General features: G+C 35.3%; 4 protein-coding genes across 9 annotated transcripts in view; 2 read left to right on the forward strand and 2 right to left on the reverse strand.

Annotated features, from left to right (window-relative positions):
• Positions 1-1034, forward strand: part of LOC121406418 (neuronal acetylcholine receptor subunit alpha-10-like) — a 3659-nt gene extending 2625 nt beyond the window's left edge. The window contains exon 5 of the mRNA XM_041597445.1: positions 1-1034. This exon is cut by the window's left edge and continues 267 nt beyond it. Coding sequence (XP_041453379.1) covers positions 1-206 — 206 coding nt within the window. The 3' untranslated portion in view covers positions 207-1034.
• A 3429-nt stretch (positions 1035-4463) lies between these two features.
• LOC121411952 (nicotinamidase-like) lies at positions 4464-26223 on the reverse strand. The gene is made up of 8 exons (XM_041604865.1): positions 26025-26223; positions 17659-17785; positions 16954-17010; positions 14197-14303; positions 13137-13254; positions 10585-10713; positions 9302-9613; positions 4464-7966 (listed from the first exon to the last, which is right to left on the reverse strand). The coding sequence occupies exons 1-8, from the start codon at positions 26123-26125 to the stop codon at positions 7787-7789; spliced, it is 1131 nt and encodes a 376-aa protein (XP_041460799.1). The 5' UTR covers positions 26126-26223; the 3' UTR covers positions 4464-7786.
• Positions 26224-32143: 5920 nt separating this feature from the next.
• On the reverse strand, positions 32144-77762 carry LOC121411960 (FTS and Hook-interacting protein-like). 3 transcript variants are annotated; one of them, XM_041604873.1, is made up of 12 exons: positions 77575-77762; positions 73141-74125; positions 62739-62897; positions 60774-60860; positions 57474-57518; positions 46875-46913; positions 42737-42904; positions 41751-41830; positions 39477-41077; positions 38487-38665; positions 36730-36940; positions 32144-36045 (listed from the first exon to the last, which is right to left on the reverse strand). In XM_041604873.1, the coding sequence occupies exons 2-12, from the start codon at positions 73918-73920 to the stop codon at positions 35780-35782; spliced, it is 3615 nt and encodes a 1204-aa protein (XP_041460807.1). In that variant the 5' UTR covers positions 73921-74125; positions 77575-77762; the 3' UTR covers positions 32144-35779. The 3 variants fall into 3 exon arrangements, with proteins under 3 accessions (XP_041460807.1, XP_041460814.1, XP_041460821.1); XM_041604880.1 differs by lacking the exon at positions 57474-57518; XM_041604887.1 differs by lacking the exons at positions 46875-46913; positions 57474-57518.
• Positions 77763-85647: 7885 nt separating this feature from the next.
• The window catches only part of LOC121411980 (stromal interaction molecule 1-like), a 63965-nt gene continuing 5433 nt past the window's right edge, over positions 85648-144179 (forward strand). The window contains exons 1-14 of one of the 4 annotated variants that reach the window (XM_041604894.1): positions 85648-86308; positions 89366-89502; positions 95292-95406; positions 104201-104312; positions 107034-107149; positions 126115-126289; positions 129017-129209; positions 132587-132855; positions 133684-133838; positions 135453-135497; positions 137087-137227; positions 137637-137910; positions 139380-139948; positions 143827-144179. The exon at positions 143827-144179 is cut by the window's right edge and continues 5433 nt beyond it. In XM_041604894.1, coding sequence (XP_041460828.1) covers positions 86083-86308; positions 89366-89502; positions 95292-95406; positions 104201-104312; positions 107034-107149; positions 126115-126289; positions 129017-129209; positions 132587-132855; positions 133684-133838; positions 135453-135497; positions 137087-137227; positions 137637-137910; positions 139380-139948; positions 143827-143975 — 2676 coding nt within the window. In that variant the 5' untranslated portion in view covers positions 85648-86082 and the 3' untranslated portion in view covers positions 143976-144179. Of the gene's footprint in view, positions 86309-89365; positions 89503-95291; positions 95407-104200; positions 104313-107033; positions 107150-107828; positions 107945-126114; positions 126290-129016; positions 129210-132586; positions 132856-133683; positions 133839-135452; positions 135498-137086; positions 137228-137636; positions 137911-139379; positions 139949-143826 lie in introns of all 4 variants that reach the window. The other 3 variants (XM_041604914.1, XM_041604901.1, XM_041604908.1) reach the window with 3 other exon arrangements.

Genomic DNA, 144179 nt, shown 5'->3' on the forward strand with positions numbered 1-144179 from the left:
GCCAGAAGCCGCTGAAAAATGAGAATACCGACAACAAAAGTTCTCGCCAACTGGAAACGAAGGATGAGACCCAGTGGAAAAAGGTGGCCCTGGAAGTGAACCGGGCAATAGCATTTCTCTTGACCATATTAGTCGCGTTATCAGCACTGGTGATAATATTCAAGTACATCGTTCAAGAGGAAGAAGACTTCTTAGACAGAATCTAGATGAAGTATGGAGCCCTCAGCTCCAGATTCATGCCGGAATCGTGAAATTGCCCTTTGATCAAACAAGATACTCAATATCAATAATATACTATGCAGTGTTGCATTCTCATCACAAATGTTTGTTAAACCGATCCACTGATTTTTAAAGAAATCAATTTTCCTTATAACAAAGTAAATACTCTGAGCAGATAAGTAGACTATCGATATTTGGTCAACTCTAAAAGGGGTTGCCTTTTAAAGAATTCATCAGACAGTGAATTCTCGTGACATAGGCCTGTGTGCTTAATAGTAGCAGTGTAATATTCTTTTCTTGCAAAAATATTATAGCATAAATGTTACAAAGGGTAGCAGAACTGTATTCCTTATACTATGAGATGTTTGAAATGTTGCATCCTGAGACCCTGTATAGATTAGGTCTTGAGATGATGCCATTCAGTGGTCATTAATGTTTTGAACTAATTTTTGCCTTATTTTCATCTAAGCAGATTTTAAAATGTCAGAAAATAATATCATAGGTGAAACATTGAAAATTGAGATTTATCCCTGATGTGATTCAATCTTCTGTCAAGGAACAAATAAGGCGAAAAATAATTTCAGCCCTCATTTTGAATTGACAGAGCAGTGTATTAATCACATGACTTCTGATGATCTTCTAGGGTCACATATGCGATTTCACTCTTAATTCATGTGCAGAAAAAAGGAAGTGCCCCACCACTTGAGTGACTTACATTTACAAAATGGAGAATGGATGTCAGACTTATTAAAATGTTGAATATTTTTTATCTACATGTCTCATTTTGGTCGTATTTAGTTGTTATGTAGGGGAAGGCGGGGTAAGTTGAGCATAGGGGCAAGTTGAGCCACCAGCCCCAGGCCAATAATTAATGAGTCAGACATTGTGGTGGTGTCGTGTATTGATGACCCATAGCATAACCCCTTACCCCACCACATTGTTTTCAACTTTGAAACAAAAAGTAGTTTTTTAGAGGGAAAAATATGAATTTCAGCCAAAAAAGTAAAAAAGAGTGCGAAATAGATAAGTGTTTTATAAACACACACGTCTTTAAATATAATAAAGACATGATAACAACATTATTAGTCCAGGTATGGATCTTCATTCTTGTCAGTCTTTTATATGATGGATGCATAATAAATGGATGGATACAAAATTATCGCACTAAGTTCGGAATGGGGTAAGTTGAGCCAAACAGCATGGGGCAAGTTGGGCCATGGTAATTCCTATGGTAATGTATCTTAAAAAAAAACATAAAAAATGATTGGAATGCTGGCTGAAAGGAGCAAAATTACATGACTGCTCTTTTCCTTTTAAAGGATGTTAGTATTTATAGAGAATTAGCAAGTGAAAAGACTAAACAAAAAAATTGACATGCTGGTTCTCCCCTCATACATTTTGTACATAGTTTTTGTGGCTCAACTTACCCCAGAAGGTGACTCAAACTTACCCCGTATATGGGGCAAGTTGAGCCATTTGACATCGTTTTTTTCAAAGGTCACGATGGCTTTCAGTGTGGGGATAGAAAGTTATATATAGGTGGAAAATATTTCTGAAGAATTAAATTTCAAGGCAAGGCACTTATTTCGACAAGATTATTAATCATATCAATTCTAACATGCAAAAAGCAAAAAATGTCACAACTTACCCCGCCTTCCCCTATATATCTTGATTTCTCATGTTTCTGTTTTTCTTCAATTTTAATTTTGCAGTTTGCCAGGACATTAGTTTTGATTAAGCACACTTCATGTATCAAGATTAATGATGTGGAACTGTTGCTTTTTTATTGTATGGTACAAGAATACTATGAGCTGTAAACTGACACATTAATTTGCATTCATTCCTTTAAAGAAGTTGTTTGCTTTATAGTTTCTTTTGCTATTCTATTGCTGTTTGCGCAATCAAACCCTAGTTGTTATACATAAAAAAATTATACATGTATATACAGTAAACAGTGCACACCATGAAATAGTTTAGTAATAAAGACAAGTAGTACAAATATAATTTGTTTCCACAGAGTGTTTTTTAATGTCAGGTTTAAGATGGATGAATGTTATCATATCAAACTACAATTCATTGGTTATTCATGACCACTTAGATATGTTCTGTATTATCAAGAATGTTCTATTCATTGGTCTATGTTACAATTATCGATAAAATAGAGAAATATACCATCTTACATATTTTTCTCAACATCAGTAATGGGTACCCTTTATTTCTTGTGAAAAATGGTATTGTGTAAGTCTACAACTTACATTAGTGCAAAATAAAGCCACTGATTATACAGTATACAAGTCCAGCTTCATGCAAAGAAAAAGAGTAAGACACACTATTGGCATTTTACCCTTCGTAGTGCTTTCCACATGATTATCAAGCAAATATATTTAATTAAAATTTTGCAAAATATGAAAGATGAAATTTTAAACCTATCCCCCAAAAATTATATTCACGATGCAAAAAATATTCTATACTCAAACTGAATATTTTACACCACAGATATCAAAGATGTACATGCATTAGAAGTTTCAAAATTTTAAGCACTCTAAATGTATAAGGCACTTTCATTTTCCAACCAACATCTAAAATGTTTTTTCACCAAAATAATACAGTGAAGGTAAAGCATTGTTTCTAGAAAAAGAAAAATGCAAACTTAACAAGGAATTTACAAATTTTATGTTTAGAAGTGTTACATGTACATTTCCCTGACTAGGTGACTTGACATCATACCAGTAAATGATATATCAAATTACACCAAACATACTGGATTATATTGATGTTAGCCTTAAGTTCTGCTTATACTATTAACAAGATGTAGATCAAGGGCAAAGAAATGGGAAAGTGAGAGGAGATAGGGAGGATGGGAAAAGATAAAGAACAAGAATGAATGGTGGCAAAATGGGATGTGGAGAAAGAAAATTCAAAGCAATATGTGCACACATTTAGATATCATTCAGAAAATCTGCAATCATAATGATCAAGCCCTTGCAGTAAGCCCTAGAATGGCAGGGCTCATCTTAAAATAGCCTAATAACCCTATATAGCAGTGGGGATTTTGTGTGCGACAAGGCAGTTGAGGTGGGCACCCTTGGGTTGACACAATAATCATTTTGTTGTCATATCTACCTCATAAAATATGATTTTTTTTCTATATACATGTAGATCAAATAAATAACTTTTATATACATTTAAATGCATTTCAAGAACAAAGTTCAAAGGGATGAATAAAGAAATTACCACTGTTGATTAGTTTAGTCATAAGCCATGTTGTCAATATGATTGTCAATGTGATCACCTGGAGTTACCAATCTCAATTTTATAGACAGGTTTTGAAAACATTTAAATGTATCAATAGGGCACAAGGAAATTTATAATCATACTTCATTTCTTTTATGAAAGCAAGTAAGGCATATTTTTTACTCTACATCATGCTATGAATATCAATACTTTGGTAAAAGTGAAAAGAACATAGATTATACAGGTAAATCAGCCTTAGTACACCCCTCCCCCAGGCCAGATACCGTTTAATATAAGTAAAAATGCAACTTTGAATAAAAAACAAGGCATGATTTCCATGTGGTCTAAAAATGCTTCCACATTAGCTGATTATTTGCCTTAAGAAGGTCAACTTTGGCAGATTGGACTAAAACAAAAATTTAATGATCTAATGATTATTCATGCTCTAAACTAAGTTTGATTGGGAGGAAGAATAAAAATTGATGCCAAGTTTTAAATCACCTTTACAATAGACATTGATTGTAAAATGGAATGGTATGAATGATAATGAAGATTGAATGTACTATGGAAAGATTATACAAGAAATATGAACAACTTCATAAAGGACAAATCACAGGATAAAAAACAACAACATATATCATAACTGAATCAGAGTGAGACAAGTAAGACTCAAATCAAGAAAAAAAAAGAAGACATGAATAGCTAGCTGTATTGACAAGAATTGAATTAAATCCTCTAATAAATAAATGAATGTTAAACAAGTTAAATGGCAATAAAAAGATGGCAATAAAAAAGGAAATTCAATCGAATCAATATTGATAGATTTCAAAGAAACAATCCACTTTAAACCAAATCTAATGACAGACGCTCTCAGAAATAAATGATTCAGTCTGAACCAAGCCTATCAGAGAATCAATCAGATTGTCGAAAAATTGTCGTTTTGCAATGACTCATTTCAGAAGAGCATAAAAGGGTTCAGTTATATTTCTGATTTTTTTTTTTACAAAGGCTAGGGAATGTACACAAGTCTTTTGCAGCACTATGTCATTTAACTTACCAGTAACCAAAACCATGGTAGTTGGTTTACAATCTGCAAAATGATTTAATTATAATCTGAATTATAATTTCTGTTTGAGTATTGCACACAGAAAAATATATAACATTTTCATTATTCTTTTTAATTATGTTTGATTCTTGAAAGTTGGAACAGCTCTGTACGTCACACCAAACGAGTCTAATTCACTGTTACTAGTAATATAAATGATTGAAGGCAGCAGAAAAATAATTGGAATATATACAACAATAACAATAATGCTAGAATAACAATAATGAAATACTGCACTATACACACTATGAATGAAACAACAAACCAATGTGGAGGGAATATGTTGATAATTCATTATCAGTAATTGAAAGCTATCAGCGAATGAAAGATAATCAAAGGCATTTACATTTACATGCAGATGGACATGTACGTTCTTTACACATATCAAACACATTTAATAATGAAGAACATATAACATCTAATAATAAGATGATAATTACATAGTACAAGAAGTTATTAATGAGATGCTATCAGATAGAAAGGAAATGTAAAAAAAAAATATTTGACTTTTATATAGTGCTAAATACACTGCATCAACCTTTTTAAGTAACAATTCTTCTGACAACAAGATGGCAATGTTTTGAGATGGCAATAACATAAATATGCACTTACTATGTGAAGCATTCAGAAAATAGCAATATGGAATACAGTGGTTGAGGGAAGTTAAAATAATAAATAAAACCCTTTATCATTTAAAAATTCAAATGATTTTTTGGAGGCACATTCTTCATAGTCTACAATATAAAATATCAATATGAAACATAAAATTTGTTATAAGGCTTTGAACATTCACCTTCAATGGAAAAAAATAATGTGTTTGATAATAAAAGTTTGATTGAGATTTCATCTTTCATTATTGGAAATGCATGTACTAATTTCCTCTAAGAAATTAATCATATGCACTGCTTAAACCTTCAAGTATTATAAAAACCAATAAGTGAAAGCTATGAACCATTGATTTAACAGATAAAATGAAGTGGAAATCTGGAATCTATATACCGGTAAACATTTCCAAAAATTTCTGAAATTAGACTTACTTTTCTAAGCCTTCATGTACTTTAAATGTATTATACAGTATATATCGTTCTAGTATAAGTCAAATATCGATACAAAATAAGTTAATATGTCAAATTTTTAATAGTAATGTCGTTTCATCTCAAATACTCTCACATAATAAAACTTTAAAACTGATTATAATTATTATCATACACAGCAATATTCAAAACAAGATCCCATGCCAATTGTTCTCATTATGTCCAAATTAAAATTTTAAAAAGGAATGCTTATGATAATTGCGGAGTAAATACCACATTTGTAATACTATGAATGATAAGATACATAAATGCCTCTTCTCTTTGGTATAAAAATACATAAAATTCCACACGCAATTTCCTGTGTTACACTTTTTGCAGTTGCACACTCACAAAAGGTCTATTGCTATTAATCAAATTCATCAAAACTAACAATTTTCATTTCATAACATTAACCCGTAATTTTCTCCATACATAATTTCATGAAATAATGCATGTATTTGTTAGTTGTATGATTTCTTCTCTTCTGATTTCTCTTGATAAACAATTGTGATATTATTCAATTTTTTATTTTTCTATAAAACTGTTGTTGAGGTTTTTCCGTATTATAGATTCAAATATCCCCACTATGCAATTCCAATTTTTTGCTCCCTTGAACATGATATACATGTAAAATACATGTAGATTGTTTTTTTCTTATTTGAATTAGTACACCTTGTTTTTCTTTATTCAAAATTTAAGAAATTCATTACATGGTCTATGGTAATTTTGAGATTCTTATCAATAGCCGCATCTGACAATCATTGCGTCACACGACAAGCATGGAAATAAAGAAAGAAGTACAGACAGATGAATTGAAAGCAATGAGAATGTATCTATGCAATGCATAATAAATTGGCTATAAGATTGGGGCCATGTTCAAAAATATCCCCTCCCACTCACCCCCCCCCCCCAAAAAAAAAAATAGGCCTTAGCCGCATATATTGCAAAAAGTACCAATACCAACGACTCTAAGATTGTCCATGTTATTACAATGCATAAAAATCCTTTAATAAAATTGAATATGTGTTTTTGAGAGCCTTAAAACTTCAGCATGTTGCATAATTTTCTACTACATTGTGAAAGATAAAATTACATGACACTAACAGCCTGTTTCCATCAAGTGTCAAGCCCCCTACAAGACTTTGAAGCAGACATTTTACACTCTCCATCAGTAAAATCTTATGTACATACATGTTAAAGTAGTTTAGTACTGTCAAGTGAGGTGAAATTCGAAGCCTAAGTTTTTATTTATGTCTCTTCTAAAGACTGAAAGCATTTTGGATGATGAAGTCAGACGAGATTTGCATGAATATTCAATTTTGCAAAAGTTTGTACTGGTATCTAAACACTATGAAAAATAATTGATTTCACATTATGCTGTAAGTAACACATGCATGTACAGAATATGAAGATACATGTAGTCATTGTAGTATACAACTATGTAAGAACATGGAAGCATATACATGTTTTTCTTATAAATGTACCGGTATATAATTATGACCACCTGTATATTAACCCAGAAGCGGATCCAGCAGGCTTTAGATACAGATAACACCATTTCATGTGCCATATTCTTTATGCAAAATGATGGGCCTGTCCCAAATATTGTGCATTATCCAACAAGGTCTGTCCCTGCACAAACCTTTAAAAAAAATAATTCTATCAGTCTGTTTCATTATCTACCAACTGTTGATATCTCATGAATATGCCAATTAAATTCTCAAAGTGAAAAATACAATCTGCTCTTTCAAAATAGGCAGAAATATCTGATTTTGAAAAGCTTTTATCTCTGCTCACTTGGTAGTTATAACTAATTAAACATAATGCGACTGTTTTTTTGTAGTGCTTATTCTCATTTTAGGGAGGCATCATACGTTAATATCAGCTTTAAAATCCCAAGGGTCCCCATACAATGGCGAAAGACGGCTAAAATCTCTCCTGCCTTGGTAGATAACACTTCCATTTTATTATCTATATCCCAGTGATATGGCTGACAGTCTGCAGGTGGTCTGAAGAATCAGTGATCACGCAGTAGTAAATTGGCAACAGTTCTACATGCAATGCCTTCCTTTTGTCGTTCTTGACCTACTCCGATCATGCTACCCTGATGAGTTAGTGAAGATGCAAATTCTCCAGCCATTCACGAAATCTCATTTCACATATCAAGTGAGCTGGAATTCTCTACAACAAAGCCGTTGGTTAGTGGTTTATCTCCATGGTCACTGTTCATGCTTGCAAGCTTGACTTTGGCTTTCCGTCTAGCGAGGGCGACATTCTCAGCCGCCTGCAGAGCCATCTTGGGAACCCTTGTGTTGGCTTCAGCCATTGACTTGACCTGTTACAAGGAATACATACAAAAAAAAATTGTATTGAAAATCAATTTGATATTGTCGTAATAGCTTCTGTCAAACATATGCACTGAGACACAGGTGAACAATATAGGATAAGGAAGAATTGAAGGATGTTTAGGAACCAGTTCGGTGTCTTTAAGAACTGTACCCATACTTCTTCAATACAAATGTATGAAAATTAACATGCATCTTTGTCAAATCACATCAAAGAGAACAAGCTAACAAGCTGGCCATGTTTGTACTAGGCCGGAGTAGTGGATTCTGAACCCATTGATACAATCAACTGAAGGTAACGTTTTTCACGTGTTCCAACAAAGCAAGTGACAGAGGCAAAATTCATTAGATCCATCCTCAAAAAACCCTGTATCAATTAAATTTCAAATTATGGTATAAAGCTATTTCACTGATATTTCTTGGTAACAACAAACAGGATGTAAAGCATACTGTAAGGATGATTGGCAAACTCCTATAAACATTTTTTTAGGTTCAAACCTTCGTTTTATCGTTTCTTGAAAATAACAGGATAATTGACAGTGCTTTGAATAACTTCAATCCAGCAATAATCAATAGTATGTATGCAGTGGTAGTTGACATAAAGAGAGAAGAAAAAGCTAAGAATCCCTCCTCTTTTTTTGTTAGAATAAATCTCCAAACTTAACAACTGTTCACAAATGTACTGGCACAATCGGTCAAATCTATAACCTTCTTTTTACTCTTAAAGGTGAAAATATTCATATCAATAAATATTCATATCTCAATAAATGAGTAAGATTCACAGAACAAAATTCTGAAAATTTGATCAAAATCAGATAACAAATAACAAAGTTATTGAATTTTAAAGATTTGCATTTTTCTGGTGAAACAGTTCTAGGCATGTCTTTATGAATATTCATTAGGTGGGCTGATGATGTCGTATCCCCAGTTGTTCTTTCATTTTATTATATGAGATTAGGTTTATTCAAAATTTTCTACCAATAACAATTGGATTGATAACTGATTTGTTATTTATTGCCGCAACTTATCTCATCACGATTAAGACACATAATTTACACATGTATGAAAAAAAAGAAACATTTATGATTTCATGAAATTATATAAGAAAAAGGAAAGTGGGGATGTGACATCAGCCCACCTAATGAATATTCATGATGATATGCTTATATAATGTTTTCACGAAATATTGATAAATTTTAAAATGTCATTATTTGTTATCCGATTTTGATGAAATTTTCAGCATTTTGCTGTGAATTTTACTCTATTTATTTAGATATGAATATTTTCGGCCCTGACCATCACTTTAATGACACTATATTATTCACCTGCGTAGAAGACACCATAATACAACCTGCTTCCTCCATCTCTCTTCTTGCCTTATCACAACTCTCCGTTGTCAGCCCTCGGCAGGCGTCTTCAATGACGAATGGCCTGAACCCAAGGCTTGCTGCATCGATAGCTGTGTGTCGGACACACACATCATACGCCAAACCACAGACGTAGACATCAGTGATACGCCTATCGCACAGTGCCACTGCTAGTTCTGTTTGAGAGAGCCGTTGATTGTCAAAGAAGGCTGAGTAGCTATCGACATGGTCACACACGCCCTTATAGATGTCCACATGGTCCTTTGTGATCTATACAGGAATAAAATATTACATTCATCAAAATTCAACTTTTTTTTATATTTCAATAGTATTTTACTGATACATTCCAATAAAACATATGATACAGATCAATAAGGATTCATACTTTTTGTGTTTACACATAGTAATGCATATAACAAAGTAAGTACAAGTTCGTTACATACAATTATTGCTTATGTAATGTAAAAGGTTAGTATAGAAAAAAGAAGTATAGACCCCCCCAAAAAAAAATCAAAATTCAACTTACATTTCTGGGTGACTTAAAAAAGTTCACACTTAAAAAATTGCTGGTGTAATCTACTTCCAAGAAAAAAAAAGGCAGACTGGCTTTCAAACAATCTCCTGTTCATCCAAGCATAAAAATAACTGCCTCATTTAAACAATCTTTCATATAATAGAATAATTAACTATTCAAAATAGCAATATATTTTTTTTCCACTCACATGGTAGTGTGTTTTTTACTAAAATATTGAAATTTAAAAACATGATTTTATCAAAGTTAGTCAAAGTAAAAAAAAATGGACATATACTCTGCAAAGGCCTGTAAAATTATTATCAAAATAATTTCCCCAGCAATTGAAACCACCAATGGGATACAATAAAAAATATTCTTTGAAATTATATTAAGGAAGCTCGGACTTCAGAGGAATTATTTTACAGTTTTAATCACAAACAATTGTTTATAAAATGGCATTTGTATAAAAATGCATTATCATACATCTTGCGGTGACCATGTCAGTTTTCTCTATAAAACAATTTCTGAAAATTTGTTAAGCACTATCGTGAGCTTGAGTATGTCATATGTTATCAATCTACACTTGATTGATCACAATTTCAAATATTCAGAATTTCCTAATTCTAAATCACAATATTCTCAAAATCTCACTAGCCCCTTCCCATTCTTTGCATTGAGTATATTTTATCTCGGTATTTAGCTGATGAACCCTTTGATGTACACAAACCTTAAGATCTGCATGAAGCTTAGCCCCGTGTGAGTGTTGTACACAGTGAGCGGGCCATAACGTCTGCTCCATGGGGACGTGCCCATCAAACACTACAGTATCAAAGACGCAAGCATCCTTCTGCTGGACCTACATATTGAAAAAAAACAAACATGCAATCATTTCTAGCAAAGAATTCAATTTGAATATTTTTGATAATCTTTCCAACCCCTCCCCTCTTGCCAACTTCCTCCCCCCCTCCTCGTTCATACCAATACATCATCTACATGATGTCCATCATGCCTACCTCTGCTGGACCTACAGATTCAAGTACATGTACATGTATAGACCAAGAAACATGGCAAAATGTAGAGATGAATAGCAAATTTTGATGAGGTATTAAATTTCAAAATTTAAGGGAATATTTAGTAACATCTCCCCCCCCCCCTCTTCATCACCACCCTTCTTCATATCAATATCTAATGTGCATAAAAATAATGCAATACTGGAACATTAAATTGAAGGACATTATAACCTCAGTATTAAGGCCACTTGCTATTAATATTAATGACCACATAAAAATAAGTGCATGACATGACTTTGAACAGTTTGGTAAAAAATTAGGATAGATATAATATATATATAAAATCAAGAATCATAATGTTAATAGACTCATGAAAGCCATTTTCTCCTCATATTTTTACCACACAAACAGTGTGTGTCCATTTTATAGCCCCGCAAATATAAAATGCATGTGAGAAATTGTATGTATGTTAATAAATATTGTAATTGATTACCAATTATGTCAACACATTTAAAAAATGAACTTTCATTATTGGATATGTTCTTCTTTCCATGAACCAATACCCCTCAAGAACAGCTGAAGTTGTTATAATAAAAATAACTTATTTTATCCACACTGTTTACCTATATTGTCTGGTACATATCACCCAATAAACATTAACCCTGACAGGAAACTGATCTCAATTTATTGATATTACATAAGATGATGTAACAATTGTAATCCTGTATTGCATGGATAAACAAAGACTATAAATACAATGACCTATTCATTTGACTGCACTATTGATTTGCCCACCACATAATTAATATCCTAAACATATAAGATATGCTATTTTGGCAATATGAAGAATTACTGGAACCCCCACCCAAAAGAAAAACAAACAAACAAAAAACCAAAAACGAGACTAGGCAAAAAAATAGGGAAAATTTCAATGTATTTTTTGCATTGAATGACTTTGTTATATGTTTTATGTAGATGTGTGGTGGACAAGTCTTTATACCTTGAACCTAAGGTCTATAATTTAAACCCCACTGCAGCATATGGCAGTCATTTATCTACATTTGCCACTCTCCACCCAGGTAAACTACCTGTAAATGGGAAACTAGGAAGAATTCCTTGAAGGATCGAGCACCCGATCAAGGTAGCCATGCTAAAGCTTATGTGATAGCAAGTACCGCTTGGGGAAGTTTGCATTAAAAAGCATATTTATTTTAGTATCATTACTTTATGAATGTTATAGCCATAATCTATGTTTACTCTGTCCGGTTCATGCTAATGTCAATGAAGTCTTTGAAACTACTGTAACATTAATTCTTAAAGTTTAATACTTCAAGTATCTCCTACCCACTCCCTACCCCCAGAAAAAAACTATTATACTGTTGTTCTTTTGTTGTTGTTTATCACTAATTGTTTGGCATCACCTGTGCCTAGGAGGCAAAAAGTGAACTGAATTACTATGACTCGCAGGTCTCTCTTGCCAATGTAACTGATTGAAAAAAAAATCATGAATATATAAACAATTAGGAAAATAAATGAATCAATTAATTAAAAAATAAAACAATTTCTTTTCATCACAATTCGCTGCCAAAACCAAATCAAATATTTTTATTTACATTGAAGTACCATATTTATTCAAAATATGAACCATGGTGTCCATAAACAACATGTCATGAATCTTGAGCACTTTCAGGGGTTAAAATTCTATCAAATGCAAAATGGCCACTTATCCAAAAATATATTTGTGTCTGAGTCAGAGTACAGTTTCTTTTAACTATTATTGGAAAAAAAATCTTAAAGGCAGACAATGTTTGCCTTACAATAATGAGTGTGGACTTGTTGGAATGTAACATATTTGCATAAGACACCCTACAAGATATGATTGTTTTACAAGCAAAGGTTTGGAAGATACATGTGTACATGATATGTCAAAGTGGGGGTTCTAAGTGTCCTATACAAGAGTCTAACAGACTTACAAGAATATGAACAGTAATTATTTCCCTTCAAATTTTCTTGAAGAAGGCCAGACATTTATTTCTCTCGTTGATGATTTTAGAGATTCAAATAAAGTGTAGCTAAAAAGTCCCTTCATTTATTCATTTACGCATTTATTTTTCCTTATACGGGATTATAATGTTCCTGCACAAACACACACAAGTTAGTCATTCATTTATTCATTTTAAATTAATGATCTGTTTACTACCCCCTCCCCCTCTCCCCTGCCTGACACACATAGATATTGAATGTGGATCTACCATAAAGCTGAACTCACTTTTGATGTATGGTGAATATTTCGCAAGCAGACATTGTTGTGGAAAGAAACATGGTTCTCAGGATGCCAATCATACGTGTAGATGACTTGTTCAAACATACCCTCATCATCAAGAATTCTAAAAATGAAAATGGACGAAAAAAAAATTATTTGAGTAAAATGGGTTTGAATGCATTAACTGTATCATTAACATCTATTTGCATTAAATGTACAGTATAGCAAAATCATTAATTATTGCATTCATTCTAATAATGCAACAGACCCACTCTGATCATGTAGTAGAACTGGCATAGCCTAGGTATTAACCTTTTCCCCTGTCAATAGTCACTATGAGAAACATTGCTCATCATTATACTAGGAAAGCGGACTTTTAAGCAAAAAACATACAATCAGCCTTGTATGGTGATCGACCCCATTTATACGGCCAAGCAATTATGACATTAATGGTGTTAAAGCGGAACTAGTCATTTGCCTTCCCATTTTAATGTTAAATGAATTCGTGGAAGACCTTTGCTACATATGTAGGTTCACAGATTTTCCACAAATAAAGGAGTGTACATGGAAAGAAAATTTACTCTTTTTTATCCAACAGAGTTCATGTTTTTATTGGATAGACTAGCGTGATATAACATTTGACCATATACATGTAAGAAGACAACAGCCGAGTATGGAGTTGGTATCATAATAATAATAATAATAATATGATAATAATAATAATAATAATAATAGTAATAATGATATATGCAACATAACACTTCATATGAGGTATATCTTGATTTTGTGGGTCCTTCAAGCTATGATTTTTTTCCCTGTTGTATAATCAAAGATTCAGTAACAAAACAGGGGAAAAACAAAAAAATTAATATTAATATACTATTAAAAGAAAGCAAGTTCCATTTCCCTAATCACACATAATACATATGTATTTTTTTTTTCATTGAGAAGCCCAATTGTCAAGGTTTGTCAGTACAGTGGGGATAATCATCTCCTAAAGCTGTCAATCTACCCAGCTGCCAGTAAATGTTGATGTCTCAGTAATTAATATGTGTGACGACTCTACCTGTTAATGACAGGCACAATTTCTTCTGCCTGAGCCACTGCCAAGGATCCATCAATAAAATCATTCTGTACATCAACTGCTATCAGAGCTGCTTTGGGTTGAAGAATCTAAAATGAAAAGAATGACAAACATTGGCAGTTATTTACTTAGTAGTAATAAGATAATGGTTTCCTCTTTTCCTGCAAATGAATAGCATATACATATACTTCCAAGTGATTTATTTTGATTCATGAAGTACCAGTATAAAGTGTAGGAAAATGTACTCCAACTGCCCCAATTATTAGGTGTTACATGTACATGTAAATGGTAAGCATTAAATGGCTTGCAATAACTTTTTAAAACTTATCTTGAAGTATTCAATAGTCAGTTCAGTATACATGTATCTGACAACATAACATTTTTGGCTTCCCAAGACTTTTTAAACTTAGAATTAGATTTAGATTTATTCATTCCCGTTCAATTTTTTTTAAGATATAATCAAAGTAACAATATATATTCAATATAATACAGACAGTACAGTGGTATTTCATAACAAATATTGAAGATAAATTAAATGAAGTTAATGAGTTGCAATATTTTTGAAAATTAATATTTCTCTTGAAGTACTCAATAGTCAGTTCAGTATACACGTATGTATCTGTACTATCTGACAACACTGATGGAAGTTTTGACATTTTTGGATTCCCATAACTTTTTACACATTAGACTTAGGTTTATATCTATTCATTTCCATTCAACAAATATTTCAAAATATAATGAAAGTAACAGTATATATTCAATATAATACAGACAGTTCAATGTCATTTCAAAACAAATATTGAAGATAAATCAAACAAAGTTAAAGTGAGTTGCAATTATTTCTAAAAATGAATACCTTTCTTGAAGTACTCAATAGTCAGTTCAGTAGTGACAACACTGATGGAAGTTTTGACATTTTTGGCTTCCCATAATATTAGCACAGAGTTTGACCATGGTCTCAGTAAAACCCGACTTCAGAATGCAGGCCACTATTGTAACTTTTTTTTAAGTATTCAACAGAAAGCTCAGTCTACATGCACATGTATCTGCATAAGCTAGAAGTGTTGGTCAAGAAGTTGGACTGTTTCATTGTTCTCTGTAAAGATAATTTTACCCTGGCCCATATTTCATGTGTCTATCCATGTTTTCTCATCTAGAGCACTGAGCAAAATACTGAGGAAGTAGTTAAGTCTGCAAGATTTTCAATGGACCAACCACCTGACTGCACGCTCATTCCAACATGTACAGTATCCCTTCAAACGTTGTTTAGCAGGGGTATTTACTTAAAAATGTAGGCATAAACAAAGTACCAATACATGTGCATGAAGAACTCATTGACTTTTAATAGAAAATGCACGTATTGCAGATATAAACTAAAAGGGAAAAACCAGGGGAGCTTTGACCTTGCACTTGATGCTCCACATGTTGATTAAACTTTCCTAATGGAGGAAATACTTCCTTCACATTTTAAAATGTTGACAGTGTGTTACCATGGTAACTAACAGCTAAAAACACTACCCTGGGAAGCTCTCTAATGGGAAATGCAAACATGTTGTTTTAAGCTACTCTTAATTGCTTAGTTTTGGTCTGTTGAACTCTATTGCTTTGGACAGGGGGTCCAATTATGAGTAAACAGGGGGGGGGGGTATTCAAGAAATATCAGGAACAGAGGAAAATTTGTGCAACCTCCATACCCATGTACATGCAGGTATATTAATCAGAGAGAGCATAAAGCTGTCATAAAAACACTACAAACAAGTAAAATAAAAAAAATTGTACGCACAATATATACACAAAACTGTGCAACTAAAATTTGAGATATGATAGAGAATCTATCTTGTTAGAAAATTACTCCATCACTGGCATGTAACTAAAGGGAGTACTCCGGGTTTAAAATGATAATATCTACATAAGAGTAAAATTCACTGAGCAAAGTGTCGAAAATTTCATCTAAATCTGATTTCAAATAATGAAGTTATTGAATATTAAAATATTTGTGAAAACAATTTTATGCACATTGCCATGAATAATCATTAGTTGGGCTGATGATGCCATGTCCTCACTTTCATCCTCTTCCTAATGTTATTCCACGAAATTATAAATATTAAATATTTTATATTCTTAGATACATGTGGATGTGGTTTGTCTCCCTTAAAGTTGAAGAAATAAACATATCTACATGTAATGCATTAAACTCAGTTGTCAATCCAATTTTTTTTTTTTTTGAGGATCATATTTTTAGCCTGAAGTTCATAGCTGAAGAATGTTGATGGAACAAATTATGAAGAGTAAAAACTGTAGTTGGAGTTTATGGTGTCATTTTTACTCAATTAGATAAATGGATTGTGACTGTGCTGCTGTTTAATCATCACTTAATGTATCATACAGCCTTTCAATAGTCTATCACATTGTAAACATGATCGTATGAGAATGTACATGTAAAATGTAACAAACTAGACTATAGTATTTCATAACAACATCAGGCATAAAATACCCCCTCCCTTTCTTTCTCACTCTTTTCTTCTTCCCATTCTTTAATGTTATTCAAACATTTATATTATTTTTCATGACAAAAGTTCTTTACCGACATCAAGGCAAAAATGTACAGAAAAATGCCCCCCCCCCCTCTGGGAAATGTGATATTCCTGTACACATGCCAATCTTAATTTTGTTAGAAGTTATATGAAGAGGACATTAACAATCAACAAATGAAGATTGTACATGTAGTTCAATACTTGCCATAGGTAACCAGTATCTCCATAGGATATGAAATTCATCCCTGTCAATGTAGTTATCCTGTGAAAAACAAAGATTATTAAATCTACTACATGTAAATAGATGCGATTCATGTAGAAAAAAATACAACTTCAAAATTGAGCATTTTTATCCAGCAGGAGTTCAGTGATGCCTAGATACATGATACAGCAAAATATTTCAAAGCAATTCATTTATAACTATCCGAGATAGAAACAATGCAAGATTTTTTTTTAATAAAAAATTAAAGAGGCTTAAAATTACCATACTCCGTAAGAACATTTTTATCAAAAAATCAAATGATTCCATGCAGGACAATACAAAAATGACTGTATATTCCTTCACCAAGATATTTATCTATCTACATGTACATGTAAATCGTACTGCTTTCAACTCAAATGAAGTACCTGGCAAGATTAATTCATTTCAATGCACCAAACGCTGGAAACAGCAGCTAGAGTTACAACCAAGGTATAGGACACTGCTGCTGAAAAAAACAACTAAATATTGTGCTATACCACTGAACATATATCAATTGCTATAATGCCTCACTTATCCTACTTTAATGTACATGCACCTACCACCCCTCCCCCTCCCCCTCCCATCTACCCATTCCATGCCTCGAAATATCCCCCACCCTCCACCATCCCCTTGTCACTATATCATCATCATTTCTCTTGCTTTGAATACCTGATTATCATCTAGCTGTTCAAATATCCGTCTTGATTCTGTTTCTGTGAGAGGAAAACTCTTGCCATCGTCTACAAACAGATCAAGACACATCTCATGAAATTCATCTTGGTCTAACCTGCCATCCCTGAAATAGAAAAGGTTAAGGAATAAAAAAAAGAAAGGTATGTAGGACTTTAATGAAATGCATAATCATAGCTCTCAACTACATGTATATTGAATATCTGCAAAATTTTGCAATACTTCTACATGTATTTATCAAAGGGATACCATTTAAACATGCAATACATATATTTTTTCCCATTTTTGTAAAAGTTACACATTTTCATATCACTTAGCTTCATAATCAGGATATGGCATAAATTGTTTATTCAAAGTGTTTCATACATTTTCTTTCCTTTTTTTCTTGTTCTTCGTCTCTCCCTTGTTCTCGTTGTCACTCTCTTTGCCTCATTCATTTTGATATACTGTTCATAGTCCTCAAATCTATATTTCTAATTTTTCATGTTTCAATTTTCATCTTAAAATTATTTTATATTTTTCTCACTTTCATTTTTATTACTTTCACAAACATGTAGCTAGTTTTTTTTAGACTACTATTTATTTTTTTTTTGGGGGGGAGGTTCAATTTCCCCTGGTCATCATGTACTGTACATGTAGGGGGTGTGACTTGTACTTCATGCTCATGATCGCATCATAACCTGGACTCAAGACTATCCTTAATTAACAGACTAATTGCTGAGCTATTGATGGATAGCAGGCTGCCTACCAACTTGCATATAATGCACTGATCTGGTTAATACACAGAGATGCATTAATGGATTAGAAAACCAACAGGCAATCCAGTGGGCACTCACCCCTATCCATTTGAAACAACAAAAAACAAGAAACCATACAAACTCAAAGTACATGTACACATCATTAGGTGGTTTCAAACCGCCTCGATCACAAGAATCCCCGTTAAATTACGAGAACTTTTTAAGGCTACAAAATACCCGTTAATTATTCCTGCATTCACACCGCCCCGAAACACATCCTTCGGGATAAGTTCCCGAAGTTACGAGCATGCGCAGTATGGTCTGATAAGCAGGCAAGGCGCGAGATTCAAAATCACTAGCCCAGCAGCCACCCACGCCGCCGCGCCCAACGACACGCTGGGCTAAAAGTTCCCGTAATTTGCTTTCACATCGCCAAAAGTTCTCGTAATTTCGCCAAGTACCTACTATTTAGCGGGTATTTTCTTTCGGGGAAATTACGCGTAGTTTGCTTTCACATTACCAAAATACCTGGTATTTTCTGATCGGGGTAAATTTCCCGATCAGAGAATACCTGGAACTGGCAAACTTCGAGGCGGTCTGAAACCACCTAATGGATGATTAAATGGGAGAATTACCAGGTCTATAGTTGGTATGGATGATGTAATGTGACGAGATGACAGTATTACTGACTGAGAGACTCTAGACTATACATTTCAAAAGATGATGTTAATTGAATGATTTATTATAAGGAGGATTTCAATTGATATTTCAAATCATGTCGCAATCTTGGAGTTATTTTTGATGCTCACATGTCCATGTCCAACCAAATTACAAACATTCGCAGATCAGTTCGTTATGAATTGCGCAATATTGGCTTCATAAGAAAATATCTCAGCAACAGAGAAACTGGTACATTCACTCATAGAAGCTCCTTGCTTATATCTTCACGATTCAGTTTTGGTAATAGCCTCCTTTACAATTACTTACCAGATTCTCAACTTGGAAAATTGCACAGGTTGCAAAATGCAGCTGCGCGTATTGTAACTCTATCTAGCAAGCGCAGCCACATCACCCTATATTGAAAACTCTCCACTGGTTGCCCCTGAAGGAATGCAGTCTTTAAAATCCTTCTTTTGATTTTTCATACAGTCAATGGAACTTCCCCCAGTTACAATAGGTCTTTGATGCATCATTACCAAACCTCAAGAAATTAACGATCCTCATCATCTAATTTCTTACAAAATTTCAGTTGCTAAGAAATCATGCGGGAAGCATGCCTTTGCTCATGTAGGACCTACATGTAGCCTGTGGAATTCTCTCCTACACAGTTTGAAAACCCGGACTTCAGTGACCACCTTCAAGGGCAACCTGAAAACATACCTGTATAAGTGTTTTTTTGATAGACATTGACTTATTGTTCAGACATGTACATGTATTACATGTAAATAGCTTTTGTTGTTCTGCTCTGAAGTGCCTTGAGCATCTAATCAAGATGCAAAAAGTGCGCTATATAAATCTTATCTATTCAACAAAAAGTGGGGCCTGTGGGGGGGCATCGTGGTCTGGAAGTCTGACTCTCGATTGTCTAGAGCTTGGTTTGAATCCCATCCATGTTTTCCTTGAGCAATAAATTTATCAACATTGTGCTGCACTCAACCCAGTTGAGATGAATTGGTACCTGGCAGAACTATTTCCTATAAATGCAACAAGGTAAAGTGGGTGTATATTGACCGTTTGAAAAGGCAATAAGATAAAAGTCATTTGAAGTACATGTATTATAGTTAACTCCGAATTTTTCAATAAACATTATGAAATGAAAATGGCAGGATTTTTACCATTAATCTACTGAAGAGCCTTGATATATATGTAATCATTTTGAAAACCGTTTTAAAATGTTTTTAGTAGTTATCATGGCACTGCTACATCTACATGTACATGTACCTTAGGGATATGAAACATTAAACATCTACATTATGAAAAATTTGAGACCTGCAAAAGGTAAGGCAAAGGGCATCAAATTTAGCAATTGATTTAAAATATCTATACACACAAGGAATATTAATACATTCCATATTCCTTTGTCAATATAAGCTTCTCATTTCTTGCATCGGGGGATTTTGGGAATTCAATTCCTTCTCTAAATCAGGCAATGATAAATATAGCTGAAAAATGGACATTGTACTGAATCAAGGAAATGAGGTGCATTCTGATGTATTGTAGAAGCTCCTTGATTTCAACAAAGGAAGTTTGTCTACAATTCAATCTTGACATGATTTGCATACAATGAAGACCGGTCAGATGATAGGTACCGTACATGTAGTACCAACATGTTTGCAGTTTTTTATCATGAGTATGGAATAGGCTGTGCTGTGACAAAATATTTTGTAAAAAATAATAATACTGGTATATTTTAAAGTCCTTGTCATTTAATAATAATTTAAAAATAACAAAGATCTGCATAAAAGTACATGTAATCACAAGAGGTGTATTCAATCACATTTATTTTGAACAGATTATACTGTACTTTCTTTACCTTGGAAAATATATTTCTTCAACCACAATGTATATTTTGGTGGGAGCACATCTAGCTTAGCATGCATGATGTACAGGTGTATCATTATTTTATAAATCAATTTATACTGCCCAAGACCACAGTTATGCAAGTAGAAGTCTAGAACAGCTCATTGTTGTACCAAACATCACCATTCTAAGTTACCAGCATTAGACATTGCACTTTTTATAGACTTCAAGTCCACTATCAGCACAAAATATAAAAAGCTACAATACTAGGCTGGTAGCCTAATCAAATTGAATTATAAAGCCAGAATTTAAGTATTTTAATCAGAAGTTTTATTCAAAAAACATCTCGGGTATTCTCAATCTTGTCTTTTGGCTTAGAAGTATTTTGCTTACATCCCGGGGGGGGGGGATACACGACCAAAAAAGTGGTAGAGGTGTGCCGCGGGCGAGACAAAAAACAGGGGCCTTGGAGGGGGCTTATTGTAAAAAGAAGGGTCCTCGGAACGGACTTTGGAACTACAATTTTGTGGAAACGGGGGTCCTTGGAACGGATCGCCAGCGTGTGAGTACGTGCGTATGCACCCCTATGGAACGGGTATGCGTGCATGATGCAGCTAGCGCGGCCTCCGCCGGATGCGCTCGCCCAGAGACGATGGTCGGACAGCGCTCGGCGGCCGCTTTTCACCAAAATTGCAGCAGATCAATGCGACCGGAACGGCGTAACGAAAAATATGCAAAGCTTTGGAGCGGATTTCTTTCTTCTTTTTTCTCGATAAGAACAAAATTCTAGGCCTTGGAGTGGCTTTCTTTGGTTTTTTTTCTCAATAAGACAAAAATGATATGCCCTGGAACGGAAATTTGGGTGTAAAAATGGGGGTCCCCTCCGCGGCACATACCCACTATGCATTATATACTGAGTGCCCCCCCCCCCCCCCCGGGCTTACATGTAAATTATAATTCTAAGTCAGCAGCCTGCATGTACACTAAAAAAACCTTTACTAGAGTATTCCCCAGACTGGAGTGAAGTACATTTATAGTAGGGGAGACCGGGATTAGTTGGAACATGGGGTAAGTTGAAACATTGTAATACTGCCCTCAATTTATTGTAATAATAATTCAACACTGTTGTATTATTGATAACAATAAATTGAGGGCAGTATTGCATCAATTTATTTTACAGGCTTTAAAGAAAATTACAATGTTTCAACTTACCCCATGTTCCAACTAACCCCGGTCTTCCCTACCTTGTAAAGGGCATGTATCTACATACAGTACATAGTAGGTATGGGTAGGCCTATACATTGTAAAAAGGGGGAAGTTCACCAAAACAAAAAGATTGTTACATAATGTAAAATTGAGAAATTTCAATTTTTTAATTGTTCATGATAACTACATGTACATACACCTTGTATATTCTTTAAGGAGAGGGTGTGAAAGAATTTTTGTTGAAATTCTGAAGGTACAATTGAATCAATTTTCTTTTTTTTTCTAGAAAATGACATTTTACTGATTTTTCATTTTTACATATTTTCACAATACATAGGAAGCTGCTCGCACACGACGTCACAAATGAAAAAAACTATAAATTATTTCATTAAACTTTTAAGTTTTTTCAAATGATGGAAAACAATCTTCACTAACATATTTTATTATTTTTTCTGTTATTTTTTACACTAAAATGTTTGTAAGGATGAACTTTCCCTTTAAATCCTACAGCCTCCAGACTACAGGCAGTATCACAACAAATCATACAGTGTATCTTTGTTTTTTAAAATGTATGACAGTGAGTCCAAACTTTGTGTGTCCAAACATGTACTTCGCAGACGGCCATTATCTTAAAAGCTATCAAACAGAATTTTTAAACTCTGACATCATTAAAGTAAAAAGCAACCTAAAATTACCCTGTAGCGTTTATAAGTTTCTTTAATGATGAGTTCATTATTGATAAAAAATATTGACAAAATATTGACAAAAGATCAGCAAATTTGTCAACGTTAGAGCCTGTTCCGAAGAAATCTTACTTTCTCAACAAGACTCACGATATCATCGTTTTTCAAACAAATATCATTAAAAAATGTGAGTTAAATGTGGTACTGACCGATTCTATATTTTGCTGTCAATCTTTTATCTCTTCTCACCTTTAAGAGCTTGAGTTATTCTTTAAATCTCCACAAAACTTAGTCCGCAAAGTAACTTAGGACACACTTTTTCAGAATGGATTTCCATCACAGCGCAAAATCGTCGATCAGAATAGAATTTTGAGATCGCGATACCGGCGAAAACCCTTGACCTACTTCACATTTTGGTCAATAATTTCATACTTTACGACCTTGCCGTCAATTTGATAGCTATTAAGTATTATTTGAAGTGGTTTTTGAGTAAAATTTGAACATTTGGACACCCAAACATACGTGACTTGCAAAATGATTTTTTTTCAATGCAGAGAGCTGTATGTCATACAAATTATAAATACAAGATCATTATTATGCTGCATGTACACTATACCGGTATGTCCAAAATTGTAGTCCTGGTATTTTAATTGTATTAAAAATCAGTCTCCACAAAAAACAATATATATTCTTAATCTTACATGCCACATGTACATATAGTCGATCAAAATACTTACCAAACACTTTTTGTAGATTCATCATTCAACCATACAAGCACATTATTTTCTTAAACTTCATCTCACTAACACCATAAATATACATGTATATGTACTATGTACACATACAATTACCTACAAAAAATAAAGATGTACAATTTTTTGCCGAGATCACTATTCCTTTTTATAGTTCCTATATTGCACCCATCTATCTCTGCATGTAAAATGTTTAGGCCATTTGAAAATAGTATTAGACATGTAAATAATGAACGTGTGCTTTCTGCGGGAGAAAATAGAAAATTAACAAAATCATTGAGCTATTTTTACCATCTTTTGCTATTTTGAAAAATACTTGGCCCTTTTCCAATCATTCCTTTATTATAGTTTCATTCATTCAAAGAAAAAAGGTATTGCATTCGAGCCTACTTGTATCAAATTATTTTCTGACATGCCGGCAATTTGGTAATAATGTTTTTAGTTGATTTTTTGTGAACTATGCTGTGCCTGTACACATAGTACATGTAAGTAATCTTTGAATGAAATTAAATTTGAATATTATTAAATTATTGATCACCTTCTTCTTCAAGTTCATCAATAGCTTATTAGTTGTGCACAGATGGCACAATCATCATCATCATCAACAAGACTCTCTATGCTCTTACAGGCGTGGGAGCATTCCGTATGGGACTCTCCCCCGCAGTCATGGCATCACTCTGGGAGAGATATTGCATACCTAGGATGCTGTATGGTTCAGAGGTCATCCACCTGACAAAGGCAGCCCTAGATCGCCTAGATAGGGCCCAAATAACCCTATTTAAAACCCTACTAGGTCTTCCTCGTTCTACTGCCAACGAATCAGTTCACATCCTCACTGGCCTCCCTGCTGTATCTGATATCGTAGCCATCCAACGCCTCAGACTTCTGGGGAAGCTGGTGAACCTCGACCCTTGCAGGCGCAGGCTAGAGTATCGTCTTCTTCTGCACGTTATGTGCCAGCACCCCAGCTCCAAGACTATCCAAATGTTCCAGTCCCTCCTCAACAAGTACGACCTACCTTCTTTCAATGAACTTCTCAACTCCCCTATACAGTACAAACAATGGAAGAGACTCGTCTATACAGCCGTTCTTGACTACAGGGAGGAAGAAACCCAAGCCGCTCTAGCAGCCAAATCCTCACTTCAGCTGCTTAGTCACCTAGACCGCACCCAGAGGACAACTCTACTCCCATCAAGACTAAACTCTCATAGTCATCGCCAAGCCTTATCCCTGAAGAGTCAACTTCTTTGTGGTGTTTATGCTACCAACTCACGTCTCACCAAAATTGGAAGGCGTCACGATAGCACCTGCTACTGCAATGTCAAGGATGAGACTGTAATCCACCTTATAGGAGAATGTACCCTCTACGCGGATGAAAGGAAAAGGTTCCTTGCCAACCTTCCTCCGTATCTCCAACATGATCTTGCCATGACCCCTGCATCACAAGTTGCAGCTGATATTACTAATGTTGTACTTCTTGGATTGGACACTAAAGCAACTAGTATACCTGCTGCTTCAGTTCCCCAACTTCATTACTACTCCCTTCATTTCTTGCATGAGCTTCATGTCAAGCGTTCTCTGTTACTAGTGAACAACAACTAGACAGCCTTGTGATACACTTTACTCCAACTTCGTTCTGAGCCAGTCTCTTTTGTCTCTAAACATATTTATCAAACCACTTTTTTTCTGCGTATCCACTGGATCTCGCAGTTCTCCAGGACTGGAGGAAATCAACAGAAGAAGAAAAGAAGATATTAAAGGCCTCTTTCAGGTGAATAAGGTGCACAGGCATACATAGTCGCACACTACATTAGACTTTACTGCGGCAGCCCGAACACGTACTGAAGACGTGTTGGGGTCTCTGGGGCAACATTAGACTTAGACCAAAAGCTTCGGTCTCTGTTTTGTTGGTTGTTCAGCTGAACTCCGTTGGCTTCAGTCACCAAATACAGAGACCGAAGTTCTAGCGCGATCTGTACTGGAGACTCAATGGCCATATGTTTATGTACTTAAGATCGAATAGAACGGTGAAGTGAATTTGCGCAACAGCCGAGGTAAGTCACTGTTTTTGTTCCTTTTAACTTCATTTTTCTCCGTTTTTTTGCAATTAATGCCAAAAGGGAATATAAATTTGCATTTTGGTCGTGTTAATTTTCAAAATTTTTATTCATTAAAGACAAAAATTGAAGAGCCCCGACGGGGGGATTTTGCATTGCAAGTCCCCTAATGGTGGCTGCACGATAGCGAGCCGTCTGTGTACGAGGAGAAAGTAAAAAAAAAATGTTAAAAAACTCCTCGAAACAGACGGCTGCCAGCTGTCTACATTAGACTCAGAGTCACTGCACCCATCAGAGTTGGAGGTCCATGATCAGACTAAGTTAGGCCTAAAATTAAAATACTTAAAGTTAACTATAGGCCTAAATTAAATATAAAAAGATTTTTCTCACCCTCTTTTGTTGTAGCGTTTCAAACACGTTGCCTCTTTCTCACGATTTCCAGAGAAAGACAGATCATTCTTGAGATTATCGAAGAAGTTTTCTGCAGACATTTTGATTATCTAGTAGACGACAGAAGAGTGAAACTGAAAAATGAGGTTTGGTTCTCCTGGACCTGGTAGGCTCGTGCTTGTGGCACTGAATTTCTAGCTACCGGCTACCGAAAGGCCTCAACTGTCGTTGTTCAACGGGGCAGCGCAGGGTGAAGTTTATGCCTGCATCCGCTGCTGCAGCTTCACGTAACATACAAAGCACAGTTTGTTTACATTCGCGACTACATCACGATTGAGTAGTCAGCTGATTTATGGCGGCGCGCGAAGTGACTCATCCAAAGTACCGTACTCGCATCGTACGTTGACTCGACGCGCGCAGTGCAGTATACCGGAGGGGGGTGTTGGAATTTCGAGGAAAGGACGAAGTGCAATGAAAAAAAGGAAAAGGAGGGAAAAAGAGAAAAGAGGGAGAGGGAGAAATGAATGTGCCAAAAGAGAGAAAAAAGGAATAATGCGGTACTTTTTGAAACAGAAAAGTGATAGAGCAAAGTGAGGGAAGCAAATACTTGTATACAAACAATTAGGCCCCATACGTAGAATGATGCAAAGACAAATTTAGGCAAAAATCTTCTTTTTACAAATTTACATCTGCCAGAGCGCCTACATTGTATAAGCCCTTTCTAAAAATTAATGATAATAGCTCCTACAAAAAGGGTAAATTGAATTAAGCTGGCCCCGAGCTGGCCATAGGCTTTCTTCAGACATCGTTTCATGGAGAAATCTTTTTCAACCTTGAGAAGATATATATATATATATATATATACAGGGGCCGCGGAACCGGGGGGGGGGGGGGCTGGGGGGGGCTTCAGCCCCCCCCCACTTTTTTCCAAAATCGTGTACAAAAACGTAAAATTGACCATATGATTGTGATTTTTAGCATGGTCAGCCCCCCCCCCCCACTTTGAAAACCGTTCCGCGGCCCCTGATATATATATATATATATATATATATACGGTTGAAATTGTGAACAATAAAAGCATGAAAAATAACAGATAGTCATGCTTGAGGACACAAAGTGACCCTTAGTTTAAATAAATATCAAGTCCAACTCCAACCCAGCAAAAAGGATGATTTGATTTGAATAGAGAAATACAATAAAAAAATACAAATGCCGGTTGTACTTGTTAAAAACAAAATAGTATGCACATCATGAGTGATGTGACACAATAGTTTTATGCATTCATTAATGATGCATTCCATTGTCAAATATTTCAATTTTTGTAGACTGAATCCTAAAAGGTCTTCATTGAAAGATGATAAATACGTTGAACAATCTAACATGTTCAGAGGAATAAAATCTGGCTTGTTTCATGTTACATGAGTAAGAATTGTTTAGGAATAATGTTCAATCATTTAGTAGTACCTCCAGAGATTATTTTGCATATGAGAAATTGCCAGTTTTATGTAGGCAACGGCAAGTAAAGAATTGTTATGGTAATCAAGTAGAAGAGAATATACAATCCATTCAATGATAGTTGCATATTCTGAGAGGCACTAAAGTTTTCACCATTCTGAAATGTATAATAATGACATACATCAGTAGACAATAATGATCACTGGCAAGGAAAAGGGCAATACATTCAAGATTTTTCTAGTGTAGAAGTGAACTTATATAGCAGCCAATATGGATATATAAGAAATTCCAAAACTGTCTCTTCAAGATATACCAGCTGATTCATATAAGATATAATTTATTTTATTTTATTGTTAAAAGCTCATACATGTCAGATGATTTATTTTGGTATTATTGGTAAGAGATTCATAAGATAGTTTGTTTTGGTACTGTTAATCAATTATCACATCATTTAAAAAAAAATAATCTCAGTTATTTCTTATGGTGCTTCTGTATTGTAACAGATAATTTTGGGAAACAAAACCAATTTTTTCAGGAAATAATCAAAAGCCATTTTAGGGAAATGAAAGCCATTTCTAGGAAACCAAAGCCAATTTTAGGAAATGAAAGCCATTTTAAAAGGTAAAAAAAAAAACATTTTTGAAAAGTTCTAGATTATATTATTTCTTTTCAGAAGAAAGATCCAATGACTAATGACTTTTGAAAATTCCCCTCTTGTATAACCCCTCTTACAAATGTCATATTCTTTGCATTGATTTTAAGGCTAGAAGCAGGCACAAACAGACAGAAATTAATAATTGGAGACAGATATTTGAATTAGATGTACTTTAATTTGGTTACAACCATAATCTAGATAAAAAAAATGCTTACATTTTCAATTAAAAAAATACACAACACAAGTCCTGATCCTCCAAATGCATAATCTGATCCACGTACATCATACAAGTTCAAATTGTATTTTAAAGTCTAAAATAATGTGAGAATGAAATACTATGTACTAAAACTACATTTGACTACTAAAATCATTAAAAGGTAAAACCCACAGAAAAAATAGGTCCATACAAATTCTCATATCAGAGGGTTGTGAATGTGTATTGGCATTAAGTATGGGGAACTATTTCAGAGTAGCCACGGGAAAAATGGGAGGGAATGAGAGGACAAAGTAGAATGAAATGAATAAACATGTTATGAATAACTGCTTAAGTATTGTGTGGTCTAGTGGTTAGAGCATTGGACTCATGACAGAAGGGTTGTGGGTTCAAATCCCATCCCTACCATTATCTCCAATTTAACAAAAAATTGACCCGATAGTAATTTCTGTTGTGTATAATGGCCAGCTACTATGACTGATTGATTAACCTAGACCAGGGACGTCCCTGCCTTGTCGTAAAATATTTCATATGTAATTGATTATATACCCTGACAGAAACAGAAACTCCATCTTTCATCATTTGTTTTAATAAATTGCTGAAGTTGCTCGTATCGAGTATTGTATAGACAATGGTCCAACATTACATCACACTTAACAATTTTAACCTACATAGTATTTAACTAATTTGAAATACCCATAGGAAGATGTATTGCCAACATGAAACAATTTCTCCCTTACTACTAGATGAATTCATCACAACTTTCACGAGTCAATATATCCAAGCACTTTGTTGCAAGACCTGCCTCAAATCAGGATACATCAGATTAAAGTGTAATTAAAATACAGACTAAAATGGCTAATATGGTAATATAACTACAATACAAAATGAAAATGTAAATCTGTGAAAATAATTCTGAAGAGAAAAGAAAATATGTCATATTAAACTAAGTGATTTAAATGCAGCAGAATAGATAAATAACATAAATCAGGGGAAAGGGCAATTAAAATTAGATAGATATTAGAATTAAAGTGGGATATCAGAATTAAAACAGGATACAATTTTAATATGATTGTACAATTAAAATAGGATAGTTACAAGAATTATGAAAAAATACTATATTGTGACTATATATAAGCAATAATTTGAATACAATTGAGCAACAAAATAAACAGGGATGTAGTCAAGGCTGGTACTTCCGAGTCATAAGGCAGGCAAAATGCAGCCTGGTGGTCGGCCTTGACTACACCCCTGAAAATAAATTTCAAAACATTCCTTTAACGTCCAATTCAAAATTCATAATCACACATAAGTCATCCTTTACATTTTTTTAAAATTAAGTATTCAGAAATCATAAGAAATTAGCCTAAGCATAACTTAGCATTTTCACAAGTATTAAGGTCAATACCACCCCAACAATAAGTTGATTTAAATAAATGGAATGAAGTTCAAATAAGCATGATGAAAATTTCATTGAAATCAAAACAAGAATCTATAAACTTAAAAAAAAGAAATACCGGTATATGCACAGCATAATCTAACACTCAGCCAACATGATATATTTCAATGTTCCTCCAAAATAAACATGTCTTGACCTCGCCTTGAATATGTGGAATCATCATAATTATAGCTTATTTTGTAGATTTAATCATTGAAACTGCAAACATCACGATATTCCATAGGATTAAGTACAAAAGTAAGTATTGTTGTGTCACATCTTCATAGGTCCCATTTGCATAATCATTTTGAGAATTTAAAGAGAATTTCTTAAATGTCATAACATTCTTATTTCAAATCTGATTTGAAATGACTTTACAGTGTTACACATGTTTCTCATGAATTCATATCAACTTGTTGTGGGGTGGAATTGCCTCTATCAATTTTTAATGTACTCTGTCTGCATTATGAGGGCGCTATAAAAATTCCCCCCTGCTGACACAATTCATCACAACATTAGCTTATCCATACAACATGAAAAAGCTATGTATCTCTTTCAAATATGAAGCACATACCTGGCACAGTTATTCAGATAAATGCAGACTAATAGAAATTGTTTTAAACAGGGAAGAGGGAACACTTATAAGTATAATCATAAATTATATGGGAAATGAGAGTTTAATGAATCGAGTATGACTTTAAGGCTGGTCACAAAATTTCCAAGCAAAATACGTCACAAGCCATTTGTCACAAAAACAAACTTGTGTGTGTCTGGAATAATTAAACTTGTGACTTTATACTTCTATCTTCACAATGTAAGTAATGCCAGTTTGAAAAGTCCTTCTGTCTCCTCTTCACCTCTATTACTATCCATGGTAATACTATATCAAGTTTCATCTAGATATGACATGTAAGGCAACTGATTTGGAAGGAGTATGGCATACTCTAATGGCTTTATGGATGTACCTTTAATAAGAGTGTGTCAAAGTTTCAACATCCCATGAGGGGCGAGTGTTTGGCAAATGGTCTCAAAGAAAGAGAACATTCATGAGTTTTACTATAATTACAACCTGTATATTATGTTGATGAAAATGTCAAAATCCTGTGTTACACAAATAATCAGTTACAAGTGAATGTAACTTACAAATGATTTCTTATTCTTCATTGTTATATTTCTCAGTCTGACCATGTCCATGGTCTGACTGAAATTTATGAGATTTGCTTCACAGATATAAATGTAGATGTACTAGTATTATGTATCCTTACAATATTTGAAAGAAAAATAAACATAGTTTAACATATCATATGTTAGAAGACCAGTTCATATGTAAGAAAAACGAAAAAGATGAGTTCATAGCTCACCAGATATCATTTATGTTGACATGGGTATAAAAAGTTTTCAATATGTCAGTGAAAAATATTTGATTTAATGAATAAGAGTCATACCAATATTTCACAAAAGAACAGGTAATCCTTTTGAGTATTATGGTATTTACTCCTAATGAAAATAATAAATGTGCAAATTACTTCATACTGAATATTGACTGAAAAAAAAAATTAAATACCTTTTCTTCTTCCAAACTTTTGAGTTCAAATCCACACAATATACTACCTCCTAGACTTCTCCAACTGTTAATAGACATATAACTCGGCTGTCCATTAAGTCTATTCCTGATAAATATCTACCTATATAAAATTCCAGCACATTGAAAATAGAACTGTACAGTATTTATTGCAAAAATATTTACAGACCCGACATGATAGCTTCAAAAAATTATCCAAAAACATTAACTCCTCCATGAATATCAGCATAAGTGAAAAGTACAATGACTCTTAAAAGTGCAACTCTAATATTTAAAATATCTTACATATTAAGTGATTACTTGGCTTTATATCATATAAAATGAAAAAAAAAAAACAGTGACAATATTATGTCCTCATTCTATCAAAAATTAATTAAATATTAACAAGCAAACAAATGAATTTTACATACTGCGCCAAGAACAGTTGACTGCAAACTATCACTTCAGATCATAGAAATAAATTTAGTGTCATATTATAAACCTTAAAAAGCGAACTTATACTCATTCACAAAGCACTTGTAATTTGGCAAGTATTAGGGTAGGGATTTCTGTTTTAGATAAGAATATCTAACCTTTCCCTCTGAAACTTGAAAAACTAAGAATTTCTGTCACAACAGTAAATAAAGATTACCAAATTTGCAAGCATTCATAGTTTTAGCTGCCACATGCATCTAAATATCTAAATATTGATTTCGAATTAAAATTGTTGAACAAATGTGTTTTTTTCGTCTTTTTTTCCCCCTAAAATGCCCTAAATATATTTCTTGGGGTTTTTAAATAAAAATCTTTAATTCTCATCCAATTATGGCAAGATTTTTTTTCTAAATATAAGCTGCAATGAATACTCCTCTCTCTATCTTTCATCCTTCTAATACAAAAAGATAAAGGAGGTTTCAAAAATTAATTAGATTGATTAAAAAGCCACTATATGAATTCATGTATTTTTGTTTTTGAGTTCTTTCTTACAAATACTGCTGAAACATTTGATCTTTAGGAAACTGTTTAAATCCAAAAAGTGAACAAGATTAGCCTATATTTTCCAATCACTGTGACCCCCCCCCCCCCTCCCCATTCATCCCTTATATGGACCACAGCTACGAAGCAAAATGACTCAATTCTGTGATGAAGAACACACTCTCTAGAAAGCCAAGGGTATGTACATTTGTAGTGCAAAGAAACATGTACTGCCAAATGTGAATCTAATAGTTATATCACACTCTTCATTTAACCTGAGACTTTGAAGGGGTTTTTGGCGACTGAAGCTTGTAGAAAAGATTAGAACAAGATGGAAGGAGAAGACACTTCTATGATCAAATTTTCAATTTTGATTTAAGGCACTTATTGCTATAAACAACAGAAAAGGGGTACATCTATGCTGACTTTTTTTATAAGACATTGTATTTACACACTTTACATAATTAATGAGGAACTTTATATTTGGGATGCTGCTTATGTGATGTGAAGAGACTGTCTAGCATTCACCTCGTAGCTCATTTTAAAGTCATTTCAATAGTTTGAGTGATGAAGCAATTTGTGCATTTCATCATGAGAGGCTTGTGGACTAACAACTTTCCCCTAAAACAATAGCATGGACCTCTATATAGAATTGAAAAATTAAAGAAATATTTTACTAAACAATAAATCACAAGTGCAAGGAAGAATTAGGATTAATCAGTAGACCTACAAGCGAGACCAGGGGAAACCTTTTATTCTTTAAATAAGGTTTGTTTAATCCCTTTGAAAGGGAACACTGTGATGAATGCACTGTATTGAGTATACCATGGTCTACCATGGAATACATAACACATTTTCCTCTGTACTAAATATTTCAAAAGAGGTTTTCAAAAGGCAAACCATACTTTGTCCCTCGATTTTATCACAAATTAGAAAATCATTTCTGGCACTTCTCTTTACCCTGTTATATCTTCATTTGATTTTTTGAATTCATCAATAAAATATATATTTAAAGTCAAGTAATGGTTCAACAAAATCAAACATTACAAATAGGAGTGCAAGATAAATATTTTAAACCTTCATAAAGGACACTGAATTTTGTAATAAAAGCTTACACACTTAAATATCATCAAAAGGCTAATTTACTTTGGGATGAAATTAGATGTTTGCACATCGTTAGTGCATTATGCATACTAATTGGTGTTGGAAAAGATCCATAATTTTGTTTACCGCCTGGTTTACTATTGACTGTATATCTGATGTGTAATTAAATCATCATTCTTTTAAAATATGAACTGCTTAAAAAATCAGCATAATAAGCCATCTATAAGTGCAAATCAACCACAGTGCTGTCTTTTTTTACATTGCTCAATATTCAATGATAAATAACACATAAGTCTATTTCTCATAAAAAAGCTTCAACAAAATTATGTATTTCAGTACGGTTCATAAAATCATAAAAATCCATTCTTGGTCATAAAACCTATTTATCAATGTTTATCTCAAAATGTAAATGCTCTATTTAATCTCATTTATATGGTTTGTTTCCCCTTACATCTATCAATGTGACACTAAAGTGTGTAAGTCATCGATAAGTTCAATATCACATTGATTGATATCAGCAAATTATTCGATTTAAATGTACAATATTCCCACATCCCTTTTATCAATGAAGTAGTCTAAAACTATTGAATTCTGGTCTTCCATAAGAACATTATTAAAGGGGAAGTTCACTTTGAAGAAAAGTTTGTTACAGAATAGCAGAAAAAAAATGATAAAAAAATATTGGTAAAGGTTTGAGAAAAATCCATCAAAGTTTAAGATTATTAGAATTTTAAATATTGGATTTGTGACATTATAAACTAACAGCTGTCTTATATATAATTATTTTTTCTACTATTTTTACAATGCACCTTTTTTCAGGGTGAACTTCCCCTTTGATAGTTGTATAATAAGCTATCACTGTTCAAAATAAGTGTAATTTTCAAAAGTCAAAAGTGCATGATAAATTCTTTAAGGGTATATTGTTTAACATTGTTCACGGAGGTTCTCATTACAAATTTTGTATTTCAGTAATATCAGTAAATATCCATAAAATTCATTGATTAATTACATGATGAAACCCATTAAATGGTGTGCTCAAGAGTGTTCATAGCATAACGTTTATATTTTACAAAACACAGTTTTTTGCAGCATCAGTTTAAGTCAAATTATCAGGCATGTTTGAAGGGTATGGATTACATATCATACAAAGAAAAATTACATTACATTCAATCTATGATTAACATCAGAAAGGGCACATGCGGTTGTTAAGTACAAGAGCAATATATTAAAAAATTGTGACCAAGGATATTATTAACATTTATTAGTAATGATATTGAGTGCATTGTGAATTTTCCCCATTTAGACCCAATCTAATAAAAATATACCTAACTCCAACTAATTAAAAACCTCAGAACTATTTACTTCCCCTAACAACTTGATGTCTTCACTAGCTGCACACAGTTGGACAGATCTATAATCCTAATCTTTGTTCAATGGTTTTGATGTGAAAAATGCAAACTTGTTAAATGTAATTCTGCTAAGATAATGACTACAAGGAATAGCATGGTTTTGATGGCCCAGCACAGATCAAGCCTTACACATAACCACTAAAATCGATAAAATTCATGCAATGTGTCCATTGAAACAGAAAGATAGATCTCTTCATACTCATGTTTATTTTCTACCATAATTTATAATTTTTTCCGTCTTCGTACAAATATACATCTTCCCATTATCACTATTCCTGAGAATTGAACATTTTATCAACACTAACTGTTTCTAGCAGAAAAAAAAGAAATCCTTTTCTTTGTTTAAAATGTAAAAGGTCTATATCAAATCCCTTTATATTTTACATTTTATATGAAAGCCAAGAGCAATAAGCATACACTGTACAACTACAAATGCTATACATGTAGGTATGCAACGAGACGGAGACAGCATAGGAAGGAAGGGGAATGGAATTGGGGAAGGGTAGCACATCAAAAGACCAAGGGTCAGGTGATACATGCACAGCAGAAGAAATGATAGAGGGGAAAAGGTGAAGGGGTAGAAAAATAAGGAAAGAAACCATGAACATAATGGGAGGTGATGCATAATAAAATAACAATTTGGCAAATCAATATGCGTCATCTATAAATGGAGGACAATGTTTTTTTTATTTATAAATAAGCATTATAAAAAGCACCTATTAAGTAAAAGATTCTACGCCAGTGCACAGCTTATGTCAATTATCGCAAACATTTATGAAACAGCATGCCAAGGAAAAAGTGCAGGCATGCATGTCTGGCATAGGGATTTTGAATTTGTTAAAAATATACTTGTAATCTCTAAAATCTAACTGGCCACAAAATAAGAAATGAAACTGACAAGGCTGATTCACAGCCCCGCCCCCCCCCCCCACCCCTGAATATCTTTACAGTTCTTCAACAGATAACACAGCATGTTCCTGAGCTAATGCGGCAAGTTCCTTCACAAACTCATCTAACACCACAGCACTATAGACAGCATTGCGTGACTTCAACGACTCATACTGGGCTGCTGTTTCCGGCGACATTGCTCCACTCTCCCCACTCAAAATCCCTGATTCACGAATGGCAGAGAGTTTCTGTTTTTCTGAGCTCTTGATGGAGCGGTTGCGGCGCTTCAGGAACATGTCAGAAAGAGATCCTCGACGAGTAACTGAAAGAAGTCAAAAATAAAAAGATTTTGCACAATAAATTCCAAGGAATTGAAATGCTTTGTTCTAGAAAAGAAATATGAAACTGTATAAAGATGGGCAAGAAATCACTGCTTCGGGAGTGTTTCAATTCAAATTTGTAATCTGAAAAAACCCAGTCAGTTCTGACAACTTTCCAAGGCTCTGATTGTCCAAGTAATGCAGTTTTCTGATGGTACATACAACTGTCAGATAAAATATACTTTGTCAGATAAAACATCTGATAAGTCATTTCATGAAAGATCCCCAGATTTATAATTTTGAATGAGAGCATGGACCTATTACGTAATAGGTCCATGATGAGAGACATCAGATTAACGGGGGCACATAAAAATATACAACTGAGATCCTTTAGACGACGAGACGAATAAGTTCCCAATTATCTGTAAAGTATACAAATAATTTAGTATGGCCCTTCCCCTCTCTTCTACCACAGGCCAGGGGAGCATTTTATCAACATTTTTGTATGACATCTTTCCCTGATTTTGATTGGTTGGGAAGCACCGCTATAACTGTCAGATAAAACGTTTGACAAGTCATTTCATGTAACACTCCCCAGAACTGTCTTTGCTTAGACCTTCTAAATCAGGGGAATACCTTTTCATCAGGTATTGCTTAGCTTCGTGTAGGTTTGTATCCCCCTTTACCTTGTTTGATAGTGGTGAGAGTACCACTCCTTGGTTTAAGGGTGACCCTATCCCTCTCCTCAACCATAGACCAGGACCTATCTTTGTTTAGTCCCTCTTCTTCAGGGGATTCCCTCGTCATCAGGTACTGCTTGGCTTTATGTAGGTTGGTGTCCCACTTATCCACCTTTGCAGCGTAGGCATCTAGTCTGCTCCTCACTGATGTCAGGACCTGAGGAAATGAAAGAACAGAACATGCAAGGAGGAACAGAATAAGTATAAATAGTATCAACTGGCTGTAATGACTTAAAGCACCACCCTGAATCTACCCTTCTAAACCTCAGCAGTTCAGGTAATATAATTATTCTGGACTGAGTTTACATACAGAATTAAAGATGGTATCAAATGCTGTAGCAATTTTTCTTCATTCAAAGAACACATTTTCATGAAACAGATGGTATTGTCTTAGGTACATTTTAGTGTACACATCAACTTTCATGGATGTAACTGGGTAACAATGGTTAACAATGGACAAAATATGCTCTTTTTTTAAGACAGCCATGACCGGACCACAAATCATTTGCTAAAAAAATCTTTTCAATCTTAATGTTGTTATTCTGAGAGTTATATCATTGATAACACATCAAACATATTCAACCTTTGGGTGCAACTGTTAAGCCATGGTGATTTATATTATATCTGACTAGAAGATGGCAAGGAATTTCAATACTTTGAATCTTTTAGTACTAGCGTTTGATAAAAATGTTTTGATTCAGCAGATTTCAAGAGCTTAGATCGAAAGGTACAACAACCTGTAAGCTATAAAACATTACTAGGGTGAACCACAAGTAGGTGCATAATACTAAATACATGTCAATAAAACCCAAAGGAACAAGGCCATACATGCAAAGATAAATACAAACTACTTTATTGCGTAGTATATTTAAAAATGGACCAAAACTTCCATTCACTGTCTTAACATTCAGGAGACGGAAGTCATGAACTACTGCTTTATAAGTAATGGTGCATATTGCTGTTGAACAATAGCTCTGTTAAACAAGGTATGCAACAAGGAAGTTGTATTGTGGGAAAGTTGATATTAAGCCGAAGTATTGATAATATCTTGATTCCTCCTATCCAGGCACTTGTCTAGTTTTGATTGTGAAATATTTTCAATCAGAATGATTGAAAATGAAAATGTCACTACAACTTAGACACTTCAACTTAGACCATGGCACAGCATCACTGATTCTCCTGATTAAATCATATTTCTTATGATATGGATTCCACTGATGACATAATTTCTTCTTTCAATTTCAATAAGTATTATAACTTAGAAGCAACAGGGTCTTCCTGATGCAAAAAAACAAACAAGAGTTGCTCTTTGATAATAAAACCAAATTAATTCCATCAATCATTTTCTAGTCCAAGCAGTGATTTGCTTTTATTTGCAAGGCTTTTTGTTGCAGACCTTAGTCATCTATACTACTATGCTGACTAAATAATAGCAGTGGTTTTACTTTAGAAATTGGCAAATAATAGCATTTCCATTGCATCATAAGGTGTAGCAAACCACAGAAAAATGTGTAAATTGTTTTTTTTTTAACTCAGAATTTGTCAAAATTCAAGCTATTTCCTCCCAAGTCAGAATGGTTAGGTCTGATATCAATGATATCATTGATGCTGTGTTATTTTTGAGTTTCAATACAAGGCACATAATCAGGTATGGATATCTGTGCCTTTGGAAGCCCTTCTAGTCTCCTCAATTCCAGACTTACCTGAGTAAGAGAACGCACACTAGGCTGAAACACCATGTTGGTATTAAGTAGGAAGGAGCGAAGGAGTGGCTGGGGGTAACAGGCTAACCGGGATATAATACCAGTTAGGAGCAGATTGACATACAGTGAGTTCTCCATCATAGAATCCAACTTGGCAAAGATGGTAACCATGAAAGGACCTGAGGAATTAAGATTAAAAATGTGTGGAGGAACAAGGATATTTTTATTTGGAATGCTATAAAAAGGAATTTCTAGAATTTTATTGCAAAATATTGTGGAATATTCCATATGGGCATGAAAGTAGTCAAAATCAGGATTTTTTTATATTCAATCAGTACTGTTCAAACTGTACATGTACTTCCATTGACAAAAAAAACTGTACTCTACAGTAACAGTACATGGAATTGATTTATAGCTATGATATCAATATGACCACAAAACAAATATCATTTCTACGGTCAGAAGGTTAGATTGGTAAAATCAGGGGGTTGGGAACTCCCTGGTAAAATGTGATAAAGTAACACTTGAACATCAAAAGTTGCCCCCGCATCAAGGTCCTATACTATAAAAGACCCAGAGTCTCCTCATAAAAAACTCATCACAAATAGACTTTACTCAATCTACAAAACGGGGACGATGGGGGAAGTATGTATGGGCTTGAAGAATTGGAACTCTATTATTTTTTGCATACTGTTACAAAAGGAGGATTAGGGCTTTGTAAAAAAAAATAGTTGAACAGGATCATCTGACACCTTATTGCTTCATTAGCCAATTAAGCACATCCTGTTCTTTGTTTTGTAGAATTATCAAGACAACAATACCCTAACAGATTATACCTAATACCAACTATTGTTAAGAAATATACAATTATTCAAACAAACTATACAGGATACAGTTAAAAATGGCAAGAAGAGATCCCTTTTGTCTTGGAAGTTTTACATACTACTAACAAGTAGTTAGGAAAAAAACCGAAGTAATTACAGTTCTAACCTATAGTGGGTGCTCCAGTGATTTTACCAACTGGTAATGCTCCTGGATTACCAACTGAAGCTAACTGAAGTCCAGCAGGACGGGGTAGGTTGTAGTTAGTCTTAGGTCCCGCCCTCCTAGGGGATTCCCCATCATGGAGGGGACTTGATTTCCCTGATGAAGCCCCACTCTGAGGTGTGTCAGGATCAGATAACGTGAAGTGGTTTTCATCAATATCTTCATCAAAGGAAAGTGGAGATGCTAAACTAGATGTTCCGTTGGTGTGGAAAGATGTTGGGAACTCCCCGCTGTCCAGAAATCCATTATGATTATGGAGTACAGCACCGTTCAAATCACCGTTGTCATGCCCTGAATGATGGTGCTCAAACGGATCATCAAAAAAGTATCCGCCTCCACCCGTACTAGACATCCTCCTGTTTGGTGTTGCTTCAAGATCAGAGTCAAACTGCCAGAAGATACCTGGCTCTTCAAACTCAAACAAGGAGTCCTGTCGGCTATGAGACGTCGAGGAGAGTCTGCTTTCTTCGGACATCACATCACTACGGTCCAAAGCCAGTTTCCGAAACAAGAAATGTTTTGCATTACCACCACTACTTCTATCATCACTATCTCCCTGGCTTGATTCCTCCTGACTCTCATTTGATTCATCTGCATCTCTGGCTTTCAATTTATCCATGCTATCCACCAGCTCAACTATACTCAGATTCTCACCTTGGAAAATATCCGCAAGTGACACATCATTATCAACCTCTTCCTTTTTTGCACTTTCATCTCCTATAGACATCTGCAGCACTTCTTGAATGGTGGAAGACAGCGTGCCTTCCAGGGCATTGTATTTATCGCTATCATGTGACCGGCTTAGAGGTTGTTCATTGGATGAGTCAAGCGTTCTCTTATTCTGATTCACATCAGAGGTTAATTCATGGATGGGTGTAGATTCGTGACGGGGTGTGGTTTGCTGTGATCTGTTACCTATACTTGGTACGCTATTAAACCTAAATCGTTCACCTGGTCCTGGCGTCTCCACATCAGGGCTCAGGATCGTTGGTGCAGGGTTCAGGCCGTCATAAGACGCTGACCATTGTTTGCAGGACTTACTGCATGCTATAATCGCGTGCCTTGCATCGAGTAAATATTCTATATGGCTAGATTCAATATCACACACAGATTCCTCGGACGAAAGTCTGCTTGCTTGTGATAGCGTGTCGCTGTCACTTGTCCTGCTTATATTGCTTGCTGCTGAGAGTTCTGGAGTCTGTCTACCATGTCCGTTCTGTTGCATGGTATTGCTATCTATGCTGGTTGCATTGTTAAGGCTCTGATTTGAACCAGTGATCATGACATGTTCCTTTGATGTCATCCTAACAGCATCCAGTGTTCCATTACTCTGAGTGTCCGCTATATCAGACATGTTACGGGTTTGAGATAACAGGTCAGTCTTGCTGTCTCGGTGACCGTCCTTGTCTTTGCTTGTGTCCTTCAGTGGTTTGCAGCATACAGGACTAAGAGAGATGAACTTTTCAGCCCACTTGCCATAGAAATCAAGATCCTTGATGGCCCTTCGCTGGCTGGCCATGACATGGGTGCATGGCACCAGGTACCTGAACATAAGATGATAGGAGAGACAGAAAAAATTTATTACCTCCTGATAAAACAACCTGCGATCATAAAAATAAAATGCTAAAATACATAAAGTGGCTAAGCTATAAATATAAACACCTGACATATGGATAAGACCAACACTAAATTGAAAAAAAAAATCATGATCCATCCAAATGCATGAAACCGAATCTAGATCTTACAGAGCATTATAACCTCTCTTGAACAAGAAGACCTATGGACGATTACATGAAAGGGTCTTGGACTGTCGTGTCGCTGATTTACTATGATGTGCTGTATAAAATACCTTTTTAATAAATTGTCTGCAAATATATTCTATTCATTTGTTGAAGTTTACAAAAACCCATTGCTTATAAATGTAATATTTCATTCACTTATATTCAAACAATTACTTAAATGCGATTAAGTTTGATACTTTATGATGCATTTTTTAAAATGCCCATCATACAGTGTATCATAATAAATGGGCAACACAAAAGACGGTCCTTGCAAAGACCCTTTCCTGTGATCAACCTAGGTCTCTCAACTTGTGGGGAAAATAATTTTCTTGTATTAATGATAAGAAAAATTATCAAGTGATGTCCTTTCCTAGTCCATGGTCCAGAACTAGAAACATCCGAGGATTTTGTAATCCAGCAGCAATAACCGACTTACTTTAGAATCAGTTCCACCATGACATCCTCACAGTTGACATCTAGTAGAGTGTTGAATAGAGACAATGTCACCACACAAAGCTGAAACAATTATTAAGAAATAATAAATAAAACAAGTTATTAGTACTTGCAATGGAATGTAAGTTAAGAAGTTTCTTTACACCAAATTACACCTTTGCCAAAATAAAAATAAAAACATGTCTTATCAATATATTTGTCATATAATCTGGTATCAAACAAAATAACTTGATCAAAATATAGTGGCCTGATTCTGAAGTCAGGTTTAACTTTGACCATGGTCTAACTCTGTGCTAATATTATGGGAAGCCAAAAGTGTCACAATTTTTATTAAGTTGTATGTTTCCTATGTTTACTGTGCTCTTTCCTGATTCATCGATAGTGAAGACAATCATCTATTTATACTTCCCAGACAATTATGAATGATTTGAGAGCCAAATGAGCTGAAATATGATGTCTCTACTGTTGGTGATTTATAAACAAGTGGCTATTCATACTTGAACCACAACTTTAAACCTGAGTTTACATTAAACCTGACTTCAGAATACAGGTCAGTGTGTATAAAATTATGATTAGAGAACATCAATACTTGTTTCATGAAATGTTCCCTTTATCAAGAGTGTGAGAACCGTAAAGGGGGGCTAGAAACAGTCATTGGTCCTCTCTTGATACAGACATGATCAATCGAACTACAGTATATTTGCCACGCTCACATACTCGGACATTGAATACCCCCTTGCCTCACATCCCATTCCCCTGCAACCCATCCCTGTTGCCACTCTGGTGCAGTGGCGGGCCGTGACCCGAAGGAGACAAATGATTGGAAGGGCACTGTATTCTTTGTGAACAATGCTGTGCCCCTCCAATGCTTTGTCTCCTCCACAACTGCTCTGGTGAATGTTAAATTTTTTTGTTGTAAGAATCAATGACTAGTATGTAGTTATAATTTGTTGAGAAATTAAATATCACCTTGGAGTTCGTTCCTATCCTGCGGATTAGGGACTCCATGATGGTTGTATTGTCATACCAGCCAAGGCACAGATACCTGAGAAAAGCCCTCATGAGGCGAGGATCGGATATGGACCGTAGGAAGATCTCAACGTAAGCTGTAGCAGACACAATCTCCTCATTCAGATTCTGTTTATTGTTCAAGGAAATTTGGAAAAGAGAAGGTGAGTTAAAATGTACTTTTAGAAATAAACAAATACCTCGATGTTCAACACTGGAAGTTATCTACCTTCCTACAAAAAAAAGAAATGTTGTCCATATTTTGGTCTAATAAAAAAAAATGCATTGACTAATTGACTTTGATACATGATTTTGCAACTTTGTAAAAGGTTTACTTACATGTACATACATGTACATGTACATGTATACACACTTTACTTTATGTTTATACATACATTCGGTCTAAAAACTAAAAAATATGTTTACATATACATGTACTTGAAGACACAATTTAAATCAAAATCTATTTTCAATAATGAAAAAGAAAGAAAAAATACGAAATTGCTTTGATATTTAAAGCAAATGTACAGTAGTATGAATAAATTCAAACTCCACATATATGAAGTCTAATATTCTATGAGAAAAGTTGAAATAACTGTCAAAGATGAAAAAGAAAAAAAAAGAAAAACTATATGGATAAATTGTCTATATGTTTTTCATGCATGCACAGTCAATACAAACAAAATTCTATATAATTATAAAAGAATAAAAAAATATTTGCAAGAATGGAAGAAAGATGCATGCTAAAAACTACTGTAGAACTGCCATACTTCTGAAACTTATAGAAATCTGTTACAAAGTTCTAATCAGTACAAGTCTTTAATTCAAATGTCTTCTTTTATAGAACAGGATAAATATGGAATTACATCAAATTGCATTTCTAATGTTCTGTATATACCTTCATCACTCTTTCTCTTTTTTGATAATGCATTCTGCTTTTGAAACCATTTGGTATGTGTTTTCTTTCATATTTCTTCCTTGTTTTGAATTGGTATACATGTAGTAACAATGTATGAGGCAATTAGGGTAATTCAGATCAATCAAAACCAGTTGGTATGTTTTCTCCCAATCCTTTCTTCCTTGTTTTGATTCAGTAGTTTATGAACAAATTAGCAATTCAGACCATTAATATCATGTTTACTTTTACGTTTCCTTCATTCCTTTTGAATAGTCAAAATTGCATAGTATACATATGCTATTATTAATTCAGAATGAAAAAACTGGGAAAACCCAAGCACTTTCATCAATGAAAATAGAATTGATTTCATTGAAAAAATGAAATTTTTGAAGTCAGTGCCCCTGCATTCATCAAAGTGAAGAATGATGCTCCGCCATTGAAGATAGTACCATGAATTCATGCAGTATCTCATAAATGTCACGATGTGGTCAATTACCAGGGAAACAAATAAATTGGAGGTAATTTTGTTCCAGGATGTCAAAGTCTCATGGCTGCATTTGATAGTACGATAACATGTGAGGAATTGAACACGGTGTGAAATGGTTATGATGCAACATGCAAAAAGTGACATGCATTTATGCAGGAAAAAGGATATGAAACAATGCAACATGCTTCATGCGAGTAAATTAATTCAATTTGTTGATAATCCGACTATTTCATATTTTATTTTAATAGTTTGATTCAATTTCAAGATAACCTGTAACTGTACTTTTATATCTCTGAAAAAATAATGATGATACACATCAATCTATTAAAATCTCATTACTGACAAATATGTATATTTCACGCATACACTGCAGTCAGAAAGGGAGGGAAAAAGAATATTTTGCTCATTGATAAATTATGTCAATTCAAAGAAGTCTCAATCCATGCAATAACTAAAAATTGCAGATTAAATGAGAAAATGGCACAAACCAAATTAAATTGCAAGTTGGAAATTCATAATAGTATCACTGGATACCCCATAGGCGGATCCAGGGGGGGGCCCGAGGGGCCCGGGCCCCCCTATTGGCGGAGCAAAAAAAAAGAAAAAAAGGGGAAAAGGAAGGAAAAAAAGGGAAAAGAGAGGAGAAAAGAAGGAAGGCAAGCATAAGAGGAGGAAGATGAGTGAATAAAATAAGATAATGAGAAAGACTTGGAAATTATTTTCTTTTTAATCTTTCATGTCGGGATATAAAATTTTCGCTCGCGCTTTGCGCTCGCATTGCCTTTTAGGTGATATCTTGCCAATATGGACCTTAAAATATCAAATTCTGAAGTCAATATACAAAACATATTTCAGCTGGGAAATTGAACTTTCATTATTTTGTTTTATTTACAAATTGATTTTTTAAAAGTGTAAAAATTTCTGTTTTATGGTCTGAATATTAACAATTTCTGCTTGCGCTGCGCGCTCGCAAAATTTGATTTGTCAGGTACCTATTATTTTCCAGTATTCCATGAAGTTCTCAAAATATCCCTATTTAGGTCAGATTGTCAAAACGTATCAGCTAGCGCTGCACGCTTGCATTTTGATTAGTGAGTTATGTATATCTCAATATTAATTCTAAAACAAACTACTTAAAATCACCATTTGATGACAATAATTCATAAATTTCTGCTCGCGATTTGCGCTCGCATTGATAGATTTTAAACTCATGCATCTTATGCATAATTACAAAAGTGCTTTAAATGTCCAATTTTCAGGCCATAATATTAATAGATTTTGCGCTCTCATGCTTAGGAAGAGAAATAGGAAGATAGTCATCATTTTCTTATGATGACATAATGTCCTTATAGAATATCCCGGTCCTATGTCAAAACTCAAAGTAACAATAATTGAAAATATCAGCTCTGTTTTAACTGTGATCCTTCTTCACCTCACAATTTTTCCACAAAGTGCTTGTAATACAGAGCTTAAAGTGACCCCTTTTCAGATCTGAATATCATATATTTTTAGCTCGCGCTTTGCGCTCGCTTTATTGATTTTCATGGTAAAAAAAGGTATTTAGAATACCCAAATTCTAGGTCGATATCTCACGTTTATTCAGATACGCAGCTTGTTCTAGATTTAAATAATTATCCAGTTTCAGATAACAATATAAAAAAATTGTCTGCTCGCGCTTTGTGCTCGCATTATTAATGTATGAAAATTTCCAATAGCTTAACCTTTTCATGATTTACAAAACATGAATAGAGTGTCCAGAATTTTTCCGCTCGCGCTTCGCGCTCGCATCAATAATGTTCAGTTTTTGTCTTATCCTTTCCACGATTACAAAAAGTGCTTAAAATTTCCATTATTCAGGTAGAAATGTCAAAAATTTTCAGCTCGCGCTCGCAATATTTGAATGTTGAAATATGTAACGTCTTCATGGCTAAGTTCAAGCAGTCCATAACAAATACGTTTTCGATCAGCTCAAAACGTATATGAAAAGTTTCCGCTGGCGCTCTGCGCTCGCATTATTAATGTAAGGAAGATCCCCACTTCCTCATCCTTTTCATGATTTACAAAACTTGAATAGAGTGTCTCGTTCAGTAGGTCTAAATCACGAAATTTTTTGCTCACGCTTCGCGCTCGCACCAATCGTTTAGTTATATACCTATTCTGTTAAGTTACAAAAAGTGCTTAGAATTTCCATTCCTTAGGTAAAAATGTCAAAAAAATTCAGCTCGCGCTTCGCGCTCGCATTTTTTTGATTTTTAAAATATGTAACGTCTTCATGGCTAACTGCAAGCAAGTCCTTAACAGTACCTTTTCCATCAGTTCATTTCTGCTCGCGCTTCACGTTCGTAATAATTATTCACTTGCATACACATCTTTTTTCAGGATTGCCCAGAATGTTCAAAACTTTTAGAAAAAAGTACATAAGATTTAAAAAAAAAAATAGCTCGCGCTTCGCGCTCGCATTATATAAATAATGATTATGGTATCATATATTTATGTTTATTTATGAGAATAAAAATACGAAGTGACTAATAGGACTACCCCTTTAAAGAAACCAAAAATCCCGGCAAATATCATATTCGAGTGGCCGATCGGGGAAAATATGGCTGAAAAAAAATTCCGGGCCCCCCCTATTGGCGAAGGCTGGATCCGCCCCTGATACCCAATGAACTAATGACTGGAAGTATGGCTATTAATATCACTACATCAACACCTACCAAATCTGAAGTATTCCGCAAGATGTCAGCATGTGAAAACTGTTTGGAGAGAAAATGTGTGATGGAATGAATGGCAAAGAATGACATATAAAACAAGGTGACACTGAATTGGAGAGGAAGAACAAAGGTTGGAAAGAACATTTTGACAGACAAACATTTATTGAATAGGAAATGTAAAAAATTAGATGAAAATGATGTGACCTTTGAACATCCGATTGCGGTTTTGAAAATGACAGAGTGTATTGTTTATTAAAAAAAAGAGAATTTAACTTCTAGAGATCCATTAATTCAGCAAGCTTTTGTAAAGCGACATTAGACTGAAAGCAAATTGGCATTTAAAACTCAATGCATGAAAAAATAGAAATCCCACTAGTGAAACAACCTCATACTGATTAATGTATTAAACTTGGTAAAATCCCAAAATACATTTAATTCAATCAACATGTGCCTTTTCACAAAGAGAAGTCTTCATAAATGGAAAATTGCTTCAAAAGTGCATTCTGGAGGGTTGGGAAAATCATGGTTAAAAGGTGAGTCTGCTTTATATGGTAAATGGGCAGCATTTCTCTATTAGATAACTTGATGAAATGTATATCGAAAATGGGATTGAACAGTTTTAATACAAAGGGACTTTTAAAATAGACAATGTATATTCTCATGAAAAGTTATTTCAAATTTAAAATGGAAATAAACTTTAAGAAAAATTATTTTCATACTTTATAAATGACAAAATGGAAATAAAGACCTTTTATAGGGGAATTGTGGCTGATTCATGTAGACAAGCAATAAACTGATTTCTGAAACTACTCCATCCTCCCATTGTACTGTGAACCTCAAAATTCGTGAATAATAATGAGTTAACTAAACTTCAAATGGTTATAAAGTAATAACCACTTTCTTGAATTAATCTCATTTCAGGAATTCTTCATGATCAAGTGAGAGATCAATTAGTTGCCAGACAGAACTAAGCTGCCTCTTTATTCTGTTTTATTTAATCTCAAGAGATAATCATGGAATGTGACATATATCATGATTCATGAAAAAATGGATTCCAAAAGAAATTGAACAAACTTTACACCGGCACTGCATGAATTCCACTCAGTCAAAATGAACAATATTTTTAGTTTTTTTTAAACACAGGCTAGCTTCAATAATCTTTACTACGCATGTCACTATAAATTAAGAGATTGGTTCAATTGCAGAGAGGTTATAGCCCCTTACATCAATTGGTTTCAGAATCCAAAGTCACAAAACGGCAAAAGAAAGACGAATTAAAATGAGACAGGACTAAAGAAAAAAAAATATATTACATGTCCTTCATGGGCATGTTTAATAAGTGGCTCAATCAAAAAGAAGCTACAGGAAATTAACTTCAAAATTGTAATGACTGGACCAATCACACAGCCAAACACAACCCTCTCACCCCCCCCACCCTGGGATCTCCCGGTAAACGAGGGATAATCTAACCACGGTGTGTAGATGCACACACATAACACCATGTTCAAATTATCCCCACTTACCAGGATATCACCCGGGGATCGGTGTTTGGTTGGGTGATTGCTTCTGTCTTTAAAACTTTGATTTCTTTGCAATCAAGCCAATCACTATGAAGGACAGTTTTTTGGTGAAAAAATGGGAAGTTCGAATATCCTATCTCAATTACAATTGGTCTTTCATTTGCCATTTTGTGACTTTGGATTCTTAAACCAATAATGTGAGGGGCTGTAGCCTCTCTGCGATTGAACCAATCTCTCAATTATCGACGTGTGCTTTGTTAACATTATTGAAGCTAGCCTGAGTGTAAAATATTGTCCATTTTGACTGTGGAATTTTTGCAGTAAATTTGTAAAGTTTGATAATTTTCTTTTGAAACCCAGTTTACATATACATGAGTACATTGACAAGCATATATGTACCATCTCAGTTTGCATGATAAAGGATGTACAGGAAAAGTGAAAGGTCATGAAAAATTTGTCAAAAGAAAATGTGCTTTTCAAATTTAATTGAAATGAATCATGACACTTAACAAATTATTCACTCTTTTTTTAAGGGGAAGGGTTCAATGATGGACATTAATGACCTTTTATCTTACTGGCAGGAGCAGAAAAGTCGAAGAAACTCTGTTTACAATTTGAGGAAGACAATTTGAGGAAGACAGGGTCAGTACACTCAGATTATTACCGGTAGTTCTAAATAAGGCTCACATCAACACAGAAAGGAAATTGATGAAGACAACATTTTAAAAAGCAACTATTATAATATAACATTAGAGACTTGGTATTTGGTAAGTAGTTAGTTCCTCATTTACCAACAGCTTGGCAACACACTCAGATTGGATAGATATTATAATCAAACAATAGTGTTATACAAAAAATATATTCATTAATGTCAAGTTAGTAGCTGCTTAGACACACTATGGTATGTTAATTCCAATTTTATATTCAAGAAAAAGTTAATATACTGCAAATGATAAATATTTTACCCAACTGTTAATAAAAAGAGCATGTCACCGATTAGAAATTATGTGCTAACAGTGAATGTGTTTGACAGCTTTGCTACATTTAGTGAGAAATGATCTTAGAATTTTTGAGCATGCATGTGATATAGGCAAATTTTATTTGGAACATAAAACAAAACATTGATTCGAGAAGATTACACAAGAGCATGAAGAAAGAGAAATCATTATGTGCAGATCCAACGAAGCTGGTAGCCGGTTCCATTTAATTGATGAGAATTTACATGTATTTCTCAGAAATTTAGAATACAGTATGTGAAAGTGAAAGTAAGCTTCAAGTGCTATGGCCAAGAGGTGTGCAGCAAATGAGGAAGTGATCTAATCAATAATGCATTCTCTTGAATACAGACAACTATTTAGGAATACTAGTATCTTCATTTACCTTTTATTTTAAAAAAAGACCAGTTTATTTTTATCATATGAAATACTTCCGTGATATACAAAATACATGCACATGTATTTATAACAATCTTTCAATACAAAGTGTATATTCTACTACCAGTACATTAATAAGGAATAAAACAGTGTAAGTTTTACTACCATAATGGATATATTTGATTATAATAACCAGCAGTATTCCAGAGGTCAATTTGAGCATAATAAATACCCCCTAAAAATCGTAGTTTATGACTCATTTGATTGACAGGGAAGCTCACATCTACATGTACGGCCTATGTACAGTGTGTATGTACTTTACTTCACCAAATAGTTTTGAAATGTACAACTTACAACTGAATAGCCACATACATCTGTACACTCGTTCTGTTTTAATCTTCATGTACTGTTTTAAAACAAGATTCAGTTTGATAACTTTTATAGACGGTGTAAAACCTATATATGTACTGTACACATACAGATTCTTGATGATACCTTATACCCCATCTAGAGCACAGTGTCAATAGTGCCCTTGAACTGTTTACATAAACCACTGTGCTGGGAAACAACAGAGTCATATCAAGTGCAGGCCGACATGTATGGCATGCATGCAATGATAGTATGATTCGCACTTCAAGTTCACTCATGAACTTAGAACTTTTGGGCTCTGTTTGACTGGAGGTTGTAAGCAATGATGAGCTGTCATTCACCAGCAGTAACCATAGTTATAATCATGTACATGTAGGCTACTACATGTACCTGTAGTAGAGGTTGTTTTTAAGAAAAACATCCATAATTTCACTGAATTTTTGGTGAATGAAATTATTCAAGGAGTTCCTCCACACGCTCTCTAAAAAGTAAGCCCTTAAAGGAATGCCACTACAGGTCTGTCATAGCTAAGAGGGGCGGAGTCAGATCGGTGGTAGGGCAAGGAAACACCCCTCTACTGGCATGACAGGGTAGTCTGCTGGGCAAACCCTTCACTTGAGTTAAGGGTCTGAATGTGCAGCCTACTCATGCCTTGTGTACTGAAGGCTGGAACAATAAGTTTTGTATGTGCTAGTCTTTGTGTGGAGGCACACTTGTTGATCAAAGTTCCAATCAGGGTCTGTGCCTGCAGACTAATGACAGGGTGCGATGTCAGTATGATCTATCACCATCTGTCAGTATGTGTGAGTCTCCATCATATCCAATTTGTCTCCAGGCAAATCGAATCACCACAAATTTGTCAAATCTCAAGTATGTACTGTATCCTACCTTTTGTATCTTTTGCACTTTAATAAAAATGTACTTTCAATAAAGGTCTGTGCATTCTCTGTATACTGTTTACATAGGTCAACATGTACATTAGATGACTACTAAAATTCAAGGCAAAGGGCAGTCAAAAATATTGCCTAGATTCCTGGCAAAAGTGTTTTTGTGGATTCATGTACCAGATCACTGTCAGGCAGGCTTTTTCTTACCCTTTCCTGGGAACTATCATATCAAGAAATCATCATATATCAAGAACTTTCATATCAAGAAATAATTTGTCAATTATTTTATTACAATATCAAATATAAATTTTTATTTGTTATTGTATCAAGAAATTGTATTTCATTATATGATAATGAATAATGAAGAAATTGCACAATAAAATAAACAGGATGTAGGCCTACAGAATCCAATCTCTATTCTGGCAGTGATAAGCCTTCACATTTACAATGTAGTACAAGATCCTGCCAATGTATGAATCAAGGTTAACTTATATTTGCCTAGGGAGTATACTGAAATAACAGCAGAAACATTTAAGAGATGCACATAATTCTGTACTCGCGCTGAGCCGTATGTTTTGATAGCACTGGAACTGCCATTTTGCATTTGGATTGCTAATGGTACACAAAATTACATGTACATGTAAAGTAGGTGGGCACTGGCCCACTGTGCACCAAACATATATTATACAGAAAGCAACAAGAAATTTAAAGTTGGTATATTCCTTGTACATATAGACCTATAAAGTAACTTGATTCCAGTATCCTTTGGCTAAAAACCATAATTAAGAAAACCTCCAGTTTCACATTGAAAAAAAATCAAATAAAGTCATCCAAAATCATTCTCCATTTTACATGATCGTCTTTGAATGCTGAGGTGAACAAATAAATTGAGTGGTGAAATATGGTTTTTCTTTTTCAATTTATAGTTGACTGTACTAAGTATGGACATGTATCATGTTCACTTTGTGCTATAAAATGAAATGCAAACTCGCAGTTCATTAGAGTGTAGTATAAATTGACACGGTACATTTATACATGTAGATGCATATTAGATAGAAATGGCTATTGACAAAATCAGGGGAAAAAACTTCACTGGGATTCTCTTGCCAACATTAAGCATAGGAGTACTATTGGTATTCTTTGTTATTCATTTATCTATTAGTTTTGATGCAAGTCTGTATCAACATTCACATGTAGCATCCAACAGGGTGAAGTTCCCCAAGGAATAATTATGTTGAGCTCATGCTGAGTGTAAAACCGCAATGATTAAACATGTCTGCATGGTGAAAGCAAAAAGGTTAAATTTCTGCGAGGAATGGATTGAATCCCTTCTGGCACTAAACGAATGATACAAGATGGGAAGTATAATGTCGCATCCTTTCAGTGTATATTCCTTACATTATTATAACCAGGAACCTTCCGTTCAAAACATTAGTGGAATGTGGATATAGCTTTGCACATCCTGATCAAAATACAACAGATACATGTACGTGTACATGTAATAAGGTAAACTTTGGGGTGCCTTCCTGATTCCAAACCACAACTCTACCCACATAATCTACATGTACTACATCCATATCTTAAAGGAGAAATATATTGATTATAAATGTGGTCTTATCATATATCAGTGGAAAGGTAATGATGTGGGTATTATCAATTGGTCATTCAAAAATAACGAATATAATACATAAGGTGGAAATTGCTAATTAAAAAGCGCTAAAATGCCTCTCCGAAATATGCCTCGCATCAGTCTCTGAATTGACTCGAATTTGATGTGTATGTCTATACGAGAGACGTGATTGGCTCTCCCACGTCAAGTTCCACTTGCATGCAAAACCTGTTGCGAGGGAACATTTTCTCCACACTGTCACTGAATACTTTGATCATGAAATGAAAGAAAACCCAGAAGTTTATCTAGATTTGGATTTTCAAACTGATAATTTTGAAGATGAAGAGAATGATGATGAAGTTTCTAGCTCTAGTGAACAACGAAGTGACGTGGATGGAGGTAAATTAGGGGAATTACGCAGATGATGATGAGTCGGACAATTCAACTTGCATGCAGATTCGCTACCAACTCATGCAGCTGCTGCACTGCGGGCCAAAATAAATCCATGAAAATGAATTCCAGCATGACCACATCTAGACATAGGCTCTTCCCTCTATCAACAAAATTTACTCTAAAGAAGGAAAATAATGATATAACTGTACTTACAAACAAGTGAATATATCCGAACCTGAAGGCAAAAAACAATATATATGCACCAACGATGAACTTCGCGTGGCTGGGATAGATTGTCACTTGTTCTGTTAGATATAATTTCTATCTCATTATTTTGACAAAATTATGAGATTCTGGGAATTTTTTATAAATATAAAAATATAGTAACATCTGATACTATTTTTTTAATTACGATAAAACCTTTTTTGAAGCAAAAAGTTGAGGTAAACTAAAATTAGATGTAAAAGATCATCCCCAACATACATAGCGCGTATGTGATTGTAAACAAACCAACCATTACAAACACATACCGGTATTGCTTGCTCGCCTTGCTGATTGAGAGCTGTGCAACACGTGGATAGATCTACTCTCTCAGCCAAGGCGAGCAAGCAATGTGTTTGTGATGGTTTGTTTACAATCACATACGAGCTGCGCATGTTGGGGATTATCTTTTACATCTAATTTCAAATTTATCTCAACTTTTTGCTTCAAAAAAAGTTTTATCGTAATTTGAAAAATAGTACGAGGTGTTACTATATTTTTATATCAATGAATAATTCCCCGAGTTTCATAATTTTGTCAAAATAATAAGATAAAAATTATATCGAACAGAACGAGTGACAATCTATCCCAGCCACGCGAAGTTCATCGTTGGTGCATATCGTCTGCTGCTCTTCGTTGTGTTGATTTGTCTTCAGGTTCAGATATATTCACTTGCTTGTACAGTTATATCATTATGTTCCTTCTTTTGAGTAAATTTTGTTGATAGAGGGAAGAGACTATGTCTGGATGTGGTCATGCTGGAATTCATTTTCATGGATTACTGTATTTTGGCCCACAGTGCTACAAATCATTTTTCACTAACTTTTCAAAAGTAAGTGGTGCTCACTCAAGGGGAAATATATTTCAACAGTTATATTGTCATTTGCTTAAATAGATCTGTACCAATATTAAAATGTGGAAAAATCTTCAGGATATTACAAACGTATAATTTTACAGGATCTTTACTAAGTGTAAACGGTTTTTTTATATTTGCACTGTATATCAATTGCTGAATGGTTTACTGCTATATTAGGTAATCTACACGTATCATGGCATTCTTGAATCCAAATGGATGAATTAAAGTACCTGGTGGGTGTTTCAAAAAGCTGTTCGTAAGATAAGAGCGACTTTGGGAATGACTGGTGATCCTTTCTTTTGGTAAATGGTATACACCATTGGCGATGGTTTAGCGCATAAGAAAGGTTCACCAGTCGTTCTGAAAGTTGCTCCTAACTTACGAACAGTTTTATGAAACGGCCCCCCGGGTACATGTATGTCTTTCCTGATCCGCACCAGGGCAACCTTTTATAAACTTTTTAATTTAAAAACTAAAATAAGATAAAAATAAAACTGCACTTTAAAGCTAAGTACTGAAAAGGTGACAGTGAATATGCTTCATTAGCAAATGTTACATTGGTTGTACATTTTCATGGAAAAGTGATGCTGAAGGTGTTACTGCAATATACAGTATATCGACTTTGAACCTTCACCCCCTACCATCATTAATCAATGCAATATGAATGTTAAAGCAATTATAGCAACGCCTCCTAATCATGAATACACCTACCTCCCTCAACCTCGATGATGCTATAACCATCTATTAATGTCAAAGGTCGCTATATATATATATGCAATCATCTCACCACGCAAAGTAAAATATAACCATAGCCAGAACTAAATGTAGTCAATTATCTGGAAAAATAATTTGACGCATGAAGAAAAAATGCTGATAATAAGTAGAACTCACTCTCTCCATCCCCCATTTATTCAGCGATTTCCAGAATAAGCCCTAAATATTTGGGATGGAAAAGTGATTTTTATAAATCTGTGCAAAAAAACTAATCAAACAAACATTAAAAGCAAAGGATAAAGAACATCACTTTCTTGAAGGCAGATCAAATTCTTTATAAAAAAAAACAAATAATATAGCATACACAATCTTTAAAAAAGATTCACTTTAGAAAAATATAGCTTTCATAAAATAGTGGGTACATGTTTTATGTAGTGAGTACCAAAATAGAGATTCACGATAGACATGAAGGCAAGGGGGGGGGGTAAAGTGACCCCACACAGCAAAAACTGTAGTGTTAACTGGTGTACATAGAGGACCACACCAGTTATTTTACACCGGTGTTAAATTGGTGGTGTTAGTTTTACACCTATAGGTGTTATTACAACACCTTTTGTTGTTGCATTTACACTTTTTTGTGTTATGTTTAATCTCTTTGGTGTTATTTTAACACCTCAGTGTGTTGTCCTCTATTAACACCAATTGATGTCAGTTTTAACACTGCAGTTTTTACAGTGCAGTCGAGGGACATCCCACCCCTCAGACAAAGGTACTTCTATAAAGACTCCATGGCCCGTATTCTGAAGTCAGTTTTAACTTTTAGAAAGTGGTCTAAATGTAACTCTCTGTGGTAAAATTATGGGAAGCCAAACATGTCAAAATTTGTTCACATGGTACATGTAGGTTTCTTATGTTTGCTCTTTCCTATTTGGTGAAGACAATATATCTTATTTATCATTCCCAGACAGTTGAATGATTTGAGACTTAAATGAGCTGATACTCTGAACCTCTACTGTTACAGATTTATGTCACAATTGGCTATCCATAGTTAAACCACATCTTTAGTCCAGAGTTTAAATTAAACCAGACTTCGGAATACGGCCCCAAAGTCTGTCTATTGACACATCACATGGTCTTTATTGATCACTTGTAACAACCTCATGTCCACATCATTGACTTTTAACTTGGAGTATTAAAAAATAAACATCTTTGGGGAATGAAGTCCAAGTTTTACAACTACACAATGTATTACAAAAATACACTTGTTTGCACTGTATACATGTATGTACAAGCACCAAGATTTCATTCTCCAAACTTGGTTAATTTTGTACTACATGTACAAGTAAATGATGTCATTAATGTTAATGAGTTCACAGTCATCCACAAAAAAAAATAGACGAAAAAATATATGTACTTTTCAAAAACATTTTTGACTGCACCATACATGTGCATTGCATTGCATTTACATGTACATGTACATGTAAAAGATGCTATTATCCCGAGGTATTATTACGTCCATGTATATCAAGTAGGCCTACATATTATTCATGATCTCCCAATACTAGTTGGTCAATCTTGCGTGTAAATTTTCCATTCATGATTCCAAAGAAAATTCAACTTTTCTGTGTGGGTGCAATCAACATCTTGTATCCCTTTCCCCATAAAGATAAGGCCAGTCCTGGGTGGTGTTTCATAAAGCTTTTCGTAAATTTACGCACAACTTTACAAACGACTGGAACATGTTCTTATCTAGAAGTATGCTACATTGGGTTATCTCATATAGCACAAGAAAGGGTCACCAGTCATGCATAAAGTCATTCGTAACATACGAACAGCTTCATGAAACGGTCCCCAGGACAGGCCTATATCTGCCCAATACAAGTCTTTCCCATTGCCTAGATTTAAGCAAAAAATAGGAATGGGAAATTTGATGTAAAATTACAAATTTTCCTAAAATAGTGAAAACATTAACAAATTTTACACGAATGTCTACTCTGTCTATTGTTGGTGTGTGCGCTATACATGTAGTATACACTAACAGACTAATCCTATAATGTAGACATACAGTATCTATAGTGATTGAATATACAATGTCCACAGGGATGCCAGTGGTATTGGTCCTAGGGCCTGAAAATTTATGGGAGGTAAAAATGTGCGTGAAGCCTATTTCAGGGATCATTTTCTTTAAAAATTAGCTCAAGTTTAGGGGTTATTTTTAATAAGTTGTAATTGCATGACAAACTTCATAACAAATCATTCATAAGAGACGATGATGCCGGAGTTCTGGCTATAGCCGAAACTCTAACAACCCTGCATATAATTTTTCTGAATAGCTCCATATTTTACATGTACACATACGCATTACTGAGCTCTAGAAAAGGTGAGGCAGAGGAGAGGTATACAATTGGCAATAGAGGCAGGGGGTGGAGATGGGAGAGAACAGCAAGAGATGGGGGATATTACAAAGGGGACAGGCACCACAAAAACACAACATAAAACTATAAAAAGCAAAACAAAATTTAACTAAAACAAGACTGCTTCATCTTGGTGATAAAAGAGGAAATGATTAGTGAAAGGCAGTGAAATTGTAGCATTTTTGAAAGCTGGTACTACCACTTACTGGTCGAGTTTTGTTGGATCTAAGCAATATGGCTTCACGGTCCAGCTTGTGGGAGATTGAGGGGGTAGAGTTTAAAACATGCATTAACTCCATAATACAAGGTTGTTTTCATAAATTCTGAAGTTGCTGCTCACTACTACTGTATAGTAGAAACAATTCCCTTTTTGCAAAGTATCAGTCCAATTCATTATCGGCCACTTGTTTCATACACTGTAGTAACTTGTGCACACCCGGGACTCATTTTCTCCTGATACTGCCCAACACAATGCTCTCCGATGTCCAGTATCATGACAGCATTACATCTCTGAATCATGTACCAAATAATAGTCCTTCCTATAGATTGGATTATCCCCTCAAAAGAGTTTCTAATGCTATTTTATCAAGCCAGGATAGGACAGCCTGGGGTGGGTAGGGGCAAGGTACATGTAGGATAATTCAAAATGGCAGGCCTAGGAAGAGGGCAAGTTGTTCAGGGGAGAGGGAGCAATCAAAAGGGACCAGAGGCAAGAGACAAGGATTGAAGACCTTGACTAGTATTTATACTGTAAATATTCTAGTAAATAAATTTTTATTTAATTTCGCATCTTGTTTTTCAAGAGTTCATGCGTTGTAGTGTCATCCAGGGAGACTGCTTTCTTCCATTCAACACACTGCCCAGCTATCAAATACTTATGCTCTGTTCAGACTTAAAATATCGTCGACGTTCATCCAAACAGTCTTCTCAGTCAATTTTGGTCAAAATAATCTATTTTTAGATTTTTGCAGAAAATAAATGTACATGTACAAGTCCTATTCTATTCCTAAATGAATTTCTAGGCAGCGATTTATTTTAGTTTCTGAGATATGAAGTGATTTTCGCGGCAATGTCATACATTTTTTTTAATAAAATGCGCAAATCCCATTGGAACCGTGTACTTTAGCAGAGATACGTTTTGACTGACTGCGATTTCAATGCGTGCGGTCAGCCAAATTGTCATATCGGCCATCTGCACTGCATTGACTTTGCACGTGAAAAGCGATGACGTTTTGACTGACTGCGCGCATTGAAATCGCGGTCAGGGTTGTTGTATTCCCTATGGCGTTTTTGTATGGGGGAAATCTAAACCGCTGAAACCGAAATTACAAGCGTGTAGCTCTTTTGCGATATTTTCTTTAATTCTTGGTTTTGTGTAAAAATAAGGATACCATTCTCAAGCAATTGTCTTGGTCTTTCCAACCATGTATTTTTCAAGCAATGAATATGTTCTGTAAGGCCGGAGAACTAAGTGTGAAAATTATAGTAAACTTTGAAGTCGATTTCCTCTGAAATGGGTTTTCAACCGTCGTATGTGGATACGACGGTTCGGATGACCGCCGACGATATGACAGCAATGCATGGAGAAAAGATTATAATCTGCTTATCACAATGCTCAAAACACTGTAGATTTATAACAACTACAGAATGTAAAAAGTTATGCCAATCACATGTAATCATCACGATCAATCTACCTTGTACTTTATAATTGATGCAGGTAATACACGTACAGTATGTAATTTTCAATATTTTATATTGTAAGTCATGAATTTACATAGATGCACTGTATGATTACAAACCAAACTCATCATCTGGCAGGTATGCATACTCAATTAGATGTAGTTGATTCAAACACTTTTGTGCTAGAATAAGCTACTTATTAAAAGAATACAAAAGGGTGCAGGAAAATAGAAAGTCAACATTTAATCATGAACCAATTACAAAGATACACATGGTAGGGATAATCATTGTTAGTCAAATTATGAATTAATGTTTTGTACAATTATGTTTTAAAATCTTCCAAACTAATCCAATACAATGATTTTGGTTCTTTGTACAGATATGAGTACTCGACAATTAATTTCCCGAGTGCAACAATATCATATTTACAGTTAATACTCTTCACTCTCTCACAACATTATCATAATGGAAAATTATGACTCAGAGCAAAAAAAGATGGTTCAAAGATATCCTTTTAAGCTCAAAATTGCTGCCCCATCACATTTTGTCACTGTGAGTTGAATATTAACAAAGAACAGTCACTGATCGAAACCAGCTTTGTTTACTTTTCTCTGTGATTAGAACATCATAGTAAGAATACTTCATGATCCAAATTTCTAATTTTCCCTTGTTTCCAATATATTACTGGAGATAATTGAAAGAAAAATCAACCTTTGGACGCCCATTCGTTTTATGATTTGACAAGCAAATCCATAACCTATCCATTTTAATAATTCAGAAAATCTTTCCTGCATGTATTAAAGAGACCATTATCTATTTTAAAGAAATCATGAATAAGATATCAAAACTTCTGTAATCCAGTATGTTTCCTACATAAGAAGACTAGACTACCATTGATGTACAAGTAAATGCAGATGATTATTTTATCTACTATTATTCTGCATTTTTTTTCTTTACTGTTTGTTTTTATTAGATTAACTTGATTGCTCATCAATATCAACTAGCTCTGAAACAAATTAGTAACTACGGCTTAATATTAATATTTTTTGGCACTAATCTAAAAGAAATCAATCTGCTTGATTAATTTTATTCGTCAAGAATATCACAGGTGAAATTGAATACAATGAATTTGAAGAATACCTTGACAGATAGCCCATGAAAGCCAAAAGGCTTATTTCCAATGGGGTTCTATTGTTAGTATAAAACATTGTATTTGTTCTTCACCATTATGTGTTTACAATATGAAATTCTTTACTGCATATTTAACTACTGAATGCTTGAGATACTACCTAAATCTATGTTTACCTAATTACTCATCCAAATGAATTCCTAGAATGTCTAACATTTAGGCTTTACTCTTTTTTTCTATATTCACTATATCATCTTCTGACAGCTACATGTATTCAATCAAAAACATACAGTATCACTGAGAACATAAAAAGAGGAAACTAAGTACATTTCCCACAGTTTATATCAAAAAGACACATACATGTAAATCCCTGAAAATAAAAAATAATCTTCTTTCTCCTCCAAATCTTGTGTAGTTTGTTAACCTATTTCAAATAGCTATAATTCAGTGTAATGTCTACAACTTCAGAGCAGGGAAGTGGGAGTTATGAAATGTGGTATAAAACATGGTTAGGAACTCATGCCAGTTATTTTCATAGATTGTGATCAACTAGAAAGTGTATATTATTCATACTATTGTAATGATTAATAAAAATGGATGGGGAATAGTTAAAATGAGAAATGATTTGTAGGAAGTAGGGATGTAAACAGTATTAGTCAGAAGGGAAAGGGAGGGAGGGTGAGTATTTCAAGCCTACCTGGTGAAGGGCTGGTCCTATAACTGGAACCAGGAACCCATCATGGAAGAACTGGACTAGTTGATCACTGACAAGGGGGTGCGCAACCTGTACAAGGGAGGAATAGAATTTTAAAGAAGTAAAGCTTCCCTTAAAGTAGACAACCGAAGAATCAAAAGTATTTTATAATGACTTTTTTTGGTCATCATTGTAAAGGGGAAGTATTACTAATCAGATATATAACTTCACCTTTTAAAATAGTGATTAGAGTTTGCAGAAATCAGCTCTCAAAAATGACTTATTTTCATGGCATATTTCTGCCTTCGTCCGTCCTCTGGCGAGCTCCAGCTGAGTGACGTCACACCACGAGCAGTGAGCAGCTGAGCTGACAGCAGCCCATTGAAGACGATCTTTCCAATCAGCGTTTTTTGCTCTTAGAATAGTTTATTCCTCTCAAGATTGGTCTTATTACATAGATAAAAGTTTGAATTTTCTGAACAGTAAAATGAAATGCACATTTAACATATTTTGGTAACCGATATTTAATTAGCTTAGAAAAAATTATTTGTTTTCAAGAAATATACGTGAATAAACAAAGCATATTTTCACTTAGAAATCATGCTTGCACCACATTGATATTATTATCAATATAAAGCATAGACATTCGTCTTCACAACTGAATAAAAATTATGAAATTTAATTACGTAGCAAGTTCAGGAACCACAAAAAAACACGGCAATATATGATCGCGAAATAATTGGAATTGCAGTTGGATTGCCGAAGCATTGCGAGGCAACAGCAGCGAACGCACTTTGTTCATATATCGTTATGAACATGCTGTAAATAAAGACATGGTCTGTGGACAAATCTGTACGCACGTAGTTGTTTTTATGAGTGCGGGGATCCTGGTTCGAAACTCTGATTTTTGGGGGGGTTCTGGATTTTTTTTTTTTTAATTATATTCCTTCCCCATTCCTATCAGCTCTTTTCTCTTTTTATTTTCATGTGAGATTCTATTCAGTCCTGTATTTATTAAATCTTACTTCTTAATTGCTGCTTTTGATTTTCAAGTTCTTGATTAGATTCTCTACTTACGAAGTTACGGTACCAGGGTACCGTATATTATTTGGGCAGCGACTCACTCACTCACTGACTGGAGTGGAGCAACACAATGACGACTGCAGTGGACAAAATTGGTCTTTACAGTCCACAATTCAATAAAAACGGGCAAAGCTGATTCACGTTTGGTCTGAAGTTGTCGAAAACAGAAATTGAATATCACATTACATGAAGAAAACGGTAAATTCGGAAGATATTGAACAGGTCAGTAAGGTGATTCAGTGCATGATGCACAGAGAGATGATGAGCACGTCGATTATGTGACGTCATTATTCTCGACCGTTTTCGGCTGCGTGATTGTCGGTCTGGGGGGCTGAGAAGGGTGTCTAATAATTTCATTTCTTGCATTTCCACGACATCTATAAGACTTTTTAGTGACATATTTGTGTATAAAAAGACAATACCTTTCCATCCATATATCATTTGTCTATAATCATCACTTTCGTGAATTTTCTTCGTGTGTCTACTTTAACCATCTTTCCTACATGTACATGCAAGGGTACAGCAATATGAAATCATTGCAACCATGTGCACAAATGAGTTAACTTTATATTCAGATATTACACAATGTAAATCATCAATAGTGGCTTCACAGTGAACATGAAGTAATGGAATTTCAACCCGTAGCAAGGTTTAATAGACCAAAGACCCTTTTCATTATAGGACCTACATGAATTGCTTTCTTGCAAGGCACTTGCTGGCAGGATGAGATTGAAAACAGCAATATAAAAAAACACATTTTGCTATGCATGCATGGCCCACTGATAGATCAGCTAAACATAGCTACCATGGGTATACAAGAGTAAAATACTGTTATCATCAATTTCATAAAACCTAGAACCTTAATCTAAGTTGCATAAAACTAACCTGTACAACTGCATTGCAGAACTCAAGGGAATTGAGAAACATTGCTAGGTCGGGCATGTTTGCAAGGTCCTCATGTGTGATCCGATGCCAATGATCAGGAGAGATGTCTAGCTTACCAGGCAGACGAGAATATAAGGCACCTAGCCCACCTGCCAACACCTGAAAATTAAAAAATGATGAAAATCCATATTTTATTGTTTGAAATAGACATGAAATGAAATACTTCAAAAATTTGCTTTGCCCAATTGATCGTGGGCCCGGCAGCCGCTGTGAAGCGCCAGATCGACGGGGTTCTATCCCTTTGAACGTTGAACGCCAAATGGGGTAGCAGCAACTCCCATCTTTTAACGTCTTTTGGTCTGACGCGGCCTGGGTTTGAACCCCCGACCTCCCGGTTGTGAGACGGATGCTCTACCAACTGAGCCAACACACCAGGTTTTTTTATCACCTACATGTAGAGTGATAATCAGAGAAAGAAAAGATCTTCAGCTACATATTGCATAATAAATGTACACATATGCTAGATTTAATATAATTATGATTGATGCCAAAGGCTTACTCATGCTTTCAGTTTAAAACGCTATTAAAAATTTTGTGCAATGCTGAATGCTGTTTTGATGATTTAGTAGATTCAATTTTTTCATTTTTTTTGAATCAAATATCAAAAATTAAACTTTTTATTTAAGATATGAAACACTTGTTTAAACCATAGCATGTACTGTAAGGGTCATATAGTAAACAGCATAGTATGATAAATTTATCAAAAGCATTTTTACTACAGGTACATTGTATGTGACCCTGTACATTGTATACAAAGCATGCCATACATGTACATGTACCCGCATGAGATTATATCAAGTTTTAATGACTAGAACAAATTTCAAGTGTGATTTAGAAGCAAAATTATTTTCAATGCTTTGACAAAATACATACATGTAGACGTATGCACATGTTCGGTATGATCACCACAATTTTCCATTTATGTTTCAGTTCATTTATTGCATACATGTACATGTGTATGGATATTAGTTGTAAATGTTTGAAGACAGTCACAACTCACAACTACAAAACAATGTCTTTTCTTTCAATTACTGTATGTTGTTCTTTTCTCTAACATTTAATTCTCAAAAGGAATTCACTTTGGAGTTGCAAATGTGATATCTGTGTTACAATGTTTCCGCATTTGAGGACAATTTGGTCCTGAGAGGAAATGACAGTTTCAAACCCTGGGCATCGGTACAGTTACATGTTAATGTACTCTTTAAAGTCTTTGTTATTCAGTCATTTCAGTGTGTATGTTTTTCATTGACTATCACGACAATAGAGAAGTGGAAGACAACACTGAGGGGGTGTTGCAAGAAAATATTTGCAATCAATTGAAAATATTAACCTGGAATTTTACAACTGATACATGTGATCAATTTTAGCTGTACTTTTCACTTCTTGTTTAAAGAAGCAAATCAGCAATAGGCCTATATCCCAAATTTACAATTAATTGCAAGTTTCTTGCAATGCCCTGGTCACTTTAAACCTCTTGCTCTTATCTTTTGCTATAAAAAATATTCTGTAAAGTAGTAGTATGTAAAAAAAATCATGTTCTTTAAATTATGTACATGTACATGTACACTGTACATGTAACATTTTAAAATAAAATTAACTGAAAAAAAACTTGTAAAAAAACTGTATACAAATCACAAACGGATCCCATGTAAAAAAAAAATAAAAAGCTATTAAATTTGACTATAAACTTCAATATTGCTTTAAAAAGAATACACCGGTAGTTACAGTACATGTACATGTATACTACTCCTGGTATGTGACAACATTTAGTAGAGCCATGAAGCAATAGCTCCATAGAGCCATGAAGTTAATACATGTGCGCAATATGGCTTCAAGGTGAGTCCGTACATGTAGTTTATAAATCATTAACAGAAAATGATGAACTAAACACTGTATGACCCTCCAGGGTGGATTTGTTAGATTGCAAATTAATCATTTTAAGATGTAATACATTTGGTATCATACATGTACATGTACATGTACTTATCATCACCATTATTATTGTTTTCATAATTATAATAATATCATCATCACTATCAAATAATTATTGTTATGTGTAATTATAAATATTATTATCATTGTTTATATCATTATTATTATCATTATTATTATCATTATTATTATTATCATCATTATTATTATAATCATGATGATGATGATCATCATCATCATGATCATTATCATCATACATGTACATTATATATATGTTTGTCATCATAATAATATCTTACTCTTACCTGTACATGTATATATAGCACTTTTCATGAATTCCGTATCAAAGTGCAAAACGTTGTACATGTAGAACATAAGAAATATACATACAAAAGTGAAATTAGAAATCATATAACCAAAAATTTAAAAATATCAAGGACACTGTAAATGGGGCTATGTTATGCTTTTTTTCATGAGGTACATCTTTACATGTAGGTCTACCATTTTAACAGTACAGTGTACATGTAGCAGCAGCAGCGTTATCCCCATTTATACTCTCCATGCCAAAACTTTCAAAAGCTCACTATAATCCATTGACTGTACTGCAAGATAAAGTACATGTATGATTTATGATATTGTACTTTAATTCTGCTAAATGTTACACTGATGACAAGCACACTACACGAAACACGTAAATCTTGAGCCGTGTTTACAAAGGAAGTGATAATTCACTTTTCACGCATCGCCTGCATCAATGTCAATTAAGTGGGCTTTACGCCATCAAGTCACAATCAGCGCTGTCTGCTTCACCATCTGTGTCACTATCCAATGCATTTCAGATTTTGCCCTACATTTAAAATAGTGCATACATGTAGGCCTACTGTACTCGTTCATCTACAAACTACAGTATGTTTGGGGCAGATGAAGTACACGCCTAATCTAAAATGTTAGTGGTCATTCCAGTATAAAATGTGTATAAAACATACATAGAAACGTAGGCATGTACATGTACATGTACATCAGTACATGTACATGTAGGCCCTACATGTACCATATTTTGAATATTCATTCATATGCAGTAGATCTACATGTATGCACAAAAAGAAATGCACTTTGCATCTTTTTCCCCCATCTTCATCCTCAAGAAGAAAAAAAAAACTAAAATGTAGGTGAAGAAAAATTTGTAATCAGTATTGTCAGCAAAATACATCATTGGCAACTTTAAACCATTGTCTGATTTTGCATTTGATATTCAAGAAGGAAACTGCATACAGTTTTCAAACAATAAGGAAGTCCTGTCTTGAGTCCAGAATTCGCAAGCACTGAAGTAAAACACAAGTACAATGTACAAATTATGTATTTGCTGGCTTTGCTGCATAGTTAAAGGACAAGTCCATCCAAACAAAATATTGATTTGAATAAAAAGAAAAAATCCAACAAACATAACACTGAAAATTTCATCAAAATCCGATGTAAAATAAGAAAGTTTTAACATTTTAAAGTTTTGCTTTACATGTATTTCATAAAACAGTTATATGCACATCCTGATCGGTATTCAAATGAGGAGACTGATGACGTCATCCACTCAATATTTCTTCTGTATTTTATTACAAGTATGAAATATGAAATATTCTAATTTTCTCCTGATTGTCAAGTGAACCAACGATTTATTCCCCCCGGAATATGTGGAATAAGCATTGTTCAATACTACATGTATATGGTTCAGTCAAGTCGGTCCTTATTGTCAAATCTGTAAAAAATGAAATGTTATATTATTCAAAGTTAAACAAAAGAAATAGTGAGGGACATCATCGACTGTCTCATTTGCATGTCACCGAGTTGTGCATATCAATGTTTTGTGAAAAATAAATGAAACTTTTAAACTTTCTTATCTTACATCCGATTTTGATGAAATTTTCCGTGTTATGCTAGTTTGATTTTTCTCTATTTATTCAAATCAACATTTTTCTGGGGTGGACTTGACCTTTAAAGAATAAAAGAGAGCGAGATTTCAGCAGTAAATCTATTTTCTCTCCTTTGAAATTACAAACTACATGCAGATCTCCCTCCTGGCTACATGTACCTTCTTTATCAATCAGCAAGAAATAAAAAAACGGTTATCATGTAAATGGCACGAATGATGTTGAAATAGTGGTTGGCTACAGGTCTACAACGGCTCATGCCAAAAACCCCTCAAAATGATGCATAACATGTACATGTATTGTAAAGTAAATGTAGATCTAAGGACACTGCTGTACACTACATGTACATGTACATAAATGTATCTACATACATGTAGAGCTAAGTGGACTCAGGGAGATTTAGCCCCTGAAAATGCCAATAAAAGAGTCCTGGAAAATCTCCATTCATTGCAATGATAAAATGTTGCAGATTTAATAGACATTAAGGCATGAAATTTTTTAATAATCCCTAAAAAAAAAATTGTCAGGATATACATTTGTAGGCCTACGATACATGTACATACTACATACATGTACATGTATACTTGTACCTGTTCTGTCAAAGAAATCAAATAAGGGAAAATGACGAGTAAAGGACATGGCAATCTTAAAACATTGGATGTGATACAGCTCTAGCTTTGCAACAAAACTTGAACATTGTACACATCATGTATCCCTTTTCAGACACATGTTGATTGACTTTGGTGGCTCACTGCCATTTGTGTACAGAATTAATTTCCCTTGTTTAAAGTGAAGGCTGGTTCATTTGTGACTAATTTGTCACTAAATTTCCTGCATTATTTGTCTGTTTGGCTGCTACAGTACATACAAAGTACAACTTAGATAATGATCTTCAAATTGCAATTATATGTAAAAGTTTCAAATAAATTAACCATTTGATTTCTGTGAAATGACAACATGTTCATGTAACCCAACAGTACATTGTATGTACATGTATGTTAATTCCTAAAAATCTAGGCACATATCCTCCTCTCTTTTTTTGTGTGTTAAAAGAAAAGTTGGAAAGATAAACATGATGTGGTCTGAAAGGCTATAGAATACTGGTACAAATTTGACATCTAGAGAGAAAAATATTATTTTTCCCTTTTACATGTAACATCTCACAGAAAATGAATTGTTTTGGTTACAACTGGGCCTTGTCGTAAGAGTTACCGGTACGACTGATCCAGTCAACCATAACTACATGTACATGTACGGAAACTTGGAAAGCCAGCAATGTCAACATCACAAATGCATTTTGTTCAAAACATTTTCTAGTTTGCCATATATTCATACTTTCATTGCTTTTTTGTGACAATTCAGTGTGCTATTCTTTAAAACCTAGGACAGTATGCAAATTTCTGGAAGCAAAAATAATAACAATGATGGATTTCCACATGTACATGTACATGTAGATGAGAGAAATTGGATCAATCGAACGTCTTTGTATAAAGACGGAGCCCTGGGATGGTCACTAGAAAGAAGCAATATTACATAAAATATGTATAATGTCCATGTAGGAACTGATAGGCAGGGTAACAGGAAATAAATTTCTGTCAGCTACATGTTTCAGCTAAGTTTACAATGTACATACATATCAATATTTCATGTAAAATGTGCAATACCCCTTCATAAGAATTTCAAAACTTAAATAATTCAATGGGCACAGATTTTCTATAAGTGCCTACATGTACATGTACATGTAATATTATAAGTGGGTCAGCATGATTTCAGAACTAATCTGTGATGATTAAGAGCTGCGACAGAGATCTACAGTGTACGTGTACATGTAGCCACTGTATTAAAGGCCAACTACATGTAGATTCCGCCCAAGTGAAACATATCCTGACTGAATTTTACTAGGAATGGGAACTACAGTATGCAAGTTCATGAGATCTACAATGTACATGTATCTCTGTGACTCTGACAATACAGTCAAGATTGAGATGAATCAAAATAGCAGTAGTAACCGGGGACTGATTGCACGAAAGGGTCTTTGCAAGGACGGTCTTTCGTGTCGCCCATCTTTTATGATGCGCCATGTGAAACGCATTTTAAATAAATCATCTGCAAACATATTTCATTCGTTCGTTAAAATTAACAAAATATTTGTTTATAAAATGATATGATATATCATGAAATTGTATAAAATTTGATTTAAAAGCAAGCTAACAAATCTTATTCTTTATTATAAATTTCAGAAACACCCCGCTTATAGCGTATCATAAAAGATGGGCGACACGAAGGACGGTCCTTGGAAAGACTCTTTCGTGCAATCGGCCCCAGCATTGGAGAGGGTGTGTGGATGATAACGGAAGAAAGTGAAGCTACATGTACATGTATGTGTAGATGTGCATGTACATACAGGTAGAGCAATTCAAACTGTTTTTTTTTAACTCATAGCCTACTGTCTGTATAAAGTTTGTATACATACAGTATGAATCCATAATTATGATATAATGTACACATTATACATGTACATGTATGTGTGGTGCTGGAGCCTGGCAAGTACATGTATGTCATAATTAATGAAGGCATGCTTTTGCTGTTGTCTAACTAGGGCATTCCTCCTGATGTCATTGGTGCTTTTCAGGCTCTGGTACCTTTAGACAAATTTAAGTTATTTTCATGCTACAATGTATGTTATCATTACACTATGGTCAGTCCGGCATGGGTATTCAAATTCTTCCCAATATCCTTCTTAATTTATTTTATCTTGCCTGGCATACATGTTAATAATGTATGTTGAATGTGCTTTATTTGAATTTTAAAAATGTGTAATTTCATATACCAGAATGTGCAATTCTCTCTCAGGGCTCACATGCCTCTGGGCAATATACTGAATTTTACTTTTGCGAGCCCTGGCCCATGGAAAAAACATTTTTTTACTCTTTTCTTTCATTTCTACTTTTGAAAAAAAATTAAATTGATTTCAAATTATATTTTTGTATTACAATGTATATTGTACAATTTTTGTATGCTTTTATGGCCAAATAAATAATGATAATAAAACATCTTTAGAATGACATAGATTAATTTGATTTTGATGACAGAGGAACGACCATTTATAAGCATCATTTGATTATGGTATCTCCTTCTTTTTCACATTACAATTTAAAAAGGAATTTTTCAACACTTTTTACTGTTGGATGTCAATTATTTGAGCTTGGTACTACATGTATATATGTGTAATTTATAAAACTACCTCACTCCTAAAAAAAATTGTTTTCCAATGCACTGAGAATACCATTCTTGGATTTTAATAAGCTTGCTTGGATAATACTTGCATCATAATTAGTCTTTACTATCAGAATGTTTTGAATTTCCATTGCATATTTTCAGTATAAGGTCATTTCCCATATTCATAAATTGTGAATAAATTTAGTAATTCCCTTGGGTCTCAATCGCAATAACTAGCAGAAAGAAACTTTAGAAAGTGTATTCTTTATTTGCATTAATTTCTTTTGGCATGGGAACATTGGGGTACACATAATTAACCCCACATTTTTATATTCATTTAATTCATCACAGCAATTCTACATGTTAAAAAAAAACAATCTTGCATTTTATTCAATGATGCATTTTTGTTTCATAATTTATGTTATGGGTAGCACATACATGTCTATGGAATTACCTGATCAAAGGTAGATTTCAAATATCAATGAGCTTAAACGCACAATCTGATTGAAGACATTAATAAAATATTTTAAACAAGTGGAATGCCTCTGGCCGTCTCACCTGCATCATGCGGTTCAATATATAGCATCAGTGCTGACTTTGAAAACTACTCTAACTTGCACAAGATGTTCAGTGATACATGGTTACTTTTATGTCCACTTTTTATGAACTAGACCAATAAACTTACAGAGATATGATGGTTATTCAACAAACAAGTGGAATGCCTCTGGCCGTCTCACCTGCATCATGCGGTTCAATATAGGGACAGTGATTTTCCGCGATCGCGGAAAACGGACGGAATTCACGGAAAAGGCCTTTTGAAACGGAAAGTGGCATTTCAAACGGAAAATCACGGAAAACGTATTTTCCCTCAAAATACACAGAATAGCAACAGAAATTACTCCAAAATAACAACAAAATGAGAATATTAAATGGCCACAAAACCCTAGAAAACACGATCTCACTTCGCTACAATCATGACAATTCACACATCGTGATTGCTCTCGACATCAGCACACTCGATAGTACCCCGCGATCGTACCCGGCGCGGCCGGCCGGGTTGAGCTTCACATCGCTTCAGATCGCTCAACTGCACGGTCGTGTGTTGCTGCCCTCTACGTTTGAAGATGTAACAGCACGATATTGTGGTCTTAAAATCCAAGATGGCGGATTGGCGAAAGTCGTTGACTGATGATAACGATGTCCAAAAAACCCCAAAATTATCGTTGAAATTTAATTTCACCGTAAAATAATGCTTATTATGTGAAAGGTGAGGATGTATGCATGCTAAATCAGTTTGAAAAATCATTAAATACACCAGCATAGATCCGATTAGAACGGATTCTATTGTGTTGTTGGTACAGTAGCAGTTTGGCCAGTGCGAGTGTATGCGCTTTGATTTTGCTATTCAATGTGTAAACGGAATTGTCACTTTTCCGTGTGTACAACGTCTATGGGGAAACGGAATTTCCGTTTTCTGACGTGCTGAAACGGAATTTGTGATTTTCTGAAACGGAAAAGGCCATTTTTTGAAACGGAAAATCACTGTCCCTATCAATATAGCAGCAGTGCTGACTTTGAATACTACTCTAACTCGCACAAGATGTTCAGTGATACATGGTTACTCTTATGTCCACTTTTTATGAACTAGACCAATAAACTTACAGAGATATGATGGTTATTCAACAAAAAACCCAACATGGCCAAAGTTCATTGACCTTACATGACCTTTGACCTTGATCATGTGACCTGAAACTCGAACAGGATGTTCAGTGATACTTGATTACTCTTATGTACAAGTTTCATGAATCAGATCCATAAACTTTCAAAGTTATGATGGTAATTCAACAGATACCCCCGATTCGGCCAAAGTTCATTGACCCTAAATGACCTTTGACCTTAATCATGAGACCTGAAACTTGCACAAAATTTTCAGTGATGCATGATTACTATTATGTCCAAGTTTCATGAATCAGATCCATAAGCTTTCAAAGTTATGATGGGAATTCAACAGATATCCCCAATTCGGCCAAAGTTCATTGACCCTAAATGACCTTTGACCTTGGTCATGTGACGTGAAACTCATGCAGGATGTTAAGTGATACTTGATTAACCTTATGTCCAAGTTTCATGAACTAGGTCCATATATTTTCTAAGTTATGATGACATTTCAAAAACTTAACCTCAGGTTAAGATTTCGATGTTGATTCCTCCAACATGGTCTAAGTTCATTGACCCTAAATGACCTTTGACCTTGATCATGTGACATGAAACTCTAATAGGATGTTCAGTAATACTTGATTAACCTTATGGCCAAGTTTTATTAACTAGGTCCATATACTTTCTAAGTTATGACGTCATTTCAAAAACTTAACCTCAGGTTAAGATTTGATGTTGACGCCGCCGCTGCCGTCGGAAAAGCGGCGCCTATAGTCTCACTTTGCTTCATTGACCTTACATGACCTTTGACCTTGATCATGTGACTTGAAACCAGCACAGGATGTTCAGTGATACTTGATTACTCTTATGTCCAAGATTCATGAATCAGATCCATAAACTTTCAAAGTTATGATGGTAATTCAACAGATACACCCAATTTGGCCAAAGTTCATTGAGCTTTGACCTTGGTCATGTGACCTGAAATGCGCACAGGATGTTCAGTGATACTTGATTACTCTAATGTCCAAGTTTAACGAACTAGACCAATAAACTTTCAAAGTTATGATGGTAATTCAACAGATGCCCCCAATTCGGCCAAAGTTCATTGACCCTAAATGACCTTTGACCTTAATCATGACAGCTGAAACTTGCACAAAATGTTCAGTGATGCTTGATTACTATTATGTCCATGTTTCATGAATCAGATCCATAAACTGTCAAAGTTATGATGGGAATTCAACAGATACCCCCAATTCGGCCAAAGTTCATTGACCCTAAATGACCTTTGACCTTGGTCATGTGACATGAAACTCTAATAGGATGTTCAGTAATACTTGATTAACCTTATGGCCAAGTTTCATGAACTAGGTCCATATACTTTCTAAGTTATGACGTCATTTCAAAAACTTAACCTCAGGTTAAGATTTGATGTTGCACCGCCGCCGCCGTCGGAAAAGCGGCGCCTATAGTCTCACTCTGCTATGCAGGCGAGACAAAAATCATATTTGGATAGTTTGTTTACATTCTATTATTCTACACTGTTAACAATAATGAACAACTTCCAAACTCACTTTCCTCCCAAAGATCCAAGAACGAGTGAAATATTTACTTACCGGACAGAGATTGGTGCTGTCTGCAATGTACTTCCCAATATGTTTAGCTTCAGCTGACACAGAGATACAGAGTAGGAGAGCATCCCGAGCCTGTTGACCCATTAACCCTTCTCGATGGATGTAAGGGATAAGAAGAGAGAAGAGAAGAAACTTTGCCGGCCCCTTGCTTGGACTGGCATGGAAGAGGAACTCGAGGAGATTAGGATCCTGGGAGAGAGATATACAGAGAGCCTGGAGCAAGGGAATGAGCTGCCTCTCTGTATCCTCCCTTGAGTGTTCCCAACAGGCTAACAGAAGCCGAAGCAACGGATTGAGGATTGCAGGATGCATCAACACAGACTGTTTGCACTGGCCTATGATGAGCTCGTAGATCTTTAGGAGTTCTCGCTTGGCATCCTCCTGAAAGTCGCCAGCACGTTCGCTCCAGATGTAGAGCTTCTCCAGGATATTCTCCTGAATGAGAATCTCCAGGAGACGGCCGATCGTACCCTGAGCAGGAGCTTCCTCCTCCACCAGGAGATGCATCATCTGGATGGTGTAGTTGACAACAGTTTGGACATCATCATTCGTGACCTTGGACCAACTTCGACGGCTGTTGAAAACCTTGTTGACTATTGCTTGAATCTGCTGCCAATGGTTCAAGTAGACCTCAAGGCGCACTTGCTGTGCCTCCGCCTCAGGTGATAGCGCCCTCTCTTGTGAATGATGACTTGCAGATGGAGGTGGAGAACTCACTGTGGGCGTGGCAGTGTTACTCCTCCTCCTTAGAAAACGGCTCATGCTGAGTTTTTGTAATCTTCACAAGTCTGATTCAAAAAGTCTTCAATCGCTCTATTGAAATCTCCTACATCTACAACATGACTGATCTGTAAATTCCTTCTTTAATATTCAAATTTTGGCTTTTAATTCCTTGGATAGATCTCTTGCTCATGTCACACCTTCCATTTCAGGAATTTGTACTCAGTGCAAGAAGAATTTACAGTCCCTGTGTAAAAAAAAATAAAGAACACAAATCTAAAATAAGAAAATTAGGGCAAAGATTTTGATGAATATTGATCATCATTGCATCATGACCAATCAATGTGTTCAATATTCAGCAAATAAGTCCAGAATGTGGATGAAAACAACTTTTTGTAAATTGTTCTGCATGTATCTGCTGGAATTAAAGTAAATAATTTACTGTACCATTTCCAATTTTTACAACTGTTTTTCACAGTATACAATAACAATTTAATCTGAGTTATTATCAGACTGTTTAAGAGCTATTCGGTCTAAATGTAGGGCCTATATTGGTTATGACATTTAAAAAAAGATGAAAATACCACAAAAATGGAGATTCACGTTTCATAATGAAGTGTCCCTTTATTGCCCATATTTAATTAAATATATTTTTTAATTAATGGTAAACTTTCATCAAACATTCGAGAGAATAAAAAGGGAAAGTCCATTCCAACAAATAAATGTGGATAAAATGTAACTTACATAACATCGGAAATATCATAAAAATCAAACAGAAAATAAGAAACTCGGTAGAAGGATCTATTATTTGTAAATTGTATTGGGATTTGGGAGGTACATGTATGCAAATTAAGAAACAACCATATCCCACACTCATTATCCATAGGCCACACAAAGATTATTTGTCCTCCTGATCCACAATGCACTACTGAAGGTGTCTGACAATGTAATCAAATGTTAATAATAATTATTTAGTATTCATTCATTTCATTCCTTCTTCCATTTCTTTTTGTCTTGGGTTCTTTCATTTTCCTTTCTTGGCAACATCTCTTTCAATTTCCTTTTCTTCCTCTGGCTATGTTTCCTCCTTATACAAAGTTATATCACTTTTTTCTTTCATTCTTGCCCTCTTCATCTTCTTTCCATTTACCGTATTTGAAACCTACTCTGAGCTCATTTTCTTCATTTCTTTCTTCCTCCCAGCAGGGCTCCCAGCATGAGGGAAGGAACGCGTCTCTTCCCATGCTTCCCTTTTCTTTTCTTAGTTTGACTTTCCTTCTATCAGGTTGTCTGTTTTCATTAATACTTCTTACTGTTTGGCTTTGTGCTAGATCTAGGCCTATCTGTATTTATTTACCAGGTAGACCTATATCTTTATACAGATCTAAATCTTAGATCTATCTAACAATTTTGTAGGCCTAATCACTAAATTAATCAGCTCGACAGCTCGTTTTGCGAAGGTCACACGATTCACGTCTTCACTGCACAGCACAGTGGGTGATTTCAAGTACGGTGTTCAGTGTTGGTGTTGAGAGCGTGAAAAGGCTGCTGAACCGAGCACTAACACCGAGCCGAGTTCAGAGGAGTGATACCAATCGCGTTATCAATATCCTATGACGTCACGCCTCTGCGCTACGCTGCTGATCATCTCAACTTTACGCGAGAAATTCTCAACGAAAGTGAAATCGGGAAGAAATTGCAGTAAAATCTTATCGTACAGAATGCACAGGTTGAAATTACTGCGATATTCAGAAAGCATAAATATTATTTTTCATTAAAATGTGTAAAACTCCAATGATTTGCGCTCATCTTAACTGTATATTGTAATAGATAATTTTACGGGGGTGTTTCATCGTGTTTGCCTCCTGTTTGTGAACTATAGTTTATCAACACCAACACCGAACTTGCAATCACGATCTCCCCAATCCCTGGGGGTTGGTGTTGGTGAATAGGGAAATTGCATGTAGATCGTCAACCCCAGCTGTAAAGGTAATGCTTGGTTCAGCAGACGACATTCACACCAGAGCTAAACACAAACTGCCGGAAATACAGTACGGTACCGTACGTCATATTTTCCGAGGTCAATCCCAACACCAGCGTGATTTCAAGTACAGTGTTGTAGCTGGTGTTGATGCAACACCAACACCAGATTTCAACACCGTACTTGAAATCACCCAGTCAGCGGTCGTGGATAATAAAAGGGACGGCAAGACTAAGAGTTCTTCTTCGGCCGCACCACTCATTCAATGAACAAGGTTATGATATAACCTTGTTCTCGCTTCTATCTCCATGTGTGGCAAAATAAGGGAGGCAGTGTTTGGCTTATTTTCTCTTTTTCTTTGGGGTAAATGCTTGATTTTTTACACTCTCAGTTTCCTTTACACCTATTATTCATACAACTTGACTCTTATTTAAATTTGATTCTTTAAATTATTTTTTTCTTGATTAAAAATAGAGATCAAAAAATGAAAATTTTCTTGCCATATTACTTTCCACCAATAGAGGGCATACAAAAAAATATGCCCAAAATTCAAGTTTTTGAGCACTCAGGGGCCGATTGCACGAAAGGGTCTTTGCAAGGACCGTCTTTCGTGTCGCCCATCTTTTATGATGCGCCATGTGAAACGCATTTTAAACCAATCATCTGCAAATATATTCTATTCGTCCGTTAAAATAAACAAAATATTTGTTTATAAAATGATGTAATATATCATGAAATTGTATAAAATTTGATTTAAGAACAAGCTAACGGATCTTATTTTTTATTATAAATTTCAGAAACCCTCTGCTTATAGCGTATCATAAAAGATGGGCGACACCACTTGTTCACTGCTACCACCTTGCCTGTGGGGAATCTACAGGTAGGACTATGGTATGCCAGTGTTGTCCAGAGCACACACTTTAAAAAGTCACTAAAATATCACTTTTGTGACAAAAATTTCTAATTTCCGTACAGTTGCAATTTATTTTTCAATAGTAACTTGGGAATAATTTTTGTATTCACCAGAGCGCTCAAAAACTTGAATTTTGGGCATATTTTTGTGTACGCCCTCTATTGGTGGAAAGTAATATGGCAAGAAAATTTTCATTTTTTTATCTCTATTTTTAATTAAGAAAAAAATGATTTAAAGTATCAAATTTAAATAAGAGCCAATTTGTATGCATAATAGGTGTAATGGAAACTGTCAGTGTAAAAACATCAAGCATTTGCCCCCCCAAAAAAGAGAAAATTAGCCAAACATTGCCACTCTTATTTTGCCACACATGGGAAATAACTGAGAACAAGGTTATATTATAACCTTGTTCATTGAATGAGTGGGCGACACGAAAGACGGTCCTTGCAGGGACCTTGGAAAGACCCTTTCATGCAATCGCCCCTGGTGAATACAAAAATTATTCCAAAGTTACTAGAAAAATGAATTCCAACTGTATGGAAAATAGTAATTTTGGTCACAAAAGTGATATTTTAATGATTTTTTAAAGTGTGTGCTCTGTACAACATTGGCATACCATAGTCCTACCTGTAGATTCCCCACAGGCAGGGTGGTACTGGTAGCAGTGAACAAGTGGGCCGCACCGAGTCTGAGCTGAGGGAGGGCCTGTGGCGTGGGACTGCGACTGCGAGATGCTACCAAACGGTAAAAGAGGGACGTGACAGGTACCCGGACCAGCTTGGCGCATTTCCTTTCGACTTACCCGTATTCATTGAGAGAGTTCCAGAGTCCTGTTGATAACTTGTTTCTGGATGAAAATATTTATCATATCACGGAGCAAAAAAATCGTATAATGCTAGTGATTCGCCAAAATGTTTTGAGTCAAGAGTTCTCACAATTTACGCCCTCGCCCCCTAGTCGAGTCGCGAAACCAAACATTAACCAACTGCCATCCAAAGATGGCGCTGTAGCTAGAAGTGTAGGGGATCCCGGAAGGCGGGGTAAGTTGGACACTTGCATTTTGCATGTTAGAATTGATATGACTAATAATATTATAGAAATAAGTACATTGCCTTTAAATTTGATTATCGTGAAATATTTTCAACTATATGTAACTTTCTAGCCCCACACTGAAATTCATTGTGACCTTTGAAAAAACCGATGTCAAATGGCTCAACTTGCCCCATATGTGGGGTAGGTTGTGCCACCTTCTGGGGTAAGATGAGCCACAAAAACTCTGTACAAAATGTATGCGGGGAGAAGCAGCATGTCATTTTGTTCATTTCAAGTCTTTTCACTTGCTAATTCTCTATGAATACTAACATCCTCTAAAAGTAAAAGAGCTGTCATGTGAATTTACACCTATCTGCCTTTATATCAATGGCTTTTCAATTTTATTTTTTTTTATTATTCTTATTACCATAAGAATTACCATGACTCAACTTGCCCCCATGTTGGCTGGCTCAAAGTACCCCAGTCCGAACTCCATGCGATATTTTCACATCCACATATTTCCCATGCATCCATCATTTAAAAGACTATGACAGGAATAAAATCCATACATAGACTAACAATATTGTTCTTATTTCTTTATTATATTTAAAGACGTGTGTGGGTAAAAAGCTCGCCTCTATTTTACACCCTTTTTTACTTTTTTGGCTGAAATTTGTATTTTTCCGTCTAAAAAAGTACTTTTTGTTTCAAAGTCGAAAACAATATAGTTGGGTAAAGGGTGATTTAATGGGGCATCAATACATGATACCACCACAATGTCTGACTCATTCATTATTGGCCTGGGGGTGGTGGCTCAACTTGCCCCTTTGCTCAACTTAGCCCGCCTTCCCCTGTGTGTTTTTTTTGTATAACCAGGGGCGTAACAGGGGTCGGTGGCCGGGGGAGGGGGGGGGCAAGAGCCAAAAAATTTCCAGTCATATCATTTAGAGGGGGCCAGAAATGGCGTATCGGGCATATTTTTTTTAAGTTGCAAGCGAGCAGGAAAAATTTTGACATTTTTATTACAGAAATCCAATTTTGTGATAGATTTTGACATAATATTTACAAAATGATATCATATTTCACCCTTCTCTCTTTCCTTTTCTTTTGGTCTGTACACCACTGATTCTGTTTTATAATTTTGCGCGAAGCTTAATGCACCAGTATGAAAAGAAGAAAAAAAAAATAAGGGCACAATATGGCGCATGTGCCAAAAACCGCAGTGGCGTATAACGGGCGGGGGGCAAGCTGCTCCCCTGGCGGATTTCAGCGGGAAAATAAAAGAAAAACGGGAAAAGGAAAAAAGGAGGGAGAAAGGGAAAGGGTAAAGAAATGGAAAAGGAAAGGAGGAAATCATTCCGAAATTGGCATATAATGCAACAGCACGGTGGGAAATAAATAAAAAGATGACAAAATGGCAAACAATAGCGGAAAGAAGGTAGAATGTAATTAGGCAAAAGCTAAATTGGAAAACAAAGAAAAGGGACAAGAAAAAAAATAATAACACGGCCGGGCGGGTCTACCGATGCATTGTGCTATAAGCTTGCTAAATTTTATATGCAAATAAGCTACCGGGGCTTTGACCCAGACCCCACGCAGTATAGGGGCTCTTCATTTATAACTTTCAAATGGCTCCATAACGCCCCCGTTCAGTCACGTCCACTCACTGGCATACAGGCGGGAGGGGGGGGGGTGGTTCCACACCCAAGAGGAAATAAAAGAAATTATAGGAGACAACGTGTAATGAAATGAAATGTGCTATTAGCTGAATATAATGGACAAATCTATCACATAATTAGAATTTAATTTCAATAGGCTTTTTTTTCCAGCTCGCTTTGCACGCTGGCGACTTTTTACAAATTCCCCCCCACATCGCTATGTTATGGCCTTCAAAATATCCATTATATACGCAACTGCAGGGTTGAATAAATGTGTTGTGTAAAATAAAAGCTATATTCTGTATATGCCCGCGATTTTATTAAAATAGCGGCAATCTGCGAGGTTTAAATGGCTTTGATATCAAGAAGTTCCGGGGGCTCCACCCTGGACCCCAACCGCACTGCACTGCGCATGGAAGGGTTGGGCCATGCCACAAAAAATTCTACAAACAAGAACAACAAAAAAGGGAGGAAAGAAAAGCAGAGGAAAAGTGTAGGATATGATTTTATTTACTGAATATATAATGTCAAAAAATAGCTCAAAGTTATAGATTCTCATGAAAAGGTGATTTTATTCTCGATCGGGACTTATATAAAGCAACTTTTTAGCTTTTTTTTATTTTTTTTTTACTTTTCTTTTTACTCTTCACGCTACTGCCGCAAAGAATCTAGCCTCTTGTCGAGGCCCTGGCGGCTGCTTCCCGAGCGAAGCGAGGGATTTCCTAATTCGCGAAGCGAATTAGGCCTGGCTCCGCTATATCCCTCGCTTCGCCATGTTTGCTCGCACAGGGCCTCCGAGGCTACAAACAATCCTGTTCACAATGGCGTAAAGACCACAAAAAGGAATCTTAAGAGAAAAGAGTGAAATATATTATTCTCTGGATATCATGTCCAAATTTATCACAAAATTTGATTTTAATTTGTATCAAAAAGTTCAAAATTATTCTTGCTCGCTCGCAACTTATTTTTTAAAGATAAATTCTGGCTTTCTCAAAATAGACGCCTCATTACAACGTTACGCCTGTTCTTACCATGAAATGACCGGGAAAGTTTTGGCTCTTGCCCCCCTCCCCCCTGGCCACCGACCCCTTGTTACACCGCTGAAAAACCGCTATATAAGTACCGAGCGAGCAAGCAAAAAAAATCACCTTTTCGAGAGAATATAACTTTTGGATATTTTTAAACATTATATTCAGTAAGTAACATCATATCTTACACTTTTCTTTGCTTTTCTTTTTTGTTCTTGTTTGTAGAACTATGGGGGGGGGGCTGGCCCAACTGTACGCCAGTGCTATGCAGATGGGGACCGGGGTGGAGCCCCCGGAAACTCGGATATCAAAGCCATTTTAAAGCTTTCTAATTAAATCGCGGGTATATGCAGTATTATAGCTTTTACATAACACATTAATTCAACGCAGTTGCGTAATGAACCAAATATTTTGAGGGGGCACAACATAGTAGTGTGGTAAAATTGGTGAAGGAAAAAAAATGCCATCGATCTGAGCGAGCCCGAAAAAAAGGCCTTTTGAAATGAAATATGAATTGTGTGAGATTTTTTCCATTATATTCAGCATATTTCATTACACATTTCATTTCTTTCCATTTATGATTTTTATTACGTTGCCTCCTATATTTACTTCTATTTCCCCTTGGGTGTGGAACAACCCCCCCCCCTGTGCGTCAGGAAGGGTCCATACAGGGAGGGAGCGTTATAGAGCCCTTTGAAGGTTACAGCTAGAGCCCTCCTGCTGCGTGGGGTCTGGGGCAGAGCCCCCCGTAGGTTTGGAGATGTGGCCAAACTTTTGCCAGCGTGAAGCTCTCCCCGGGTATATCAGGATGGATATTTCAACCCTTTGGCTGAGGACTCTTTTAAAATCCTTATTGCAACCGTTATTGCATTTTCTTCCCGTTCGTTATTTTCAATCCTGGGCAGTCCGGTTAGTCTTTTTTGGTCCATTTCTTCGTTATTCAATTTAGCTTTTGGTTCATTGCATTCTACCTTCATTTCCAGCTTTTGTTTACCATTTTGTCATCTTTTGATATTTCCATTTCTTACTAATCATCCTAATCCACTAATAGGCCTACTTCAGAATGATTTCATCGCTCTCACATGTTTTTCTTCCGTTCCTTTTCCCCGTTTTCCTACCGTTTTCTATTAAAAAAAATCTTAGCTTTCTTTTGACCCTTTTTCCTTTCCGTTTCCTTTTCCCCATTTCTCCATTCCTCCCTTTCTCCATTCTTTCTCCTTCCCTTTTCCCCCTTTTTCCCGTTTATTTATTTTTTAATATATTTTTTGCCAGTTGGGCAGCTAATTGCCCCCCTGCCCCCGCCTGTTACGCCACTGTCCATAACGTTTCCTTCGTTTCCTTCCCGATCAACACGTGATTGTTTTGAAACACCAAACCAATCATTTCAAATACGGGAACAGTACGTATATAAATGTAATGATAATAGAAAAAAAAGATCATTTAAATTGGTGAGAACTTCATAGGGAAGCATATTATTGGCTTATTTTCAGTCAGAAAGAAAGAAAGAAATAAAGAAAGAAAGAGAAAGAAAGAAAGCCTTAAAGGAGGAAGAAGCAAAAAATAAAATAAAAAGGAAGATTTACACCATGACTACACGGACCCTAATCCACCCTGCGACGTTTTCGTTTTTTAGATAACATAACTTCCGGTATCATGATAGGAAAATAGGAAAAGGAGAATAATTTTTAAAAAATAAAATTTAAAAAATGGGAGATGTGTGCGTTTATAGCTGGACGACTTGTACACGTATTACTATTATTTATGAACTTGTATTTCCAAATTGCGAATGATTGAAGTCTAATTGTGGTGTTGCCAATTTAAGTACGTGATGCAAGTTACTGATTGTAGTGATGCCAAAGGCATCTGTTGCGTTCTGTGCAGAGCGGATGAGGGAGGCATGCTTTAGATGAAGTTGATTTCAAGGCTATGAAAGTATTTTTTTCTTCGGAATTTAGTAAATCAATGAAATATATTGCACTTTTTCTAAAACGATCTATTTTGTATTTCATTTGAGCAAAGTTTGGAATACGTCTCTTTTTTTTGGTATAGCCAGTTATTACAGTGAGTGTTATATTTTATTAAAGAGATTCAGCAAACTCTATACACAGAATTGTTCGTCTTCTTTATAGACATTCTATAATCAACATTTTGTTAGTGCATTTTCATAGTCTATTGTAGGTCTTATCCGAACCAAGAATTATTTTGCAAACACTTTTTGTACTTTATCCAAGTCCTTTACTTGTTTAGCAGTAATATAGTGGTCCGTTGAATACCGGTACATGTCTGGAATGCCAATTTTTATCTGATAAAATAGATGTACGGTTGCAAAATGATCCAACAATTTTGATGGGCCAGACATGGAGCGAGCGAACTGAGTGAGCAAAGTTTTTTTCCTTCTGATACCAGTTACCCGTTGTCAGTTAACCAATATATGATTTTCTGGTAATTTAATATTTCACCCTTTTTTCTCTTCTCTTTTTTTTTCTTGCTTGGACCAATCTACAAGTGGATTTCTCAGTCTTCTGGGGTGTGGGCGAATTTATGTAGACAATTTTTTAAAGGGGCGACTCGTGCACCCTCACACTGTTCCACCCCCTTAATATCTCTACCAATAGTAGACATTACAGTCAATATGGAATAAAACAGGGTGTTGCATGAACTATCTTTATGGCAGGTATAAAAGTGAAAATGGCAACAGTGGCCAATCCAGAGGGGGGGAGGCATTTTCGGCCCGTCCCCTCCCTTTGAAAGCCACAACAAATGCAAATAATTATTATAAGCAAATTGTTTTGTAATCATGATACTTAACTGTCTCGTTAAACAAATAATGCGTGCGCGAAGCTCGAGCTAAGATTTTTGTATATACTGACCCTAAACAAGGAAATTTTAAGGATTATATTTTAGAATCCATTAAGAGTATAAATATCTCACCATAGTCATCTAATGCTATTGCCATCCTTTGCTGATTTTGTTAGAATTACATCTAAACACAGTCATGAAGCACCTTGTAGTCATGTAATCATGATTATCATACATATCTTACTAATCAAATACTGCAAGCGCAAAAGCGCGAGCTGAAAATTTAGGAAATATAGACCTGAAGAGGGCATTCTAAGGGTTGTTTGTATGAATTCTCTAAGACCCTACGTATTTGACTAACCAAATGATGCGAGCGCGAAGCGCGAGCTGAAATTTTAGTATATATTGACCCCAAACATGGATATTTTAAGGACTATAGTTACGAATCCATTAAGTCAGAGTATACATATCTCACCATAGTCATCTAATGCGAGTGCCAAGCGCTTGCTGATTTTGTTAGAACTACATCTAAACACATGGAGCACTTTTTGAAGTCATTGTAATCATGATTATCATACGCATCTCACTAATGAAATACTGCGAGCGCGAAGCGCGAGCTGAAAATCTAGGAAATTCAGACATGAAGAGGGGCATTCCAAGGCTTGTTTGTAGGTATTCACTAAGACCCCACCTATTTCACTAACCAAATGATGCGAGCGCGAAGCGCGAGCTAAATTTTTTTGATATTCAGATCAGAAAAATTGACATTTTATAAGGACTGATTTTAGGAGTTCATGAAGAGCAGAAATCTCACCAATCCACTAATGCGAACGTTAGCACGGACAGGAAATGTTTTATATTAAAACCTTAAAATAGGGCAATAACTTTCAGTAGTCATGAAAAAGATCACTACTTAAAACAGGAACAATGAAGACACAATTAAGCAAATAATGTTTCATAAAGTTGTGAAAAAATGCTTCTTATGTTATGTAATATAATATAACACTATGATAAACAACAATTTCTTCTTCCCCCCACTACGTTTTTCTTCCTTTTTTTCCATCTTTTTCTCCTTTTCCCTTTTTTTTTTTTTTTTTTTTGGCCAGCCGATTGGGGGGGGGGGGGCACGTGCCCCCCATGCCCCCCGTAGTTACGCCACTGTTTCCCATGCATCCATCATTTAAAAGACTACATCAGTCTGGAAGAATCCGAACCAATATCATTTTTTTTAATAGAAATATCGTGCTCCTTTTGCGAGTCTTACAATATATATACATATACATTAAACACAAAATCGACTATAATAAGTTGCTTGAACTTTACAAACATCTCAAAACTGTTAGTGCTAAGCCTTATTGTTTTGTACCAATATTTTAATTGTGCTCTATATAAAAAAGAACAAAAATCAACACACACAAAACCTGGGAACTTATATACTTTGGGTTTAGTAAGATAAAAATATCACTCTAAGTTTGGAGGTGTCAAATGATAAGGGTTGTTAAAAAAAATTAATATTATAATTATTTAACCGCGGTATTTAATGTTCTCATTACTGCTCCGATATGGTAGACAAAATATGTTCATATTCAACCAAAAAATTAATGTAGTTTACACATAAAAAAAATCGTACCCCAGAATAATGTTTTATAGACAAGGTTATAGGGTGTCACATAAAATACTTAAGCCAAGTTCATTGAATTAATTTCATCAAAAGGTAGTACATATTAGGCTAAAAGATAGGAAACAAAATATTTGATATATATTTTCATATATATCTCTACGTAACAATAATAATCACCAGAACTTTAAGTATCATGATGCAAAGTAGTGCTTAAATTTGCAATTAAATGAAAAGCCTCCTCACTATTGAAATTTGAGAGCTATATATGTTCAATTATTTAATAGATGAAAAATTACTTAGCAAAACGTGTAGAATAACTCAATGCATCATAACTCTTACTAAACATGCAACTGACTTGTTAAAAAATACTTTTGGCAACCATGTTTTATCTTTCTGCTTTATTTTTCCAGTATTTCTGGCAACAGAACTCACATAAATGTCTGTGTACATACTTTATTTCTATGATAAATGTTCTACTATTCAGAAATAAAAATTTTCATATAGACTTGTATAGAAACAGCAAGCTATGGTCAGTTGCGTTATTTTTATGTAATGAATAAAATAAAAGGTAATTGGTAAATCTTGAAGAAAAAAAACTCCATTAATCAGACATGTATATCCTCTGTCACTGATTTGAATATTATAGTACTCAGATCAGTGACCTCCATTGCTGTGCAGTAAATCGGCAAAGCATTTAGACTGTTATGCCAGCAGCTTGCTGTCGTCATATCATATCATGAAGTTCGTCATTTGTCACAGATCATCTGATAACACAGCCACAACGCATTTCTCAAGTGAAACATAAATAGGAAGCGAGTCTGTTAATTTCCGGGAAACTACATGTACTACTATTATGATGTTGGTTGGAGATCCAATTTATTTGTACAAGAACTAATTGCATTACAAGATAGGAGGCGTAGATTTGATCCAAGCAAAGGCCGACTATATCTGCAGCTCAGGCGCTCAGCCTCAGACGACAGCGCCCAGCTCAGACTCGGTCATCAAGCTTCGAGCTTCGATCCGTGCCGTGGTTCTCCGCTGAAAAACGAGTTGTCAAGAATTTTCTTGAACTTTTGAAGTTGAAGACAACATGTCATTTTCAATACAGTTATGTGCCTTTGTCATTTTAAACTAATACTGGATAATAAAAGATCACGAAGAGAGGATTTAACATGGCATCATCGTGTGTCTACCGTAAGCCGAGGCTGTCGAATCGGGCTTACAGAGATATCTATGCAATTCCTGTGTTCATCATGTTCGTATGGACCACCTGTGTCTGTTTATGCGTGATGGGGCAGTTTCCGGTTGATTCCACCCCGGCGAGTCGGGCGTCAGTAACTTCGAAGAAAGGGGGTGGAGGCAATTCCCCATTGGTGGATAGATCGTTTGAATACCCAGGTACTTAGTCAGAGGATTAGATTTAAATGATTTAACATGATGTTCATAAAATATGATCCAAAAATTCTAAGCTTTATTTTATTGTGAAATAAGTCACTTTTTTTCAGTAGAGGCGCACGGCCAATATATGGGAGACTCTCTCCAATACAATAGGGGAGACAATCTCCCACATTGGAGACTTGCTTTGCAAAAGGACAAAAGAAACAACACCAACAAAAGCATGATTTTTTCCACCCAAAATTTTGTCTCACTGAGGTCAGAAGCCCATTTGTTTTGTGTGTGATTGACAACAAAAATCCTTATCAAAACAAAAGTAGACGGTGAATTTTTAAAGTAGACGGTGAAAAGGGGTAATTTTTCATGAGGAATCTGCTTATCACATTTTTATTTGCCGCCAAGGTAATCCTTTTGCAGCAAATGTAAACAAAGGAAATTGGTCTCCAAAACTGGAGACTGTCTCTGAAATTGGATACCCAAATTCTTCACAAAAGTCTCTGATATTGGAGATAATCTCCCACATTGGAGACAGTCTCCAATATTGGCCGTGCGCCTCTACTGTTTTTCAATCTGGCAATTACTGAATAGTGCCAAGTCCTAGTAGATCTGCTGATTATTCTACTAAATTTAAAATCTGAGGAACTGATTGTAATGTAAGGCAGTTTTTTAATGGAACAAAGTCAAAGGCTCTGCCACACAGTACCAGTGCAGTGGTGGTAGACCTACCTAGAGGACTCTGATGATATATTTTTTTTATTGTATGATGGGGTGACCATAATTTTCGCACATTTTAGAAATTATCATGAAATTGATTTTCAATCAAAAATTTATCACAGTTCACACAAAATTAATCAAAATCATAAATACCAGATGGAAGGCAAGATCCCAAAGTCAAATATAATTAAAAAAAAAAAGATCCCAAAGTCAAATGTGCTTGACGGAATTATAAAGGCCATGTAGGTCAAGGGTTTTGCTTGTATCGCAATCTCAAAATTCCATGGCGATCGACTAGTGCGCGCTCAGCTGAAAAAGTGAGACCTTATTTGCACACGGTTGTTTTGCAAAAGCTTAAGTTTAGCCTTTAGGAAAGAAATCAAGCAGACAAAGGTAAGATAATTATATCAGATGGAGGTTAAAATGCCATAAATTCGGTTGGTGTCACACTTTACTTACTTATTTAGAGACCTCTGCTTGCAAACTGGCGATTTCTTGATAAGTTGATGCTTGTCGAGAAGATCAGATTTTCTCGGAGCGGACGCAAAAGGTAACAAAATTTGCTGATGTTAACATGCCACGCACAGTACTAACCAAACGCCACAGTGCTAATCCGATGCTAATCCCCTGTGCCACATTGATTTTGGGATCGTGAGTTGTATTCACTCCTTTCAATAGTCATGATTACAATTGCTTGTAACTCTCTAACTATTAGTTTATCCACAAAATATTGTGTAGTAAAGTTATAGGAAATTTCATACCCCTTATAATGGTTTCCTCATTATATGGATTGGTTATTATCTTTGCCGCTAAAATATGAGTTGTATCAAGTAGTTCCATTTTGCGGAGTGTTTTGTATGGATCAAATAACCTAGGTCTCTTCCCTCTCAGACATGTCAGAAGCAGAGCCATATCTTGTAAAAAATATACTCGAAAAAGTTGAATGTAAACCGCGTGAGTAAGTTGATCTGTCAGAAAGCAGAGTTTGCTCTGCACACAATAGTGCTAATTACGGCGTGCATGCGATGCGCAATACAATGCAAAACGGCGTAACAGTGATTGTAATTCCGAATGTGCGCAGTCATGCACGAAGCAGGCGAGGGTAGGAAACAATGCAAGCACAAAGCAATCAATAGTAGGCGTGGAAGCACGAGTGTGGCATGTTATAGTAGGATACGTAGCGTGCACGAAGCACTCAATGAGTTAATAGAGACATTACCTTAAAGCTTGTGTATAGTTTTGGTAAATCCACCAAAATGCACCTATCACTATTCCAATTCATTGCTAGCTAATATGAATGGATATGCCCTATAACAGTTATGATGTGGAGGATATGAAATGAAAATGTGTTTTACAGGATAAATTTTGCGATTTTACATGGAAATTTAAGTTTATCGGGTCACCCGATCAAATTAAAATATCTGTGTGTTTTTTTTCTTTCAATTAAATCCTATTCCAAATCATGGAATGGGCTGAAACTTTCAAGATATGTTCTTTGTCTGTAACTTTTGGATATCTAATTCTTGAATGCCCAATTTTTTAATTTAAAACAAGCATCGCCGAGAGAGGGCGCTATATATCCAAGATTTAAATATTTGAAATTTTCTCAGAGAAGTGCAGTTGGAAAAATATCTAACGGTCTCTACGCTTCAGTAAGACTGTCATATTAGATGATATTCGATTATCAATCATTGGTCTATTGACGGAGGGGATACCACAGAGTCAGACAAAGTCTTAGCGGAGCATATCCCTGATAAAAATAGACCTATTTATTGTTCTATTTCCGATTATGATGTTGTCCACAAGACTCGACATTCTAAAAAAAATGAAATGCCATAACCGTTATAAAAGTATCCAGACAAATACATATACATGTACATGTAGAAGGGTAGAAGTGACACAGGTCACATAATCCAGTTCAAAGGTCATTTTGGATCAATGAACTATGACCATGTTATACCTACATATAAAAGTTAAAATGTTATCCAAAGATGAAGATTTCGACATTTTAAGATTTACATGCAGTAAGTTTGACAGTGACAGCCCTCCCCATCCCCACCTGGGAATACTAAATTACAAGGGGGCTCGGGGTGATTGTCTCTGAAAATTAGAGAAAAAAGAGCCTCAGAAATTCTCTATTCACTGCAATGTTAAACCTTTCATGTACATGTATCCAATGTTGCAGGTCTAAGGCATTACATGTAGGTTGTGAACAGTGACCCTTAAAATAAAAGACTGACCCCCCCCCTTGCCCTAAACTGGTGCCTGGTCCCATACTTGTGTAGACTTTACAAGGCATCATGGTGATGTATTCCCGGTTGTTTTTTCTTGTCTTCTTTGATCTAGAATGTAGCACCAAAGATGTTGCATGTATTGAGGAACATAGAGAGAAGGACAGACTGGGTAAGGAGGCTATCATGATGCTTCATAGGCAGATGGATGATGACCATGATGGTGATGTAGAACCATCAGAAAGCGATGAGGTGAGTTAACAAGTAATGCAAAGCAAATGTAGTGGGGAAAACCTACCAATTTTGACTGTTGTTTCTAAAAAGCTGTATGTATTAGTATGTTATGCATAACTGTAAAATGCATTACGGGTGACTCTTTATTGCAGTTTATCCCAGATGATGCTAGAGAAGGGATCACCAGTTGTTTTGTAGAGTTGTTTGTAACATTTGAAAGGAAAAGATTTTATGAAACACAATCACCTGAATTTATTTGGATGGTTTATATATTCACTTGGTACCAGTGTTGAAATTACTTTTTATTTTTAGGGAGCCATTTTGAAAAATAAAGGAGAGCCACTTTTCATTTTACGAGAGCCATTTTCAGTTTTCGAGAGCCATTTAAAAAATGATTCAGCGCATGTTTTGGCATCGTAGTTTTTTCCTGCTTGTTTACAAACATATTTAATGTTAAATATTGTTTATTTAATTGCTATTTACTTTTTCTTCATTGTCATTAATTGTTTATTATTTTCTTTATTGTTGTTCATTTACATTTAGATCTATTGTTTGTATCTCATTACTTCTTGTATATTAAATTAAATGGATGTTCTAAACTTTCTTTTTGATGTACAATTTTGTCCATCAAATTGAAAAGAATGAAGTTTATCAAATTTGAACAGAATTTGTATTCAGAGGAATTGGAATTCTTTTCATTAATACTTTTTGACTAAAACTCACTTGAAAATTATTTAATGAAATATTGAATGCATCACAGCCTAACAGCTAACTTCACCATGTCAACTATTTCTCAAGCAAAGCTACTCTACATGTATGCCTACGCTAGCGCAGCTCATGCAGCCACTGAACATTGCACAGCTCTCAGTCAATCATCACCGCAACACACAGCTCACAGTCAATCTTCACCGCAACACGGGCGTGTATGAAACTGCTTTAGCGCCAATACATGTATACACTCATGCACTGAACGTTACCAAAAATCCCCACAGAAAATCCTAATTTTGGTCTGAAAATTGCGGGATCTGCGCCAAATTTCCAGAACACCAAGTGGCTTAGTTCAGATTAGAGAAGTGGAGTCTCCGAAAATTACTCTGAAATAAAAAAAAGTGATTTTCTTCAGAGCTGACGATGTTATTTTCTTGCAAATTTAGGATGGTATCTTATGAAATCAATCCAATAGAAAAGGATTTTTTTCGCTATCAAAGTTACGAGACCTGCTGCCGCGGCTGCACAGCGTTTTGAAAAATAGTACAAGGGATATCGAGAGTTTGAAACTCGATTCGCGTTTTTCTGAAACGCCACGCCCGCGATTCTAAAAATCTACTTAGTAATACACGTCAGAATGCGATGGTGCATAAAAGTAAAAACTGCGGCTGCGCTGGCCTGGCTGTTTGACTGCTAATAGTAATGCAGTCGTATTGGGAGACTGATTGGGCGCTGGGCGCGGACGGGAGCGATTTTCATGTTGAGAGTCGCTCGGTACTTGGCAATTTTAGGCACTTGCGAGAGCGATTCCAAAGCACACGAGGGCGGAATTGCTCGTCGCTCCCGTGTATTTTCAACCCTGCTTGGTACATGCAGGTGGTTTTCTTCTCAGATACAGTCAAACCTGTGTATAGTGGCCACCAAAGGGAAACGGAAAATGTGGTCACTATAGACAGGTGGCCACTATAGACAGGTTGGCGGCCATCTTGAATTTACCATGTATTGTAGTACTGTGCAATGTAGTATACAGTGTTTTTAATAAAACTTCAACTTTTTTATATATTACATGTACATATATGTATTGCATTCATGTATCTACATGTATTTCATTCAACCAAATACTTATATGTTGATTATATAATTGTCATTTTAAAAGTAAGATTCATGTAGATGTAGCCTATCTGATATGCGCCGGGCTATATTAGGCAAGTTACTGGTCGCGCGAAGCAGACTGACGGGCGGGGGCGAAGCCTGAGCGCCTATCATCACTGGTAAAGTCATCAATATGCATATATGGTTATCATATATGCGTGACATACTTTTTATTATGCATCATTCATGAGCACCCTTGTATGCACCCTTATATATGGCCCAATCATGTGAAAGAGCACCCTTATATATGGCAATCAACTGTATTTTTTAACCAATCAAATATCATCGCAGTCTACATGTACGTCACGTTCAAGCTTCGTCGCTTATTGGTCCGTGTTCATGGACAGTTATGAATATTTATATTGAAGCTTACATGTAGTTGGGGGTTCGTAGAATTTCTACGAACGGAACAAGGTAAATAACCAGTGATGATAGGCGCTTGGGCTGCGCCCTCGCCAGTCAGTAGTTTGCCCACTAGCCTGATGCATATCAGATAGGCTAATGTAGATGTACATGTACCGTAAGTAACGGTGTATTAACCGCACCTTTTTCTCGGCGGGATAGAAGCAAAAGTCGGGGGTGCGGTTTATACACGGTGACGGGTCTGAGCCAGCCTGCCGTAACCCCTCCCGTACATGTACGATGTCTGCCAGTTCACAACACATCGAGTGGCCGGGCGTAGCCGCCCAGGCAATGTCGTTTAGAGGGGTATGAGCCGCGGGTAATGGGAAGCGATTATTACGATCTTAATTAAATATTGTCCATAACAAACGCACCCACCTTCATGACACTAATTTTGACTTTATTCTCGATTCAAAGTAGTGAAGTTCCCTGGCTAATTTAAAAGAGACGCCAAGGCTCGGTAATATTGTACCGCTGAGCGAGAGTTGAGTGAGCTTAGAGATTGCGTTGTAATGTGGTTATAGTGCGACGTAGCTGGCGCTATTCAAAGTCCCGTTTCACGCAAGCTTTTTTTTCTCCTTCCTGTTTGCTTTTCATAAGATACCATGTAAACCACGCACGAGAGAGACGGCACGAATCGTAAAAACTTAGATTTTGTTTCTTTGTACCTCAAATGTGCATGCAAATGTGAGAAGAATGGTTTTTTTTTTTTTAGTCCAGAGTTGGGGGTGCGGTTAATACACGGGTGCGGTTAATACACCGTTACTTACGGTAGTTGCTAGTGCAAAGACTAGCTATTCAACCACTGTTGTCAAAAGTTGTCAAAAGTTTCGGGGAAGCTTGCTTTTAGTGGCCACTATAGAGAGTGCACCTTATCCACACATCCGTCGTCCATCGTCTGTCATCCGTCCACAATTTCAAAATGCTACTACTTCGCCATTTCAAGTCCGATTTCAATTCTGTTTGCTTTATATGATAGCACTAGGTGGAGCATTCAAAACTTCTACACAGAATTTTGAAATTCATTAAAATATGCTAATTTATGCGCATTTTTCAAAATTCACAAAAAATGCTACTTCTTTATTTGTTGACCGATTTTGATTTTTTTGCTTCCATCTGGTAGAACTTCATGAGGTTCACCAAACTTCTACACAGAATTTTGAAAATTTTCAGTAGAAAATTATTTATGCTAATTTATGCAAAATGTATTTAAATAAATCACAGAAAATTCCTCTCCTTCTTTATTTGTTGACAGATTTTGATTTTTTTTCTTCCATCTGGTAGAGCTGCATGAGGTTCACCAAACTTGTACTCAAAATTTTGAAATTTTGTCTGGAAAATTATTTATTCTAATTTATGAAAAATTTATTCATAAATCACAAAAAATGTTTTTTCTTCTTCATTTGTTGATCAATTTCAGTTTTGTTTGCTTTATATGATAGCTTGAGGTGGTGATACAAAATTTAAACATAGAATTTTGAAACTCATTGAATCTGCTATTTATTCATATATTTTCAAAACTCACAAAAATTGCTTACTTATTTGTTGATTGAGTTTGGTTATTTTTGATCCATCTGAGAGCTACATTAGGTACCAAGGTTCTACACAGAGTTAAGAAACTTTGACTAGATAATAATTAATACTTAATTCATATGAAATTTATTCATAGATCACAAAAAATGCTTCTATGTCATTTCTTCATTAATTTCAATTCTATATCCTCATTTTATGTCACCAATATAATTCACTACAGTGTCAACTGGGCTGAAATTAAAATTGTGTTAAATTGTGTTGCGAGATGCCGGATGAGCTCCACATCATTGATGTGCTAGTTCTCTCTTTTTTTCTGTCGGGTCCCAATGCGTGAGAAAAATGGGTGTCATGCGTGAGATCGTGAGACGGACCCTGAATGCGTGAGTCTCATGCACAATGCGTGAGACTTGGTAGCTCTGTTAATAGTGTTTTTCGTTCCATTTGCAAGGAAGCAAGTCACTATTGGAAAAATCCATGTGATAGTCAGGCATGATATTCTCCCGATTAAAATCGGAATCCCAGGTTTTTATATATATTTTTTTCATTAAAAATATTATTTATTTTTATTCAGTTGTTATAATTTTTTTATTTGAAATCCTTTGCCCAAGAACATTCTCATGCTGCTTTTACTGCTTTTTAAGGTCAAATTATAAAACTGTCACAGACTCACCTTGAAATATCACTTTTGATTTCTTTGCTATGCAAGAGCTTGTAACCCCGAACTGGGCTCCTCAGACTTCGGCAGCAACCCTTGGCTACTTTTCATATTTTTTTCAGTCCCACATTGCTACATGTACCACTTGAAGCAAAGTACATGTACAGTACATTGTACATGTGGACTATCTAGAAGCAAGTTGGTTTTATAGAAGTGTTTTTGTTCATTAACTTTTCCAAAGGAGAACACTCTCTGCTACATGTATATATTGTCTAGGGGGAAAAAAATTTAAATATACACAGTACTTTGGTTAGGGCGCAGTCACATTTCCCCTATGGCGGCTGTACAGTGAGTCGAAAACAGCTGTTACATTTTTTTTGTACCAGCTACATGTACATATGGGTGGTTTCAATGAAAATGAATAAAACAGTGCTCTGTTTCAGACTCGATGATGGGCGTAATGGAGAAAATGTGACTGCAGCAAGAGATACTCTACAGGCCACAAATTTGCACATACATATATGTAATACGGTAATGCAAATTTAGATTTGGTGCATGCACACATGTACACTGTAGGCAGGAAGAGTATATCAGTTTATGAAACCTGAATTCGGGAGGTTCTAGAAAAGATCTGTACACAGAACCTAGCAAATAAACTGACATGAAATCTGATGACAATTTCACAGCATGTTAACTTGAAATGAAAGTTGTTTATGTGTGACGGGTGAACAGCTTGAAATTTGATCCATTTGTGAACTTGATTTACTGGTATACACTGAGATCTTGAGTGCACTTACATGTTCATGTTCATGTATGCATATTGTCAGTGAGTTGAAATATTAAATCTGTATGAAATTATCAGCCAATGCAAAAAGTACTATAAAACTTTGATCAACAATGGAAAGACCCCTTACATTTGTACATGTGTAACCTGCACTTTTTAAAGCATTATCAACCTCTAACGATTGGGTCTTGACTCTTGAGAGGATTCTAAATGTTAAAAAAATGCTGTTTGAAATTGTGAGCATGTTGTTTAAGCCTTTCACTATATTAAGAAGTTGTTTAAACTTTTAAGCAATTGTTTAATTCTTTTTATGAAATCATTAACTTTTTAAAAACACCTTGTTTAAACTTTAAACAACTAAACCTTAAAAATAGTTGAGTGACAGGCTTAAACAACATAATTTTAAACAGTGTTTTTACAGTGTGATAATAGTTTTATCCATCTGTGGCATTGTGATTCCCCTCCCTCCATAGGACCCCTACCCTTTGACTATCTTTGAATTGTATACAAAATTAGTTCCCTAATTTGCTATACATGTATATATATATTTTTTCTTTCTTTTTACTCCTTTAGTTTTTGAGAGATGAGCTGAAGTATGTTGATGACTTTGAGAGACACTCACAACTTCATCGGAATGATAAAGAGATCAGTGCAGAAGAATTGTGGAAAAGCTGGAAGTATTCAGAAGGTAATTCCCTCCAAACCAATTTACATTGGGTGGTTTCAGACTGCCTCAAAGTTTGCCAGTTCCAGGTATTTTGGCAGTGTGAAAGCAAAGAAAATACCCGCTAAAATAGTTGGTACAAAATTATGAGAACTTTTGTGGGGATATTTTCCAAGGTTGGAGTTATTTTTGTAGTGTGAAAGCAAATTATGGGAATTTTTAGCCCAGCGTGTAGTTGGGCGCCGGCGCCGTGGTTGGCTGCCGAGCTAACGATTTTGAATCTCGCACCTTGCCTGCTTATCAGACCGTACTGTGCATTCTCATCACAACTTCAGGAACTTATCCAAAGGGTATGCAGGAATACAGGAATAATTAACAGGCATTTCTAAGCCTGATTTTTTTTCCTAATTTAACAGTAATTCTTGTGATCAAGGTGGTTTACCTATGTAGCAGCTCCCCCCCCCTGGACTTCAATGGGGAAAAACATCTGCTTATTAAGTGTTTCATTAATGTTTTACAAAGAACATTCACTTTATTATTTTTTTGCTGAATAAATCTTACTGTGATTTATTGAACATTATTAGTACACTGTACATGTTTTTTATGGTCAAAATGAATGTAAAAAAATCCCAATATTTTTCCTAAAATGAAAACCAACAGTGAGAAACCCTCTTTAATCTAAAAAAAATCTAAATAGAAATAGCTATAATTTAATCCTCCTTCAGTCAACCCTTTTCATAGTTTTGTGCATGTTGCATCATGGGAGTTTTTTTTTAAAGATAATCCTTGCCTCAAAATGGAATATGAATAATTTTCTTGAATTGTTAAAGTATTACCTTGGTGTAAACATTGATCATTGGACAGATATGCCTCAGAAATCAATCTTGCCTCACTGTAAAAATATTACATTTTGGAAAGTCAACCCTATTAGTATAAAATTTTATTTTATTGACCCCCCCACCCATGACACCCATTAATCCAAACTTCAATACTTCAGTATACAGTGAAGAGTTTTTTCTTGCAGTATGGGGAAACTATTTTTATCAGTGCTTATGTAGGCTGCCAATAATATTTTGGTTCTTTGAGAATAGGTTCTATTTTTCACAGATGTTTATTTCATATTGTGTACATGACACATGTTATACTTGGTCAATTCCAGCGTAACGGACATGACGTTCAGACAAATTTTTGTAATTCAAATGTTTATACAGTAGAATTAGCAGTCTTTTGATAATTGTTACTAAGCTTATCAGACACATGTAAGTATCAGTTACATACACATAAAATTTCAAATCGTTTCATTGAATAGTTGCGGAGAAATTGCACTCTTTGTGAGCGTAACGGACATGACACGAAATGGACGAAGCATTTTTACCTCCTATTGCTTATCAAAATTCCTGTGAATTCTTAGATTGCATGCACCTGACATTGGTGTTAATTTAACCTTAAGACCATGCTCTATCCATAAAATGGTGTTTAACAACAGTTTTGCAGTGCATTCTGTATTCCTAGCTCAAAATGTAGCGTAACGGACATGACACACGAAGCGTAACGGACATGACAGTTTTGTCCACTTTTTGTAAGCGAATATAATTATTTTATTACAAGATATGGTACAAGTCTAATTGTTTACATGTTAAGGCTAGAGGTTAGAGACACATATCATAACTGGTAATCTGTAATATCTCCTATTATTTTGCAATTTGAGAGGGGGTCTTTTTGTACAATATTCATAAAACAAAAAAATATTTAGAAAAATTTATTTTACACCGGTTAACAACAGTTAATGAGTATTTTCCAGTTACTACCATCCGCCACACCTAATTAAAGGAAAAAAAGTTGATAGAAAAGATTATTTTTTATTCATGCCCTAATATTTGATAATATACTAGCGTAACGGACATGACACCCTTACGAAGTGTACTTCATCAGCACTTCTAGTTTGAAAATGGAAGAAATATCAATAATATATGTAATTATGTAACAGCAAAGTACCTTTACTAACACTCTAAAGAAAAATATGTAGATATTATTAGCAGGTATCATTAAATTAATAGCTATAGCCTAAGTGATAATTTTATATTGAATACAACGTTTATCGTACCACTACGACACACTGAGACCAAATCTCATTTTTTGTGAGAAGAAAACAAAATTTACCAGACCTGTATAAATCCAAGAAGAACAAATTATGGAATGTATTGTATGATAAAGAACATGTACTAGTATTATTGTCAGTTTTAAGATTACAAAAAATGGTATTAAAATTTAATAGCAGTACCTGGAAAGCGGTCTATCATTATCGATTATGTATGAGTTGAAAGGTAATCGGAATGCTTGTAAATAGCTTCTGAGATTTTTTTTTCATTCAAAATAACTATCATCCTGAGTATAATCATCCTTTCAACAAACCTTGGATGTTCTAAATCTTATAATCTTGCTTGCTGACAAACGTGGCTGTATCTACATGTAATTTTGTTGTATTGTCCGTGCTGCTTGTGTACAATTGAAGATACATCATTCAAATCGTTATTATGGCTGACCAAAATACTATGACATAATTTATTGATCGCGCCACATTCTTTCCACGGCCCCTTTGCTTTGTGATTCTGCAAAGAAGTGCCACTGTAGATTCATGGATTCATAGAGCTACATCATGTATCACAGATATCCGAATACAAACTTGCTTTTAAATGTGATCCCATGCCATCACTGAAGAAGTACATGTAGAGGTTGGTGTAAGTCAGATACTTTGAAGTATTCAGTGATCATTAATTAACAAGTTGGAGTTTTATCATGCTCCAAACTGTCAGTGCAAGAACCTAAGATAATCAAATGTTTGTTCAAACACGAATGATGCAGATTGTGATCTGAGTATGTTGCCAGATCTAGCTGTGCTTATCCTAACATTATGTAACATACCGTTAATTCTCAGAAAAATCTACCAGAACAAGAGCTGAACTTTCATCATTCACCAACTTCTAAAAATAGCTTGAATGACATGCAGATTCTAGGAAATATTACATTCAGCTATCCTCAAACAATTGAGACTAACCTCAGCCTGTGACACTGAGCCTAATATTTTGTTTTTGTAAATGCTGCCATTTGCCATATATAAGGCGTCATGTCCGTTACGCGAATTGTCATGTCCGTTACGCCATTTTTATGAAAATGAGAAATGGTAAGGGAAAATGATTGCTACACATGGTAGGGGGTTTAATTCTAACATAGAATCTGAATCTGCAGTACCTTTAGACAAATTTCCTGTAAGCTGTGAAAACTTTAAGTGAAAAACGTAACGGACATGACACTGATAATGGTAAAGAAATCACACAAATCTGAAGACAAATTTCTGTAAAATTGATGAATGGCATAAAATTTAACAATTATTTTCTGTTGATTTAAACATTAATCAACTATTCAAAAGTTAAAAGAGACATCTGGGACCTTGTTTGCTTTTAGTAGAGACAGAAAAGATGAATTGTTCAAAAATAGCCACATTTTTTACATTTTGCAATATACTATTCTATTTTTTTGATGATGGAAAAAACTACAAAATTTTATCAATATCGTGATTTTTCTATTGGAAATTGAGACTTTATAGATTACTTTTTAAGAAAATTTAACTGCTTGAGTGAAATCTGAAACTTCATTTTTTCTCTAAAGTGAACATTTTCCATGGAATTGCCCACTTGTTTTGTTCCATTCATTTGAGCAAAGTGGTTCCACCACCTTGCTTGATATGCAATATTCACCTTTCACTCAAAACTCTAGTGGTATGACTGGTACACATGTACTAGGTGTGCATTGTAAACGTAGAACTACTGTACTTGTATTTTCTTCTCATGTAACAAATCAATAGTGTATCTCAAGCACCTCACACTCATCCAATCTAATATTCCCACGTGTGCTTTGCCCCTTATACATGTAGTTTGCTTTAAGCCGAGACCGTACCCAGTTGTACTGGAAACGCATGTGTATTTGGTTTTAACCTTTTGCCAGCTTTAGTTGATGAGATTTGCCTCGATGTTCTAGAAAAAAATATATTGGGGTTAAAGTGATGACTATGGATAAGTACAGCAAAACTTTTATTTGGAAAACAAGAGTTTATACTTACTGGAGCAGTCTATAGTACATACACAACTATTTTAAAAATTATATCTTAAAGGGAATCCAACTTTGAAGTTTAGTATGATTTATGTGTAAAAAAAACCTAGAATGCTAAAATCTTGAAAGAAATCAGACAAAGAATAAGGAAGTTATTGCAGTTTAGAAACTGAGTTTACTGTGTACATATTGCAAATTAGCTTGTGACAAGTCACTTAGGTTACATACACATTTAGGCCTACTTTCCTATTTATTGTCCGTACATGTATTAAATCAAAAATTTTGAATAACTTTGATAAATATTTAACCACCTAATTTCAAAACTCTTTTGATACTGTAATTTTCTTTTGTTTTTATGTTGGTTATAAATATAAGCAGGAATAAAGCCTTACTTTTAAAATAAATACATGTACAAAAATTTATGAATAAAGTCTCAATTCTAAAGTTCATGAAAAATGATTGTCATTGCAAATATATATTACAAACAAGGTAACTAGGAAAATGATTTTCATTGTTATTTTTAGGATAACTCTATCTTTTTTTTACACAGTAGAGCGACTGCCAAATTTGGGGGGCTTTTTCTTTCATTTTAAGGGCTATTTTGGGGTTAACAAGTAGTGCAACTTCTGAAGGTTTCCATGGCGAAGAAGAATAGTGTACATGTACATGTAGTAGGTTTCACGGTACACGGTGTACCGTGAAACCTACTACTACGCTAAGTATTCATGCAGTATAAAAGTAAATCATTGTTCTGCCATAGTTAGAATACTGATTTTATAAATAATCTTGAATATTGTTTGTGACATATATGTTGGGCGAATCTAGAAAGAATGGTCGCCCCAAAGTATGCATTTTGGGGGGAATTTTTATGGTGATTTGGGCTGTCAGAACTCACTCAGGAGGACAAAATCATCCGTCACCCTCATGTGTATGTATTTCCTCTCCTGTTATAATACAAACATACTTTCTGACAAATTTGTGCAGTGCAAATGAAGCATTTAATGGAAAATTAAACCGGTAAATTTTCAAGGGACGAAAGATAATATTTTTCACCAGATACAATTTCTATGTTTACATGTACATTCTAGTCATTTGTTGTACAGTGTATCTTGTACAATGTGCCTTTTCCAACATGACCTTTTAATTACTGTGGTACACATAGGAGACTTTTTAATGTTAACCGATGTTCAGAATATGTCATGACACTTCTCTGGTATCACAGCTGGAACTGTGTTGTTGGTTGGTGTTATATACATGTAGATCCTAGTTTAATCTGAATGAGACAGTCAGTACTGTGAAATTACTATACATGGCCTGGCTATGTGATTTGAACTTGTTCCAAAGGTAGGAGCTTGAAGCAATAAGTTTTGACAATTTTCCTTTGGTAGCTGATACAGTGACAGATAAAGGGGTGCATGGGTAACAATCAAAGAGCTTCTATTTTAGCTCTTTGCTGTAACAGTGTACATGTAAGTGTATGGTACATGTAGTTTTCAAGCACAAACTGCAATCTTTTCCTTCAAAATAGACATTATCGTGAAAATTATACCAACCTGCACTTCATGTTTATGTCACAGTAAATGCAAGCACAGACCCTGATTGATCAGCAATTGGGTCTTCACAAAAAGACTAGCACGTTCATGTATTCAGTACACAAGATATTTTAGGATTTGCATTCAGACCCCTCTACTCAAGTGAAGTGATTGCGCTAGTGCTGTTATTGATAACCTCTTTATCGCTAGCCTTGTCAGTAATCGCTTGGTTTTTGCCACTTAGCGATATCGATAACCTTTCTTTCATTGCCGATAATACCCGCTATTACATGTACATGTATGTAGGGACAAGACTGATTTTCTGTTATTTCACGGAAATGGCCTTTTGAAAGTGGCTTTTCAAACAAAACATCAGGGAAAACATTTTTTTGACACCGTTCTCACTCCCATCCTAAAACTAGTTTAACATGTAATGAGAATGGTCGAAGCAGTCTTGGAAGCGATCTTCCAAACCGGTTCAGAAAACCACCTCACAATGTTGTTTTTAAGATTGCTTTGCCTCGTTAAACTGGTGTTACAAGTAGCTTAAAAAAGTGAGGATGGAAGCTATCTTGGCACATTTCGAGCGCAATACTCAACACACTGTATGTGGAATGCCTATGCTGCAGTTACACCGCTTTAAGTGAAGTGGTTTTGAAAACCACTTTTGGCTGATCAAATGGGAACGCTAGCGATCTTCCAAACCGGTTTCCAGTATAACCAGTTGTAGAAAGTAATGAGAACGGTGTCTACATGTATTAGGCCAAGTAAAAAAAGAAAGTAGTTGATCGTCCTCGCGCGCATCTATTTTGGCCGCCGCATGGAAATTTTTGATATTTACTATTTTCAAAAATTGGCTAAAAAAAAAAAAAAAAATCGGGATGTTCCTTTTTTGATGTTCCCTTTTTCATTGCAGCATCAATTTTCTTGATATTTACTATTTTTATGGCTGCTGAATAGCGAAAAAAATCACAAAATTGGCGAGCGATTTGCTCTCATGTGGTTTGGGATCTCTCTCGCAACTTCAAAAACAAGCAAAGTCCGATATTGCCGTAACTGCAGGAAAGAAAAAAAATCTGATTTGGTTTTCTATTGGAAATTTGAAGATACCATCATAAATTAGCAAGAAAATAAAGTTTGCAAACTCGGGGAAGATCACAGATTTCTTCATTTTTAGTGCATTTTCGGGGACCCCGCTTCCTGAATCTGAACTAATCTGTCGCCTGCTTTGGAAATATGGCGCAGAAAAATCAATTTTGATGATGTAAATTTGTATTTCGGCGGGTTTTTTGGTGAGTGATAGCACCTGTACTTCGATGTGTGTAACGGTGATTGACTGTGCTTGTTGTGACTCTGTTGGGTAATGCATGACTTGTGTGCTGGGATGTTATTGTTATTGACTGTGCTGGCGCAACATGTGAATTTGTGAAATCAATTGAGTTTTCTAACGTCAGCAGGCAGTGCATTGAATATTAAAAAAAAATAATTTCAACTTGGTTATTCTTTATCAAGATTGAAAATAATTAATGGGATTCCAAGAAGTGCCAATTCTGTTCAAATTTGATAATCTTTATTCTTCCTTGAGCTATTCAATTTGATGGAAAATTGTAAAAATTAGTTAGTAAATATATCTAACACAGTTACAAACATGAAATAATAAATATTATGTGAACAATTATCAATTAATTCAATCATCATTTAACATTTGATATCAATTAAAAAATGAATAAAAATTGAACAGTATTAAACAACATGTTAATGAATATACAAGTAGCTGGAAAACTGCTATGCGAAACCATGCCCAGAACTAAAAAAGAGATTGGCTCTGGAAAACTAAACATGGCTCCATGGTAATAAAAATGACCCAACCCCCATGCATTTTTTACCTTTACAATATACATATATATATTAATATAGAATGTTTAAATCATTTACTTGACATGAACGTTTTGTTTTACAATACAGTACCGGTATACATCAGTATAAATACATCGATAGATTTTTATTGCATAATACATTTTCCATAGATTTCCAATCAATTGTATATATATGTATATATATATATATATATATATATATATATATATACATTTCTACTCATTTATTATTAATATTGAGCATGCATCGATCACATATTTCGAGCTTGACATGGCCTGACAACCATTTGAATAAAAAATAGCAAAAAAAATAGTAAAAAGTAAGGACCTCCCTCATCACTAATTGTCAAAAATGGGCCGAGAAAATGCCTCCTTGTTTTTAAAAAAAATAGTAAGATAGCAAATAGTAAGGACCTCCCTCATCACCGCTCTCAAAAAACCTGGACGATCAACTACTTTCTTTTTTTACTTGGCCTTAAACTGCACGTGTATGTTGCCAGAAAAGCATTTATTCATTTATTTATTTATTTATGTATTCTATTTTTTTTGGGGGGGGGAGAGGTTTGATGAAACACATGCACAAGACTTTGAAAAATAACAAGTTTCTTTTCAAGTCAAATGATCAATACTCTACATCATTTCATAGGTATTCATGTTGGCCTACATACTAGTTTGTGTTCTCAGAAACAGAAACAGATTTCTTATTTTTTCCAATACCGTTTTCATACTGAAGGCGAAGTGGATTTACTCCGGAATAACTCCGGATTGAGGTTATACGCTTGTACTGCGGACCGACTTTAAACCCCCTTTCATATTGGCAAGCACCGCAGCAGTGTATCCGCAGTCGTTGCCATGGTTTCCAAGCGAGTTCGCGCCATACTTGTGGCGAGATCACAGCGATAAGCGCATACCGCATTTCCGGTGCGTAGTAACTCCGTTTGTAACCCTCTTCTCGAAGTGGGTTGAGTACTCCGCTTTGAATCCGGATCAAACTAATCTCAGAATTTTCATATTGCCCTCCAAAGTGGAGTAACTCCTCCTGGACTCCGGACTAACTCCACTTCGGCTCTCACTATGAAAGGGGTACAAGTGGACATATCTTCAATCTTTGGTCTGCTTTGCCTTGCATTAATATTCCTTGACAGTTCCCGAGTGTTTTTGTCAAGTAACAGCAACATCTTCAACAAAACTTTTTTTGATAATTTGCAAAGTTCTTGCTTTTATTTCATAAGATTCATAATTCAGTTTATCAGTGCCTAGGTGAATCTTGATCTTTAATTTTTCAAAAAAATATCTTTGCAGTTTATAACTGGACCGTCGACAAAACTGCCAAGTGGTTAGAAGAATCAGTAGATCTACCACAGTATGCAGAACGTTTTCAAAACAATGGAATAGAAGGATCAGCTTTACCAAGGTTAGTACGAACAAAAATAGGTTATGTTCATGGGCTTGTTCATACACGTATACATTCAATGAAATACTGTAATAAATATCAAAGCTTACGTGTGGTACATTCATGTACAACTAAAAATTATTAGTGGGGAATTTGTCTCAAAGTATGAAAATTCAATATTTCTATATACATGTATGGCTCACAGAGCTCAGTGGTGAGGATGATTTGTTATGAAGTAAATTTGTTATTTAGATATGGTCCATTTGTCTGGGTGGGAATGGGAGCAAAAATGATAGGCCTATAATGTACAATTTTATGGATCACAATGCATTGATTGAACTTCGTGGGTTTATCAAATTTTGTTTGTATTAAAAGTGGATAATGTACAGCAGTCTTCTATTAAAACAGATATGAATGTAGGCTTATGTAGCTTAGTTATTGAATTTGAACTTTCAAAATATTATGTACATGTAACTGATGATTCAGAATATTTATGAAAGATTATTGAGGTGAGTATTAATGTTGTAGATTTCATTCCAGCTCATACATGTATGTATCAGTATGAAGGACCTTTGAATACTCACCAAAGAGAAAAAAATGATCACATTGAGAGGGAAAAGTTTAAGGTCAAGTCCACCCCAGAAAATTGTTGATTTGAATCGATGTAAAAAATCAAACGAACAAACCGCTGCAAATTTCATCGAAATCGGACGTAAAATAAGGAAGTTATGACATTTTAAAATTTCGCTTATTTTTCAAAAAACAGTTAAATGCACAACCCAGCGATATGCAAATGAGAGAGTTGATGATTTCCATCACTCACTATTTCTTTTGTTTTCAGTGTTTGAATAATACAATATTTCAATATTTACAGATCTGACAATAAGGATCAACTTAATTTAACCATAAACTATTAAAATAATGGTAATTCCACATGTTCAGGGAGAACTTTGTTTCACTTGACAAGGAGGAGAAAATTAGAATATTTCATACAATAAAATACAAAAGAAAAAGTGAGTGGGTGATGTCATCAGTCTGCTAATTTGCATACTTACCAGGATGTGCATAATTATTACTGTTTTGTGAAATTAAGTGAAACTTCAAAATGTCATAACTTTCTAATTTTACATCCGATTTTGATGAAATTTTCAGTGTTTTGCTTGTTGGATTTTTCTCCTTTTTTTCAAATCAACTTTTTGTTGGGGTGGACTTGTCCTTTAATGAAGAAACTAGCATACATGTAAATTCTTTGAGAGGAGACTCTATTAGAAAAGTTAACATCCAATCTTTTTTTATACTCAAGTTTCCTTGCTTGCTGGAAAACAAAGTGAAAACTCACTGATATTATTCAGATTCTTTTTCCAAATTATAAAATTGATTTTTTTTTTGCCTTTTTCCTGATTTCACACCTCTCTGCTCTCAACCAGAAGAGTAGTTTACTACATGTATGTTCATGAAATTATCCTCCTCTGGCTCTACAGTGACTCAATTACGTGTTGCTTGTATCAAATTAACCTCTTTGTTTTATAACTCTATATGTATCTCTTATTTTCCCCATCCATGGCAAATCCGTATGACATGAAAATGCTATCTAACCTTCATTTCAAAACACACTTTTGAATGTTTAAAATGGCTGTGCTACACATATTGCATTGTCTCCTACTTACATTACATGTATGTCCATGCTGTGTGCACTTGTAATTTCAATAATTTACTGAATTACTATGCATCGTACATGTAAATCTATTTCAAATGATTATAACATCTATTCACCTCAACTTAAATATTGCAATATTCATTGTTGGATCATTGAATGTTATCATTGTGTTGAAGTTTCGAACACTATTCCATTTATAAAACGTACATGTAAACTGCCTTGTTACAAATGTTACAAACTCATGCGTCATATGAACCTAATTATTTTCTATGATATTTTCCATGAGAACTGTGCCTGAATTTATACCAGTCATAATTTAACTCATTAAATATCACAAACAATCTGTTTGTAATATTGCACCTTTATGGCATTTGTTTTGTAATACATTCATTAACATTCCTAATTAATGCATCACTATTTTATTATTGGTTATGGACATTTATTATAATTTGCAATCTAATTGCTTTTCTAAATTATATTCTAAATGCGACATGATGCCTTTCTTAACTTTATCCAAAAATTCTGTAAGCATCTACTTTTATGCTCTTGTTTTTTTTTCTCTCTATATCCCTCCCTCTCTTTTGCATGTCTTCTATTTACCTACATGTACATTGTATTGTACTTATAATGCTTTCTCTCTCTCTCTATCTTTCTTTGTCTCTCCATTTCCTGGAATTTCTACCGAACATATGAACTATTAATTTGGTTTTTATATCTTTGACCATTTTGCTGATAAATAATTCATTCTTATAATTCTGCACCATTTTCAAATCATTGCTTTGATTTCCTATTTGTTCTTATTTTGTGTTTGTTTTCTTATCTTATTCGATATGCATGAATATGAACAATAAACATGATGTATGATGTTTACCTTTTTTCTAAATCATGTTGGGCTATGGGAATTCTTGCATTGGTATGTGCCACCATTTGACATAATCTTTTATACTTAAATACTTTGAAATGTTTTCACCCTCTTGCCTGAAATTCCAACTCGCCATATACGTGTACTTCACTTTCGGACTTTCATCTCCTGACCCTTCACCTCTGACCCTTCACCCCTGACCCCAACCTTTAACTATCTCCAGGTTAGCAACCAACAATGGGCACTTCATGACAGCAATCCTTGGAGTCACAGATCCCATTCACAGACAGAAAATATCCTTAAAAGCCATGGATGTTGTCCTCTTTGGCCCTCCTAAACGTAAGTTTCTGTACATATAAGACGAATGAATTATTGCATGTTGCAATAACTGTATTTTTTGTTGTTGTGTTTCTCTCCCCAAATCCCCTTGTTTTTCTTCTTTTTTTTCATATATTTTGTTGCTTTCTCCCATAACACTTCTACACTCCTTGAGTATATAATTCTCTTTCGCTTTCACTGCACATCTTTTTACTGATCTGCCTCCACTTGTTTGGTGGGAATGGGTCCTCTTTGTATCTCTCCTTCATTGCATGTACCTATGTCTGTATGCAATTCTTGCATGGCCTCTCGTTTTTTCTTCATTTTCACGTTTTCTCTAATTTTTACCCTCTCCTACTATTCCGACCATTTCAACTTTCCACTGGAATATTTTCCATTCGCTGTCTCTGACTGTATTTTTTTAACCTCTTCTCCTAAAATGCCATTTCCTTTTCCACTTTTTCATTCTGTCCATCTCTCTCATCTCTCTGCCTCTCCATCATACTTTCTCACTCTCTTTCATTTCCCTGTCCTGTTTTGTCCGTCATTCTCTTGCCCCCGCCCCTTGCCTTCCCACTGCATGTTTATCACACTCCCACTCTTAATTCTCTGTTTTAATTACCCCAATCGTTACCTCCCCCACGCCTCTGCTGTATCTGTGCACGTCCCCTCTGTCTACTAACTCCTCCCACTAACACAGGTTAGCTGCCAACTCCCATCAATTCATGTCCACCATTTTGGGGATTACCGATCCCCTCCACCGCCAGAAGATATCCGTCAAAGCCATGGATGTTGTCCTGTTCGGCCCGCCAAAAGGTAGGTTCCATAGAGAAGAATCTCCAAGCTGTCCATTCCAGCCAACAGGAAGCATGTTTCCTGTGCTGCTTCATCCAGTCTTAAAGTACATGTAGTTCATGGAGAAAGCATGCACTCCTAGACAATCATCTACTTGTGGCAGTTTTTGTATGAGGGACAACTTGGCAGTGTTTCATGAATAACTTTCCAGCAATTTCACCTCCATCCATCATGGACTTCTGAAAATCCTGTCATTAGCTGAGAGCAAATTTGTCAGAGAATTGCTGTCAAGATTCTTCATGAAGCACTTCCAAGGCATATTCCGTGTCAGATACCCGGTAAGCCAGTGTAGACTCTATAGAATAATGTTAAAAATGTTGATATAGGAGTAATCAAGTATCACTGACAAGTCTGAGTTCGCATGATCAAGGTCAAATGTAATTTATTGTCAATGAATGTAGTTTTGTATCATTATATGAATGGTGTTTTTTGTGAAGGATTATTTTATAGTGGTTTTCAAAGTCAGCACTGCTGCTATATTGAATTGGGTGATGCAGGTGAGACTGCCAGAAACACTCCACTTGTTTTTTATAAAGAGAACTTTGCTACAGGCATGCACCTTCATTGGGAATAACTTAGGCACATTTATATCTATCTGATCAGGAAAAGACATCTACATTTGAATAAAAAAATTGCCTCAAGATAATTGATAGTAATGCATTTACACCAAACTAAAATAGAAAGTCTTATGAGCCAGCAACAGTACTTTTGCATTCCTGTTGCAAAGGATATACATTCTCTTTATGTCACATCACGAGCTCTTACTTGCATTCTCATTGGAAATTTTCTTAGATCTAATCCCTGTGATTAGAAAGGTAAATAACTAATCCCGGTAATTTTCTATAGTTTTGAAGATACATGGATATCGTACACTAGGACATTGCTTTCTCACTGGCAAAGTAACGAATATTTTATCATTTTTTGTGCTGGTGTGAAAGCATCTAAAGATACTTTGTGTTTGTACCTTTGCCAGCTGTAGAAGACACTTTTAATTCACATGGTTTATGACTGTACTCTCAATACAAGCTCTGAATCGTGATAGGAACGAGCTCCTTTCAACCATCACACATACCCGGTTCATGACTGTCTGTGAGCATTTCAGTTGTATTTCAGGATATTGTATTCACTGCCTATAGCCATTTTAGCAAGCAAAAGATTTTGATTCTGGGAATCATTTCCAACACATGACAATTTCTTTGGAGACCGTTCAACGGCACAGTGTACCCTTTTGTGTAGTAACAATGCATGCTTTTTCTATCCTACCATTTTCCAGATTTATTGAATTCCCAGGGTTTTACATCTTATACTTGTAACAAGGAAATACAAAAATAATGAATTGTAAAGAATGGTATTCAGGGGCCCGTAACACAAAACTTAGCAATGATCGTAGAACATTTTTCTACGATTGATTCCATTGACTAAAGTGTACAATCATACGTGAAAATCAAGCGTACGATCAATTGCTAACCTTTGTGTTATGGGACCCAGAACTTACTGTATATTAAAATATGAGTTTGCGTTTCCACTCTTGAAAAGAATCATCATTTTGGTTTTCCAAAGCCGAGGGAATGAAGTTCCTTAGGGCCCGTCTTGCATGAGGTAAACATAGAAATGCACTTTCTTGTACAGTATTGAGCTTTAGTGGCAAATCAATACTTTTGATGAATTTGTGTAGAAGGCCTCAAACAAGTGATAGACATTGTGTAATTGAAAAAAAAGGTATAATTTACAAACTGTTGAAAGGTGATTTAGTGTATATCGCTCTGCAATAGGTGTACGTTTTTAAGACTTACACTGTGAGAAACATTTTTATAAGGGATGGTGACTGATTAACTGAATTAACCAATTCCAGGGAATTCATTAATTCATCATATGTGACAATGAGCTGTTATGATTGAAAGGGAAAATAATATTCAACTAATTACATTACAAGGTAAAAAGGACAATTATTTTCTTGTGAAATACATAGATTATTTTTGTGTAGAAATTAAATGCAAAGTCAATGCGGTACCAGGAAAATTCTGACCCGAATTCCATATTCATGAATATGCAAAATTTTGCAATTGGTTTGTTGAACTCCCACTTAGATACTAAATGATTAGATTTGTGTACATATATTGAATAGTCAATAGATCCCATTTAATTCTTCTCCATTGCATTTTGGATGGTTGGTAATAAATTATTTTGGTTATTATTCTCACACAGTGCGCACACCTAATCCATTCTTACGAGTTTTTGAGAAAAAATTGGTCTTAAATGATCCAAGAAATGTACATGTGAACTTGCCAGTCTTTTAAATTTTCTTGGAATATTTCAAGTTTTAGGGGGAAAGTGCACGATCTTCATACTCACCAAAATCCTTTGCAGCATTTTTAAGCAGGAACTTGGCTATAAAGACGCTAATAGTCTTTCTCGATGGTTTTGTCTCTGATGAAGTTGATCAGTGATGAAAAGATGCATCGTGGATTCTTGTATTAAGACATGGCTTTAATTAATGTTATTGGGCATTCGAATACATCATTTTTGTGTCACCTATATAACAGAGGGAAACTAAAGTTGCTGGTTTTCCAACGGCAGCATCGTCAACACTGAAATCTCAACCAAGATTTCATGAAACTTGGATATAAGAGTTTAAAGAGCACTGATCATCTTGCATGAGTTTCAGATCACATAACTAAGGTCAAAGGTAATTTAGGGACAATTAAATTTGACTGTGTGGGGGTGTTTTTAAAATGCCATCTTAACTTTGAAGTTAATGGATCTAGTTCATGAAACTTGGACTTACGGGTAATCAACTATAACTGATTCAGGTTGCATGATCAAGGTTAAAGGTCATTTAGGGTCAATGAACTTAGTATTTGATTATGAATGGTGTTTTTGTGAATAATTATTCATTTTTTTTCCAATGGTGCTTTTTACATGATCTATCTAGTATGATCATCATCATTATCTTATTAATCTCATTTTTTTTATTATGAATCTCATCATTATGATTGATATATTGGCCATTTAGCAATATGAGTTATACTGTCTTTATCATTTGTCCCCATTTTGGTAGGTAGGATGGATTTTTTTTTTTTTTTTTGGTCGTTGTTGTCGCTTATATTTTCATACATGAAAGTAGGAATTAATACACATACAGTGGCGTAGATAGGTCCTCAGACCTTGGAGATGATCTGATGAGAGGTGTAGACCACAATATGTTCAAATAACTCCCCACATACACTAATATGGACACAGAATGAGCGAGAAATTGTTGAAATCTTGAAAGCAAAGAACATCCGGGGTTTTTCTGCATTGCCATATCAATATTTACACTATCGATATTGGGTTTAAAAAGAATAAAGCATAAGGTCTGCGATATTTTTAGGGTCTGGCGGGTTATGTGAAGTAAACAATTTTTTGGGGGCCTAAATTGGTTGTTTGTCTTCTCATAGCTTCCTTGTGCTAATTTTCATCCAGTGATCAGCTTCATTGATTACAAGCTTGTTTTTAGTTTTACATGTCATTGATATTGTGACAGGAAATTTCCTGTATGTTCTTATCTTAAAGTCTGGAATAGACAGTCGAGATGTGGCCTGGGCTATTTTACTTTCATAGGGGATAGCGATTTTCTTGTATATAATGTACTTGTATGTGAATGAATGTGCTTGAAGGGTTTCTTTGATAACATTCGTTCATCAAAGAAGTTCTGATATATACATGAATTTCACTCAGCCATCGAATCAGTACAAAGTTTTGTTTTGTTCATGTAAATAAGAATCTAAAAAATTCATGTGACTCAGTTTTCAGTGTTTTCTCCTGCAATATGCATGACATGTACTCTTCTCATGATACAGTTCATTTCATTATCTAATGATGTTATTAAAAGACAAAATGTTAAGCTTTTCAGAGAATTTATAAGAAAGTGAACATAATACAAAGATTAATTTTACTTTTTAATTGAAGTTTGGAACGATCTACCAACAGTTTATACAATTTAGGCATACACAATTGCTGTATTAATTTTGTGAATGATTTTTAAAAATATTGTAAACTTGTACTGCAACAAAATAATGAAGAAGAGAGTTTCAGCGTTCAAATTCTAAAAAGTGAGCTAAAAAGAAGTTTGACACGAACATTACATTTGGCAGTAGCTACTACTTTCCTCAGATTCTACAATTCATTAGTTGGAATGACATTCTTATGTGCAGTGCCTCTCCTCTCAAGGCTGAAAACAGTGACAGAAAATGCAATAGAAGTCTATTATCATTAAATCAGTGCACTGAGAGAATGGAATCATTCAACAACTAAAAGAGAATTTCATGAATATTATACTGGGTGTACGTGACAAGGAGATTCATGCAATTGTAGACGAGTGTTTGATTTGATATTGAGGAGTGCATGTACCAACTTCAGGTGTAGGGGTTTCCGATTAGAGCAGTATGGTTATATTTGGTGTTCTCAAGTGGTGACTGTATAATAAGGATAATCTTATACTTGTCATATCTGCTTCTGACCCCTATTTCCAGGGAAAGGATGCCTTCTCAAGAATATCAGTTGCTTTCCATTGGCTTATTGTACTTCAGTGTAGCAATCCTCAACCCCTTACACACACACACAAATACCAACTCTTTCCCCTTTTCTACAGCCATGGTGTAATTTCCTTCAGCAAGAAATTTATCCGCATTGTGCTGCACTGAACCCAGGTGAGGTGATTGGGTACCCAGCAGGATTAATTCCTTGAATGCACTGAGCGCTGAAAAGCAGCTCAAGCTAAAGCCGGGGTAATGATAATAATAAACAATGTGCCTCTGAATAGATTATATCTAGATAGATGGCGCTATATAAATGCCTATTATTATTACTACATATTTTCTTTGTTCTCCCTTTTCTTTCATCTCTCCTTTTCTATCTCTATCTCATGCTGATACCCTCCTCACCAATTCTGATATGTACACTTCTCTCTTGAGCTATCATTTTTTGCCATCTGTTGATGCTTTGCTCATAAGATTTTGTTTTATAAATCTTTATTCAGAATTCTCAAATTTACTCATTACAATTTAATTTCAGTTTTATTCTGTACCAATCTTAATATCTAGGAGAAAACATCCTTCTGTTATCCTTTTATTAGATGTTTCGTCACACCTTTCCAAATTGCTTGAAGCCTAGTGTTCGTAGCTCCAATGCATTACGTTAATTTGTTTCTCTTGGGAGGACATCTTCCCGAGCATCTTAAGATCAGCTAATTTCAGCTATACTTGGCTCGTAATCCATTTCATTATATGGATTTACACAAAGGGAACTTGAGAAGCTTTCAATTAATTTAATGGAACCTGAGCAACACTCTTTATTAGGTACGGTAATAGGAAGGCACAGAAACTATAATCACCTTGTGCAGAGAGAGAGAGAGACAGGAAGATACATAGAAGACAGACAGAGACGAGGGGGTGGGGAATGCAGAGGGGTTTGCAGACCTGTAATGTGGAATGGGGGAAAGAAGGAATATATGAGAATATAGAAAAATAATGAGAAAGATTAAGAAAAATATGATGAATTTAGTACGATCAAGATAATGATAATCTATTTATATAGGTGCAGCTGTATGCATATTGTGTATTTCATTTGAAATGTAAATAAATTGATAAATGTATAAATGAATAAGTAAAAGAATAAATGATAAATAAATAAATGAATAAAAGAATGCATGATGAATCTATTCATAGATCATAGTCATTTAAGTAAAAAAAAAATGGTGAATAGCAAATGTCATTACATCTTGTCATTAACAAGTGAATGAATGAATTGATTAAAAAATGAATATATATTTGAAAATAAGTTTTTGACAATTTTAAAGTATATTTAAAAAAAGAAGGTCAAACGAAATGCGATAATTACCCAAGTGAAATGGGGGTGCAACATTATTGAGAAAAAAAAGTTCAGTGCACTTCAGTGTCTATTTGAACTACTAGAATATTACATTTACAGTTATGTAAATTTATATAGGATTGTTGAATAATAATACTGAGAGTAGTACTCCTTTCATAAACCTATCCTCCAATTAGCCGCCTAAGAGTAATGCGGATAATTCAATAAAAATTGCGTTCACAAACTCCGAAAACAAGCCGCATTATATTTACGAGCGCCCGTCCTGAAAAAGGCGGATAATCGTCATGACAACTGGACACGCCCCCTCCGATGCGGTTGTGTTGGAAAAGGGTGACCTTGTGACCGCACCATGGCAATTATCCGCATTATTTGGAAATGCGTTCATAAACTCAAAATCTTGTCCCGATGCTGCTATTATGCGGATAATAGCAGCATCAAAATAATGCGGATAACTCTGGTCCTCCTCCAATTTTACGACCAAATTATGCTGCTATTAGCCGCATAATTGGGCTTATGAAAGGGGTATAGTTCAATGAACCCATTTGGAGGACTTCTGTTGAAATGGAAAGCAATGTCATTTTGTTGACATCTGTGACATAATGTACTATCAGGGTCTCATTACATCATTACATAAATGTTATGTAACAGATACACAATTTCTGTAAACTATTATACCCTCGTTGGATCATATTCATGATTTCAGTAGCTTTAAACTGTTAATGCAAATTTATTATAACAGTTTTTATGAAATGGGGGGGGGGGGCTTCAGATCAGGCCCTGTGAGGTGTAAACACTTTGCAGAATTATGGCCTTTTGCTTTAAAAGTGGCAAATGTTAAAGTTTGTCAGCTAGCTTACAATCCTTTGTTCTGTGACCCTCCATCACAAAATTACCAATAAGTCGCAGTGGGAGTTTTCATGTAAAGTGGAAAGACAGCAGTGTTTTAGTTGAGTCCAGAGTTCCGAGTCTTGGTTTATGAGTCCGAGTGCTAGTCTGAGTCATTTAAATTGGAACTTCAGTCCCACAAGACTGCAAGACGGGAAAAGAATTTTAAAATCAGTTTTGGGGTATGAAAATCAGTGAAAATTAGTCCATAAAAAACCCTATATAACCCTATTCTTATCTTGCAATTATGCTAAGAAGCCTTATAGACTTTACTCTTGATTCATTAATTTACTCCTGATTTATCTTGCACTAATATTCATTATATTTTCTGTTGAGGCCCAACAGATATTTTTTGTTGAGTTTCTAAATGATAGGTGTCTCGAAAAGACTAAATAGTAATTATTCTGTAACCCTCTAAGTCTAACTCCTATGCTCCTGCTCAAACTGGATATATATTTATTTTATTTTATTTGCCTCGTTCTCTTTTCAGTGTAAAACAGACATGGGTTTTAGATTTAACAGTCTTGTGTATCAAGGAGACTAGCAGAGAGATCTGTTGCCCTTGACATATAGGAATCCCTTATTACTGATTAAGATCTCAAGACAGCTCTTGGAAGTTGCCAAGTTAAGGCCTGTCACCATCAAGCCCAAGTTTTAATTTTTTTGAGCAATCTGCTGACAACCACCTTTGGAATAATTTCCCATTACCACCAGATAATTCATCGGAGAATATACTCCAGCAGGTTACTTTATTTTGTGCTTCAAATATTAGTGGCTAATATGTTTCCAAGAGGTTGGTTTTCAGACCTGATTAACCCGAGCTAACCAGGACATGCTCCAGAAATATCTAAGTAATTAGCAGGCTAATTCGACAGAGGAGATGCATTCAGATAGAGTTACGCTCTAGACCCTGTTAATTTCTTGACCATATGGAAAGCAACTGGTCTAGTATTAACATGGATCCATGGTATTAACAAGAAACTTCAACTCTGTATGAAGTTTTCCATCTTTATGCTTTTTTTTCAACCTTTGTTCAGTCTAGTGGAAACACATCTTTTTAAGTCTCCTTGGGACATGGTTATGTGATTCATGATCCTATATTCAGATGTTGACTACTGAATATTGTCTGTAATGAACACTTGTAGCTTGACCCTGTCATTGATCTATTTCTTGCATGTTTATTACTTCACATCGAGGCGTATCCATTTGGACAACTTCATCAGCCAGATAAATACTTTTTTGAATTTTGAAATTGGGTTTGTGAAGCACAACTTTGAAAATAGATACCAAGTTTCAATAGAGAGCCTTCTATAGATGTCCTTAATTACAATTATCAAATAAACCCCTCAAAAAAAGTTTTGCAACTCAGTTTTGGGGGATATCTTTTTGGTTAATGAAGTATAAAAGATGAAACTGGTATCATTGGAAAGCTGAATTATTCTTCTTTACAATGACATGCCATTTGCTGTGATTATGTAATCATGGAATATGCAATCACCCTGAACATCGAGAAAAGTCAGAAGTGAAATGTTGCAAAATGCATTGATTTCCAACAAGAGTCTCCATTTCTATAGAATTTCCACCATGCAGGTGACAGTGAATGCACTCAGTCCATCCTCGAAACAATTGGAAATTCGCTATTGCAAACGACGCATTTTGCAACATTTCATGTCTAACATTGCTGCGTATTATCATGTCTGTGTATTTCATGATAACATTAGCATTACAAATGACACATGATTGTAAAGAAGAATAATCATGCTTTCTAAAGATATCACTTTTACACATGATGATGGCACATTAAGGAATTTATTAGCACTCAAACTTGCAGTTTGAGTTGCAGAACTCAAACATGACATGGCAACGAATTTTGCAACATTTCATTTTTTACATTGCTGCATATTTATCATGTCTGTGTATTTCATGATAACACTAGCATTACAAATGACACATGATCGTAAAGAGGAATAATCAAACTTTCTAATGATACCACTTTTACATATGATGATGGCACATTAAGAAATTCATTAGCACTCAAACTTAAGTTGCGGAACTTTTTTTGAGGGGTTTACATGCTCCATTGGAGGGTTTGAAGTATGTTCTATATTTTACCATATTCTCTTATGGTTTAGTTCAATATTGAACTTCACAAGTTTTGTGAAGAATAAGAGCTCCTGATATGACAGCCTGTCATTTCATAGATTTATTCGCTGGTGGCAAACATAGATTAATATTTTATCAAATACATGTACCATGGTGAATGGCTAGAGAATAAAAATAGAAACTTGCAATTCCATTCCAGCATCTTATCCTTCAGCTTCCATCAGCTCTTATCATAGAATTGTTATGACATTGAATGAACACTGACTATTGCAAGCGTAAAATAGACAGCTCATTATACACTTTCTTTTTTCGTGTTCAGCATATACTCTAAGTCATTCAACCATGATTGCAGCGGTACTTGTAAGGGTTGTCGTTCATCCTGTTTGAAAATTTTGACATGAAAATCGTGAATTGCCAATGACCATTTCATTTTTGTTTTCATGGATGAAATGCAAGCCAAGTGCATGCTCTCTGTTTATGTATGTGCAACGACATCAGTACATTACATGCATTAAGTAAGGTAGTTCTGTGTTTTTTAATTCCGTGTTTTCACAGAGTGGTGGCCACGTTTATAAAACTTCATTATTTTTGGTAGATGTTGAAAATCATAGAAACAATCAGAAGGCATGTTTGGAATGTAATATCTGTCATGATATAGGATTCATTCATCTCTTGTGCATTATGATCCTATGCCTTGGATCTCTGAAAGCTATTTACTCAAAATTACCTTTCTTTAACTTAAGTTGAACACTCATCTGTCACTTCATGAAATTGGCAGATTTGTTGATCTGGCTACGACTGCCAGCAAGTTAGTTGTAATAATTATGGGAGAATTAAGGGAAATTCACCATGAATATTTCCTTATGGTATACAGGCAAACTTACATGTAGGTTCACAAATACAACAGATGTATTCCAAGTCAAGTTCTCTGAAGTGTAGCTGCATTTGATACCACTGTAAGTCATTAACTAGTATGAGAGCGGTATGATGTTTGTGTCGACGTCGTACCAGCATGTTTTCAGCCAGCCTTCATAGTTCATCATAGCTAACAAAATATATGATAATCTCGTCTTAATCAGACTAAAACAGCAATCTGATTCAACCACAAATGAAGTAGATTATCGTCTATCTGGGGAGACACTTCTCTTATCCATCTATCCAAGTATCCTCTTCCGTTTGGTGTTTGATTGTAACCTCTCGTCGTTTATATTCTTGTAGACCTATAAAGGCCGATTGAGTGAAAGGGTAGTTGTAGGTCTGACCATCTTTCATTTCGCAGATTTTTTTATGATTCACAATATGATTCGCCTTATGGAAGTTTAGTAGGTATATGAACCACCAAGTTATCAAGCTCACTTTTTAATAGATTTTTATGTATTGTATCATTCATGCTCAACAGTTTTCATTCTTTTCAAAGGATGAATAAAGTAAGGTTTGCAAGTAAATCAATGAAAATGTATTACATATGGGCATCACATATGGTGTATCATAATAAATCACCAAAGATAGTCCTGGCAAATACTGTTTCGTGCACTTGGTCCCTACTCTTAAAGTTTCAGTCCCTTCGGGATAGTTCTTGGCATATTCTTGGTTTTCTTCTTGATCAAGGTCCTCTACTATCCCATCAAATCCTGCTTTACTGCAATGATCAAAATATGTATCTAAAGCCCCTTTTACACCTTCACGGATGCAACACGGATCATCACGGATCTCAGTCCGTGATGATCCGGGGTGCCAAATTTGTATTTTCCTAGCATTCCCGGAGTGAGTACGGAGTTAACTGGTTATTAACACGGATATGTACGGAAAAGTACGGAGTCTACAAGGATAGGCAAGGTAGCAATAGGGATCCTGTTTGATATGCTCCCGGAGCCAACACGGAATACCCGGATGATCACGGATGTTACTGGGTCTTTACACGGACCTTCACGGTTGCTCACATTTTCGTCCCTTTTTGCAGCATCTGGAGCATGCTCGTGCTTGGTTATGAATACGGACTATTGTTCATGTACGCAAACAATACAAACATTTGACCCCGGATAAAGCCGGTATCAACAAGGATCACCCGGTTCTTACAAGGAGCCTCCCGGATGCATTCGGTAGCTACACGGATGTACAAGGAGGCTACAAGGATGAACACGGATGATTATCAGTCCGTGTACTCCGGGATGAAAAATTGAACATGTTCAATTTTTCTCCCGGACATGCCGGTACATCAAGGATGGCGCCGGATGAGTAGCCGGAGTGTACACGGATGACCCCGGATTGACAATCCGGGATGATCCGTGTTGCTTCCGTGAAGGTGTAAAAGGGGCTTAAGGATCCTTTCCACAAAGACCACCTGTTAAAAATCCAGTATTCTTGTCTCCCTTTTGTTTTCAATTGATTGCAAGCTTCATGCTATTGCCATACCAAAGGAAGCGATTCCAATGTCCCATTTCATAATATTTATCATAATTTCTATAAAAAATTTACTATCCACCAACAGATTGAAATATTTCACTAGCTTTTACCTGGTATTGTAAAATATATACATAAAGAGCCCTTCCAATACAGAGTAAGTTCTAACTTGATGTGCCCTACCTTACTCCGTAGAATCCAGGCGGTCCTAATCATACAACCCCTCCTGTAAACTGGCTCCTCCCTTTTTTAAATGCTGTAGTTTCCTAAGTGCTTATTGGAAGAAACAAAATTCTGCATTTTCCTCTGTGTTCTATAATTATGAAGATGTAACAGATTCATGGGGGGGGGGGTGATAGGGTGCATAGATTCAAGTTCAACTGATATCTGAAATTCCCCTTTAAATAAATTGAATGATGACAGAAAGAAATCGGAATACATCCCAAGTCTCTCTTTCTCTTTTTCCCTCCTGGTCATGGAGCTAATGTTCAGTTATACATCTTCATACATCATCTTTATTGTGCACAATCCAATTAAATTGTTGGGTTCATGGTACAGTACACAGTGAATTAGTTTAAGTGGCTCCTCATACTGTTTACACATCAGGTGCCTAATTAAATATAGCATCTCCATGAGACAGAACAGTTATAAACCATCTTATTCTTTACTTTGTTTTCTTGACCCTGCTGTCCAAGCCCCTGTAAACAGACGACTTCTTTGAATTTTAATTTAATGATGTCCGCAATTCCTTGGTTACAGATTCATGCGGCATGTATTCCCAATCGATACAATTGAATTGTGCATAGACTTTAATACATAATTGTTGGGAATTTAATGTGAATAAAATTATTACATACTTAGTCTCAGTTGTAGGGAAACATTTTTGAAATTGCAAGCAGTTTACTTTTCACAATTTCTGAATTTCTTGCATGATTTAATGAAAAATAGAATTTGCTAATGTAACGTTACAACATTGGGGCTAATAGTGCCTGCAACATGATTTATTATTTCATAATTATAATGAGTAAAGTAATAATGATATAGGATTTTGTATCTAGCACACGTATCCACCTTGCTAGGTGCTCGCAGCTTTTTGAGGAATTACTTCCTGACTGTACCCATAATACCTCAACTGGGTAAATTTCTTGCTGAAGGAAAACAAGCCATGGTTGGGAATTGAACCCATCTCCCTCAAATTGAAAGATAAGCATCTTAACCACTAGACCACAATGCCCCCCGTGTATGCATAAGATATTTCTATTCATACTTGTATGTGTTAGTATACAAGATATCTAATTAATAATATAATCTTCTGAAGTAGGGATATTTAAGTGGCAAATAATGATATATGTTTATATAGATACATGTATGTTTAGGAATTGAATATCTAAAAGGAAAATAATTGCACATATGTTGGTGCCTTTTGCATTGATATCTCCATCGTTGCATATATGTACATGATTTTTTTTAAAGCAAAATACAATTAGAATAAGTACATGATTTTTTGTTATATCCATGAATTAATTTCTCATTAATGATGAATGCATACTGTACACATAATATTCAGCAAATTTACATCATACATGCACGAGGTACCGTAACCTGTGCATGGCTTTTCTCCAGACTATACACAATATATACATGTAAGACACTCGTATCATTGTTGAGACCTGTCAGATCCATTTAACATAGAATATAAAATGCCCCCCCCCCCAGCAGCCCAGCCTTTTAATGTCAAAGTTCATATGTCTGCATTCTGTAGATGGACATAAGGCAAAGAATACAGTAGCATGGTCAGGGATGAGTAAACATCAATAGATCTCGGCAATGAAAAAAATTGAATGAGGAAAATTAGTTCGATTTTAGGAAATGGGCATTATAGAATAGATACGACAGGTCTTCTTGTAGTGGAAAGTATTTGGCATTTGGGGTGTTTAAAGGTCAAGTCCACCTCAGAAAAATGTTGATTTGAATCAATAGAGAAAAGTCAGACAAGCACAATGCTGAAAATTTCATCAAAATCGGATGTAAAATAAGAAAGTTATGACATTTCAAAGTTTTGCTTATTTCTAACAAAATAGTTGTATGAACGAGCCAGTTACATCCAAATGAGAGTCGATGATGTCACTCACTATTTCTTTTGTTTTTTATTGTTTGAATTTTACAATATTTCAATTTTTACGAATTTGACGATTAGGACCTCCTTGCCTGAAGCACAAAATGTTAAAATAATGGAATTCCACATGTTCAGGGCAAAATAAAACTTTGTTTCACAGGACAATGAGGAGAAAATTAGAATATTTCATATAATAAGATACAAAAGAAATAGTGAGTGAGTGATGTCATCAGTTCCCTTATTTGCATACTGACCAGGATGTGCTTATAACTATTTTGTAAAATTAAGCGAAAATTGTAAATGCCATAACTTTCTTTTTTTTCCATCTGATTTTGATGAAATTATCAGTGTTATTCTTGTTGGATTTTTCCCTTTTTATTCAAATCAAGCTTTTGTTGGGGTGGACTTGTCCTTTAATAGTCAAGAGAGTACATGTAAATGACATCAGCACAAGGGGGGGGGATGTTCATGGAGAAGAAAAAAGTATTCAACATGGAGTCTGTTATAGTGCAATGTGTGTGTATTCTTGTATTGTGTATAACCCTGAGCCCTCCTCCTTCCTCTTGTTACTGATCCTCTGTTCAGAAAATAGGCCAATAAAGTTGTTGCTTTGATAAATGAAATGTGATAATAATAGTAAAATGATAGCTTGTTGAAAATACCCCCTGCCCAAAATAAAGCTTCTAAAACCAGCAATTCATTTTATAACTTTCCTTAGTTATGTTCCTGTAAAAAAAATACAGATTGGGTCATGTAACTTATCAATGGAAGTTTTAGAATAGACATTTCTGCTGTATTTTCTTCAATTATTGGTGTAATGTAAAACACACAGTGTATCGGTAATAGCCATTATCTTTCTGTATATTACAGGGAAGATAACCATTAAAAAGAGCAGAGATAGGGGGATTCAGGTTGTTGTCTCTATAATTACCATCTATACTTTTTTTTCTATTTTCAGGAGACATGTTTTTCAAAGACCTCGTGTAAGCCCTGATGTAAAATTCAATCATATATCCATGGTAACAAAGTGATTCTCTCTCGTGCAATACCAATGACACTAATCAGCCTTGGGTTGTTTGCTGGGTTTTTCTTGTTTTTTAGATTCAAGATACTGTGTTCTCTTTGCCAAGTAAACACATTTTGCAAAGAAGTGTTTCCATTTTCCTTTTCTAGAATCTAGTTTTACTGAAATTTTATCATGAAAATTTACCGAAGAATAATGGGAATGAGACATCTTCAAACCCTTCAGGAATTAATGTGAGATGGGGTGTAGACAAATCATTGGCTGTCATCCGAACCACAATATCATACATATGGCGGTGCACACCCATTTCAAAGTCTAATGTAATTTTCACACCTAGTTCCCCTACCTTTAATACAACATATTCATTGCTAGAAAAATACATGTTTGAAAAGACCAAGACAATTGCTTGACATTGGTATCTTTATTTTTACACAAACCAAGGATCCGAGAAAATATTGCAAAACAGCTACATGCTTGTAATTGCAGTTTGAATGGTTTCAACAATTGCCTGGCATCACCATGAAAATCCCCACATGTCTCAGAAACTACAATAAATTGCTGCCAAGAAATTTAGTTATGAATAGAATAGGACTTTCATTTTCTGCAAAAATCTCAAAATTGAATTGGCAAATCTATGTGTGTATGAAATAGCATACTTTCATTTCATTCCATAATATAAAGTATATTTGTTCTACAAATAACACCTAAATGTTTAAGGAAAAGGAGACACATGTATAAGTTTTAAAATGAATACAGTGTGCATCAGTAAAATGAAAGTGATTTTCCTTTTTAAACCCTCATTTAGCAGTTCATAATATCAACATGAGATTTCTGTTGTATTATTTTTTAGGTAAATTGTAGATTTCATATGTTAAAAAACAAACAAACATGGCATTAATTATTTGGGTGAAGAACATTACTAGTTTTCCTAATAAATGTACTACTAGTCATTCTAGTTTTGGTAATGTTTTTACTACCTGTTCATATTCCAATGTTGATTTCTGTTAAATGTCTCATTATAAAATATTGAGAATTTTACAATTTGAAAACTAAAAATGGCTGTGATACATAGTTATCCTACATACTGAATCCCTATCATGTCATGTGAGAATGTTTTATGTTGTTTGCTAGACTTGACAAATGGCAGTACAACCATCAATATCTATGGAAGAATGCAAATATGAAAACGAAACTGATCTTTAAATTGCTCGCAGCCTACAGGTATGTCTCGGCATTTTATTGGGAGTTAATGCATAATATAGTAGGTATTGATTGTCTGGAGTTAAATTGGATATACATAAAACCACTTTTCTTTGTAACATACATGCCCCTATGTATTGTCTATTATACTTGGACCTGCTCATACATGTAGATACTTTTGAATATAAATCAATAGTTTTGGAATCGTTGGTTAAAAATATAGAAATATATTAATATACTGCAAAGTCTACTGAAATAAAAGATAAAGTAGATCTAAAGGTGTCACTCATATATATCTAAATCACTTCTTGATGTAGTTTTCCTTTATTCTTTGTTGATCAAACTTGTGAAAAAATATACCGGTATTAAACTGTTCTATGTCTTATCACAGTTACATGTATGGCAGATATTTGTGAAATATGCTCCTGCACACAAGTCTAGAGTTCATTGCCATTGCTTGAAAAGGAATTTATACTGGAGTCTAAAGTATGTAAATCTCTTTTAGGATTCATGTACTTACATATATGCAAAGCACTATTATATGCATGGTATTATCCAAGCAACTCATAATGTTGACTGGAAAATTGTAATACTAGTACCTACATGCAACAATCATAAAGGAAAATGTTATTGATTTACAGTAGAATCTGAAAATTGATATTGTCTGAAGTTGATTAAATACTCCTTATCTGACCAGTTTGTGAATCTCAAAATTGTTGTATTATCTCTTTAGATAAAAAAATTGACATAAATTGGTTCATTTTTTTATGACTTGTTCTCAGCTCTATGCACACTGAAGCACCATACATGTATCAGTCCAACTGGTAGTATAATTTTGAAATAATGGTACAATGTATTAAGAAGCTAATACAGTGAAATTCCACTTAAATATCATGCTACATATATATCGTCGCACGCACCACGAACCGTCCTCTCTGCGCACTTCTATGCGAAAGTTACTTTTGCAGAAAACGCATTTAAAGAAAAGTTTTTTTTTAAACAATAAGTACACCTACTAGGAGAGCAAATTATTTACCAGTGTCTTCGTTAAAAATTTCAGGTTCCAAAGTTTCATCCCGTATCTTTATATTTTCTTGAAGTTAATTATTTATGCCACAGTGGGCAACGTAACAGAGAGGACGGTTCGTGGAATAGATACAGTGCGCTTAACTTTGGCATCGAAGTGCGCAGATAGGACGGTTCGTGGTGTGTGCGACGATATGTGTAATTCTATATAGTCATTTATTATTTTTGCAATTTCCCAAAACTACCCTTGTGTTTGAAGATATGTAGATTGTCTATGTTAGGCCCATATTCTATTGACAGTGAAGTAAGAGTCAGGCATACCTCCCCTCCCCCCACCCTATATTTTTTCAACCCACTCAATTTCACTTAAAATAGATGTCAGTGGAGAATTTTTAATTAGCAGTCAAACATGAGATTTGATCCTGAAGATAAAAACAACATGAAAACATGATATGGCATGATATGTTGCATGAAAGATAACATCTAATTACCGGTACACTATGTAATAAAAGCTTCATGTACAATATGAATAAACATGAAATTCATCTTTCCTTTTGAATAGATTATTTTGAAATAACCTTTACATTGACAGTATGCAAGATTAGTTTGTTTTCACTTCAGTTATGATGAAGATCTCAGAATATTTTCCTTACCAGATAGCATTTCTTGAAATACCACTACAAGTCTATGTGTTCATTTTCATAACATTTTTCTTGTTCAATGGTTACAGGGTATAGTTTCAACTTGTGAATTATGTTATTAACCTACAGCACATATATATCTATAACTTAATGAGCATTGCATTGAGCTTGAATTTAGGAATGAAATGTTATCGGTATTCAATTCACCAATATTTTTCCCATTAGTTCATTAGATTAGCAATGTGTTTAGAAAATCTGTGAATTCCCTCTCATTTGTATGCTTGTTAACTGAGAAGTAATCTTTTATCCATTCAGGGAATGGTTCAATATTTTGCTTTAAAAAAAGGCAATATTACCATTGTACAATGTACTGCATCACAATGTTATCATCCTTACAATTTCAATTCCTTTTCATTCTTTTATGTGTATTTACCTACATGTATTTTGAATTTGATGAATGACAGTAAAACTATATTTAATCAGCTGGACCCTTACCTCAAATCATGTCAATTTTTATGTGGTATTAATGGGTCACAAGAATCAATCATAGGATCAAAATCCAAGTGTAATGGTACCCTGAAAATAGTCTGCAAGTACAGACTCATACTTGACACTTTAACCAATTATACCATGTTTAGAATGAAGAATGAAGATGAAGACTAAACCCCCTCTCTGCATCAGATAATAATGATGTGGTAGAGCCAGCCAAAGTACATAGTGAATCTAGTCTCACTACCTCAGACTCCATTATGCACTACTTGACTTGCAAAAACAGAGGGTCTGTGCCTACAGACTACCCTGATTATGCATGGATACCTATTGTCATTTCTAACTTATGTCATTCACTTTGTTTTTTTTTCCTAAACAGCACTTCATAATTATCTGAAGGATTGGTTATTGGTCATCTCTCTGGTTGTAGCCTTAGGAGGATGTTGGTTTGCCTTCATCCAGCATCGCTACTCACAGAGCCATGTTAAACAGCTACTGAGGGAGATGGAGACTCTGTCAAGTGCAGAAGAATCACTCAAAGAACTCCAGGAAAAGTAAGCTTAATGGTGTAAAATATTAACAATAATTATGATCATGAAAGGTCAAGTCCACCCCAGAAAATGATTTGAATAAATAGAGAAAAGTCAAACAAGCGTAACACTGAAAATTAATCAAAATCTGATGTAAAATAAGAAAGTTATAGCATTTTTACTTTCGCTTATTTTTCACAAAACAGTGATATGCACAACTCAGTGTCATGCAAATGAGTCAGTCAATGATGTCCATCACTCAGAATTTCTTTTGGTTTTTTTTTATTGTTTGAATTATACAATATTGATTTTTTTTAAAGATTTTACTGTACAGAGCAAGTTGACTGAACCATATAGTATTAAACAATGCTAATTCCACATGTTGAGGGGAGAATTAATCATTGTTTCACTTGACAATAGGCCCGTTTCGGGTACACGTGTACACGTGTACACGCACGGTCAAGTCAGTGCACGTGTAATAAATTCCATCACCGTGTACACGGTAGCATCTGCATAAACAAGCTCACAGCCTCACATTAAATCTTAGTTCTCAGACACTGCACATGTTTTAATTACTAATATGTCAATATATTTCAATTAATCCAGAGTGAGTTCACTTCCAAAATCGCCAATTTAATCCACATTCTTTCTGGAGACTCACGTTTTTGTACCACGAAATGGGTCTGCTCCGGTCTCAAAAGCTCGAAAGCGTTGCTCAATCACACTCAGAGTCAATTTGAGAATCACCAATTGCGATAGCGATCATCGCTACAACTTACGTGTTATACGCTCGCACACAAGCCTACAAACAAACGCTCTTCAAATTGGCAACATAATAATGAAAATCAATCGATAACTTCAGTTACACTTATTCTGCAGCGATCTGTGCATGCATGTACGGTACAGTATACAAAATGCGCATCCAACGAGCGTCGGCGCTAGCTAGGGCCCTGCACTGATTTTCTTTTGCATTCTTTATTAATTTAATGCGCTGCTAAGCCGAGTAAACTTTTAATTTGCACCAATTTTTGTGGATTGATACTTCAAACTTCTCAGGTAAGCTTTAAAACCGTGACTTAGGCTATATAGACCCCTTTTTATGACATGTTGATGCGGGTCCGTGTCGACATGAAAACAGAACTCGCTCTCACAGTGTTTACAACGTGTACACGTGTACACGACCGAAAAACACGCCGTGTACACGTGCATCAAAAATGGACTTTCAAAACGGGCCTACTTGACAATGTGGAGAAAATTAGAATATTTCATATAAAATACAAAATAAATAGTGAGTGGATGACATCATCAGTCTCCTAATTTGCATACCGACTAGGATGTGCATATAACTGTTTTTTGAAATAAAGCAAAACTGTAAATGTCATAACTTTCTTATTTTACATCCAATTTTGATGAAATTTTCAGTGTTGTACTTGTTGGATTTTTTATCTTTTTATTAAAATCAACTTTTGTTGGGGTGGACTTGTCCTTTAAGAGTGAAATCATTTTCTGAACATTGGATAAAAATTTAGCATTCACTTTTTTAAGGGGCAGGTCTGAGTTATACAGGGGATGATATAAACAATTGAAGCACTCAACTTTACATGTTCTTCAATAAATTCAAGTAGCACTAGTAGAATAGGGATAAAAATAAAATAGGGATAAAAACAAGTCCGTTTTGGCAACTGAACATTTTGCAGCCTCATATGCCTTGATTCTTAAAGAATTATAAGAGAATTTTTAGCAATGAAATTAGTTCTGAAAATTCTTTCTCAATGCAGAATATCGATTATAAGTAGTCGAAAATTATTCTCCTCTTGGTGAAAGGACTCAATTAAATTAATCAATTGAAATCTGGAAATTCTTTCTCAATGCAAAATATTGATTATTATGTGGAAAATTGTTCTCCTCTTGGTAAATGGACTCATCAATTAAATTAATCAATTGAAATCTGAAAATTCTTTCTCAATGCAGAATATTGATTATTAAGTGGACAATTGTTCTCATTGTAAAGGACTCATCAATTAAATTAATCAATTGAATTGTTGTTGAATTCCAAGATTCTCTACGTTATGTCATTTATGAGGTGTGTTGTACATGCATCCTTTCTAATTTTTTTTTATATTCCCCAACCACATTCCATTATCTCCTTTGTACATGATTTGATATCATTAAACAATACTTTCGTGGAGAAAAATGACAAAAATCTAATCAGATATGAAAGAGAACCGACAATTGGCAATTTGCCGCTGTACTCACGCGTGCATTAATCAAACAGTAAAATCTAAATTTGATTTAGTTTAAACTTTCATCATGTTTATTTGCGCAAGATGTGGCTCGGATATTAAGTACCCTTACAAATTATTGTTGTGATATCAATAGACTACAGTGGACTGTTCCAAAAAAAATGGGAGAAATGAATTCTGTATTTCGATGCTTGTTACCAACACCATTTTCAATCTGCAGAGATTGGATTTCAAATTTGTTTTATGGGAATATGATTTAGCATCCAAGAACATGTTTCATTCTTGCAGAAAGTGTGAAATTCAACAGAAAATTATGACAAAACATCATCACAAACAATTGTAATTGATCTCAAGTATAATGAGTTTGATATGAATCGGACACAACCCTTTCTGTGAAGGCTATATATGAAAGACCTCCTTAAACAGAGTTACTATTGTTTTATTCTCTTCTACATTATTATTTTGATTGTTTTGAATTCTTATTCATTTATATGTTTCCCCCTTTCAGATTAAATCTTGCCCAAGAGGAACACAAGAGTGCTGTACGAGAGAAGCAGTCTATTGAGAAACAATTAACGGATGAGATAGAACTCGCAAAGACTGAGGCAAGGAGATTAGAAAGAGAAAGAATAGGAGATGACTCAGATGGTAGTTCAGATCTAGCCACCAAACTCAGACTCGCTGAAGAAGAACTTGTTCAGGTCAGTGATTGATTTTGAGTATTTTATGTATGTCGTGGAGACGGGTTAGTTGGAACATCGGGTAAGTTTAAACATTGTAGGTTACACGGGCCTAATCACTAGTGGCAGGCCATAGATATTCATTCGAGCCAACCCATTGCTATTTTTTTTATTTTGATATGGCTGATTGACAAAGTGTATGCATATGATTGTCCATCTGACACTGATTCTATTTTTGGTAATTACTGAACTTCCTTTTCCCAAATTGGGAAGAAATATCACCAATTTTGGACTATATTTTGACTGGTGGAAGGATTAGGGCTATTTTGCTATTTGAGGTGATGAATCTGCTCCCCCCCCCCCCCCCGAAGGTGTCTTCAAACACGTCAATTTATTTTTAAAATGAGCCGGTCGAGGGACCCTTTTCTGGTCAGATATGGATTGCCAGATATATATCCTATCCACTGGTAGTAAACATTCGACCCCCGAATTTCATCCTTATTTTTTATGAATTTTTTAAAGTGCCAATTAAACATATGAGTCTATGGGGAATGAATTAGGCCTGTGAAACCTGTAAAGTAAATTTATGCAATACTGCCCTCAATTTATTGCTATTAATAATACAACAGTTGTAGTATCAATAACAATAAATTGAGGGCAGTATTGCATAAATTTACTTTACAGGCATTAAAGAAAATTACAATGTTTCAACTTTCCCCATGTTCCAACTAACCCCGGTCTCCCCTATAGTTTTAGAGATGTTATAAATCATTGTTTGAATCCATGGTAGAGATCTTAAAGCACCATTTGAATCCAGTTACAATGTTGTTAATAGTGATATTTTTGTGCCTATACTTTACAAATGAAAGAAAACTGTCACCTTTACTTTTTTCTTTCTTATGTAGAAATTTGTATAGCTCTTTTTGGAGAAGATTATGGTTCTCTTTTATTGCAACTCAATTTGACTGATAATTACATGACCATCCAATTTTTCCCTTCCCAATTGGGTTTACTAGTACAAATACTGAAAGTACACACACGAGGAAAATTCACGAAAGTGATGATTATAGACAAATTATATATGGATGGAAAGGTATTGTCTTTTTATACACAAATATGTCACTAAAAAGTCTTATAGATGTCGTGGAAATGCAAGAAATGAAATTATTAGACACCCTTCTCAGCCCCCCAGACCGACAATCATGCAGCCGAAAAACGGTTGAGAATAATGACGTCACATAATTGACGAGCTCACCATCTCTCTGTGCATCATGCACTGAATCACCTTACTGACCTGTTCAATATCTTCTGAATTTACCGTTTTCTTCATGTAATGTGATATTCAATTTCTGTTTTCGACAACTTCAGACCAAACGTGAATCAGAACTGTATTCCTTTGCCCGTTTTTATTGAACTGTGGACTGTAAAGACCGATTTTGTCCACTACAGTCGTCATTGTGTTGCTCCACTCCAGTCAGTGAGTGAGTCGCTGCCCAAATAATATAAGTAGAGAATCTAATCAAGAACTTGAAAATCAAAGGCAGCAATTAAGAAGTAAGATTTAATAAATACAGGACTGAATAGAATCTCAAATGAAAATAAAAAGAGAAAAAAGAGCTGGTAGGAATATAATTAAAAAAAAAAAATCCCGAACCAAAAAAAAATCAAAGAGTTTCGAACCAGGATCCCCGCACTCATAAACCTACGTGCGTACAGATTTGTCCATAGACCGTGTCTCTACCTCTTCCGGGTTCATAATGATATATTAAACAAAGTGCGTTTGCTGCTGTTGCCTCGCAATGCTTCGGCAATCCAACTGCAATTCCAATCATTTCGCGATGGTTATTGCTTTTTTTTGTGGTTCCTGAACGTGCTACGTAATTAAATTTCATAATTTTTGTTCAGTCGTGAAGACGAATGTCTATGCTTTATATTGATGATAATATCAGTGTGGTGCAAGCATGATTTCTAAGTGAAAATATGCTTTGTTTATTCATGTATATTTGTTGAAAACAAATCATTTTTTCTAAGTATAATATCGGTTACCAAAATATGTTAAATGTGCATTTCATTTTACTGTTCAGAAAATTCAAACTTTTATCTATGTTAGAAGACCAATCTTTAGAGGAATAAACAATTCTAAGAGCAAAAACGCTGATTGGAAAGATCGTCTTCAATGGGCTGCTGTCAGCTCAGCTGCTCACTGCTCTTGGTGTGACGTCACTCAGCTGGAGCTCACCAGAGGACGGACGAAGGCAGAAATATGCCATGAAAATAAGTCATTTTTGAGAGCTGATTTCTGCAAACTCTAATCACTATTTTAAAAAGTGAAGTTATATATCTGATTAGTAATACTTCCCCTTTACAATGATGACCTCAAAAAGTCATTATAAAATACTTTTGATTCTTCGGTTGTGTACTTGAAGTAGTATTATAACCCAAACCTGTTGCGGTACAGGTTAACCTGCCAGTATGCCCCACTCGGGGGCTGTGGGCCGGGCCGAGTTCATTCTCCAACCTTGAGACCATAGGTGCGAAGAAAGGGTAAAGTTTCAACACATACAAAAACATTCAAAACAAAAAACGAATAAGGGTAAAATAAATTGAGTTTGGATTACTCAGGATCTGTGTTTCTTACGTGGCAGATTCTTTTTGAGATACTGATATTTCCTATGAAAAATACCAGCCTATTTTTATCTTGTGAACATTGTGTGGGAACCGGAGCTCAGTTTGGCAAATATCGTCTCAACGTACATCAGCCTCAAAAATGCCTACCGTATACGTCGCATGCACCACCACTATAATTTTCATTATATTTATTGTCAATTTGAAGAGCTTGTTTTCGCAGCACATTGTTTGCCAGCATATAATGCGTAAATAGCAATGATCACTGTTGCAATCGGTGATTCGTAAATTGGCTGCAAGAGTTATTGCGCGATGCCTTCGACATTGCCGCAGCCTATTTTCTTGGTACAATTCCACCCCCAGAACTGTGGAATAAAAGTGGATTAAATTGGCAATTTCGGAAGTGAATCCACTTTAGCATAGTTGGAATATACTTTGCTGATGTGAGCCTGTTTACTGTGGGGATATCACTCACATCATGGTGAACACATTTGATTGAGTGAGTGCCCATGCTAGAAATAGATTATGTGATTTCAACCTGACGGGTCAGCAAGTCCTGCCTGCATATCATTGCAATATGCAGAACGGTGCAGGTCGGATTTTTACTTTGACTATACTCAAGAGTTCAGACAGGTGTACTTTTTATATCCGGGTATGTAGGTTATCTGTGTATATATCACAGGCGTAGTTGTAAGGACTTTATGTGATTAGAGGGGGAAAGATTATTGATGAAGACCAGCACTTATGTTTCATTTTATCCATTGTTCACTCAGGTAAGAAGTGCATTAGACGAAGCAGAGCGGAGGCTCAGTGAGGAGATCAACTGGTCCGCCCCCATGACTCTCCAGCAGTGGCTCCAGCTAACGTACGAGATTGAGTACCGGTATTACGTCTCCAAGCGAGTCGCTGCGGCCAAACAACTCCAGGAGGCCAAGGAGGAATGTGAGAAATTACGAAGGAAAAGGGCCTCTCTGATTGGCTCATTTAAGATAGCCCATGGAACGTCGCTTGATGCTGTTGATCAGAGGATTGTTTCTGCAAGGTGTGCATACATGGAAAGATGTTTGATGATTTTGAAACAAGATTTTATATTTACTGCTGTGAAAGGCAATGAAAAGGAAAGATATAAAGATGCATGGAAATATTCACTATTAGTTTCAACTAAGCCTTTATGTAATTGTTTTCATGAGTTGAGATGATTTAGTCTTGAATCAGAATGTAATTCTGAACATTGAAAATTATCTAAATAAATCTAGATAGATATGCATGTGGTGTGACCATGTGAATATTATTTGTTTTGCATTACCTGTGCAATGGAGGCAAGTAGGGAATAAATCACTGTGACCAGTGGGACTAACTGATTAGGGGTGTGCAGGGTGGACCACTACTTTCATCTACACTCGTGAATTCTGCAGTGGGTTCCTAACACACATTACTCTCTCCTACACAGTGCCTCCAATTAACATCCTCTTAGAAGGACAGAGTGTTTTCTTCTGTAACATAGCCTGTGTCTATGAAACAGAGGAGGGGCATGTTAACATACATGTATATGATTGATCTTGTGCTATGTATTTTACTATATTCCTTGATGGGATCAATTTCTATTACTTGGTATTTGATATAAATTAACCCTAATACTCTGGGGGAGGGGGGGGGGGGTGCCATAATGACGCCGCCTCAACATGTTAACATGTTTAATCTGTCACGTGAAATTTTAGACCCCAATGCTTGCTGGCTTTTCAATTTCAAATCTCTTTTTACTTAAAATGAACAAATACCAATGCAATAAACAGCTCTAGATAAACATGTTTCTGTTGAATTGTGGAAATGGTTCCTCACATATATTGATGCTCTTTGTTCCTGTCGCCAGGGCTGCCCTCCATGAGGTTACAGCTGAGTTAAAAGAACGCACTCATCGTTGGAATCAGATCGAGTCCCTGTGCCAGTTTGCCATCATGAACAACCCCGGATTCCAGATACTCATGGCATCCATGGGTGGGATCACTAATGGTACCGACCTTACAGGTATGTAGACCTCACTGAGCCAGCCCCCCCTCAGTCCTTACCTTCACCCCATCCCCACTGATATGAACAACTCTGTGAGCCACCCACCTTCACCCTTGCCCCACCCCACCCCAGTCATATTATGAATAACCCTGGATTCCAGATACTCATGGCCTTCATGGTAGGTATCACCAATGAGCACCCCCCCCCCTGTCCATCTCCACCCATCAATATCATGAACAACCTGGATTTAGTTATGGGTGGGGTCACCAATGTTTTTCTGACCTTACAGGTATGTGACCTTTCTTGAGCCCCCCACCCCTCATCCATCCTCACCTCCTCCCCACCCCAACTGACTTTTCACACTTCACAACCAATTTATAATTATTCAACTGAGTACAGTCGCTCTTAGAGCTTGATACATGGATGCAGTATAACTATATAATTATGTACTCTGTGTGTCATGTCTTTTTTTAACCAGGGTATCACTTTGATATCTGGTTTAAATGCTGTGCTTTATTTAGATGTAGCGGTGAAACATATTTAAATGTCACTTTAAAAATCTAGATCAAGTTTCTCTAATTTTTACTAATTTTCCTATTTATGATTATATGATTTAGTCTCATATACTTTTTTGGGATTGCATTACATTTTAATACAGTATATTACTTGTGGTATAGTATGGCACAAAGTAACACTTTAGAAACACAAAATATTTTATAAAATTCTCTACACTCTTTCATTTAGTTTAGAAAAGCTTATCCTTGTATCCTTATAGATCATTCAGTTCCATACCATATTTAGATATTTCTATAGAGCATTCAATGCATAGTATTTTACAATGAAAATCAATATTGCCCAATTCTAAAAAAGATTTCTTAAAAGCTATATCGATTTTTTTTAAATCAATTTTTCTAGATGTTTTGTATAGAATATTATACATGTACACAAAGGTCTATTAAATCATCATAAGCACTGCTGTAGTACTTGCAGTTTGAGAAAAAGAAATGTATTGCACTATTTGTGGTTGCCTGTGATATTTCATTTCTATTTTTGTTTGTCTATTAAAGTCAGTTCACTTGCAGTTGTAAAGCTATAATTTTGTTTCACATCAAACAGCCTAGTAAATATTGTACTTTCATGACCAGGGGCCCGTGACACAAAGCTTAGCAGTCATTGTACATTATTTTGTTGTTATTGCATTGATGACAATGTACTGTTGATCATGTACATATAAATCAAGAGTTCAATTATTTAATCGTTTACTTTAGTTTGTGTTACGGGATCCTGAACATTAAAGTTATTTGCCCTTTATCAGATATGCATAGAAAAAAAATCATGCAAAACATTGAGTAATTGGGTTAATTTATTATGTCATAGCTGTGTAACTGTAAAGTGTAATTTTTTTCCAGTGGAATATATGTGTATGATTTGGCTAGTAACACTTTGTATTGTATTTAGTGATTTATAATTTTGGATTAGTAGATATTAACACTGTCTTTCTACCTTGGTTCTTTCTCTCTCTTGTACATCTATTTGCTTGATTTGAACACGTACTTTATATAATTTGTTGTTTCTGATTTCATATGATTTGTAGTGTTTTTTTTTATTGTGCATGTTTTATTGACCCTATAGGGGGGCAGAGTCCTGAAATAGACGCCCCTCCACCGCAAATGCCTGGTAAGCACGCTGTATCACCCTTAATCTTTTTGTATGCACTCCTTATTAAAGCCTGTTGATGCAATTTTCTTATTTTACATCTGATTTTGATGAAATTTTCAGCGTTATGCTAGTTTGATTTTCCTTTATTTATGCAAATCAACATTTTTCTGGGGTGGACTTGACCTTTAAAGGCAAAAACTAGGCATATTGTAAGGGGAAAAAAACACCATCTAAAAGCAACAAATTGGGATAAGAAAAATAATAAATAAATGATATCATGAGAAATTGTCCAGCAAGTGGTGGTGTCCAAGGGGGTAACTGCTTGTCCAAAGGTTAAAAAATGTAATTTTGCTTATACACATCTTTTCTGTGTAAGCATTGGGGATATGTGTGCTAAATCATGCATGCCAACTAATATAACTAAATATAAGGAACATGTCAATAAATTTATTAATTTGGTTGAGTAGAATGGATTTTTTAATTATTACTCTTTGATGGAAACTGAGGATTTTGTTTTACATTTGATCAGGTGTATAATGGAAAAATTTGCTTGAACTTTGCTCAATATTGACAGCATGTGTTAGTTCAATGTGCAGACATAAAGTTGTTTGCCATGTACATGTAATTTTGCTGAGATGGGATTTGTGGTACGTGTGTGAACAAATGTAAATAGTTGGTTTGATTATGTTTTATTTTTTATTGGATCGAGTTCATGGCAGCAAATGATTGATTAATTACATAATTGATTACTTTTTCGAAAGATTAGTACAAAATTTTGCACCAGAAAACAGTACTAGTCTATCCCCCCCTGCCTACACACACAAAAAGACTTTCTTGTGTATCTGACTGAAGAATTAGTGCTTGTTAGTGGTAATGTCATTCCAAAAATATATATATTTACTTAATTGTTTGTGGTGATCATTGCTTTTCATACTCTTTTGGGTCTGATAGCTTGCTTCAGTTGGCCATTCTATCGCTTAAACTGTTTAAATTCATCTCATGTCCTAAATATTCTGTGGTTGGTGGCTTGGGGCGTGAATTAATTCTCAATCATTGGTATTAATGGCACTTTGTCAGAGTCGTACCTATCCTGCAGGAACTCGCGAGCAGATTTTCATTTCCATTCCTAACACTTCATCAAAGACAAGACAACCGGGAATTTGGGAAAGCCACCATGAAATGATGCATAGTTGCTTTATGGAATTCCCACTATTAAAAAGATGTGGCACAGTCTTCTGACAAGGTGCCTAATATTAATACTTGTAGGCAATTTGATTCACAGCTTTGTGAATATGTTGATATGCTTTTAAATAAGACTGATTAGAACATTTCATTTTCTTCTATGCTTTAATCATACCATTTCTAAGTGACTGATAGTGATCAGTGTTCTAATGTGCAAGCTAATTAAACCAATGAGCCAGTGGATTTACATTTTGACAGATGTAATGACTGTAGGAGACTTTTCATGTATTTTTTAATACAATAACCTTTCTACTTCAGTGGATTTTCCCAAAGTAGGCCTTCGATGTCATTGAACTCTATGCATTTCACCTATCTAGATGTCTTGCATAACTATTTCTGTACATCCATCGCCCCTTCTGTCGTAGGTTCCCTACCTGGTTCTGGATCTGTAGTTGGTAGCATGGCTCATATGGCTGAGTACAATCCTCCAATGGGTCTAGATGAATGTGAAGAGAATATACCACCCATTCCACAACAACAGCCATCCTTTGGGTCTGTTAAACAAGGTAGGATCATAGAACCAGTGCATGTGGCCTTTGAAGAATCCTTAAGGCCTTCTTATCGCTGTAGATCACCTCATAGTCTTGTCCTCCTCAACTCATTGAATAACAACATCCAATGGGAAATTATCAAATAGGGGGAAAATATAGATATCAAAAGAACCCTTGTGTCTTTGTGCATGTGAAATTTCACGGTTCGTCAACCACTTCCGCTGTTGTTCCCAAATTTGCTAGCCAGAATCTCCTTTAAAAAGCCCTGTGTATTTGTGTAGTGCTAATGGTTCAGATAGATTTAGCCAAACACCATCATTTGTTATTGCTTCTGCCATCATAATAGAATTACCTGACTTTATGTTTAATGCCACCTTATCCGATCCTTGGACCCTCCTGCTCCTTTTCCACCTTCTTCATCCAGCCTTGCCTATGCCACGTAACACTAGCCAGGAGTTCCGACGCATTGCCCACCAGCAACGCTCCCAGAGTCAGCAGAGCCTAGGTTCCTTATCAGGTTCACAGGTCATTCACAGGACACACTACCAACAGCCACCACAGCAGCAACAAGCACAGATCATCCAGCAGCAACAGTTTGGAGCCGGTAGCAGTGCTGCCGCTGGACCAGGGCATAGTGTCAATGGCAACGGCAATGCATCGGGTAGCAGTGGATCTAAGTACATCTTAGGAGGAGATAGGTTAGTAGTTACTTTCTCTTATGTTTGGTTTTATTTTGGAATAGGGGCCATTCAGTAGCATGTAAGATAATTTTTTATTATCCTTTGTTTTAACTTGTAATATGATTATGTATTATTATAGATTTTATAGTATTTTGATCAGTTGGATGATTTTTCTTTATAGAGATATCCATGTATGTATATATGTATTCATATAAATTTTCACCCTGGCATTGGAGATATTAATGATCATGTAAAATGATTAGATTCATTTCGTACTACAAAAATTACTATTCATCATGTCAACAATGCCAAGCGGATAATGCAGTGGTTATGACACTTCATTTGCTCCTGCTACAATTGCTACAGGTCTAATTTTGTCTAAAATGCTGAGCTGTCAAATAGTATGGATTTTCCATATTTAGTATTGAAAAATGAGAATAGTCCTACTGATGGTTTCATGCAAAATACTGATTTCTAAAGTTTCTGTTTAATGTTTTCTATGGTATTTCTTTGAAAATACTGATTTCCTCACAAAAATACTGATTTTCAGCTTTAAAATACTGAAATGTTCTTGTTCATGCTGGTAGCTCTGAAGGTTAGGGTTGCAAAAGGGTTTATGTTAGGTTTAGGGTAGGTTATAGTGTTAAACACCGGGTTGAAGTTGGTCTTTTGATTAGTGCGTGGAATTTAGAGCGGAGCAGTTGTACACAGAGCAAATGTCATGGAACCAATGCAGAGACATGTAATGTATGCTTTTCATACTGCATTTCCTTAACCCCATACTATCCTTAACCCTGGACTATCCTTAACCCCGGACTATCCTTAACCCCATACTATCATTTTTTCGATTCACACTGTCTTTCTTAACCCCATACTATCATTTTTTCGATTCACACTGTCTTTCTTAACCCCATACTATCTGCTCAACCGGGGTTATTGCCTTAACCCCGGACTATCCCTCAGCTCTTGAAAATTGATGATTTTTACCATACAGAACGTGATTAACGTGCAATTCGACTTCTGTGATTGGCTAATGCTTAGCCCCACTTTCCTTAGCCCTGTTTCGTTTTCACATTGCATCTCTTAGCACTGCAATTGTGGTGCTAGCACCACAATAAGCCGGCTAACCCTGCTTTTTTGTAGGGCCAGATAGTACCGTACTATTTACCGTGCTAGCCCACCTTGCTAAAACGTAGTGTGAAAACGAAGTGGGCTAAGCTTTATAACCCCTGAAAATTGGTGGGGCTAAGATCCCCCCTTAGCCCCACCAATTTGCCAGGGTTAAGGACAAAATGTGCAGTGTGAAAAGCATATTAATTAGTTATCAATGTCAAATTGTCAGGCAATCTGAATTAGAAATTGAATTATCAGCTTTATGAAATGGGGTTGAGATTGCCACAATTGATACAGACATGATTATATTGTGAGTAAAAGTTTAACAATCGATCAGTTATTCATTGAACTCTTTTATCTTTCTTTCTTTGCAGCACTTTTGAAAGGATGTCCTCCCAGGAGTCATCTGGTTCGTTGCTTAGCAATGCATCATCCGCCAGCCAGCATTCCAGCCAGCAGGGAGCAACGTCATCACATCCGCCATCATCATCCTTTCCAACATCCCCATCACAAGGCATGGTCACCTCTCATCAACCTACCACTACCACCACTACCACCGCTCTCACTGCTAACCCTAACAACATGCCTGCTTCTTCCGCCAAACCTATCATCACCTCCTATCGCCCTCTACCTCCTCCTCCTCTATCTCATAGCATGCCTAATCAATCACACAGGTCATTCCCGCACCCCTATCGTACCCACCGCTCCTGCACGCACCCCTTGATGCTTCTGCAGAGGAAGTCCTTTGATTCCTCCTACCCTCTGCCCACCACCTTGCCATCCTCCACCAGTGCTAATAAGCGTGTCTTGCATGCCTCTTGTTCCGATACCACCCTCTCCACCCTGGGGTCCCACCAGTCGCTCGTTGAGGAGGCAGGGGCGACGGATATAAAACCTGCTGCCGGTGTTGTCAACGGCAACAGTCTGACAAAGAAAAGGAGAGGTTGGTTGGAGGCAGCTCAGACACTTATCATTTTCCTCTATTAATCTTAAAGAGATCACACCAATAAAAAAAACATGAATGAAATAATACTGGAATCTTTTAATCCCAGCTGTTTACAGATGCATGATCTAGCCAGAATGGATAAAGGATGGGTTTGGTCCACGCTTGTTTCTTCATCCCTTTATACATGACTAATTACCCCTCTTTCATTGTTTTAAAAACTTAAACTTTAGATAATGTTAGTGAAATATTGGTTTACTGCTTTCTTTGAGTTGCATAGACACATGTATATCTGCATGGTTAATTGAAGTTGAACTAACATGATTTAATGAATTCCAAAGTTCTCAGATTTCTACATATAATTTATTTACATGACCTAATAAATGCCTGCTTTAATCTTTAAAAAGTGAATCATGCTCATATTCTTCTTTTAAAGGAAATAAAATTGAAAGAAAGGAAAGTAGATAAGCCTGAGAGATACAAAATGAAGTGAAAAATAAAAAAATATAGAGTGTAAAGGAAAGTGAGAGAGAATGGGTAACGGGATTAAAGAATGGAGAAACTATGCATATTAAAATATATGTATAATCAGCACAAATAAGTTTCAAATCTGTTAAAGCAGTTGAAATTTCCATTGAAATACCTCAGTTTTTAATTATTTTGGTCCCAGGCTGTTTTGGATATTAATATATGTGTTTCCTGAAATACTAAACGCTCCTGAAACATGGAATAGGGCAAAAATGTCAGATTACACTGGTGATAATAAACAACCTTTTACATTAGGAAACATAAAAGTCACTGAGAGAGTGACATTTTCACAGGTAGCCGATCAATGTGAATTGATGCATATGACGATCACTACACTACAAAGATTTGCATGTCAGAACAACAATTCAAGGCTAAGCAATTGAACCCTTACCCGATCCAAATGATTAAAAAAAGGTAAGATTGAAATGTTACCAGTCACTAGAAATGATGAAACATGAAAGAAAATGACTATTTAGTTATCCATCTATTTTGGTTTCTTGGCTGTCCGCTTCAAATCTGCACAAAAATGACTGTAACATGTGAAGGTAGTTTAATTGCTCTGACAGGAAGGAAATAGGAAGATATTAAAAGTACATAACTACTTGAGACTGATTCACCTAGCTATTAGGGAACTAATGCATGTCTCTACAAAATTGATACTGTGAAATCAAACTTTTATAGAGATTAGAAATTGCCTTTCTTGTTCAAGAATTAATGGAAATAAAATAATATATGTAGTTTACTTCCCTTTCATACTTTTCTTTATTTGCTTCACAATATATAGAATTTCCAATTTCCTTTGTTCTGAACTGCATATGTACAGTGTTTTCAATTGCTGTGTATCCTTTCTATATCATATTAAATTGTTGGGACTATTTTTTTTCTTTTACTCTCTATGAAGCCTCAAATATCGTCGGCATTCACCTGAACCGTCGTATTAGTCAATATAGGTCAAAAAATTTATTTTGAGATTTTTTTTGTAGATAATGAGAGGACAAATCCTATTCTATACATAATTAAATTTCTAGGTGGCAATTCATTTCAGTTTCTGAGATATGAGGTGATTTCCATGTCGATGCCATACAAATTGTTGATAAAATTAGCAAATCTCATAGGAAACGTGTAATGTAGCAAAGCAAACAACATCTGCGTGCACTTAATATGCAAATGTGCGGTCAGCTAAACCATCGTATCGGCACTGCATTGACTTTGCACATGAAAGAGAGATACAACGTTTTGCTTAATCACGTGCATTAAAGTCGTGGTCAGGGTTGTTGTACATGTATATCCTATGGCGGTTTGGACAAGGAAAATCTAAACTGCTCAAACCGAAATTAAATTAAAAGCATGTAGCTCTTTTGCAATATTTCTCTGATTCTTGGTTTTGTATAAGATTAAAGATACCAATGTCAAGCAGTTGTCTTGGTGTTTCCGACCATGTATTTTTCTTGCAATGAATATGCTGTAAGGCTGGGGGACAAAGAGAGAAAATTATAGGCAACTTTTAAGTTGGTTTCCTCTGAAATGGGTTTGCACTGTTGTATGAATGTGTGATATGGCAGTTCAAATGACTGTTGACGATATTAATCGGTTCCAAGTCGTAAGTTTAGCCCTGGGGTTGTGAAGTTACGGAACATTTTCTAAGAGCATGGAACTAAAATAAGCTACCATTTTGTTTTAACTTGTGTGCAAACTAAGATGTAATGTACTCTGTAACGCAATCTGAAACGTCCCTGGTAATGAACTAGGTGGCCTTATAAAGGAGTGTTTGAGCTAGCCAACCTTTATTCTAGTGACGATCCCTACCATATAAATATTGAAATGTTGCACCACTTAGAAAGAGTTATTATCATAAACTAGTTGAGTATTGGATCAGTGGCATGTGTTGTTGTGTTGATCTAGAGTAAACATGAATATGGATTACATGATAGATACAGATGGTTGTTGGTCCATTAGTGCTTTCAATGTCAATGCTTCATTACACTGTGCATGTAGTAGATATGTTCTGTTTAGTGGGTTTGTTTTATTTTGGAAACTAATTATACATGGATTCTTAAGCTGTGGGGAACACTGACTTTGAAAACTTGTTCTGCTTGTTCTGTACAAGTTAGTTTGCTTTTAGAGGAGATGATACTTACTTTTCTTCCCTTCCGTTTCTCTGGCCCGAATTCACAAAGGTGGTTTTGAAAACCCATGGTTGAATCCATGGTTTATGCAGATTTCCTGTATGAATTATGCTTATTTTTACCGCGTATATTAAAAAATGTCCAATGGGCGCTTTTGTCACATTGCTCCAAATTGATGCATGTTGCCATGGTTAAGTACAATATTTTATTCATGGGTCCACTGTTCTGAAGTAATGAGTCCACTCTTCAAACAGTGGACTCGTGAATAAAATAGCGTATCTAACCTTGGTAACAGGCGTCAAATTGGCGCACTGTGACAAATGTGCGCATCAGCATTGGACATCTTTTATACACTTGCCCGGTATGCACTAAATTAAAGTAATTTAAACAGGGAATCTTCATAAACCATGGATTAAACCGTGGGTTTTCATAACCACCATTGTGAATGGGGTCCTCTGTGTCTCTCTTTCTCTGTCCCTCTAACCCTTTTTTTATCCCCTTTCTCCATTCCTCCCTGTCTTTTTCTTTGTTCTCGCTTCTTCTATTTCTTGCTTTCTCATGTAAGTTATGAATAAAATTGATTTAACCGAAGTATATATGCTAATAATCTGCTATAAATTAGAGGAAAATTATTGAACATAACTACCCTGCAAGCCTCAACCTGCCAAAACATAACCATCATCACAAAGTAACTGCAAACCTGCTTCTTCACAGTGTATTTGTACTCATGTATGCAGTGAAATAAACAATTGCTTGCTTTCACTGGTTGCTGTGTACAACTTTAAATAGTCATTTTACTTAAAAAGTGATGTATAATATTCTTGAATTTATTAAAAAAATATATCTCTATTGCCAGTGTTGTTGGATATGTATCCCGGTTTGGTTTTTGAAAGAAATTTTCACATTTGTCAATACAGAGTCAAGTGAATATTCAAGGTATGTACTCTTTGAAACAATTATTAATGCAGATAATGTGATACATTAGTGGTCCCAAATGCAAGTAGTGTTCTTATAGAATCAGGGTCCAGTAACACAAAGCTTAGCAATGATCGTAGAACATTTTTCTACGATTGATTGAATTGATTACAATGTACAATCAATCATTAAAATGAAGCATACGATCGATTGCTAACCTTTGTGTTATGGGACCCTGGTCTATCAGATTAGTTTCCAATTTGATAATTTTCTTCTTTTTTGCTCTCTTTAACTTTTTTTTAAATTCAGATCAGCTAAAAAAGATGGGAATAGTGTCGTCAAAAGATGAAGAAAATGTTTCATCAAGCGAGGGCGATCAAACAGAAGGGAGTAAAAAGAAGTCTCGGTTACGCCTCCTACGGAAGAGCAATAAGCAAGATAAGGTTAAGACTAGTTGATGGCTGCCCAACATGGATATCAGCATATGGGACTATAATGTTTGTGTCGTGTCCAACATGGTTTTGAACATTTGGGACTCTACTCTGCATATATGTGTCCAGTACAATTTTCAGTACATGGTCATGTATTGCCTGCACTGCACCCATATAGTCTGACTGAAAATGGATGTTGGCCTAGTAAAGTTTTTGTGGTGAATGCTAACA

This window comes from Lytechinus variegatus, chromosome 1, assembly GCF_018143015.1.
Source record: "Lytechinus variegatus isolate NC3 chromosome 1, Lvar_3.0, whole genome shotgun sequence".
NCBI classification, from domain to species: Eukaryota; Metazoa; Echinodermata; class Echinoidea; order Temnopleuroida; family Toxopneustidae; genus Lytechinus; species Lytechinus variegatus.

What these genes read in the sequence shown, in the direction of transcription:
- LOC121411960 (XM_041604873.1), bottom strand. Translation starts at nt 73,920, where the DNA reads ATGAGCCGTTTTCTAAGGAGGAGGAGTAACACTGCCACGCCCACAGTG. An exon ending in GATCCAACAAAACTCGACCA is followed by an intron (nt 46,914 to 57,473) that starts GTAAGTGGTAGT and finishes CTCTCCAAACAG; the next exon opens with TTTTCACATGCTGACATCTT. An exon ending in GTGTGCGTTCTCTTACTCAG is followed by an intron (nt 36,941 to 38,486) that starts GTAAGTCTGGAA and finishes TCATTTCCTCAG; the next exon opens with GTCCTGACATCAGTGAGGAG.
- LOC121411952 (XM_041604865.1), bottom strand. Translation starts at nt 26,125, where the DNA reads ATGTCTGCAGAAAACTTCTTCGATAATCTCAAGAATGATCTGTCTTTC. An exon ending in AGCTTCATGCAGATCTTAAG is followed by an intron (nt 9,614 to 10,584) that starts GTTTGTGTACAT and finishes ATTCCTGTATAG; the next exon opens with ATCACAAAGGACCATGTGGA. An exon ending in TTATGGTGTCTTCTACGCAG is followed by an intron (nt 7,967 to 9,301) that starts GTGAATAATATA and finishes TCCTTGTAACAG; the next exon opens with GTCAAGTCAATGGCTGAAGC.